Genomic DNA, 144,179 nt, shown 5'->3' with positions numbered 1-144,179 from the left:
AACCACATCTTCCAGTAAAATAAAGGAGCTGAAAAAGCTTCTCTACAGATTGTTGGTGTGTCCATTTCTGTAGACCATACCATTGAAAGACTATAGAGAGAATGAAAGTGATCCAGAGAAAGACCATCAAAATTATGGAGAATCTGCACCAATAGCCCAATGAGTTGAGATGAGAGAGAGGGCTTTGTAGAATTATTCAAATATTGGGGTAGATTTAAAAAAAATACATGCGCACATCCATTTGCGATTTTATAACATGCGCGTGCTGGCACGCGCATGTTATAAAATCCAGGGCAGCGTGCACAAGGGGGGTGGAATAGTGCAATTTTCACATGGTGACACATCGCAGATTTCCCCAGTTCCCTCCTAGTCCGCTCCAATTAAGGAGCGGACTGGGAGGGAGCTTCCCTACCTCCTACCCTAACCTCCCTTCCCCTTCCCCTGTCCTCCCCAACCCCTATCCTTATCCTAGCTACCCCTAGCTACCCCTAGCTACCCCGAGTGGCGGCGTTCACTCAGAGCTTACAAGCTCCGAGTGAACGCCGCCACTCGGAGCTTGTAAGCCAGAGAGAGAAGACGGACAGCCTGAATGAAAAAGACACGATTTTTGGAATAATTATGAACTAAACGCGAACAAGAATGGACATACTCCCCTGACGAAGGAACAACGAAACGCAGCTGTGTCAGGAGATAAGTCTTTAATAGTTTCATTTGGACAGTGGCAGTCTAAAACATAAGAAATCGGCGTTCATACAAAACCCCTTTTAGGGAAATTTGAAACAGATGGCGTGTAGATAACAAAGGAGATTTAAACATAATCTTCCACGAACATAGGGATAAAAGAATTTGGTTATCCAATTAAAGCTAGAAATAGTTTTGAAAGAAAAAAAGTTGAATTATCCTGTTATGTAAGGTGGAGATTACAATTGTTTTTTAAGAAAAAAGTTTAAAAAAAAATTTCTATAAAAATTATTTTCAAACATAAATAAAATGGACAAAAGGAGGAAGGAGGCAAGTTAATGATTATACTACAAGAAGGGAGCAAGGCCTTGGAGGCATGCACCAGTAATATGAAACTTACCTCTTTGTTCTTAATTTATTTTATTGAACTGAGCAAATAATAAAAAAAGATAGTTCATTAGAACTTTTTTGTAGGTGAGAGCACGGGATTTTAGGAATACATTTATATTTTCATTTCTCATCACAAGCGGAGAGAGATATTGAACTTTGCAGCTGATGCCATTTTGTTGTACAACTGCACAATTCTATATGCATTACCATAGGTACAAAGTATCTGCAGACATTTGTACCTGCTTTTTCTGTGAATACTTTTAGCTTGAATAATAACATGCCTAAATTTGAAAATGCAATCTACACTCATTATTATTCTTTCACAATCTAAACATGCCCCTTGGAGCAACTCCTAACGTGGATAAATGTACACTTGTGAAATAAATGTGCATACTTTTAGCTACATAAAGTAGGCAATATTCAAACAGCTCTTTTACCCAGATAAATCATTTTTTACTTGGGTAAATGATTTAGGAAAATTGCCTTATATATATGTATAAATAATGCACAAAAAGCAAACATTTTTCAATGAAAATGAAGTTCTAAAGTAGGAGAGCAAAGTATGAAGCTTAAGAGACATAGACTCAGATGTAACATTAGAAAATATTTCTTCAAAGCAAAGGATAGTTGATGTATGCAACAGCCTCCCAATGGCGATTGTGGAGATAAAAACAGAACAGAATAAAAAATTCATGGGATAAGCACAGGAGAGTTTTAGTTGTGAAGAAGTGAATGGAAAGTCAGAAACCAAGTGTAGTCTATAACATTGCAAAACAGTGGACCTTAAGGTCTTTATCTGCCACCATATTCTATGTTTCTCTTAAAAACAGTCAATATACAATAGAAACAAGTGCAAGTTGAGTTAGTGTTAATAGTCCTCTACCTCAAAGCATCTCCTAAGTACTTTATATGCCAGTAGGATGCATCATCTCATCTGTATAGAAATATCTGGACTGCATTTCTGGTGCAACAGATGATGTCATGAAAGTGTCGATTTTACCAGAGTCATCTCTGGTAGTAGCTAAAGTATATTCCAGATATTTTTTATTAACATAAAAAAAACACAAAGCAAACATTGATACTTGTTACTACTCACATTTCCTTTGGTAAGGCAATACTTCCACTATGAGAGAGATCTGAATGGGCTTTGCAAGGTATATACCAGGCTTTTCACTTAATTTGCATAGGTGGTGTTTTATCAAAGCTCTCTGCCAGACAGCGTACTTGCACTTACATGATGGATGCATGAGAGAACATATGGTATCTGTATGCAGCTGTGATGCTCTCTCATTTGTACCAGTGCTTTTATAGGCCCGTCAGCTCAAAAAGAATGGTACTAACTGTTCTACAACAATTTACATTCAAGCCAAAGTTCCATATATCAGGGCCAAAAGGTTTTAATCAGATGCTGAAATAAAATGGTCTAATTCTTACCATTTTAGAAAGGATCAAATTGTAGTTTCCTTGTAGAACTGCATCAAAAAATACTTGAAAGTGACATTTGAACAACATGGAAAGGAATTTAAAGTTATGAGTGTTGCGCAGGAGGTGGACCCTGTGTTGGGCCGAGGTGGGGTTGACGCTACCCGCAGGGCAAGCCCTATGGGTCCCCACCATCGGCAGGCGGAGCTGGCTGATTGACGGAGGTCGGCTGGAGCTTCGCCAATACCAGCCCTCGTTCTCTGCAGGTTGAGCCTTGGGTACTGGGGCTGGCTGGTCTTAGGTGGGCCTCCATCTGAGGTCTTCCAAGAGGTGATGAGAGAGTCAGCCAGGTGCCAGAAGTGGTGGTTGAAATAGGAGAACAAGTCCAGATGAGGCAGAGTCCCGGAGACCCGGGCGCCAAGGAGAACAGGAATAAGTCAGAGGGCGCCCGAGTAAGAACAGGCCAAAGTCTGAGAGGCCAAGTCCAGAGTAGATTCAGCAGAGGCATGGAAGAATAGGCTGTGGTCAGGCAGGCAGCAGGCAAGGAGAAGTGGCAATACAGACACGGATCAAACCAGGAGTCAAGCAGAGGATGGTCAGGCGAGGCAAAGGTCAAAATCAAGAATCAGGCAGAAATGTAGTCAGAAGAGCGGAGGTCAATCCAGGTATCAATCAGTAGCGTAGTCAGACGAAGCAGAAGTCAAGCCAAGTATCAATTAGTAGCGTAGTCAGATGAAGCGGCGGTCAAGTCAAGTATCAGTCAGTAGTAGAGGTGTGAATCGTGTGATCGATCGTCTTAACGATCGATTTTGGCTGGGGGGGGAGGGAAATCTTATCGTCGTGTTTTTTTGGTTTTTTTTTAAATCGTTAAAAATCGTAAATCGGGGGAGGGCGGGAAAACCGGCACACCAAAAAAACCCTAAAACCCACCCCAAACCTTTAAAACAAATCCCCCACCCTCCCGAACCCCCCCCCCCCCAAATGTTTTAAATTACCTGGGGTCCAGTGGGGGGGTCCCGACGCGATCTCCCTCTCTCTCTGGCCACGGCTGTGTTGAGAAATGGCGCCGGTGGCCCTTTGCCCTTATCATGTGACAGGGCAAAGGTAGCGCCGGCGCCATTTTGGTTCCTGGCTCCCGACGTCACGCATGCAGGAGATCGCCCCCGGACACCCGCTGGACCCCCAGGGACTTTTGGCCAGCTTGGGGGGGTCAGCCCCCCCCAAGCTGGCCAAGCTGGCCAAAAGTCCCTGGGGGTCCAGCGGGGGTCCGGGGGCGATCTCCTGCACGTGTGACGTCGGGAGCCAGGAACCAAAATGGCGCCGGCGCTACCTTTGCCCTGTCACATGATAAGGACAAAGGGCCACCAGCGCCATTTCTCAACGCAGCCGTGGCCAGAGAGAGAGGGAGATCGCGTCGGGACCCCCCACTGGACCCCAGGTAATTTAAAACATTTTGGGGGGGGTTCAGGAGGGTGGGGGATTTGTTTTAAAGGTTCGGGGTGGGTTTTAGGGTTTTTTTGGTGTGCCGGTTTTCTCGCGCCCTATTTAACGATACAATACAAATGCCCCTGACGATAAATCGGGGGCATTTGTATTGTATCGTGCACTCTAACGATTTTGGACGATTTTAAAATTATCTGACGATAATTTTAATTGTTCAAAAATGATTCACATCCCTAGTCAGTAGTGTGGTCAGACAAAGCAGAGGTCAAGCCAGGTATCAATCAGTAGCGTAATCAGACGAGTGGAGGTCAAGCCAGGATCAATTAGTAGCGTAGTCAGATGAAGCGGAGGTCAAGCCAAGTATCAGTCAGTAGCGTAGTCAGATGAAGCAGTGGTCAAGCCAAGTATCAGTCAGTAGCAAGTCAAGGGGGTAGAGACGAACACAGGAACAGGAATAGATATCAGGAACAAGGCAGGACCAGGAATCAGGAACACAGACGAAGCAGGAACAAATCTGGAACCAGGAACATGCAGGAACAAGCAACTAGTGCCGCAGCCGGCACACGCAACAATGAGATTCTTTTCTCTTTAACATGTGGGTACATTTGCCCACAGTAGAACTAAAAAGCAGTAGAACTAAAAAGCAGTCATGCAAATCACAGCATGCTTCATATAATGAGATTTGTAAAGTTATTTCCAATGATTAACTTCAAAATGTATTACAGTTTTAGAGCAGGTTTAGACAGAGAAAAAGTGTGTGTATGATTAATTATATTTGTGTGTGTGTGTGTGTGTGTGTGTGTGTATAACTATTTATTTATTTATTTATTTATTTGTTTGTTTGTTTGTTTATTTGCTTATTTATTTATTTTCTGGATCTCAAAATTCCTGATGGAATAGATTCCCTAAAATAATTCTGAATCCTGTGTGGTGGAAATAGAAACATTTTTTGTAACGTAGAAAGGACAGAAAGGTAACAGAAATTATTTAAATTGCCTGAATGAGTCAATGAAATTCCTTTTATTGTTCTAAAGCAGAGCTCCATGGTGAGACCGCACCTTGAATACTGTGTACAATTCTGGTCGCTGCATCTCAAAAAAGATATAATTGCGATGGAGAAGGTACAGAGAAGGGCAACCAAAATGATAAAGGGGATGGAACAGCTCCCCTATGAGGAAAGGCTGAAGTGGTTAGGGATGTTCAACTTGGAAAAGAGACGGCTGAGGGGGGATATGATAGAGGTCTTTAAGATCAAGAGAGGTCTTGAACGAGTAGATGTGAATTGGTTATTTACACTTTCGGATAATAGAAGGATTAGGGGGCATTCCATAAAGTTAGCAAGTAGCACATGTAAGACTAATCCGAGAAAATTATTTTTCACTCAACGTACAATAAAGCTCTGGAATTTGTTGCCAGCAGATGTGGTTAGTGCAGTTAGGGGTAGATTTTATAATTTAGCGCGAACATGTACTTTTGTTCGCGTACCAAGCACGAACAAGAGTACGCGGGATTTCAATAGATATGCGCGTAGCTATGCGTATCCAGCAAGGCTGCCAATTTTGGGCAAGCCTGCGTGCGCCGAGCTGCGCAGCCTGCCTCCGTTCCCTCCGAGGCCGCTCCGAAATCGGAGCGGCCTCAGAGGGAACTTTCTTTCGCCCTCCCCTCACCTTCCCCTCCCTTCCCCTACCTAACCCACCCCCCCCCCCCCGGCCCTATCTAAACCCCCCCCTACCTTTATCACCGGATTTACGCCTGCCGGAGGCAGACGTAAATCTGCACGTGCCAGCGGGCTGCTGGCGCGCCATCACCCGACCCGGGGCTGTTCCGGAGGGCGCGGCCACGCCCCGGGCCGAAACCACACCCACGGCGCCGCCCCCGAAACGTCGCGTCACCTGCACCACGCCCCCGAAACACCGCGTCACAATCGCCATGCCCCGACACGCCCCCCCGGCACGCCTCTCCATGCAAGCCCCGGGACTTCCGCACGTCCCGGGGCTTGCGTGCGCCACCGAGCCTATGCAAAATAGGCTCGGCGCGCTCAGGGGGGGTTTGGGGTAGGTTCTCGGGGGGTACGTGCATATTCCTACGCGTGTACCCCTTTGAAAATCTACCCCTTAGTGTAGCTAGGTTCAAAAAAGGTTTGGATAAGTTCTTGGAAGAGAAGTCCATTAATGGCTATTAATCAAGTTTACTTAGGGAATAGCCACTACTATTAATTGCATCAGTAGCATGGGATCTTCTTGGTGTTTGGGTAATTGCCAGGTTCTTGTGGCCTGGTTTGGCTTCTGTTGGCTGGGCTTGATGGACCCTTGGTCTGACCCAGCATGGCAATTTCTTATGTTCTTATAGAGACTTGTGCAGAAAAGCACTGCACAGAAGAGGCTGCCTGAAAAGATCCCCTTCGCTTCAAAGATCAAACAGCTGATATTGTCACACTCAACTTTTTTAACTGCAGATAACGTTTATGTTAAGACTGCAATTATCAAATCTTTTTACGTGGGTAAATGTTTTTATCTGCATAAAGGAGGTAATTTTAAAAGGAGTTTACATGTGTAAATGTAACATAGTATTGTAGCAATTTTCAAAAGCCATTTATGCTCTCATAAAGTGAACTTACACGTGAATATCCCATGGACAATTCAATTGCATATAGTGTATATTTTCAAAAGCCCACTTACACCAGTAAAGTGCATTTACATATGTAAAACCAAGTTTTATGCATGTAAATTCTTTTGAAAATTACCCATAATATGTCCATTTGAAAATTGCAAGGGGAAGATCTTTTTTGTTATTTTGGGCTCAATATTCAAACATAGCCATTTATTAGGGTCATTATCCAACTTGCGTTATGGCATTTTTGCATGCATTAAGGTGTTTTTGTATGCAAAAAAAACACATTAAAGCATGTGAAAAGTGTTGCGCTGGAGGTGGACCCTTGGCCTGGTGCAGGCTTGGTACAACCCTCTGGTCGGACCCAGAGAGCGCCTGCCACCAGGAGGCGGAGCACACAAGGAGACAGAGGCAAGCTAGAGCTTCGTTAATAACAGTCCGGGGTTTCCGCAGGTTGAGCCCTTGGGTACCTGGTCCGCCTGGACTTAGGCGGGCCTCGGATGGTCTCCCAGAGAGGTAGCGGAGGGGTGTGCCCACACGACAAAGGTGTGCGGCTGATGCAGAGAGGATGGACCAGACCCGAACTGGAAGCTCTGGAGACCTCAGGGAGGTAACAGTTCAGAAAGGCTCTCCAGGCGAGACAGGCAATGCCTGTGGGTCTAGTCACGTGAAGGCCATGGTTGGAATCCAAGCAAATCAGTCTGGTAGTCACGGTAGGCCAGAAGAGAGTGTCCGAGTGAAGCGCAAGGGTCAAAGCCAGAGTATCTATCCAGAAGTGATCAGCCAAAGCAGGGGTCAATACCAAGGTCAGTCCGAGCATAGTCAAGGCAAGCGAGGGTCAGTTCCAGGCAGCAGACGAAGAGAGTAGTCAGGCAGGCAGTGGTCAGTTCCAGGATGCAGATGAAGAGAGTAGTCAGGCTGAGGTCAGTACCAGAGATTAGTCCGAGAAGGTACTACCTGAGTAAGGATGCAGGAACAAGGAGACGCTGGAACAAGGAGACACTGGGACAAGGAGACACTGGAACACAGGATTAGGCAAACCAGTACACCACAGTGTCGACCAGATTGCCAAGGCGAGGTCCTGGGGACAGGGCCTCGCTATTTATACTAGGGCTACGTGATGTAATCGGGGTGCGTCTGAGTCAGGTTTCCCATGCTTGGCCCTTTAAAACTGAGGACGTCAGCTGTGAGCGCACCTAGGGGCGGGGGCCGAGGCAGCTGACGATGCGGAGCCCCGACAGGAGCTGCACTGTGAGGCCTGTGGCGTGGAGAAAGCCAGAGAGGGCCGCGGTGAGCATCGTGGACGCCGGGAACTGGCAGCAGCGGCAAGACCGGAGCTAGTGGAGGGCAGCGTGAGGTGGGCAGGCCCGGTCGCGGCACCCACGCGGCCGGGACGCGCAACAAAAAGCATCATAATGCATGATGCGATGCTAATTTTTAAAAGGGGAGGGATTGGGGCAGAGTTGGGGATGGAAATTTTGTAAAAGTAGGCTGGCTTCGCAAAGCCATATTATTGCAGAGTTTTAACGCCCAAAATAACTACACCTTTTTCATTAGTGTTAAGCTGTGCAATGTGCCCATAATGCAAGTTGCAATTTTTTTACAAATTCTGTTTTGGGCATTTTAGGCTAGGGAAAGGCCTGCGATGTGGGGTGTGGGATGAAGGGAGAGAGAGAGAGAGAGCCTCTGGGGGTGGCACCATAGTAAACAACTATTTATGCTACTATAGGAGGCCCACCTAGTAACTCATGGTGAGGTTTAGGTTATAGTGTAGGGGTTAGGGGCCACTTTGACATGCAGAGTGAGACGTACGAACAGACCAGTGCACTCTTGTGAAGATTTGATATCTTTCAGAGTGTGGAAACTCACACAACGATGATATTTGTACAATGTTCTCTCAACCGAGCTATATGGAAAGAGAGGTTTACAATACAATGGTTTACAATACAATGTAAACCTCACCTTGAGTTACTAGGTGGGCCTCCTATAATAGCATAAATAGCTAACTACTACAAGGTCCTTGTAGATAGTCATAGTCTCAGTCTCTCTCTCTCTCTCTCTCACAGTTATTAGTGCAAAATGTTAACACATTTTGTGCTAATACCTGTGCTAACACCCCTCTTCCTATCACATGCAATACTTTGATAAATCTAGCCCTAAGTAAGTTAGCCAGATAAGACTTATCAGGCTAACTTACAAGAGATATTCAGCAGGATGGCTATTTACAGAATAACCCCTTAAATTGCTGGTAAGCCTTATTGAACTAGTTATAACATAGCTGGATAAGTTAGAATATTACTATGTTAACCAAATAAGTTGCTCCTATCCAAAATGCCCATTTGCTGCCCACCATTTAGGGGGATAATTGGAGGTTGCAAAACATGGCCAGATATTCAGCTGCTGCCAGTTATCTGAATAAATCCTTACTTATCTGGCTAAGTGGAGCTGAATATCAGCCTCTGCATGCCCTTGATAAGGGGGCAGGTTTTTATTTGAGGGGTTTCAGAAGGGAGCAGTGGAGAGTATTCTGTAACTTGCTGGGTTGGAACTCAGGGCTTCAAACCTCTTTAGCCTTTACATGTGCAGCTAAAAACATGAATATATTACCACTGCTGGTAACATCTGCATGTTCCTGGCCGCAGAAAGAATATGGTATTCAGTAAACTGTAACGCTCAATAAAAGGTGAATTTTAAAAGCCCGGCACGTGCCAAAACCTGGAGATACGCTAATATGTCGGGCAGGCAAGCGCTGAGCAGATTTTGAAAGGCACCCGCGTACCTACATATTTCCTGAAAAAGGGGTGGGGGCTTGTGCATTCCTGGATGTCACCTTCAAATTTGTGTGCAAATACGTACGTGCACAGGCGCACGCCAGAGTCCCATGCCTTGTAACTTTCCTTCTGCTATGGAGGACGTGTAAGTAATAAAATAAAGAAAAAATAGATTGGCAGGGTTTTAAAGACAGGTGCTAACAGTGGAGAAGAGAGGCTATTAAACTAGAGGGGTTTCAAAGTCCTGTCCTTTACCTGCGTGAACTGGGAACGAACTGGGAAAAGTGGAAATGGTGTTGGGGCATGTATCTACTAAAGTCCCCCCACTTTTGCGGTAAAAGTGGTATTTACGCGCATAGGCACATGGCCACTTAAAATTGTGCGCGCATGTGTGTGCATTCCATTTTATAACATGAGCGTATATACATGCATATGTTATAAAATGGCCCAATCCCTGGACACAAGTCGACGAATGCGCACACGTAAGCCTGCACGCCTGTTTAAAAGTTACCGTCTAACAGTTTAGTGAATACCAAGGGAAGTAACCTCCATTGAAACTGGGCATTAACAAATAATACATATGTTTAATATGGTTTAGTAACCACACATCTAAATTTAACCAGCTAAATTGGGCTGCACACTAGGTCTAGCTAGATTTGGACTGATTTTCAATCAAAATCCTAGCCACCAAGACTGGCATTTGAAATGTTGGGTGATACTTTCTGCATTTCAGAGCACTTCTCTGAACCTCATACATTGAAGGACCGTAGAAAAATCATTATCAAGAATGATAGCTATAGGACAGCAAGATTTGTGCAGTTAATTCAGACATTACACATGATATGTGTATTGTTGGATAACCATATCTCTGCCAGCTTTGCTGCTAGAGTATGACCACCTGTTTCAGCAATACATTTTTTTTAGTTTGCATTCTATGGAGGCAATAACTAGAAGGTTTTATGTAGGTAAACTTATAATAATTCACATAAAACAGTCTGATTATTACCCCTCCCCCTCCCTTTATGTAGGTAAAAGTATGCCCGCATTTACAGCACCTGTACTTTCACCTATCAACAAAAAGTGATGGCGTTAGCTCGGGAATGGAAATTACATGCATAATCAAATCAATGCACACAATTTCCAGTATGTACTTAGCATCTGCTTCAATATAGGCACAAAATACATGGATATTTTGTATCGTTGTTCCCCGCAAGATTTTCAAAGAGAAACTGTGAGAGGAATTTCCCTTTGAAAAGGAGCTTGCAATCCCATTGATACAACGTCTGTGGGTCTGCAAGGAGCAGTAGGAGACTATTATTAACCAGTGGGGATTTTCTGCCAGGTCATGCTAGGTCAGCGTTTCCCAACCCTTTCCTAGCCAGTCAGGTTTTCAGAACAATGAATATGCATGAGATAGAGTTACATATATTGGAGACCCAGTGTATGCAAATCTAGTTCAGGCATATTCATTATGGATATCCTAAAAACTAGACTGGTTAGGTGTGCTTCCAGGAGAGGGCTGAGGAACACTGTCCTAGGTCACCAACCCAGAGTTTATTTGTACATGCTTCTTTTTCACTATTGGGAAAAAGTAGAAAGTGAAGGCTGCTACTTCATCCAACCCCCGGTACCTTTTGTATTTAGAACACTACCACTGATCTCTTTTTGTGAACAGATGCCTATCACAAAAGAAACACAAAGAAATGTTGTGGATGTCTTGCATTTGACCACTGCACACCGCTTCATTTTCAATTTTTGACAGTTTGAACTTGACAGCTGAACATATGTGTTCCTTGTAAAGCTGAATCCTCTGAAATTGGGTGCTTTTGTACAAAGGAGTCAGTGATACTTATGTGGTCCTCCTTCCAAATTAATGTTACTCAGAGGTCCCTGAAGCTGTTGAAAATTCACAAAATTCATTGCCAGCCTTTCATACCTGGCATTACTCTGTGTTTGGTTTTGTTTCTTTTATTAAAAGCAAAGCATACCAAAGCACTACATTCACTATTTTTCTTGGCATATTATGCATAGAGACCGATTTAAAGGTTCTGTTAGCTGACCTGTACTGTCTGCTTCATGTGCAAATTTGAACTTCATTGCAGTCACCAAAATTGCTTCACTTACATCCCAGAGCAGTAGTAGAGGAAAGTTGAATTAATATTACTGAAAAATACAAAATACAAGCACTTAAAACAAGACATGTACAAAGTGATTTTTACAGAAGAAAACAGATTAAAATATAAGTGCAGCAAAATAGAATTGCTGGACTTCCTGAAAAGTGGACTGGAATGCAAAGACAACCATGAAAGTCTATCACACTGATAAGTTAATTCTGAAGACAGGAAGCAAAACAAAAAGTCATACAGATCTCTTTTTTTTCAGTGTGAAAGAACACAGAATTGAAAATGTACATTACAAATTATGCAAATAGATGTGTGGCTTAGGTTCAGGAAACCATAACTAAAACAGACTGACATATGGGGAAATTGTGGGAGTTGTTTGAAAGGAAATTTCATGAAAAAAATGATATATTTAAACAGCTCTACTGAACAATCTTTATCACAAATAGCTGAATGGCTGAAATAAAAACAAGAATGGTAACTGCACAGGCAGCTATATTGGAATGAGTATCCATTTTGAACTTCCAGCCCAAAGAAGTCCCTACATAGCTACATAACTTCAGTACTATGTTACCTATCTGTATGTAACCGCACATTTGCATAACTACAAGTTTCCTTGAGATTGCTACTCAGCTATTCCTTGGAAAAGATCTGATTGATTTCAAGATAAGATTAAAGATACAAGGATAAAACCTCTCTTCCACTCTCAAGATTTCAGAACAATTCTACAAGCAATTATCTTCTCAAAGATAGATTACTGTAATTCTATCTTACTAGGTCTCCCATCTTCTTACACCAAACTGCTACAGATGGTCCAAAACGCGGCAGCAAGAATTCTAACACCAGGAGAAGAGACCACATGTCCCCAATCCTAAAAAACCTACACTGGCTGCCAATTCATTTCAGAATCATCTTCACGTCCATCACTATTATATATAAAGCCATCCATCACCATGCTCCACTAGACCTACAATTCCCGCTCAGCCAACATAACTCCTCAAGACCTACCAGAGAAGCATACAGAGGATCTCTCTAGGTACCTCATACCAAATCCAGTCGGCATATAACTTTAAGAGAACGGGCCTTCTCAACAGCTTGGCCATCACTCTGGAATTCCATTCCACCTGATCTCCAACAGGAGCCTTGCCTCCCAACCTTCCGAAAAAGACTTAAGACTTGGCTGTTTAAACAAGCATTTCTGGACTCCTCCTAAATTTCACCCCATCAACATCTATAATGCAGCCATATCAGTTCATTGTAAATAACTCTATATGATGTTAAATTCCTTCAGTATTTCTCTCTTCTCCCAGTTTGATCACCCTTGTTCATTGTAACTACATTCCTTCCTTGCACATGTTCCAGTTTTTAATTTATTTTGCACCCCCTTGTTCAACTGCAAACCATCATGATGTGATTGTATCGTGAATGCCGGTATATAAAAACCTTAAATTAAATAAATAAATAAATAAGATATCCCTGATCAAACAGAGAATCAGATCAGCGTCTCCTACTGTGGGCTATACACCCTAACCTCTGCCTCAACAAACTTCAGCATCATAAAATAGATGATGTTTCTCTTACACTAGGGCATCTGATAAAAACAAAAGAAAACAGAAGATGGTAAATGTCAGTAGGGTGGCACAGATAATGACTTTTCATTGGGTAACATGTAGCTCTCCATAGACAGATAAGAAAAATAACCCACATGCCAACAATGAAAATGATTAAGAATGCGAGATGCTTTCCCTCACCATTTCCTTCACCATTTATGTTGCTTTTCTAACATCTTGAGTTCAAAATAGATGTTTTCTTTCAAACTGAAAATAAAAATACAGCTTTATAAAGGAACAGAACTGCTGCTGGTTACTCAATATGCAAAAGACTGTTCACTGGGGTACTCAAACGAAACACTTCAAATGATGTGAAAGAGCGGTTTCAAACTTTTGTATTATGAAACACATTGATGTTAGCTAGCTACCACAAACATGGATTTTCTTGATAACAGTTTAACTACCCCAAGATATGCTGGAATTTGACTTAAGTTAGTGAATTCACCCCAAATACAATTTGATGGGGCAAAGATGCACCTAGGGTCAGCCAGAGCCAGTTTGAAAATGGAGACACCAAAGCAGGAGCCTGTAGGGGATGCCCCTGCCACAGCCTGACCACCAGGTCTATCAAGTACATTTGTAGGGATCCCAGGTAGGTGGGAGAGGGGGTCCAGAAAGGGTGGGAGCTTTTTTGGGGAGAACAATGGGTTGGGGCTTAAGTTTGGGGGGCTGGGAGGACTGCTTTTATTCTGGGGGGCTTTTGCTGCTTCAGCGTGCAGGAGGAGTGGGAGAGGGTGGTACCACCAGACCCTCAGAGATTTAGTTACTTAAAGCTGGGGCATTATGGGGCTGAATGGCCCTTTTAACTGAAAACCGCAGAAGCATCAGAATGCTCATTAGGAATTCAGACAAGCAGATAATCTTTGGCTACACAGTTCTTACAGGTGTTTTTTAGATAAATTTTGAGCTTATCTGGAGGCGAGGAGGTTAGTATTTAATATGTATATTTCACCATAATTTTATCCTAGTAAACTATATTGTTTATCTGTCTAACAAAATTCTATTTACCCTAGAAAGTATCTGGATAGCACAGAAGGGTTCCTGCCATATTGTACATAAAATAAAATTGCCCGTATTTGCAATTTATAAACACATGAAATTCTCATCTTCCACTGAAGGATCTCTTCAATAGATCTTTGGAGTGGTCCTGAGGGATCAGTGAAGAACAGAAGCTTTCTCTCTTTATGAAAGTGCTAGCAAGGAGGAGATTAGAAACTATAAACTGGTTATGCTTCCCTCAGTGATGGGAATATTAATGGAAACTACTGAATGAAAGAATAGTGAAATACTTAGAGCCAACCAGGTTACAGGATTTGAAGTAACATGGTTTTAGCAGAGGTAACCATAAATAATAGCAAATGGATAGCCAATTACTTCTTTTCCTTCTTAAATTATAAGTGGAGCACTCACAGAGTAGTACAAATCACAATCTGTTAGTGCTCTCCTCTTCCAGGGGAAAGGAGTCAGCAATCTGCTGTCACTCACCCTGCCAGGAGGACGGAGTTAGCAACTGTTCTGCTTTTCTCTTGAAAGAGGAGGAGTAGCAATCTGTAATGATCTGCTCCTCCAGAAGGGAGGAGTTAGCTATCTGTAGTGCTGACCCTGCCAGAAGGGCAGAGTTAGTAATCTGTAGCGAACTACTATTAGATGCTCCTGTAAGAAAGGAAGGTAGCAAGCTGTTATGGACCAACTCCCCAGGGAAGAGGAGTTGGCAATCTGTTCTATGATACTCTTCTGAGGAGAGGAGCTAACAATAGGATATTGTACTTCACTACTGAGATAGCAATCAATCATGCATCTGCTACAGAGTAGCATTCTGTTATATATAGGCTGCTGGGAAGTCCCAAAGAAAGAGAAGGCAGTTGTCTATATAATACTTCCGTGAGCGGTGTTAGTGGTCTGTAGTGGTTGGCTCCCACAGAGTGATAGTAGTGTAAGGAATGACCACTAAGAGGAAATGGTGAATCCCTGGGCCAATGGCAGATGACAGCGCCCTCAGGAGGAGATACTGAGAGGAATCACCGGCTAGGCTAGAATATGAAGTAAACACAAATAGTTCTTTATTAAACTGGAAGCTGGACCACCAGAGGTGGCAGTTGAGAGTCGAGGTGTCCGGTAGGGCTGAAGTCCTTCTGATACTGGAATGTAATCTCTGGGTCGCTGAGCTGTAGAGAGAGACTAGAAGAAGTGAGTAGACAGAGTATACTGGATACAAGATGGTACACTCACAATAGTAGATGTCTGCAATGGTCTCTATGCCACAGAGAGTCTTCAGTACATTCAGGAACAGGAGCCGTAGGCGAGCACTGGTTCCTCTACACAGTCTGTAATAAGAACTCACAATAGCTGTATATGAAATGGCTTCTAGCGTAGAAGAGAGTCTGTAAAGTATTCTATGAACATAGGCCCTCGTGGAGCGAGTACCGGTCCCTATCTGCAATCTTGCCAATCTAACTCTCGATCTCCGTACCTGCGATAATGTCTTGCATGGAAGGGAGTCTTCAGAGCTATAGGTATGTAGGCCCTCATGGAGCGAGTACCGATTCCTATGTACAATAGAACTCACTGTGTTCACGTCTGTGATCGCCTCCAGGCAATGAGGAGTCTTCTGAGTATTCTGGCAATCTGAAATCAAGAATAGAGAGTGGAGCCCCCGTGGAGCGGGTACTCCTGGTAAGTTTGAAAAGGCCGAGCAGTGGGGACAGATTCCCCGGGCTGACTCGGATTGTTGTTGCAAGTATCGTGGACTGCCGAAGCAAGTCCTGTTGGAGTTCCTTGCTAACTCGTTAGAGGTTAGCAAACAAAGATTTGTTTGCTAAATGCTGAACCTAAGTTTGCATTTGATGTTGTGTTTATATCTGCTTATCACTATTTATTTTGTTTAACACTGTTCTATGTTTTATGTAAAGGATATGCCCTTTTGTGGCCTTTCCATTTTGTTCCATGTAAACCAGTACGATGTGTAAACGGCTATCGGTATATAAAAATGTTAAATAAATAAATAGATACATAAATAAAGACCTTTTAAAGTGGAAATTGATGACGTCACTACGGGGGGACGCCCCCGAGGTTCGCGCCCTTGCTGGTACAAGTCTGGAGCGCACGCGTGCGCGCCCTTATGTCATCAGGAACATGGCAGATCCGTAGCGTCAAGCCAGCCCGGGATACCAGGACCAAGAGGCCGAGAGAAGCCACGGCTGCAACTGTCCATCAGAGCCGAAGGGAGTCGCACCCAAGGTAAGGAGGGTGGAGCGAGGGGCGAGAAGAGGCATGAACGCAACACAACCATCATGAGATTATCTGATCACCTAAATATAATCATAGATCTTATTTTTTTCAAAATATTGTTTGCAATAAAATGTTCAACTGTATTTACATCAGAGCACATAGATAAAAAAAGACTCCAAACTGACTGTATCATCTGATAATAAGCAGGTTGAGGGTACATATAAAAATAGAAATGCAAATCTGCTTTAAAATGTCTATATGTGAATGCCAGAAATCTGAAAAATGAGACTGGAGAATTACACTGTATGGTGCTAAAGAAAGATATAGACATAATAGGCACCATAGAGATCTGGAAGAAGGAGGATAATCAATAGGACACTGTGATAACAAGGTACAAATTATATCAATATGACAGGGCAGTTAACATGGGGGAGGAAGTGGCACTGTATGATAAGGATAACATAGAGTCAGGCTGCATAAAAGTTTTGCAGGAAACAAACTGTACTGTGGAATCCTTATGGATAGAAACTCCAAGAGTAAAAGGGAAGAGTATAATAGTGGTGATATACTACTGCAAATCTGGCCAGAATGAGGAAAGAGACTGTAAAAAACCAACAGAAATTAGACTGGCTAGTAAAATGGGCAAAACAATAATAAAGCAAGACTTAAATTACCCAAGTATGGGGTCATGTGATGCCTTGTATAGAGTGAGACATGTGTTTTCTTGCTCTATGCCACCTCTACCTCCATCTCTTGTTTCTGATGGTTGTTTCCTCTCATCTGCACTCTACAAGCTGAGCCTTTGTTTGGAGCCCCTTTTTTTTGCGGTATGTCTGCTCATCTCGCTAAGGCCTGGATTTATCAAAATGCACTAAATATTGCATGCAATAGGAGTGTGTTTTATGATAATAGGCAGTTTATTGCATAGGTATTAGCCCAAACTGTGATAACTTTTTTGCACTTAGTGCCAGAATTGTTGTGTTTCCTATGTACAACCACTGGGGGGACCATTTTTAGTATTTTAAGCAGCTGGAGAGCCAGCCTAGCTATGAGAGAGAGAGAGAGAGAGAGAGAGAGAGAGAGAGACTATCCATAATGCCTGCATACTAGGTAGCTATTTATACCTCTATTTAAGGCCTACCTAGTTCCTAGTTACTCGAGGTGAAGTTTAGGTATTAGTGAGTGTAGGGCTTAGGGGACACTTTGGCATTCAAAGTGAGACGTACAAACAGAATAGTGCTCTCTTGTGAAGATTTGATGACCTTCGGAGTGAGGAAACTCACACAAAGATGAGATTTATGCAATGTTCTCTCAACCTAGCTTGATGGACTTTCTACCTGGGTAACATCAAGCTAAGTTGAGAGAACATTGCACAAATCTCATCTTTGTGTGAGTTTCCTCACTCCGAAGGTCATCAAATCTTCACAAGAGAGCACTGTTCTGTTCATAAGTCTCACTTTGAATGTCAAAGTGGCCATTAATCCTACACTAATACCTAAACCTCGCCTCAAGTAACTAGGTGGGCCTCATATAGAGGTATAAATACTTACCTAGTATGAGAACATTATGGCTAGTCAGTCTCCCTCTCACTCTCTCTCTCACTCTCTCTCTCTTTCTCTTGATGGCCCCAAGAGCTAGGCTGTATCTCCAGCAGCTTAAAATACTGAAAACAGTTTGCAAAAACATCACAAAGCATACTAAAGCCATATCACACAGCTTAACAAAAAAGGTGTAGTTAAAATTTGCATTAAAGCAATGTGATATGGCTTCACAAAATTGTGAAGCCAGCCCACTTGGCCCCAAACACCTCCTCTTTTTCTGATTTACATCGCACCATGCATTAAAGGTGCTTAACGCATGTGAAAACACCTTAACACATGCGAAAACGCCATATAGCACTTTGATAAATGGCCCCCTAAGTGAGAAAAGGAAAGAAAAAAAGAGAAACCCCGCCCCAGTGTAGGAAAAATGACAGACATTTCGCCAGTTGCCGAAGTGAAATCACTCTCTGGCTTTGTGATAACAGAATGGCTGTGGTCTCAGCCTTGGAGCCCAAATTTTAAAAAATCTTTGACAAGTTTGAGGAGGTGACAGAGTGGATGGCTACCTACGACACCCAGTTGGGTGAGATGGAACAAAGAATCTCTGCTAACCATGATGCTGTCATAGCTAAGAGCACCGAGGTGAATGACCTACAAAAGGCACTTCAAAGACATGAAGACCATCTGGAAGAGTTGGACATTTGGTCTCACCAGAACAATTTAAGGTTTGTGGGACTTCCTGAGTCCTTAAAAGACTTGTATCTGGCTTCTTTCTTGGAAGCATGGCTGGGGGAGTGTTGTGGTTGTGGACCCTTTCTCCGTGACATAATGAAAACTGTCTCAAAGGTGAAGCCCCTGAGAAATAGTCAGCGGAAGGCGGTACAAGCAAAAAGGCTTAACAAGATATAGTTCTTACCAGTCCACGTTCCTCTCGAGTTCAGTCTTAAGATGTTGGGAACATCAGTGAAAGGTAAATGAAATGTAAAATATACTGAGTCTGGAACACATTGGATTTGGAACTCACTGAAGTTCAATCGGGCTGAAGCAGGATTAAGATGAAGCTGGATCTGCTGAAGCAGGATAAAGCTGAAGCAGGATCAAGCCAAAGCTGGAACAAGCTAGAACAAAAACAAATCTGCTTCATTTTTTTTAAGGGGTTAATAAACATGTGGATAAAGGTGAACCGGTAGCTGTAGGGTATTTGGATTTTCAGAAGGTGTTTGACAAAGTCCCTCATTTTATTTTTATTTATTTAAAATCTTTTATATACCGTCGTTAAGCTAGTTGCCGTCACAACGGTTCACAATAAGGCACATAATTTCAAACTTAAATGTGTTGAATTATATTAACTAAACAGGTGCCATCAAATACTGTAACATAGTTTCATATTAAATATTACTTAGTGGTTGTGATAAGTCAAGTCATGTCTACTTTAAGTATATCGGCTATAAGATAAATTAACACTTAAGTCTGGTCCTCTGTTGTTGCAATCTAATAGAGGTAAAGTAAAATAAAATATACACACACACACCATTCGAGTAAGCTGATGTGTGTGTGTGGGAGTTCTTCGGACTGCATCATACAATTCCCTGGATTCTACTTTTCATTCCCTTTGTGGTATGCTTGCTTAAATAGCCATGTTTTGGTTTTTTTTTTATTTGGTTTTTTTTTAGGTTGTTGGTTGTTCATATTATGCATTTCTTTTTTGTAACCTTTATTTATGAAATTTTCATTACATATGCAAACTACAGAACGTCCATATAAAACAAGCAGAAACTCCAAGCTTCCCACATAGATAAATATGGGTGAAAATATGCTCCTATTCAGCAATTCTGGACTAAGATTCTACGATATCTTGGCCATCTCTTAGCTTTAGTTTTACCCATGAATCCAAGAATGTGCTTGCTATATCTCATTAAAGAAACGCTGCCTGGTCTCCCAATGTAGCTTTTTGAGCAAAGCTTTTTTATTGGCAAAGCAGACAATCCTTACCCAATGGTTGGCAAAGAAACCTCCGTCGCTGACACAATGGTGACTGAAGCTACATAGGTTGGCCATCAGATAGCCATGTTTTTAAACTTTTTTTGAATGCTTTGATGTCTCTTTGTGTTCTGATTTCTAAAGGCATTGTGTTCCATATTATAGGTCCTGCCAGGGATAGGGCCCTATCCCTTACTTGCGTTAGTCTGGCTGTTTTTACTGAGGGAATAGTTAGTAGGGCTTTGTTTGCTGATCTCAAGTTTCTATTAGGGACGTGTACGTGAAGGGCTGTGTTCAGCCATTCTGCCTTTTCGTTGTGTATTAATTTATGTATGGTGCAAAGAGTCTTGTATTGAATTCTTTGTTCAATGGGTAGCCAGTGTAGTTCAATTAGGGTTATGGTGATATGGTCTCTTTTACTTTTACCGGTTAAAATTCTTGCAGCTGTGTTTTGTAATACCTGTAGAGGTCTTATCGTGGTGTGGGGTAATCTTAGTAGAAGGGCATTATATGAGAGGCTTCTACGAAAACTAAAAAGTCATGGGATAGGAAGCGATGTCCTTTAGTGGATTACATACTGGTTAAAAGACAGGAAACAGAGAGTAGGACTAAATGGTCAATTTTCTCAGTGGAAAAGGGTAAACAGTGGAGTGCCTCAGGGATCTGTACTTGGACCGGTGCTTTTCAATATATATAAATGATCTGGAAAGGAATACGATGAGTGATGTTATCAAATTTGCGAATGATACAAGATTATTCAGAGTAGTTAAATCACAAGCAGACTGTGATACATTACAAGAGGACCTTGCAAGACTGGAAGATTGGGCATCCAAATGGCAGATGAAATTTAATGTGGACAAGTGCAAGGTGTTGCATGCATATAGGGAAAAATAACCCTTGCTGTAATTATACGATGTTAGGTTCCATATTAGGAGCTACCACCCAGGAAAAAGATCTAGGCATCATAGTGGATAATACTTTAAAATCGTCGGCTCAGTGTGCTGCAGCATTCAAAAAAGCAAACAGAATGTTAGGAATTATTAGGAAGGGAATGGTTAATAAAACGGAAAATGTCATAATGCCTCTATATCGCTCCACGGTGAGACCACACCTTGAATACTGTGTACAATTCTGGTCGCCACATCTCAAAAAAGATATAGTTGCGATGAAGAAGGTACAGAGAAGAGCAATCAAAATGATAAAGGGGATGGAACAGCTCCCCTATGAGGAAAGGCTGAAGAGGTTATTGCTGTTCAGCTTGGAGAAGAGACGGCTGAGGGGGGATATGAGAGAGGTCTTTAAGATCATGAGAGGTGTTGAACGAGTAGATGTGACTCGGTTATTTACACTTTCGAATAATAGAAGGACTAGGGGGCATTCCATGAAGTTAGCAAGTAGCACATTTAAGACTAATCGGAGAAAATTATTTTTCACTCAACGCACAATAAAGCTCTGGAATTTGTTGCCAGAGGATGTGGTTAGTGCAGTTAGTGTAGCTGGGTTCAAAAAAGGTTTGTATAAGTTCTTGGAGGAGAAGTCCATTAATGGCTATTAATCAAGTTTACTTAGGGAATAGCCACTGCTATTAATTGCATCAGTAGCATGGGATCTTCTTAGTGTTTGGATAATTGCCAGGTTCTTGTGGCCTGGTTTGGCCTCTGTTGGAAACAGGATGCTGGGCTTGATGGACCCTTGGTCTGACCCAGCATGGCAATTTCTTATGTTCTTATGTTCAACATTGGGACAAGGCAAACTGGATCAGGTTGAAGATAAGAAAACTGGCTGCATTCACTCCACTTAAACCGTTGCCAAGACACAGAACATAGAACAGTTTAACTTTAAATAGATTGTGCTTCAGCTGACAGCTCCCTGTCTCGAGCCTTTCCCTCCTGCTACCGCCCCTTTAAGACGTCAAATGACATCGCGCGTCTCGGGGGGCTTGCACCAACGTTGTCAAAACAGTGATTCGAGCCGTGCAACTCGCCTGCAGCCCCCGGAGAACAACATGGCAGACCCCCGACTACAAAACTAGACATTCCAGGCCCACCGAAGCAGGTAGGGAGGCCCGGCCACGGCTAATCGCAGCCAGGTTTTCTAATAGGGAGGAATTAGGCCTGGAGAGGTCGAGAGGCCCGATACGTCTTGAGAGGATGCACCGACTGGGGGCGTGGCGGTAGCCTACAGGGAGGCCCTGTATCATTATTGCAAAATGTTTTGATTTTGCCTACAAGGTTGCAATCCTGCAAGTGCTCCGATCTGGAAAAAATTGACCTATGACAATAAGACCATTTGACAAATAAGACCATTTGACAAAATTGACAAAAAAAGACCATTATTCATCAAACTTGTCTGCGATCATAAAGGAGTTTTCTCCAGTGTGTGCTCGCCTCCACAAGTCGCGCCTGCAGTTCACTCTTATATATCCCACCAAGCTCTGTGTCATTCTCCCAGAGGGAGTTAAATGGTTCCAGTCTGTGGCGGATGCAACATCTCTCATGGAACATTTGGAAAGAACACATTGAAGCTGTGCTTTTTTCTTGGTTGGTTTATTGGTGCTCTTGTTTTGGAGCGTTGGACAACATGCATCCCTGTTATGGACTTCTCATAGTTTTGTGGAGGAAGGGAAATGCCATCATTTTGCACTGAGATCACAGAGTGTCTACATTCAACAAAGATATCGTTAGATATGTCCTTGTGATCCTGGGGGAGGGAGTATTCTTTTTTTTTTCTCTCTTCTCCCTTTAATGGGGACTCTTTATCTGAATATTAGTTTCTGGGGGTTTTTTTCTTTTTTCAGGGGTTTCTGGAGGTGGATTGTGGCGGGAGGGGTGAGTGGCATATTTAGTGATCTTGTACCATATGGTAGTGGGTAATGGGTTTCAAGGGGGAGACTGGGGAAGGGGAGGATGGGGGCATTCCAGAGGACTAGGAATGTTTATTTTATTTTGGGTAATATTGATTGGCATAGTACTAGGAAAAGCTGGCTACGTTTTAGGTGGATGCCTTAGCTGGGAAGGCATTTACCTTTTTAGATTTGTAGTTATTTCTTGGGTTTTTTCCTGTGACCGATTTAGTCCTGGGTAAATCATCCCTGAATTTGATGTCCTGGAATTTCGGAAAGGGACTTTACACACATGTCCCATACACATGCTACCCTTTCCTACATAGACTACTTTTTGATTTCTAAAGAACACCTCTCCCAGATGGAAGATACTGGTATTGGTAATATCAGAATTTCAGACCATGCTCCCATTTGGCTTTCGGAGAGAGACCCTCTCAATTAGCCTGGAAATTTCCCTACTATATGGACACGGATAATGCTTTTCAGTCTTATGTTAAACAAAGATGGGAGGATTATGTGGCCACTAATGGGACTCACTTTGAAGTAGATCTGGCTCTTTCTTGGTATACAGCCAAAGCAGTCCTCAGAGGGAACATTATTTCTTCTTTAACTTGGAGAAGGAAATTCATGGATAAACAGATACTGGCTCTAGAAACCAAACTGAGAAAATATAAGCAATCCATGCTTTCAAACCATACTGTAGCTGCTAGGGAGACTTTTCTTTCTACCTAGGCTGCCCTAAACACAATTTTGCATACTACAAGTTTAAGCTTTATCAACCTGCTAATAAGACTAGGAAATTGTTGGTGTGGTTGATTAGGGGAGATAAAGGTCCCACAGGAGTAACTCATCTTAAAGGCCAGGGAGAACAGACAGTATATTCTATCTCGGGCATTCTACATCTGTTCACAGAGTATTATGCAAAGTTACATTCTTCTGAGGGTTTTGATATAGTTAAATGTCAGGATTTTTTGCTCAAACTGGGTATTAAAACATTTGAAGAACATCATCAGCAGTCATTAAATAGACCAACTAGTGAGGGTGAAATAAGGGTGGGTATTCAAATGGTGAAGCCACTGAAGAACCCAGGCCCAGATGGCTTTGTGGTTCAATTTTACAAAATTTTACTCGATGACGTTCCCCAAGTACTCAGTAAGACTTTCGAGGCCCTGGTGGATAGCGCTCATTTCCTACTAATATGAATAAAGCGATCATCACCCAAGCCAAGGAAGGATCCCACCTCTGTTGTGTCATATCGCCCCATCTCCTTGTTAAATTTCAATCAAAAATTGCTGGCTAAAATATTAGTGGATGGATTAGCTTAATTTTACCGGACTACACTGGTTCAGGTCAGGTGGAATTTGTAAGGGGGCGGTATGCCACAATAAATGTTCGGAAGTTGTTAGCAGCAATTTCACTCTGTACTAGTAGTAAAGCGCCTTTTAGGGCAATTAGCTTTGACACTGAGAAGGCATTTCACAGAGTGGAGAGGCAGTATCTAGTTGGGGTGTTCCGGCATATGGAGTTGGATGGGTTCTTTTTGAAGGGGGTACAACTGTTGTATACCAATCCCGTAGCAACCATAAAGATAAATGGAGAGATGTCTCCCATGTTTGCTGTTCACAGGAGTACATGTCAGAGCTACCTCCTCTCTCCATTGTTGTTTCTTTTAACCTTAGAACCATTGCTGATAGCAAACCAACAAGCTGAAGGTATAATGGGGATTTCTCAGGGCTCCACTACTTTTAAATATTCTGCCTTTGCAGATGATTTATTAGTCTTTTTATGCAATCCAATGTCTTCTCTTGCACAGATGTTGCATATATTTCAAGTCTTTGGAGCATTTTCAGGGTTTAAATTGAACAAAGACAAATCGGAGGTCTTGGCATACCCTGCTACAATCCAGGAGCAATGGGTGGGGGAGTTTCCATTGAAATGGGCAGGGAGCTCCTTTCATTATTTGGGCATCATTATCACATTGAACTTAGGCCAATTGTATACACTTAATATCTCCCCTCTGATTAATATTACTAAAGACAAGCTGGCTGTTTGGCATTCTCTACCTGTATCTTTGGGGGGACGGGTAAACCTTTTTAAGATGATCTTGTTCCCGAAGTGGTTGTATGTTTTACAGACATTATCCATTCATTTAATAAGTAAAGATGTTCGAACTTTGGATAAAATGCTGTTACATTTTATCTGGGAGGGTAAGTAAGCTCGACTTGCTTTGTCACGATTGAAATTACATTAGTCACAACAGGGGTTAGGCCTCCCAGATTTGGTGGGATATAATCTGGCATGTCTATTAAGAATAATGAGGGATTGGTTATATGATGACTCCCTTTTTACTTTTCACGAGGGTGATAGAGTGGTTATGCAAAATTTGGATCTGCAATATGTGTTGCATGCTCCCTCACACCATCTTCTGCAGAGATAAGCCACCCACATGTTGTTACTTCTGCTTAGGAAACTTTTAGTCAAGGTAAATGCTCTATCCTGTTGCTTTGGACAGAATTGAACAAACATCTTTCTGGAAGTAGTGGAATGCTATTCATACTATGGGGGTCATTTATCAAAATGCGATAAGACGTTTTCGCATGCGTTAAGAGCTTATTGCATGCGAAAACGTGTTTAACGCATGCGATCGCACCATATCGTATGGTGCGATGCAAATTCAGAAAATAAGATCGGAGAGTGGCTGGGTTAGCCTGTCTGCAAAGAGCTATTGCACAGCCGTAACACTGATTTTAACTACACCTCTTTGAATTGCGTTAGCTGCCATGACATTGCCCTTTGTGATGTCTCCTGTAAAGCCTATTTCAGGTGGGTGGAGAGAGAGAGAGAGAGAGAGAGAGAGAGAGAGAGAGAGAGAGAGAGAGACTAGCCATAATATCATGGCCCATAGGTAGGTATTTGTATCCCTATGGTAGGCCCACCTAGTAACTCGAGGTGGGGATTAGGTAAGGTTGTAGGGGGTTAGGGGCCACTTTGACATTCTCCGTGACACCTACGAACAGAACAGTGGTCTCTTGTGAAGATTTGATGACCTTCGAAGTGAGGAAACTCACTTCAAGATGAGATTTGGGCAAGGTTCTCTCAACCTAGCTTGATGGACTCTCTAACTGGGTAACATTTATTTATTTATTTTAAAACTTTTCTATACCGTTGCTAAGTTAAATACCATTGCAACGGTTTACATGTAGGCACATATTTAATGTAGGTGAAAGTGTACTTTAGTACATTCTAACAGGTGCTGTCAAAGGTTCGGTTACAATAAATCATTAGACATAATCATTTAGTGAAGTAGTTCAAAACCATTTGTACCAAGGTACGTACACGGGTAGTTTTATCACACATAGTATTATAGTTATGCTTATTGTGTAGAGTTCATAGACTAATCTACTGTAAAGTCCTAAGTACTGTGTGTTGGTGCCTTTCTGTCTTTTCCTGAATGATTTCTCTCTATTTTCCCGTCTCTTTGTAAAATGCTTATTTAAAAAGCCATGTTTTTAAACTTTTCTTGAATGCCTTGAGATCACTTTGTAGTCTGATCTCTGGAGGCATTGTGTTCCAGATTATGGGTCCTGCTAGTGATAGGGCTCTTTCTCTCACTTGGGTCAGTCTTGCTGTTTTAACTGATGGAATGGTTAGGAGGTCTTTATTTGCTGATCGGAGGTTCCTGTGTGGAGTGTGTACCCGTAATGCTGTGTTTAGCCAATCTGATTTCTCATCATAAATTAGTTTGTGAATGATACATAGGGTTTTGTATTTAATTCTGTGTTCAATTGGTAGCCAGTGTAACTCTGCTAGGGTTTCAGTTATATGGTCCCTCCTTATTTTTCCTGTTAGTATTCTAGCTGCTGTGTTCTGAAGTATTTGCAGTGGTCTTAATGTCGTATTAGGTAGTCCTAGCATAAGGGCATTGCAGTAGTCCGTGCTGGAGAAAATTAGTGCCAGTAGTATTGTTCGGAAGTCATTTTGAGTTAGTAGTGGTTTAAGTTTTCTGAGTACCATGAGCTTTGCATAACCTTCCTTTACTTTTAGTGATATGTGTTGTTTCAGATTGATTTCAGGGTCTATAATTATTCCTAGGTTACGTACTTTTCCAGCTAGTTCAATTTTCTGGTTGTCTTTGAGTATTATTGATGTTTGACTGATTTCAGAATTTTTTCGTTCTAAGTGTAGAAATTCTGTTTTATCAATATTAATAACAAGTTCCATTTGTGTCAGTAGTTGTTTTATAATGCTTAGGTACATGTTGGCTAGGTTTAATGTTTTTTCTAAAGTGTCCTCTATGGGTAGAATTAGTTGAATGTCGTCGGCGTAAATGTAGTACATAATTCCTAGTCCTGCAAGTAAGTGGCATAATGGCAGCATGTATATGTTAAAAAGGGTCGCAGATAGGGCTGATCCCTGTGGAACTCCTGTTGTGAGATTAATTTTTTCTGATAATGTGTTGTTGATCTGAACTTGGAAAAACCTGTTTTTTAGATATGAACTAAACCATTTTAATGTTAGGCCATGTAATCCGATTTCTTCCAGTCTATCTAGTAGTATTTTATGGTTTACTGTGTCAAAGGCTGCCGATAGGTCAAGCATTAGTAGAATATAGTGTTTACCACTATCAAAGCCTCTTAGAATGTTATCTGTTAGAGAGAGTAGCAGAGTCTCCGTGCTGTAGTGTTTTCAAAATCCGTGTTGAGATGGGTACAGTATGTTATTGTTATCCAGGTGTTCAGCTAGCTGTTTCTGTACTGTTTTTTCGATTACTTTAGCTATTAAAGGAAGATTTGATACTGGTCTGCAGTTGTTTAGGATAAGGGGATCACTGTTTTTTTTCTTAATTATTGGTTTTATTATTGCTCCTTTCAGTATATCTGGCATTGTTCCTTCTTCTAGGGATAGACCACTGTTCTGTTCGTAGGTGTCACGTAGTATGTCAAAGTGGCCCCTAACCCCCTATACTCTTACCTAATCCCCACCTCGAGTTACTAGGTGGGCCTACCATAGGGATACAAATACCTACCTATGGGCCATGTGCTTATTCGGCATTTCCTTCCAGGATGAAATTTCTGAAAGTCTAGGATTCGTACCTGTACAGCCTCTCCAGCAGAGCTAGAAGTCTAGTTCTGAATGTTTTGTAGGAGAATGTTGTGTTTCGGTTTGGATGTGAACCCTGGGCCGAGGTGAGATATGACTCCGCCCACAGGGAGGAGCTCTATGGGCCTCACCGCCGGTAGGCGCTGTCTCAGAGGCTTTAGGACACAGCTGTAAGAGAGACTTTATTATAGAGGAGAAAGAGCAGAACCCGTGGAGCGGGTTCTGCTCTTTCTCCTCTATAATAAAGAACAGTTAAAGAACAGTTCTCGAGCAGAACCCGTGGAACGGAGACTGCAGTTGAAATACAGATCTTGAGCAAGAGGTATGTCCAGGGTGAATCCTCAGATGTGAATATCCGGTAGTGGCCCATGGTGCAGGGAATGCCAGACAGCCTTCCCAGTAGTGAAGCAATACCTTAGGTGTGCAGCTCCAGTAGCAACAGAGAATTTATGTATACTGTCTTTATGTTTGGCGTTGCTCACTGTTTACATGAGTCGAGTGGGGGGTGGAAGCAGGGGGATTTAAGGGGGGCTCGATGGGACACACCAGTACTGTTCAGCAGGGGTCGGATGTACTAGAGTTTGACATCTGCCCTATTAAAGGTGGTATTCTGTCTTTACTTCTCACCAGGTACAGCTGATGGGGAAAACTGTTAAAAAAAAGTTTCATATCTCTTGTACTGTTTGTATTTTTTATGTAATTGCAATAAAAATAGTTTAAACATAAATTACCTAAGTATTGCGTGGGTAAATGTAACATCAGAACATGCAAGGGAGGTAAAGTTTCTAGCTGCCATCAATGACGGCTTCATTTATTTTCCATATGGAACCAACCAGAGGGGAAACTAAATTAGATCTAGCTCTCAGTAGAATGCAGGATCTAGTACAAGAGATAAAGGTAGTAGATTGACTTAGGAAGAGTGATCATAATGTAATTAAATCTGACATAATCACAGGAGGGCAAATACTAAGGAAACCTACTACAGTATCATTTAACTATAAAATGGGAGACTATACCCATTCTCAAGCTCCTCCACTGGCTGCCTATAAAGCAAAGGATCCTATATAAAGTACTCACCGTAATTCATAAATCCATTCACAATATCTCTCCTCTTCAATTATGTAACCAACTACGCCCTCACTCCTCCTCTAGACCCATCAGAGGAGCATATAAAGGCACACTCTATGTACCTTCAACAAAATCCTCGCATCATAAATGTGCCATATCTACAGCAGGCCCCATTCAATGGAATGCGCTCCCACCAGACATTCGGCTTGAGTTCTGCCACTCTTCATTCAAAAAAAAACTTAAAACCTGGCTCTTTAGCCAAGCTTTTCCAGGACCATGATCATCATTTTTTCCCCTCCAACCAGCAAGAACATATCTTCTTCACAAACCCCCATTTTCCATACCACTACCTACTTCGGTATCTAATCTCTTGCTGCAGGACACTTGAGACTTTCTCACTTATACGTTATAATTTTTATGCTCAATAAGACCTGTCAACTTAATTGTTTAAGTCTTTTTTTTTTTTTTTTCTCCTTTATCTTTTGGTCATCAATGTTACAACGTTATTGTTAAATTTTGAACTTATGTACACTGTTCCAAGTTTCATAACCTTGTTCTATGTAATGCCTTTTGGCAATTTTCATGTTCTGTTTCAATGTAAACCGATGTGATCTTTATTTCATATAGGAACACCGGTATATAAAAATCTAAAAATAAATAAATAAATAAATAATAAAATGAGGAAATTTGTCAGAAAAAAAATAAAAGGACCAATTCAGAAGGTTAAAAACTTGTAGGAGGCATGGAAATTGGTTAAAATTATCATCCTTGAGACAGAAACAAAATGTATTCCATGCATTAACAAGGTAGAAGGAAAGTCAAATGACTGTCAGCATAATCTGATAGTGAGGTAAAAGAGTCAATTAAGGGCATTTCAAAAAATGGAAAGCAGACCTAAATAAGGAAAATAGGGAAGAGCATAAGCAATAGCAAGTTAGTTGTAAAAAAAAGGTTATTAAGCAGGCTAAGAGAGAATTTGAAAAGAAGCTTGCCATAGAGGTAAAAACAAATAAAATCTTTTTCAAGTACATTCAAAGCTAAAGCCTGTGTGGGAGTCAATTGTGCAATTAGATGACTAAGAAGTCAAAGGGGTGCTCAATAAGGAAAAGGAACCAGCAGAAAAACTAAATGGATTATTTGCATCTGTCTTTACTATGAAGAATGTCAGGATCCTACACACCAGAAACATGATGGTGATATTTCTGAGCAACTAAACAAAATCACTGTGAAAATGGAGGATGTAATAAATCATATTGACAGACTAAAGAATAACAAATCACCAGAGCCAGATGGTATTCACCCCAGAGTTCTGAAGGAACTCAAACATGAAATTGCAAACCTGTTTCTGTGATTTGCAATCTATCATTTAAAATAGCCACAGTACCTGAAGGATGGAGGATGACCAATCTGATGCCAATTTTTAAAAAGAGCTCAGGGGTGATCCTGAAAACTATAGACTGGTGAGCATGATGATACTGGGCAAACTAGTAGAAACTATTCTTTAAAACAAAATTACTGACCACATAGATAGACATGGTTTAATGAAGGAGCGTCAACATGATTTTTGCAAAGGGAAGTCTCACCTTACCAATTTACTAATTTTTTTTGAAGGTATAAATAAGCATGCAGATAAAAATGAGCTAGATGATATAGTGTATTTGGATTATCATAAGACATTTTACTAAGTCCCTTAGGAAATTGGGAGGACATGGGGTAAGAAGCAGTGTCCTATTATGGATTAGTAACCGGGTAAAAAAAAAAAACAGGAAATAGAGGGTAGGATTAAATGGTCAGTTTTCCAAATGAAGAAAAGTTGTTAGTGGAGTGCCCAGGTGTTATGAACGCTGCCCGCGAGTTCTCCCGCTAGCAGGCACTTTACCCCATGCTGCTCCCGACGCGCCTGGACGCCGCCGAAGTCGGGCCTTCACCACGGCCAGAGCCCCGGACTCAGTTTCCTCTTGCGGCCCAGAGGCCGCCCATCCTGCTCTGCTTGTCGCGGCCGGAGCCGCGAACTTCTTTGCCTTCATCATGGCACGGAGCCGCCGCCGACGTCCTGCTAATTTCTGGGGCTGGAGGCCGCAATCCCCGAGTCCATCTGGCGGCTGCAGCAGCTCTCGGGGCTTCCTGCAGCAGCAGGAGCTGCTGCCATCGTTGGGGCCTGCGTCTGGGCCCAGCCCTACTCTTCCACGCTGACGTCGGTGCAGGGCCGCTGTCCACGGTCCTGCACAGTTCCTGCTTCCTTCCTCCTAGGCGCGCGGCCGTGCCTCTCTACAAGATTTAAAGGGCCTACGGCCGGATATGCCCTTGGTCCCACCTTAGACTGTTTCCTATGTCAGCCCTATAAAAGGGCTGTTCTTGCATTTCTTCTTCGCCTTGCATTGGAGTTACTTCAGTCCTGGAGGCTCCTGTCTGCCAGCGCTCCATCAGGTCCTTGGTGTTCTTCGTGGAACTCCTCATCTTGTCTGCTTCTTGCCATGTCTTCATTGCCTGAGGTCCTCGTCCAGGTCTCCTAATGTCTCGCTTCCTGGTGTTCCAGCCCTCCTTGGTGTTTGTTCTTGTGCTCTTGAGCCTTCTGTTCTGCCGGCTGTGGATCTCCAGGGGACACGTCTGTCTGTGGAGATGCCAGCAGTGGACTCTTGTCCTGTGCTCCTGAGCCGTCCTGTCCTGCCAGCCTTTGTGGTGCTCTGGATGACACTGGTTCTGTCATCGAAGTCCCGCCTCGGCTGGATTCCTTCCTGCGCTTGTCTCGTTCTCCTCGTGGTCCATGACCAGCCTTCTAGGGCTGTGTAGGGCATGCAGTGGGACAGGGTGGTCCATGACCAGCCCATTGGGTCCACCTGTGAAGGTGGGCTGAGTAGGGCGCACTGAGAGACAGTGCCAATGTCTACCTTCCCAGCTTCTCGTCTTGTCAGGACTTCGTCAAGTTTCTCGTCTTGTCCGTGATGTCTTCGCATCAGCCCTGGTGTCATGTCTTCGCATCAGCCCTCGTCTGTGATGTCTTCACCCTAGTCATAGTCTCATGTCTTCGTGTCAAGGCCTCTGTCTGCCCTCATCCACAGGCCAGCCTGCTGCTCCATGCCGATCCTAAGTGGCAGGTCTGAAAGGACTTGGAACGGTCGGAGGACTGTTCACCTTCCAATATCATCTTGTTGGTCTTGGGAGTTTGCAGGCCTGGCAGAGGGTAGACCGTGTCTTTTCCATGCTGGAACACATCGCCAACCCTCCATTCGGTCCTGGATTCATCTGGGGTCGGGCCGAGGCCCAAGGGCACACGAAAACCCACATGTAACACCAGGGGCCTGTACTGAGACCTGTGCTATTTAGCATATTCATAAATAATATTGAGAAAGGAAAGACGAGTTAAGTAACCAGATTTGCAGATGACATGTGACAGAGTTTTGCTATGCCCTAACTATTTTCCTTGCCTATTTTGCAGTTTTGCATTTATGGGGTTCCTCCCCATACTTTTTACCATCTCCTTTTTGGGAATGGTTGAGTGTGCCTATATATTCCTTAAGGAGCATAGTCAGGAGAGACTCTTTAGGGTCCCTAGTGAGATTCCTTAGGGTGAGGAAGAGAAAGGAGGAGATTTTTATAGTGGTGGATTTTGGCAGGCCTCATGGTTCATCAATGAAGGACCAATGGATGCTATTAAGAGTGGATAGAATGTTTTCTACCTTTTTAGCACCACATGTCACAAAGGCCAACTCATCCTTGCTGAAAGGGCTGGAGGTTCCAATGGATCTACCCTGCGACCAGCAAACAGTCGGGATAGATACCATTTGGAGTTGAAGACTATATTTGATCCAGTTTGACGCTAGAGGGTTGTGATGGTTTCCCTATAGCACATGCTAATAGAAAAAGAGAATTTCCCCATCTTTTATAGGGAGGGTTTCTGGACACTGATTCAGTAAGAGAAAGAGGAGCTGGAAGAATTTGGACCATGGGAAAAGAGACTGTGGCTTTTGGAATTATTTTTATTCTGCTGTTTGCGATTTTTGCAATATTGGCCTGGAGTTTGTTCTTTAAACTGAAGAAAATTCCTTTTTTTTTTTTTTTTTTGTTGAACAACATCACTGCCTCTTTGTCATGCTTTGGGTGCCCTCCAGCCTTTGAACTCCTCTACACTGTGTATCTACTGCTCAGTGAGTGAGACTACAGTGATATTGAATTACTGTGTTGCCTATGCCCACCATCACACTGAGTGTCCCGGAGATTCATACCTCCTCCCCGCCTGTGAACCCTGGCACCCCAAAAACTACTAGAAGTCAAAGATGGCAGACAGAAATAGAGGTCCAGGTTGTTCATAGCATCCTGGGGACTGCTTGTCCCCTCAGCCTGGTCTACCCATTGGTGGGGGAGTTACAGATGGCACCCAAACAAGGACCCAAAAGTACAATTGTGGTGGAGATGGATAGTAAAAAAGATGTACCTATTTTTGAATTTTTGTGTGAATTTTGGCAGTTTCTCAGAAACCTGCACAATTTGGACAATATGGCGAATTCCCCGCAAGAGGGAAGCAATTTAATGTCAAACCAGCATGAAGAAGACGGTTGTGTGCAGGGGCTGAGTCACCCAAAGTGTGTCATCGCCCACCAACTAGTGGGAGATTACCAGTCCTCCCAGGCAGTGGGGAAAAACAATTTAGCACAAGGAGAAGAAGATACAGCACACATATGTCCTACCCTACTGAGGGAGATCAAGAGGCTGAGGGGAGAAGACACTGCCATTGTTCCAGTTACCACGACTTAAGTTTTGTTCAACAAGCCCTTTGAGCATGCTGGGTGGGAGATGACACCCAGCCACCATGCCTGGAGAAAGGAGAGTCCACTAGCAGCCTTCACAGCAAGGCTGCAGTCTGTGGTGCATTCAGTCAGTTCCTGGAGCTCAGCCAACTAGAGCTTGAACCAGAATGGGTGAGACTGTTCTACTACCGGAATGTCTCCAATTATCATTGGTGGGATTGATTATGATGGTAACAGCAGAGTTTATAGAATGCCATACATTTCAGCGGCCATAGCCAGTGGCCCTACAATGTTGCCACTGTTGTGCAATTATATTCCTTGAAGCCAATGCCAGCACTGGGATGTCCAGAGAAGTTAACATGAAGTCAGCTTTGGTGAGTGTACTATCTCAAGTAGTAGTTGGGGACTAGATGGCCCTCTTATGAGCATATAATCCAAAGCCAGTGGGGAGAGTGGTGGAATCTCGTTCCAAGGCCACAAGAGTATGGTATCCAGAAATGGAGTGACAGACTCCCAGCCAGCCCTTCAGAAAATAGGAAATCAGGTTTTCAACTGCCAATAGTACCACTGTCCAATTCTGTCGAGGGTCAAGATGTGACAGTAGAGGATGTCAGTACCGAGATCCATGGGCCTATGGATGATGAGGAGCAGGGGAGCCCTCCTGGGCAGCATTTGTAGATGTCATGGAATGTGCCATGCAGGTGCTGGAAGAGTTCCAAACTACTTGAGGCCCTTAACTACAGACAAGCCTAGAGTCCCACCATGGAATCAACCACCATTAGCTCTTCATGGACAAGAAGAGATATGACAGTGCTCATCCAATGAAAATTCCACTGACTCTAGAATATCTCAATGGGATAATTGTACTGTGGTAAGCCAGAACTACAACTCCAGGAAGTGGAATGTAAGAGTAAAGGCCTCCAATGCTAGAAGAAACATGTTGATCTGGGGACCAGCCAATATGTTAGAGTTTTTCTACTCATCATAATTAATTAAAGACACTAATTCAAATTATATGATGTGGATGGAAATGATAAAAAAAATTTTTTTGAAATGTATAGATGGCATGGATCATACATTTATGTATTCCAGCTCAGGGATTTCCTCGGGAAAATCCTGAAGCTGAATGTCCTCTTCAGCATCCTCTTACAGTGGGAGATGAACATTCCCATTTGGTAAACTATTGTCTGCCAGCAGTAGACTAGTGGATGATGATATGCCAAACCATCACATAGCTAAAAAGTATGGGTCCAGTCCTGGGTAATCCCCAGCACTATTGAATAGAGATGTGAATCGTGTCCTCGATCGTCTTAACGATCGATTTCGGCTGGGAGGGGGAGGGAATCGTATTGTTGCCGTTTGGGGGGGGTAAAATATCGTGAAAAATCGTGAAAAATCGAAAAAACGTAAAATCGCAAAACCGGCACATTAAAACCCCCTAAAACCCACCCCCGACCCTTTAAATTAAATCCCCCACCCTCCCAAACCCCCCCCCCAAATGACTTAAATAACCTGCGGGTCTAGCGGCGGTCCGGAACGGCAGCAGTCCGAAATGGGCTCCTGCTACTGAATCTTGTTGTCTTCAGCCGGCGCCATTTTCCAAAATGGCGCCGAAAAATGGCGGCGGCCATAGACGAACACGATTGGACGGCAGGAGGTCCTTCCGGACCCCCGCTGGACTTTTGGCAAGTCTTGTGGGGGTCAGGAGGCCCCCCCCCAAGCTGGCCAAAAGTTCCTGGAGGTCCAGCGGGGGTCAGGGAGCGATTTCCCGCCGCGAATCGTTTTCGTACGGAAAATGGCGCCGGCAGGAGATCGACTGCAGGAGGTCATTCAGCGAGGGTTCCGGCGCCTCGCTGAACGACCTCCTGCAGTCGATCTCCTGCCGGCGCCATTTTCCGTACGAAAACGATTCGCGGCGGGAAATCGCTCCCTGACCCCCGCTGGACCTCCAGGAACTTTTGGCCAGCTTGGGGGGGGCCTCCTGACCCCCACAAGACTTGCCAAAAGTCCAGCGGGGGTCCGGAAGGACCTCCTGCCGTCCAATCGTGTTCGTCTATGGCCGCCGCCATTTTTCGGCGCCATTTTGGAAAATGGAGCCGGCTGAAGACAACAAGATTCAGTAGCAGGAGCCCGTTCCGGACCGCTGCCGTTCCGGACCGCCGCTGGACCCGCAGGTTATTTAAGTCATTTGGGGGGGGGTTCGGGAGGGTGGGGGATTTAATTTAAAGGGTCGGGGGTGGGTTTTAGGGGGTTTTAGTGTGCCGGCTCACGATTCTAACGATTTATAACGATAAATCGTTAGAATCTCTATTGTATTGTGTTCCATAACGGTTTAAGATGATATTAAAATTATCGGACGATAATTTTAATCGTCCTAAAACGATTCACATCCCTACTATTGAATAGAGCAAACCTTAAGGAGAGCTTCTCAAGCAAAGTGAATGGTTTGGAGAAAGGTTCAAGCTCTTTGTGGAATATATTATCCATACATCCCAGTCTATATCATGAACTGTATGGAAAGACACTGTAACGCTGCCAAGGAAGTGAACACTTGTGAATTCACTAGGCCCACACCGGCAGCTGGAAGAGAAGCCCATAGGCAGGACCAGCTGGAGCTTCACCTGTATCAGCCACCTTCCCTGCAGGTTGAGCTCTTGGGTTCTGGCCATATCTAGGAAGTCTCAGGATTTCACCCTAAGACTCAGGAAATATGCATCAATTGTAAGGTCTCAGGAGAAAGATTAGAACTCTCAGGGCCTCTGTGTATACAGCTCAGCCAGTACCCTTCCTCAGTAAGCCTGCAGAGAACAGGGGAACTGGGGCAATCCTGGAGTAGACACAGCAAACAGCATGAGGGGAGAAACTGGAGAGGGGCTGCAATACACACAAAACTCAGTCTGCAGATGTAAATCCAGAATTTGGGAATCACTTAGCTAAGAGTGGAGTGAGGATGCATAAGTCATGGAGTTGAGACTTATAGGGTGAGGAGCAAAGAGAGTGATGGGTTCAAAGAGAGACAAAGGGGAAGTATGCTGGGTCATCTCAGGAGGTGGGACAGGTGATAGTGATGGGTGGGGAAAAAAAGAAAGTATGGATTAGTTGGGTGGGGGGTGGAAGAGAGAAAGCTTATACATATTATTCCATTCCTTCCCCCTCCCCCTCCCCAACTTTCTGCTTATCATCAGCAATCTCAGGGTGACCACAACTCAAAAGGTCCCAGGTATGGTTCTGGTGATTGGCAGGACTTAGGTGGGTCCCTGGGGCAAAGCTGAGTGAGAGTCCAATCTGAGCAAGGGTCATGGCAGGCAGCAGAATGGGTAACAGGCCAGAGAGCAAGGCAGGCAGCAGAGAATAGATCAGGTAACAGGCCAGAGGTCAGGACAGGCAGCAGACAGTGTAAGATCAGGGGCTAGGCCAGAGTCAGGACCCAGGTAGTCAGTCTGAGAGAAACAGGACAAGCAAGGAAGGAAAACAAGCAGGGTCAGAAGCAAGAGCAGACAGACAAGGAGCCAGACAAGACAGACAAGAAAAGAGCACAGGGAAGGAAGGACAACACAAGAAAACAAAACACAGAACAAGGAACACAGCAAGAAAAAGCCAACGCTAGCAACACACTGGACTACAAGGGCACCAGGAAACATGTTGCTGAGGCACTGGATGGTTGCAAGAGACTTTCTTATATACTCCTGGAGGATGTGACATCATCAGTCAGCACCACAGGAAGTCCCAGCTAGGGGACCTATAAAGGCAGCCCAGAATTAGAGGAAGTTCTGTCCCTGATTCTTGGAACAGCATGCTGCTGGAAGCTATGCTGGAATTGCTTTGGATCAGAGGTGAGGGGCTTAACAGAGACTGAGAAGACTGGATATGGAGCACTCTGACAGATGCATCATAAAGGATAAGACAGATCTGGAATTTGTTAGAAGTCTCCCAGAATATGCCAAGGAGATGGAAAAGTGGATTGGGGAAATGAAAGTGGGCAGAAAGGTCTACAAGCATGCTGTGCAATGCTATTGTTGGTATGGGTTCACTGATAAAGCTTAGCATGTTTGCTGCCCAATGAGGTTTCTGTAAGAAAACTCCATCCAGATCACTATTACCCTCTCCCACCTAAAGAAGAAGAAGACAAGGGACTTGAGTAACTTGACCCAGTTATCTTAATGTGAACTGAACCATATTTAAAACTGCTGCTTTACTTTACATTGTTGGAAAAAAATGTTGTAATTGCTGTTTGCCCTTTGCGGGAGGATGTGTTTGTTGTTTTTTTCTTGTTTTCTAGCTTCTACTTCAGCTATAAGCAAGTGGTACCTGGCATAGAAGAGATATCGAAGAGTGAAAGGCCAGAAGAACTGCTGCTATTCATCATAATTGATTAGGGGCACTAATTCAAATTCTAGGATGTGGGTGGAAATGATTATGCAAAAAAAAAACCAAACTGAAATATACAGATGGCATAGAGAATTTGTTGCTATGTGCCATAAGTTATGTATGTAACAGAAGGATGTTGGTTATTTAGTTCTGAAGTGTTGCACAACTATATAAAATGTGCATAAAAAATAGGAAAAAATAAGGAAAAAAAGACATAATATTTAAAGGTGTTCAGTATCTTTGTTTAACCACATTTTCTAAATCATTGAATTGTTGTCATGTCATTTTGGTTTTTCTGAATGACCTTAATAGGTCCCCTACTAGTTTTACCTCTGCGCATCTTGGAGATTGGATTTTTATGAATACAAGTTTCCTTGGTATAATATCTATATTCCATTTTTCCTTAAGGTGCCTCAGGGATTTGATGTGTTTTTCCATTGGCTTATTTCCTATGGTCACTTGCTGTAGCATTCCTAACATTTTCCTCTCATGGGGAAGCATATATAGAAAGGATGCTAGAATTGTTTTGCTGGTCTCTAACTAAGGGCCAGATTCATTAAGGCTTTTCTCCCATTTACAGGGTCATTTATCAACATGCATTAGGCGTTATCATGCACGTTAGTGCCCTAACGCCTGCAATAACGCTGTAATGCACACTATAAATACTGCACTGCCAAATGCATATACAAATTTAAATTAGTATTCAAGTGGGAGGAGTTTGGGCAAATTGTTATGACTGTCGCTGCCCGACGTCTCCACTCCCCCCTGCCTTACCTCTCTAGCTACTCCTGCGGTTGATGGACGTCTGACTGCCGCGGCATCTGCCTGCCGTCCTCTCCGGCATCCCCGGACCGGCTTGGGCGCTGCCTCCTGCCATGCTGTCCAACTGCCTTAGGGCGCACGTGCCACGCAGCCCTGCTTCAAATACTTTCTTTGGCGTGAACCTCAGGGGCGTCCCCCTGTGATGATGTCACGCATCCCGGATACAAAAATCCTACGCTATTGCTAGCTAAATCGAGTTAGCAAGGATACTCCTTCCGGATGGGATTCACTCTCCGTACCTAGCTACTCTGCCTCTCCATTATCAGACTTATTCTACTCAGGGTACCCGCTTCCCGGGGGCCTCTCTCTCTTCTCTTTCAGGTCACTGTCTGGAACCGGTACACGCTCCTCGAGGGCCCATGTTCCTGGACTCGCTGCCTGAGCTTACTTCTTCCTGGAAGATACCGCTGCCCTCACCATCAGTGAGTCACCATCTACTTCTCTCAGAGCTGTTCCCTGGAACCAGGTACTCGTTCCTCGAGGGCCTGCCTCTATTCCAGCTCCTGTGTTTCCTACTGAGAGAAACCGCTGTGTGAGTACTCAACCAACGAGGCTCTATTCCAGAACCCTGCATATACTTCATTGTACTCACTATCTCAGTTTCTCTTCACTACAGCACAGCCATTGAGGAGTCGCTGTTCCAGTGCCCTGCGGGACTACAAGCCCAGCCGGGCTTCATCTCTGCTCACTACTGCCACCTCTGGTGGCTCCTCATACTGTTAATAAAAGATCTATCTGTGTTGTGTGTCCTAAACTGAGCCTGACATGTGGCCCCTCATGGGACTTCCCCCCATGGGCGTGGTCAGCAGCCACAGTGTCCAAGGGTCCACCCAAAACCTTACAAACAATAACACAAGTAAATGGAAATGGGGGTCAGTTAACGCAGCGTGCGAGAAAGTAATGCACAGCACTTTTTATACCACTGTAAGATGGGGCACTAGTAACTCAGGGTGAGGTTTGTGGGATGGGGTAGGTTTTGGGGGGCGGGTTTACATGCACAGTCATACGTAGAACAGTACAGTTGCCATCAGTGAACATGTACTGTCTTTTGGAGTAATGAAAGGTAAAAGAAGAGTAGATTTGTACCATTTACTCTCTACCCAGATTGATTGCAGCTAGGTAGAGAGAACATGGTACAAATCTACTCTTCTTTTACCTTTTATCACTCCAAATGACAGTAAATCTTTACTGATAGCAAGTGTGCAGGTCATACCTATGACTGTGCATGTAAAACTGCCCCAGAAACCTACCCCACCACAGAAACCTCACCCCAAGTTCATAATGTGCTTTCTTACAGTGGAATAAAAAGTTAACTTTTATCTCTCTCTCTTTCTCTCTCTCTTTCTCTCTCTCTCTCTCTCTCTCTCTCTATCTCTCTCCAGCACACACACACACACACAGATACAAGAGTGGATTTTACAGGGTGTCTCTTTTGGACATTTTCCTCACTTTTCTCCCCATGGAGATATATGTACTTTTTGTGCACTTCTATGGAGCTTTTTCTATAATGTTTCCTGGCAGGCTGACATAGGGTGGTCCAGGATTGGGACACTTCCGCCTAATCTTTGGTTTCTCCTTCTGTTGGAAGGGGTTTGTGTGCCCATTGTTCCCCACTCCTCTGAGTAGAAGAAGCCCTAGTGTGCTCAAAGCTTCCTACACCTTGGTGTGGAAAAGGTCCCAGAGTGCCTACCATTTGGGTTGGTTCGCCCCTGTGGAGAACTGTCTGATACATTTAAATAAGAAAGGTATTTTTGTAAGCTCTTCCTTGAGAGCTTACAACATGGTGTTAGTAATATGAAGATAAAAGTGATGGCGGTTTGGGCTTTTCTTCCAGGAGAGCCAGTAAAATATCCTGCTATGGTATGGTTTATTGATGTAGGCTTTTATGTGTTCTTATTGAAATGCTGTCCATTCCAACTATGCTGGACATGGTTCACTTGGGTGTGGGCTCCCCTAAGTGGGCATCTTTCTGTGAATCTATAACAGTAATTGCATTGATATTCTGTGTCTGAAAGATTGCTGCTACTAAAAGAAGAAAGTCTGAATCATTCTCCAGCTAAGGATTTTTATTTATTTTGTGCAGGGCAGAATGTGATAGGGTTTTGCTATGCACCTAAATGTTCCTTGCCTGTGTTGGGGGTTTGCATTAAGATTCCTCTCCATACTTTTTACCATTCACTTTTTGGGAGTCGTTGAGTGTGCCTGCCTATATATTTCTTTTTCAAGCATACCCAGGAGAAAACCTTGTGGGTCCCCGATGAAAATCCATAGGGTGAGGAAGAGAAAAGAAGAGATTTTTATAGTGATGGATTTTGGCAGGCCTCATGGTTCACCAGTGAAGGACCACTGGATGCTATTAAGAGTGGATAGAATTTTTTCTACCTTTTGACCAGCACCTTCACAAGGGCCAACTCATCCTTGCTGGAAGGGCTGGAGGTTTCAATGGATATACCCTGTGACCAGCAAACAGTGGGGATAGGTTAGAGCTGAAACTTATTTTTGATCTAGTTTGAAGTTAGAGGGTTGTGATTGTTTCCCCTCTAGCTTATGCTAGTGGAAGAAGATAATTTCTCTATCCTTTACAAGGAGAATCTTCTGGACACTGATTCAGTAAGTGAAAGAGGAGCTGGAAGTGTTCGAACTATAGAAAAATTAACATTTTTATTGTGCTTTTTATGATTTTTACCATATTGACCTGGAGTTTGTCCTTTTTTGTTGTTGTTGTTGTTGAACATCTTGACTGCCTCTTTGCTGTGCTTTGGGTGCCCTCCAGCCTTTGAACTCCTCCACACTGAGTATCTACCGATCAGTGATTGTGACTGTGGTGATATTGAATTACTGTGTTGCCTATGCCCACCATCGCACCGAGGGCCCCAGAGGTTCATACCTTCTTCCCATCGGTGAACCCTGGCACCCTAAGAAATCACAGTATGAAGGTCCAGGAGGGTAGAATCAGAAACAACGTCAGCAAAAATTTCTTCATTGAAAGGGAGGTAGATGCATGGAATGGCCTCCTGGTGGAAGTGCTAGAGAACAAAAATAGTAACAGAATTCAAACAAATGGGTTATGCACAGAGGATTCCTAATTATGAGGAAGTGAGGGAAAAGCCAGGCATTGGCAGGGTCATATAGCACTGTACCAGGAATGAAACTAGGCAGATTATATAAGCCTCATGGTCTCATCTGCCATAATATTCTATATTTCTCTGTTTCTGCCTTCCTGTTTGTGAGTTCACGGGCAAGACTGGTCATGTTCCTGGATGGTGCAAAGTGACTAAACAAAATTGTTTTGAAACTATATCTACAGCAGCAGAGGATATCAATAATTTAGGATGAGGGAATACAATGTTTTCAAAGTGGGTTCTCCCATTCCGTGTTCTCTTCTGTGGCAACACTCAACTGAAAATAGAGCACACTGAATTTGGAAATAATGTTTGCATTCATTAACTTCATAGTTTGTAGACCGTGACCAGGATTACAAGTGATGCAGATCTGAGACAGAGTAAAAAAAAAGGAATATCAGAATCTGAAGAAAAAGTGCCCAAGAAAACTGTATATTCCTGATTTAAAAATGAGTTTAAGTGCAAGCATTTGCTTTGTTTATAAACGCTAATGTAATGTTTATAGGTTTAATTGAATTTTCAAGTATGAAGCTTTAATAATCTTATTTGAAATACAACTGTACTAAAATGCTAACATCAATATGTTGGGACATAAATATTTTATAATGCTAGCTTTAAAAATTAATGCTGCAACAAGTAATCAGCAACACTGTGCAAGTCTTTTCTGCAAGAAAATACCTTAACAAGAAACTGAAGTTTTCTCATACAAAGAATCTGTGCTTAGAAGACCTTGGAAAACAGATGTATTTGCAGAGAAAGGGGTTCAAACATCTGAAGCATTTCACAAAGAATTATAGCTGGAATTTGTATGACTTGACCAGAAATAAAGGGTCAAGATACTAAGCCGTGCTGCAGCTAATCTGCATTAAAACATGTTTAATGTATGCAGTTTAAAATGCAAATTTGCTAATGCAGTCACATTAAAAATAACACAAATATATAATATTTTTTTTAAAGCAGCCAAAATTTTCAATATGAAAGTGCCATGATAATGAGTTCATTATTCATATACTCTGGTAATTACAAAGTTGCATTAAATTTTCTTGAGACACATTATCAAGGTAAATTTAACTAGATTTTTTGGAGCTATAGTTAACTGCTAGTGCTTCAACCGTGTTGACAAGCTAGCAGTTAATATCTGGGAGGGAGGCAGTGTTCTGTGCCTCCTCCATCCTCACTCAAACTCCCTCCCCCAACATCCAAGAACCCTCTGAAATCCATGACTCCCTTCCCCTCTCCTCTCCTCTCTCACACACACACACACACACACATATACAAACACACTGACATTGAAGACTCTCACTCCCCACCCCCAAGCATCAATACCTCTCCTTGGCATCCAGGATACACTTTTCCCTCTCCCCCCCCCCCCCCCCCAACACACCTCAAATTCAAACTACAAAGTGCAAATCTACCATTCACTGGAGGACTAGGGAAAATGATTCTATCTCAGCTGAGTAAAGAGACCCCTAACTACGTAACTAGCAAAACCTCAAGCACTGATGTAGGAACTCTTCAAGATTCAATAGAACCAAATAGATTTCAACCTGATTTGAGTTCAATGGAAAATAGAAACTTCCTCAAGATGCACTGGGTGGGAATCCAAAGCCTGGTGACTGGAATAAATCCAGGGCATATTTTCTAAAATTCATTTTGAATTTTGCTCAGATTGAGAGGTCAGTATTCAAAAGAGTTTGTCTGAAATTTGACATTTCTACCACTCTCACTAATGAAATGTTGCCTGGGTAAGTCATTGCCCTGCTATAATTTAGCCAGATAAAGAGAGACAGGGTGGTGGATGTTCCAGGGGCATGGCTAAAATTTATCTGGCTAGTGCTGAGCTTCAGAGCTAGCCAGATGAACTTAGCCAGCTAAAGGCCTGATTCATCAATATTTTTTTCACATAGAGACAGAATGGGAGAAAAGCTTTAAGCCCGGATTTTAAAAGGCCTGCACACATAAAACTGGGGGTTTACACGCATGGCCGGGCCTTGCATGCGCTGCACGCATTTTAAAAAAGGCCCGGCCACGCATGTAAACCCCCAGTAATCGCACAAGGGCCGGGCCTCTCCCAAGGGGCGGACTGGGGGTAGGGTCTGGGCAGGGAGGAGCGGGGTGGGGGCTGACCGGGACAGCGCCATTGTATGCTGTCCCGATGACTCGGACACCGGCAGCCGGCCAGCGCGTGCAAGTTACTTCCGCTCCGGCCCTGAAGTAAGTTTAAAAACAAAAAAATATAGGATAGATAGGAAGGGTTTAGGGGACGGGGAGGAGAGGGGAAGAAGGAGAGAGTTTAGGTAGGGGGGTAGGGAACTGGGGAAGGCCCGATTGCGTCGCTATGCATAATTTGCAAAAATTAACTCCCTTTGCGTGCTCCGCCCGCACATCCATGCACAGATTGTGCATGTGCATGCAGCCACCCGATTTCCTAACATGCACGGACATGTAATAAAATCAGCATATCCATCTGTGTGCGCCGGGAACCGTGCACACATCTTTTAAAATCTACCCGTTAGTGAATCAGGCAGTAAGTCTGGTCAGAAAAATTGCTGACCTAAATATAGCCAGATAATTTTACCTGGATAACTTCATTTGACACTAATATGACATTAATATGACTTTTGCTATAAAAGAGGTTCATCAAACTGATTATGTAATCGCAAAAATATTTTCTGGGCTCCTCAAATCAGATCAAGCTCATGTAAAAAGAATTGCATGCATATCACTAATTGCCACCTATAGAAGCTTAGACAAGTTACTACATTTTTTGTTTTAGGTTTTTACTTACCTTGAATGGAGGGGGACTGTCCCTTTAGGAGTCAGCCCAGGTTCACGATGGGCAGTGCTGAAATCAGGCCTCAGGACCATATTTGGGAACTTTTGTCTTCCAGTCACCCTGAGATTACCATAGATTAGCAGGTGGGGGGAGACGGGGGGAGGGCAATTGCACAGTGGGACCAGATGCTCACAAATTTGCTCTCATAAACACTCTTACTTGTTCACACTTACTTTCACTGCTCATTCTCTAACATTCTCACATGTCCATTTGTACCTTTACTTCTGCCATTCTCCCACCCACCCACCCACACACACTCACTCACGTCTCTCCCTCTTCCATACACACATGCCCACTCACTTTCACACCCATGCTCACTTGCACTCAGCTCTCTCCCTCTCAACTACATACACTCTCAGATCTCTTCTTCCTACACAAATAGTTACACACTCACTCACTCTCACAGACATGCTCATTCATTCTCTCTCTCCCCCCTCCCACTTTCAAAACACACTAGCAACAGCGACTCTAACATGGGCTCCTGGAGCAGCAGCAGCCTCTTCCTTCTTCTCCTGTACTGCAAAAGTGGACGCTGCCTGTTTCTTACTCCTCATTTGATGCATGGGCAGGAAATCGCAATGTCAATTGGCCAAGGCAAACAGGATGGGGCGGACAAGTGGCTGGATACAGGAAACAGACTGGGCAGGAGCAGGTGGTGTCACGAGGAAGCGAAGTTAAGAGTTAAAAAGGTCTGGAGATGGTAGAAATCACTGACGAGCTCCTCCTTTTTCAGCCACGCAAGACCAATGACGTTCCTTTCTTCTTTCCGGGTCCAAGCAGATTGGTTTTGCTGCAGCACCTGGAGATTTCCGGTATTGGCCCGGAGACCTGGTAATTCTATTAGAATTCCGGAGTCTCCGGGCCAGAGCCGGAGAGTTCCCAGGTATGCTCAGGACCCCAGAATGAAATGTGGAGTTGGCCCATGGTAAAGGCTCAAATATCAATGGTGGCTGTGGGGGATGAGCCGCATATCTATCCAGCAGCAGGCAGACCACAGAAGGACCATGTGGAAGTCCAGAACAAAGCAGAATAGTGGCAGTTCCATACTAGTGGCAGTGATCATGGGCTCCAAGGATCCTTACAAGTACCAAAGAGGAAAGCTAGATCCATGGCTGACAGTTGAGAAACTGAAACAGTTGTTCAGGGGATGAACTATGATGTTGGGTGCTGGCAGCACAGACACTGTTGCAGAGACCATGGGGAAGTGTCAGACACCATAACATGCCTGGAGAGAGTACATGACATGCTGGCTATACAAAGTAGGGACATGCAGCCCAAAAAATGTTAATTCAGTTTGCTTTTATGTTTCAGGAGGGTTTCATTTTTTTCTGTTAGTTTAATGGGTTTTTTTTCAGTTCAGTTCATTTCCTGAATCAGAAAAAGGACATTAAACACTAATAACTGCCTAAAACAAAACACAAAAACAAAAACAGATCTCCTGGAGGCCTTCTGATACTCCCTTTTCCCCATGAGAAACCCCGGGGCCTAGGACTCTGACTCCTTCCCTCCTGCAAAATAAGTGTGAGTCCAGGCCTACCCAACTGGTCCTAGTTGGGTCTAATCGGGACCTGGACAGGTCTTTCCAACCCCCCTCTCCCCTTAAAACTGTTACGCGCCCAGCCTGCACATGGGCCTGCTCACCACCCCTAAGAAAAATAGTGCTTTTGGAGAAATCTATAGCATTGCACTTAATTTAGGCTCATTGAGCTGAAGAGATTTTGATGATCTCATTTTGGGTATGTCTAAATTTGGAAACTTTAATCATTTTAAATAAATCACTTCAGTTGGTAACTGTCCATTATTTTGAATGGGAGTGAGAAAAAAAGACAGTTGAGGCAAATTTCTGTTCAATGATATTTTTATTAATACAAACTTAAACTGGATATAAGTCATAGCAAAATGCTCCAGGGGAAAAGTTCTTTGAGATAATATGAAAAAGATGGAAAAGTCAAAATTTGATCACAGTTTAACTAAATTAATTCACAGAAGTGTCACAAGTATGACAAATATGAAACTCAGATATACGAGGACTATATTTTCTAGAGAGAAGGAATATATTATTATGAATATTATTATTATTATTATTTTAGTGATTTTTAGAATTAGAACTGTGGAGTTGTGCAGGACCAGCACCGAGCACTGAATTAACCTGCTTGGTTGGAATGCACAGGCAAGCTGCTGATATCAATGCTCTCCCTCTGGTAACTTGTTTGAATTGTGGGGTGCTGATCAATTATCAAATTAGTTTCATTTAAGTTATGTTAATTCACCAATTGCTAGGCAACTTAGGGGGGCATTTTCTATCCCTATCGCACACGAAAAGTCCCTTTTCGCTTGCAATAGCTAGATAGGGGCAGAGTCGGGGCGGCGTCGGGACCGGAAGAGGAGGAGTCGGGGTGGCGTCGGGGTGAACGCCACGGAAACTTCGCTGGCGGCGATAAGGTAAGATCCGTTATCGCCGCCAGTAGTGCGCCCAATAGCGCCACCTTTCATGGTGGCGCTATTGGGTGCAAAAGCTGGCAGCGATAACACCGCGGTGGTGCGATCGCTGCCGGCTTTCACAGGCCCCCCCCCCCCCCGCCCCCAGTTACCGCTCGATTCAGAAAACTTTGCGAAGATAGAAAATCCAGCCCTTACTTTGGAGGAATCAATAGGGGAACCAAAGCTGTTTTCCACAGAGGAAGTTGCTCAGCGTGAGAGCATAAGCTAGACCTGTTAGGCTTGTTTCTGTGGAAACTTGTGAAGGTTGTTTTAAGGGAGTGATGTTTGTGAGCTGTAAGAGTCTGGGCTCTGAGGGGTCTGATAACAGCACTGTGAGTTAACAGGGGAATAATAAGAGCAAAGCTGTTATAAGTGCAGTGAATGAGCCTTAATTGATTAGGAAGCATAGTAAGGTAAATGTTTGTTTACATTCAATTTAAATAACCAGTTTAGACTGATTCGCACACACTGATTCAGACAACAGCATGTCCAGGTCAAAAACTGAAGTCTTGGCTCAAAAGCTGGGATTGAGAAGTGATTATATTTATTAGAAAAAAGGTTATATTAGTATGCCAATAGTCAAAAGGGCCTGCTCCATGAGACCAAAATCTTTAAGGGATAATCCAGGATTCCTGGTTCAGCCATCTTCCAGGGGTATGCTTTCATTCTTAAATTAAATGAAAAAAACATCTCAAAACCCTTGCATTCTACTTCATTTAAAAATGAAGCTACTGCCCTCATTGACTTTCATTTGAGAAAGTCAATTTTAAAAAATGAAGACACAAAATTTCCCCCTGCCCAAGTCATCCTCCCCCACCCCAGACCACCCTTCCTCCTTTTATGAGGGTCTCCAAGGTAGTAAGGGGCAGGAGCATTCCCCAGTTGTATGCTATACAATCATGAAAACAAAATAGTACTGGCCTCAGGGCTCACTGGTACCATTTTCAACCCAAAGCCAGTAGGGCAGGAGTGAATGGGATCTCTCTTACCCCTTACTACATCGGAGACTTCGACAGAAGGGGTGTGGCTCCAGGAGAATGGGATACAGTTTCTTTTTTTTTTTTTTTCAATGGGGGAGGTAAATTTAATGTTTATCTTGGTTCAGCAAATGAAATGAAATAAATATTATACAAACTGACACCCAAACAAATGCCCACCTTCTCCCCAAAATGAAAACAGGAAACAAAATGGCAATTTTTTCCCTTTTACATCCCAACTACCTTCTTATCTCATTCACTTATAAGCATCCTTCATCTGGCTCCCGACAGTCATGTGAGCTATGAAGACAAAGTCAGAATTGGTAGCTTAAATTTAAGTAAAGCACATTAAAATATTTAAACATAGCATTTACATGAAACAAATTCCTACTGAAATATCTAAGGGAGAACAATAAAAGTAAATAATGTTATGCTAAGACTTGTTGGTGGAAATAAAGTTAAAAGGTACTTACTTTAATTGTTCTGGACTTTTTAGAAAGAACTTTTAAAAGAAAACAAATGTGGCGTATACTGGGATTTGGTGTTTACAGTTTGAGTCTAAGGAAATGTAAAATTACTTACCTGCTCACCAATTTCCCTCATACCTATAAAAAAAAAAGAGAGAAAAGGGAATTTGGTTATATAGAGGATTAGGTAAATTTAAGAGATGAAGGAGAATATAGTTATTTTATTGCTTATTGTTAAATTTCCTCTACAGAGGGAAAAGCTATAAAACAAAGAAGTGAAACTGTTGCAGATGAGATTCAAAGAAATTGAATTGTAAAAGTTCTTCAATTTCAAAATAACTTATCTGTTATAACTTGCATCTTTTCAGTTACATCCAGACACATCTTGCTGAAGGGTTCCTGACAAATAAAATCTTTCTGTTCCATCAGTGTTTGACTAAGAATTTGTATTATTATAAACATAATCTACTGTTCACTCAAAAAGAACCTCCTACAGGCCATTGCCACTGTGTCGAAGGATCGCATGCCGGCAGGCTGCCAGCGTCTGCAACTTGCACCTGCCTGGAGGCAGGCACAAAAGGTAAAATAAAAATTTTGGGGGGGTTTAGAGTAGGGCTGGGGGGAAGGTTAGGGGAAGGGGTGGGAAGGTCAGGTTAGGGGGAAGGGAACGGGGCATGCATGTGCATGTTATAAAATCAGGCATACATGTGCACGCACACAAGTAGGCCGTGCGCGCTTCTTTTAAAATCTACCCCTAAATATTTATTTATTTTTTATTTATTTAAGGTTTTTCTATACCGGCATTCATGATAAGATCATATCATGCCGGTTTACATATAACAGGGGTGCAAAAACTGTTCTTTTAACAAGTGCAACGGAAGCAAAAGTTACAATAAAACAAGGTTGTAGAACTGGGAGAGGAAGGAAATAAGGATAGTAGCGTAAAAATTTACAGAGGTAACTTATTTACATTGTGCAGTGATGTCTCTTTATGGATATTAAAATTGTGCAGTGAGGTCTCTCAATGGATATTTGACTCCGGAAAGGCTTGCCTGAATAGCCAAGTCTTAAGTTTTTTTTTGAATGTTGGTAAACAGGGTTCAAGTCTAAGGTCCGGTGGTAAGGTATTCCAAAGAGAGGGGCCCGCTGTAGAAAAGGCCCGGTCTCTGAGTGCCTTATGGAGTGTAGATTTAGTTGGAGGAACGGTCAGGGAGCCTTTGTAGGCGTCTCTGATAGGTCTGGATGATGAGTGCATTCTGAGGGGGATTTGGAGGTTGAGAGGGGCCTGTGAGTGGATGGATTTGTGGATGATGGTGATGGACTTGTGTAGGATTCTGTAGTGTATTGGCAGCCAGTGAAGATTAGATAGAATTGGCGAGATGTGGTCTCTTCTTCTGGAATTTGTCAGAATTCTGGCTGCCGCGTTCTGTAGCATCTGAAGTGGTTTTATGTATGAGGCTGGGAGACCTAGCAATATTGAATTGCAGTAGTCCATCTTGGAGAAAATTACTGATTGCAAGACTGTTCTGAAGTCATGAAAGTGTAGTAGTGTAAATAGGCAGTTAATGATGGATGGACCTTCATAATAGTGGAATGTAAATCAAATAAATAAATACTGCTTTACACAATGATCGTAACTTTAAAACAAGCATGTGTGCATCCACATAAGTGCATTCTGTACGCGGGCACAAACACGTATATACTAGAATTTTAAATCATTTGCGCAAGTGCACAGGCACTATTTAAAATAAGCCTAGAGCGCATATGTGTGCTCCTAATTTTAAGTGGTTACTTGAGGAAATATTATTAGCCTATCTTTCCTTAGGATTTGTCGGTTTTTAGCATTTGCAAGTGAGCACATTTTAAAACATGCATGCATGAAGGAAAGAAACAGTTTGAACATGTAGCTCACCAGTTTGTCCAGTCTAACTCTAGGTCATCAAGAACCCTCTGGTTCTTCAGCCTGACTCCCCTTAGTTTACCCAGTCCTCTCATTCAGTCAGTTTTTGGCTATAATGAGTTTTATTCTGACTTAACACCTGAAAAAGTACAGAAATAAATATGCACAAGTAACAGCCCGAAGCGCATTACTTTGTAATCCTATTTCTCTGTATAGACTGAGGACCTGAAGAACAAGGCCTGGGAGCTGCACTGGATAAAGAGGATGCAGCTGCATCAGCTGTGAGCCAGATGGAATGGGGCCAGAGGTAAGTTCATGATATGGCCATCTGGGAGATTTTCACAAGGTTTGTTTATATCCTGTTTCCATCACCAGCCACACTATTGGCCTACTACTCAGCATGATCCTGTCTCTGCCTTGAGTTTAAAAAACTTTCAAGGAAACATATTTACACCTTGGCATTTCTCTGGGTCACAGGCAGCACTATCTTGCAGTGTTAATTGAAAGGCACCCTCAAACCTAGTTGGGAACCCACTCCTAAATTTACTCCCACTGAAAGTATATGCCCCCCTATCCTTTACAACTATGTATTGCCTCATGGCCCTAGATGCTTTGCTATGTAGACCATAACCCAATGCTAAAATCCCTGTCACAGATTTTAACTCTGAGCCCATATCACAAGTGAAGCACCATCAATTAGGGATATGCAGGAGGAAAAAAATTGTTTCATTTCAAAATTTGTTTCAAGAGGACTCCAATTCATTTTTTAGTTTCAAAATGAAGAAAAAATTGTTTTTTAGTTTGATTCATTTTTTGTTTGCCATTAAAATCAATGGGGGAAGTATTACATCCTATATTAGACTCCAAAACTGGGGATTTCAAATCAATTGTCTTAAAACTTCTGGGAAGAAATCAATAGAAAGGGGAAAGAACTCCAGAGTACCTAGAAAGACTGTGAATACTGGATAGTGGAACCAAAAGTGCCATGAATAGCCTAAGACTCTGTAGTAAAGAGGCAAAGTGGTCTCCGCATTGGCAGGAGTTCTCCAAATCATTGTTAAAGAAGCCAAAAGCAGCAAAATTGGGAAGAACACCCCAAGGCTCCAAAAGAGGGTACCAGCAACAGTGACATGAACCTTTGTTGGCATCTCAAGTGGCAAATTGGTACCAAAAATGGCATCAGCTTCATAAGGCAGCATGAAGGGGATATGAAGCAGAAAAGGTGGCAGAAAAAAAACAAAGGCAGACATTGATAAAAGGGCTAAACAGCACAAAGAGTAGCTTCAAGACTCCAAACCATCATGAGAGGTGTAAAGCAACCATCCAGATTGTCAAGAGCAACTTAGGTATAAGATCTGGGGAACGGCAGGAAGGCACAGTGGCATAGAGAACTGCAAGGTTCTGGGCAGGGAAGCAAGGTTGAATGTATTAAAGACCCCCAAGGTGCAAAGTGGAATTTGGATTTTCTTGTGAAACGGGCTTGCCAAATGAGACTGATATTACATTCAGTACATGGAAATGGTTTCACAATGATAGGGGCCAGGATTTATATTAAGTTGGTTTTTTTTAGGAAAAAAATGTCCCATATCCTGAGCTATGGTGGTTGCATTTCCTGATTTTGTGGTCTTGCCTGAGTTCCCTCTTACAATTCTAACCTCTTAAGACATTCAGTACAGAAAATGGTTTCTCTTGAGCACCTTTTGTCTTGTGCCAGTATCTCTTCTTTTGAATGAGGGCTTTTTTTTATAAACTATCCCAGTGTAATCAATCATCAAACAGGGTGGTAGAACCAAACTGAGATTGTGAAGGGACTGTATACCCACTGTCTGTGTCATACTAATGTGTGTGTGCGGGGAACACAGACAAAATGCTGCATTCAGTGTCACTCTGTGACTGTGCACTAGTTCTGATACTGCTGAGCTAAGCTTAGTGACAGACTTCACAAGAAAGCCTGGTATGCTTCAGTTTCTGCCCTGCTCTCAGTACTCAATAGTGCCCATTGCCCATTGCCCAGGCAGAGACAAAATCAATAGCAGCTCTACAAGGAATTTCCCTGTCTGCTCCCAGCCTCCACAAAGAAAAAAAGGAACACTAAGTCTGCTCTCACACAGAGAGAACTTCTCTGATGCAGTGCTGCCTGGCTGCTTTCCTTTATGGTATGACTGGCACAGTGACAGTCTAAAATGGGCAGCAGCCAGGGGAGTTTCTGAAAGGGAGAGGAGTTACTGTGCGCTCCCTGACCCTTGGTTGGATTTTGGATGACTTTCCATCTCACTACCTGCCCCAGGGAACTTTATCAGGTGTACCTTCTGGCCTGACTGGTATTTTTCTGAACATGTCATTGGAACGTATCTTCCAGCTCTTTAAATCTGCTGGTTCAGGGGCACACACTTGGGGAGTTTCTGGAAGGGAGAGGAGTTACTAGGCTCCCTGATCCCCAGTTGGATTTTGGATGACTTGCCGTCTCACTACCTGCCCAGGGAACTTTATCAGGCATACCATCTGGCCTGACTGGTGTGCTGCTGGACACGTAACTGGGGTGTATCTTCCGGCTCTTTAAATCTGCCGATTCAGCAGTGCACCATCACTGCCGGCACACTGCCTAAACTGCATGCTCCAAAGGAGCATGCATCTTTGTCCGGCTTCATCTGGCTTTAAATGGATACTCTGTCCTTTTTGATTTGTGTGATCCAAAATGGGGAAGAAAAGGAAAGCTAAGATTGTTAGCTCTTCGCCCACTCCTCAACCTGTCCGTGGCCATATGGACGTTCAACTGAATAGGGTGAATGGTCTGCCAATTAGTGACTGTGTGGAAGGCACTTCTAGTGCCTCCTTGAGTCCAGACAACGGTCCTCCTCCTCCACAACCTGTTGAATTATCAACCGGTGAAGCTTCTTCGGCAAAAGAACCTTTGATTCCATATGGATGCGAAAGTGAGTCTATTACTGGATTTTCTAAGTCAGATTTTAATTCATCTAATCAACATCCTAAAGTCAGTGAAGATATTTTACCATCTGTTATTGGACAGCCTCAACAAATTGTTGAAGAAGTTTCCAATGTAAAGCTCACTGACTTGTGGAGGATGTTAGCTAAATTGGACGCTAATGTCTCTTAAATTAATGCACATCTTTCTTCCTTAGTGAAGAACAGAGTAAGAAAATTTCTGAGTTAGAAATTTCTGTATGTATATTGATGTCTAAGGTTCAATTATTACAGAATGCTGAAAATATGCGTATTAAAGATAGTCTGGTATTACACAGTGAGATTAAAAATGTTGAAAATTTAATGAGATCAAAAAATTTACGATTGGTTAATTTTCCTTATACATGTTTACTATCTGCTTATGAAATGTTTAAGAAATTTCTTAAAGAAATACTAGCATATAATGATGATAACATTCCTGGTATTTCAAAAATCTCTTATTTTTCTAAACAGTTTAGTAATGGTGATGAGTTTCAGAAAAAACATGAAGAAGTAATATCCAGTCCAGAGATTACTACTTTTTTAGAGAAGTCAGTTGATGTAATAAAGAGGGCTACATTTTTTGTATCCTTCTATTTGGAGCAGGATAAAGAAATAGTATTTGAGAAATTTTTTAGGAACAAAGATGCTTTATTTTGTGGGCATAACATTTTTTTTATTTCCTAATGTCTCCAGATCCAGGAGGCATTTCTATCCCTGAAAAGTAGGGTTTTGTCTATTGGTGGTACTTTCTTTTTGCAATTTTCTTGCAAATGTTTTATTACTTTTCAGGCAAAGACATTTATTTTTACTGGCCCTTTGCATCTTGAGACATTTTTACTTGATAAGACTACTTCAAGTAAGAGCCTTCCTTTAGCAACATGAAGAAATAGTTTAGAATTCGACTTCTCTCCCTTCATTCTTTTATTTCTCCCCCATATTATTGGGTCTAAGTATGTAGTCAAGATATTTTTGTTAAACTTTATTAATGTGGTTATTTTCTTCTGCACTACATAGGGCCTCATTTTCCATCCGGATTGCATGCGATAAGGAACGTTTCACGCGCGAAAAGTCCCTTATCGCGTGCGATACCAAAATGAGGGTGGAGTCGGCCCCGGAAGAGGAGGAGTCGGGGCGTCACCGGGGCCAACTCCGCAAAGACGCCGTGGACGACGAAAAGGTAAGGCTCTTTTCATGTCCGAGTTCGCGCCCAAAGCTACACCTTCTATGGTGGCGCTATTGGGTGCGAAACCGGCAGCGATCGCACCGCGACAGTGCGATCGCTGCCGGCTAATGCAGGCCCGCCCCCCAGTTCAGCCCCCCGCCCCTCATTCCCTAAAGTATCGCAGGTCTGTGATACTTTAGAAAATGAGGCCCATAGTTTGTTACATTTTTTTCATTATGTTGTATGAATGACAATTCAATAAAGAAAAATTATTTTTTAAAAATGGGCGCAGCCAAAAGGTTTTTTGGGAAAAGCTAATCTAGAACTCATAGAATTAAAATAGTGTACTCTTTCTAGGGATGTGCATTTGTTTCATCCGTTTCCTATACAAGCATGTAATATGAAACGTATGAAACATATGAAACAAATTTACATCCAATTGACATGTAATGGGAAACATATGAAACGAATTAAATGAATGAAACGAATGCACATCCCTAACTCTTTCACAGACAATGCCTTAAGAAGGAATGCACAGCAAGTTGATGATATGCTCAGCGTTCAAGATCAGCATCACTGTACTCGGTGCACAGAGATAGGTTGGATTACAAAAATGCTTCACTGCGATACATCATCCCTGTTGTCTCCCCTTGACACATGTCCCTCCTACCCATGTCTACCAGTTGGCTGGCTCTATACTTAGTATCAATTCCTAACTGTACACTTGTTGCTCTCCTATTAAGATGTCCTGGCAGCTCCACTGGCTGACCTTTTCAATGCTTCCTTAAAGTCGGAAATAGTTCTGGAGGACTGGAAAAGAGCAGATATGGTTCCTCTTCATAAAACGGGAAGTAAGGAGGAGGCTGGGAACTACAGCCCTATTAGTCTGATCTCTGTGGTGAGCAAACTAATGGAATCACTGCTAAAAGAGTAGATAGTGCTATTTTTGAATCCAATGGATTGCAAGATCTGAGGCAGTATGGTTTTATCAGAGGTAAATCTTGTCAGACAAATCTGATCAATTTCTTTGATTGGGTGACCAGAGAGTTAGATCAAGGAAGAGCGCTAGACGTAGTGTACTTGGATTTCAGCAAGAACCTCAACATGGTTCTGCATAGACTTATAAATAAATTGTGTGCCCTTGGTATGGATCCTAGAGAGACTGACTGGTATTGCATTTGGCAGTCTGCGGGTCAGCCCCAAGAATAATGCTACACTTTCCTCCAGTCCCAAGCTGACAGATGGAATGCCCGAAATTGGAGAAGGCCTCCCGAATGGACACAGAGAAGACTTCCTTGCCTGAGTAGGCCTATTGCAACACAGATGATGATGTTGCCAGCCCTGAATATGGTCATCTCTAGGCGCGTGAGTACCTGATATGCCCTGATTTCAAGAGCCCACGGTGGGAAATCCACCGCAGCACCCACAGATGATGTCAGAAGCCTTGGCCTATAAAAGGTCCTTTCCCTAGCAGTCTTCGCCACAGCAACAAGTTTCCTACCACTATGTAGTGTGAATTGACTCAGCATTTCTCCTGCATTCTTGTCTTTAGTTCCTGGTCTTCATTGGCTTCAGTTCCTAGTCTTGGTTATCTTCAATTCCTGATCTCCTTAGTCTTCAATCTCCAGTTCTTCAGTGTCCCTTGTTCATATTGTTCCTTGTTCTCCTGCCCTGCTTGGCATCCCACTTTCCCTTGGATGGATCTTTGACTTTGACTTGCTTCCTGGACTTCTCCTGATTGCTGCCTACCACTGACCACTGCCTGACCACCAGACTTCCCTTGATTGCTTCGTGCCACTGTCCACTGTCCACTTCCTAACTATCAGACCTACCTTGAATGCCACCTGCCCTGACCCTGGCCTGTCTTCAAATGTTCCTGCTTGTCCTGCCTTGTTTATGGATCTTCTGGTCTACAGCAGAGGTCCCCACCTAAGACCTGTCAGCCCCGGCACATGAGGGCTCAACCTAAAGAGAAAGTGGGTTAGTATAGACAAAGCTCTAGCTGGTCTTTTGCTTCATCTGATTTCGACAGCCAATAGTGGGAACCTGCATGGCTCCACCCTGCAGGTTGCACCAACTCCACCTTGGTCCAAGGCCTTCAACAACTAGGTTAGAGACTGACTGAGTGGGAGGCAACAAAGGGTAATGGTAAATAGAGTTTTCTCTGAGGAGTGGGGTGTTACTAGTGGTATGTCTCAGGAATAAGTCCTTGAACTGGTTCTTTTCCACATTTTTGTGATGACAATGACCAGGCTGTCACACCTCTCACTTGTCATACTGCCTACCCCCCCACCCCCACCCCCACTCCACTAAGTAGAATAAAGTAGGCTGCTCTAAACCTTCTCTACTTCTAGAGCAGGTATGCAACCCTTTTCAAGAGTCACACCATTTACTGTGTCTTCTCTCTCTGGCATAGGATGCTGATACTTTACAAGTGTTTCTATGGTATATATCTATACCACAACACTGCTTTCTATACAGTTAGTATATAGCAGGAGGTACTATATGAGGGATCATGGATCAGGTCTCTTAGGTATAAAGGGGTACATTTTCAAATATACGCGCACACGTACATATGCACCCAATTTTATAACATGCGTGCACAAGAGTGCACATGTTATAAAATCAGGGGTCGGAGCATGCAAGAGGGTGCACAATTGTACACCCTGCACACACCAACACCTGCAGGCTTCCCCCATTCCCTATCCCCTAGCCTGACCTTCCCACCCCTTCCCCTAGCCTTTCCGCCCCTAACCCTAACCTCACCCCCCCAAATTATTTCACCTTTTGTGCCTGCCTGAAGGCAGGCGCAGGTTACGCCACCGGCAGCCTGTCAGCACGTGATCCTCCGACACAGCAGCAAATATCCGCTGTGCCAGAGACCTCTGGCCCCGGCCCAGACCACCCCACCCCACTCCCGGACCACCCCTTTTGTAAAGCCCCGGGACAGATTCATCCCAGGGCTTTACGCGCATTGTCAGGCCTTTATAAAATAGGCCCGGCACGCATAACCACTCCTACATGCGCATAGGGCTTTTAAAATCCAGCCCAGTGGAAAGTCAACTGAACTTGAAAAATAAAAGACAAATGGCATATATATTTAAACTATATACTATTTTCAATTTTGCAGGGGAGCAGCCTGGTGATTGGTTAGGTGGGCCAGGACCTAGTGGCCACTGAAGGGCAGAGCAGCACACATGAATGCTGCCTGCTACCTCTGAAGAGGCTACATGGGCAGAAGAGGAGCAGCAAAAACCCAAGGACTAGCAGAAGACTAAGTGGGCACTCCTGTTTCACAACCACCTGATCTCAGACAGCTTACAGCTTACCAGTAGGAGGGCATCTCAGTAGAGAAGAAACTCATCTATGCTCCAGAAGAGGAGGTGCAGGTAAGTACTGGAGAGAGGCAATTCATCAATATCAATGCCAGAGTGGTGGAAAAAAATAGTGGGACTCTGTATGGAAATGCATGGCCTACAGGATGCTGTGAGAGAGGAAATTCAGAGCCTCAGGGATGTTGCACTTGAGGAGATTTGAGACATTCATGAAGTGATATACACCCAGACTACAGAGTGGAAGAAGATGCTGCAAAGGATGCCCCCACCACCACCAACCATAGCTCCTACCAGCTACATATATTTTCATGGTACCCTGAAGGTAGTCTCCACAAATCTTTCCAGCACCAGATGCCTGGATGGCACTTCCCCAAGCTGAAGGTCCACCTGCACCATTGTCTGCTCTACTGATGCCTCCACCACTGCCCATCATACTATCACCTCCTGTAATGCTACCACCACCATCACTTCTGCCCATATAGCCTGTGGCATCACCTCCACCACCACAACCAGAGAGAGATGCTCCAACCTTTCCCATGGAACAGGTGGCTGAGGAGACGAGGACCACCATAGCTGCCAGGTTATCTTCTCATCCCACTCAAAGCCCTGCAGGAACCTCTAGCAGCTATCATGATGTGCTGCTGCCCCTAGGTCTTGTACCCTATGAGGGTAGCATTAGTAGCCAAAGGACACCACTGCAGAAGAGCTCCAGAATTGGACAAGAGAATATAGCAGAGCTTCCCACACCCACAAAAAAAGAGGGTGTCCAGGAATAACTAACATTTTGTTATATATTAATCATTACATAGAGCACAGCATGTACAATGATAGCACATTCACCTTCAAAAATGTCTTTGTTTCAGAGTATTCCCATTCTCTATAGCATGTCATTGACTCATACAATGTATCTCCTGTAATTCCTCCTGGCTCAGCCCTTCTTCACCCTCCTCCTCCTCATCCAAATTCTCTTCCAGTCCCTCTAGAGAAGACATATGTCTGATTTTGGCCAGGTTATGTAGCATACAGTAGGCTTGAAATATCTCACAGACTTTAGCTGGGTTGAAGAGAAGCCATCCCCCAGATCTTTCCAACAGTGGAAACATGTTTTGAATAAGCCAAAGGTTCTCTTGATGACTATCATGGTCTACTGGTGGGCTCTATTGTAGTGGACACCTGCTGCAGTCTGTGGATTAGCCAGTGGATCATTAGCCAGAATTTGAGTAGATATCCTCTGTTACCTGTGGGGAGAAGGCAGAGAATGGCAAAGTTAGGTAAGCTTTAGGGATGGGCAGCAGGACAGTACACAGGATAAGGTCAGAGCTGTCTTCTTGGCCCAATGGTGTCAGTCCACCCAGATATATGGGAGATAATTAGAGCTTTGTGGGTGTGTGGTGATAGTGATAAATATATTCCTATATAGGAACCAGGCCCTGATGATGTGGCCTTCCTGGAAGCAGTCATGAATTTCTGACTGCAAGATGATATAGACATCATGAAGAGATCCCAGAAATCTGGGCATGACATCCAGGATGATGGCCTTAGCATCTCAGACTATAATGTGTACTTTTAAGGACTCTGCAAGATATATACTTTTATTTCTATTATATTTTATTTTGCTTCTCTAAACTTAACAAAAAACTGAATCTATTTCATAGAGACAATTAACTTCTGCTACACATGAATGCTATGAGATAAAACGATAAACTCCCACAGCTATTTCCTCTTAGCTCAGAAGTTAAAAACAAAGACAGGCAAATGAAGATGAAGCATAGAATGGGTCAGTAAAATGAATCTGAATTTAACTGCTCCAAATATCAAAAAATATTATAGCAGGTTATGATTTGCCAGCATGAAGCAGAGACTAAGACCTGTCAGATTTCAGCATAGCACTTGAAAATATCCAAAGAAGTAACTGCAGATATAAACAAAGGAAAGTAGTATGGACATTTTGTTAAATAGACCACAATTACAATTATGGTCTGACATGGACATCCTTGCCATCCAATCAGATTTGAAATGAACTCTAACCAATTGATAATAACTTTCTGACATTGCAGAGTTTCCCTCTGATTATCATAAGGATAATGAGATATCTGAAAGGCAAATAATTCAGATGGCTATGAATTGGCTAACCAATGAAAAAGGCCTAACACCAAACAATAGCTATTTATGATCCACATACAGATAGTGACAAGCTAAACTCCTCCTATGATGACTGTGTCCTAGTTCTGTAGAGTCTCTGCAAGAAGTACCTCCTCCTCCTCTGCTCTCTCTCCCTTCTCAGTCACAGTGACCTGAGTATCCATAGGGCAATTAGAGTCATATTGAAAAGGAATTCTCCACCAGTGGCTCACACCCCCTCCCCCCATATGTTCCAGTAACACACACTCCCAATTCCCTTTCTAGCCCTTTGTCCCTGTTTCCCTCCAATCTGTCCCTCTAGCCCTCAGTATAAACCTGTAGGTCCCAGTTACCACCCAGTATGACCCTGTCTATTCTAGATACACTCACTCTACCCACCTCCCCCATATGACACAGTCTGCCCCTGTAACCCTCCTGTATGACACAGGTTTTGCCAGTGTCCCCCAGTAGGTTACAGTCTGTCCCTGGTACACTCCTTCCCACCCCCTGGCCTGCCTATGTATCCACTCACCTAGAGAAGCCAACCCACCAAACACCAAGTGGCTATTCAAAAAGAAAAGTTGCACTTGTGTGCATAAATGAGCAGTAGCAAATATACATTCATAATTATGTTGCCATTGACATGTCACTTTAAAAATAGATTATTATGTGTGTACATGCAAACATGCTATCAACACACCACCTAACAAGCCATTTTTATATACATATACATGAACACACAAATGTGCATATTCATGCACATATGTGGCCTTGTTTTAAATATGACTTACATGCAAAAAGGCCATATATACATGTATATAGCTATTTCCCCATGCGTAACTCTGAAAATTCACCTTAAGGGATACCAGCAACAATTGACGAAATGTTGTCAAGTTAAATTCTTTATGTAGCTTGGTGCAAAATTGAAGTCTAAAAATACCACAGTGTATTATATAAAATGAATTAAATGTTATTTAAATCTGAAATTAATGTAGAAAAAAATGAATTAAAATGTTTACATAAAAGTATGCCATTCTATTTCTTCATTAAGACTGGTTGATGTTGCAGCTTGGAGAGTATAAATCCAAAATTGCTCTTGTTTGTCCAAAGCTGCATCACAATTACCTCCTCTTTTAAAAGGTGGAACTGTGTCTATGATGGTCCATTTCAGCTAAAAAAAGATTGACTCCTTGTTAAACAATGTTGAACAATTGTCGCTTGAACTTTTTTTATGTTTACACAATTCTTGTGTTCTACCAATTATGTCCTTCTTGTCCATTTAGTTTGTCCAACATATATTATAGGACAATCACGTTAGATAACATAAATCACATATTGGGACTTACAATCTATGTGGTGTTTATGTGTACCAATATATCCTGAGGTACATCCATCATTAGCTACCTAATGAGTATTTTATAAAGTAGGAGATTTGTTTTGAGTGATTATTTATATCCTTCTTTCAGTGATTTATTAAAGATCTAAATTTAAACTTATTCCTATAGTACATAAACTTTTAATTTACAATGAGAAATGTGTTTTACAGAAGAAGTTGGAAGGGTATAAACCTAGATGTAATTTGTGATCCTCTACTAAAGAGTTATTGAGGGTGCCAGCTAATAATGTCTACTATTTACAAAGAACTAAGGATAGAGCTTTTTCGTATGTTACAACTGTAATGAGGAATTCTCTCCCAGATCAGCTTAGATTTCAGACTGATATAAAGGATTTCAGAAAGCAGTTAAAGTCAATTCTGTTTAGAGAAGCATTTGGTTAAAGGCCTGCCCATAATTGTGTGTATTTTAACTGTATAATGCGATTGATGTTTTAAATTTGGAATTGTTGTAATCCGCACCAAATGGCTGATTGACTGGAGGGAGCCAAATATATCGACTTGAATAAATAAATACAAATATATGTAATCCACTGTTAATATTTTCTAAGTACCTCAGGTCCAAATTTCTTTAGTCTGTAGTTATCTTTAACAACCTGCATCTCAGACCCTCCTTCCAACCTCTAAGAGAAGCATTGCCACTGTGGATTCACCCTTCCTTTTAAATAAAACTGTAGAAGACTGGGATCCCTAGGGGAAGTTAGCACCCCCTCATTATGTATGCCCTGGTGCTGATAATCTAATTATGTAACATACTGAATTTTCCATCCAAACCCTTGCTACTGTGAGCAGAAGATTACCTGTTTCATTGGATACTTATGATAACTTGACAATTTAATATAAAATGCTACACAATGTCATTCCACACTGAAGCTCTTTTTTAAAGAATCACTTGTTAGGTTGACTGAGTTGCACACATCCATTTGTGCACCTATTTTTCATTATGTGCCAAAATATTACATCCAGTGCTGACCCAATTTCCATGGAATGGGGGTGGAGAAAGGTAGGAAAAAAGCAGACATTGCCATGATGTTGCAAAGGTGCTATATACCTCTAAATAAATCCAAATCTAGCAGAAAACGTTCTGCAGGATTAGCAGACGTGTAAAAAGGGCAACATGCACATTTTTTTTACCTTTGCCTATGGCCATTTTCATTGAATTACTCAAAAGCTACAATGAAATCAGCAGTGGTTAAACCTATATTAAAGAAACCTGTATTAAAGAAACCTATTTCAGACCCAAACAATATAAATAACTATCGTCCAATAAGTAATCTGTCTTTCCTTGCTAAATTGATAGAAAAAGTAGTGTTGAGTCAATTTCAAGAATTTCTGGATGTTCATTACATGCTAGATGATCACCAGTATGGCTTTCATCCTAATCATAATACTGAAACACTCCTGTTGTCCCTTTTTGACATTTTTAGACACGGATTTGACTATGGTACTGGGTTTTTTATTGTACTCCTAGATCTGAATGTGGCATTTGATACCAATGACTATTCTATTCTTATTAACCGTCTATCAAGCATAGGGATAGGAAACACTATTAAAATGGTCTCTTCTTTTCTGAGCGATTGTTCTCAATCAGTATATGTCTCTGATCATTGATCTGACACATTTGCCTTGGACACTGGGGTTCCCCAAGGGTCAGCCCTTTCAAGTATATATTGCTCCAATTTGTCAAGTTTTATCACAGCTTGATATTGGCTGTCGTCTTTTTGCTGATGATATTCAGGGGTTTTTTTGCCCATCTCTGAATCAATGGACTGTTCTCTCAAGAAGATTTCTTATTGTTTAAATTCTCTCAAGATCTGATTGTCAAAAAATAAACTCCTTATAAATATATCTAAAACTGAAATTTTATATCTGGCAAGATACCCTGACATGAGGGTCCTGAAATCTTTGTGTTTGGATGGGGTTGAAATCCCAATAGTGGCCAAGGCAAGAAATCTCGGTTTCATTATGGATTCTACCTTGACACTAAAGCCTCAAATTTTGAGAGTTGTGAAAGGGCTGTTTTTTAAACTTCATATGCTCCACAGATTACAATCTTTCTTAAGTGAGTCAGATCTAAGAACTGTTACCCATTCTCTTGCTCTTTCTTCTTTAGACTTTTCTAATACCTTGAAGGCATTACAGTATGTTCAAATTTCTACTGCCAGAATAATTACTGGGATGCCGATATGTGAGCACATTTCACCTGTCTTAAAGAGTTTACACTGGCTCCCTATTAAATGGAGGATTTCTTTTAAGATACTGATGTTAGTTTTTAAAGGTTTAAATGGTGTTGTTCCTCCCAGTTTTAATACGACCCTAAAATTATATTGTCCATCACGAATCTTAAGATCCTCTAGCCAAATGCGTCTAAATGTTCCTTCACCTAGGAGCGTTCGCCTCGATGAGACTTGGGAGAGACTTTTCTATGTTCATGTTTTGTGGAACTCTATCCCTTGACGTTTAAAGGAAGAGTCCTCTCTTAAAATATGGGAAACTTCTAACGACTTTTCTAGTTTCCCAGACTTTTTCGCCTACAGGTAGATTTTAAATCAGCCCCGCGTGTAAATCCCAGGGTTTATGCGTGTGGCCGGGCCTTACGCACACCGGGCCAATTTTCAAAAGGGGTCGGCCATGCGCATAGACCCCAATACACGATTAAGTGTCGGGGCCTGTAAAGGGGGGGGAAGGGGGGCAGAGTGGGGCGGGGCTGGAGGTGGCCAGTACAGTGCCCATTTGCCGCTGCACCGGGGAAGGAAATCCTGGCGTGCGCAAGTTGCTACTGCTCCTTTGGAGCAGCAAGCAACAAAATAAGAAAAAAAGGTAAGGGAAAGGATTTAGGGGGTGAGGAGGAGAGGGGAAGGGGAAGGAAGGTTAGGGTGGGGGGTAGGGAAGTTCCCTCCCAGTCCGCTCCTTAATTGGAGCGGACTGGGAGGGAACTGGGGAAAGCCGCAATGCGTCGCTACATGAAACTTGCATAATTCCCCCCCTTGCACGCACCTCGCGCACATGTGCACATGGATTACAAATTCCGGTGCACATGTGCACACGGCCCAACAATTTTGTAACATGCGCGCCGGCGCACACATGTTATAAAATTGGTGCATCTATGTTTGTGCTCCAGGAAGCACGCACACATGGATGCGTGCACGCATGTATTACAATCTACCCCTTAATGTGTAGCCAATAATGAGCAGATTTTTATGATGAGCACTGATGTGTAAGAACTGAAGGCCAGCACTGAATATGGACCAACTATGACTATGAATGCAGTCAGTTCGAGATAGGTATTTATATTTATTTTACATGTGACTTGTTTATGTTTTATTATTTAATGTTTTTATGAATGTTTTTGTAAACCACTTAAATATTTTGGACTTGCAGTATACACGCTTTTAAATAAATAAATAAATAAACAAATAAATAAGTAAATAAATAGCTGCTAATTTGCTTCATACTCTTAAATCAAATATTTTGGCATGATATCCCCTTTCAATGCCTCTATCATTATTAATAAATATAACATTGATCTATCTTATTTAATCCATCCATGATTTTACTTATGCCTGTAACAAAATAGATTAATAAGGGGATGGATTCTGCAAACAGGCTAAAGTAGATTAAGTTCTCCTACTTTCTCAATCAAGTCAATTACTTCTTTAGCTTAGTGGCAAAATCACTGGTAAAGAACCAAAGATTGTTCATTCAGAGGATCATTTGTCAAAATGCATTAGGGCATTACTGCGTGCGCTACGGGCCCTAATGTCTGGATAATGCCATAACGCATGAGATAAATACTGCATCGCAAATTTTGTATGCAAATTTTTCATTTGTATTCAAGTAGGAGGAGTTTGGGAGGAGTAAATAGAAATGAAGGTCAGTTAGCGTGGCGAGCGATAGAGCAATGCACAGCAACGCAGGTTTTAATGCTGGAAATAACTAAACCTTTTTCCTGTGTGTTGTGCCTGCATTAGCTGTGCATTACCAGCTAAAACATTTTTATCACGAATTGCAGTACAGGAAGGGGAGAGGGAGAGAGAGAATCTGTGGAGGCTCATTTATATCTGAACTTTTTATACCACTGTAAGAGGGGGCATTATGAACTCAGGGTGAGGTTTGGGGGGTGAGTTGGGTTTTGTACATTGTTCTCTCTACCTTACTTGATACACTTTCCTCCTAGCTCTAATCGACAGATCGATACTCTAAGGCCGTGGTAGAAACAGTGCGGCAGTGCCGGGCGCACCCTCGTTCCCCGCACGCACAGTTCTCTTCACCTACCGCTCGATACTCTCTTCAAATTGCATGCAAATGCATGCCGCGGCTGCGAAGCGTTAGGCAAGCGTTAGGCCCGCGCAACCCATTTTACTGTATAAGGCGCTAATACAGCGCCTATACAGTATCCTGGGTGCGCTGGTACCTGTCATTTCAAATGTCATTTCAAATGACATTTGAACTGACAGGCACCAGGAAGTGGATGGTTCCCCCCCCCCTCCCGAAGCAAGGCGCAGGGCGAAAATTAAAACGGGAATAAAGTGTAAAAAATGGGGGTAAAACCAAAGGGAGTAAAGTGTAAAAAACCATGGACGACCTCCATATTAACATTGCAGCGTAAGTTGTTTATATATATGTATAAATACCTGTCACTTTCCTGTCACTTTCCGAATCCCCCAGGCGTGCGGTCATCGAGGCGGCGGCGGCAGTGGGAGCCGGCGGGTGGGCGCGCGTTCGATCCAGGCCGTGGCCGGGTGGGCATGCATTCATCCAGGCAGAGGGAGCCGGCGGCGAAAGCGGCCTCCAGAGGCCGCTTTCGCCGCCGGCTCCCTCTGCCTGGATGAATGCACGGCCCCCGCCGGCAGTGAAGGAATGCCCGTGCGATTTCGGCGCTCAAGGCAGTCACATGGCGAGACGTCAAGCGTCGTGACGTCACGCCTTGAGCGCTGAAATCGCACAGGCATTCCTTCACTGCCGGCGGGGGCCGTGCATTCATCCAGGCAGAGGGAGCCGGCGGCGAAAGCGGCCTCTGGAGGCCGCTTTTGCCGCCGGCTCCCTCTGCCTGGATGAATGCACGCCCACCCGGCCGCAGCCTGGATCCAACGCGCGCCCACCTGCCCGCCGGCTCCCGCCGCCACCTGGATCCAACGCGCGCCCACCCGCCCGCTGGCTCCCACCACTGCCGCCGCCCTCGATGACCGCACGCCCGGGGGATTCGGAAAGTGACAGGAAAGTGACAGGTATTTATACATATATATAAACAACTTACACTGCAATGTTAATATGGAGGTCGGCCATGGTTTTTTACACTTTACTCCCTTTGGTTTTACCCCCATTTTTTACACTTTATTCCCATTTTAATTTTCGAACACCACACTAACACCACACTAACACCAAGTAGAGAGTAGCGGTAAACTAACAGGTTAAGGACGCGGCAAAATAGCGGGTTACAAAGGAGATAATCTGAGCGCGCGTCACAGTATCGGAGGGGAATAGCTAATTCCTTCATTATACAGCTAATTCGTTCATTTACATATCATATACATGCTGGGTGCGGAAAGGGTTTTGCGTCTGTTTAAGAAGCGCTAAGGACGCGTGAAACTGGAGACTGTATCGCTGGATCGCCTTACGCGTCCGAATTGTGCGCTCACAGCACGTTACAGACGGGAAATCTTCAACCGCACATTACAGTATCGATCTGCAAGTTAGGTAGAGAGAGCATGGAACACATCTACTCTTCTTTCACCTTTCATCACTCCAAATCACATTAAATTTTCACTGAGGGTAACTGTGCTGTTTGTACATATGACTGTGTATGACTGAGCATTTAAAACTGCCCCCCAAAATCCAACTCACCCCCCAAACCTCACCCCAAGTTATTATTGCCCCCTCTTACAGTGGTATAAATAGTTAACTTTTTGCAAGCCTCCTCAGAGGTTCTCTCTCCCTCTCCCTCTCCCCCCCCCCCCCCCCCCAACCTGTCCAGTCAGCAATGCGGGTACAATAAAATACCAATGCAGCACCATTTATAGCAAAATGATGAATCAAGGCCTCAGTTTGTATGTTTCCCAGTTAGAAAAGAGTCTTTGGCAGAATACAGTATTCTAGTAAGCCTTCACAATGCCTCATCTTGTTTAATTATCATTAGGGATGTGCAGAGCAAAATTTTATGTTCATATTTTTTATGTCCGAAAGGGGGTCCCACTTGCGGCCAATATGGACATAAAAAAAATCCAATGAGTTGGGTATATGTACATATGTGCAAAAAAAAAAATTAAACCCCCTCACCCTCCTTAATCCCCCCCCCAGACTTACCACAACTCCCTGGTGATCGAGCGAGGAGTGAGGACGTCATTTCTGCAATCCTTGGCGAGAAGCATGTGACGTCGGTGGCACGTCGAGTGACGCGGCGTCACGTGATTCCCGGCTCGTTCGCGCCTGACGGCTCGTTCGGCCCAAAAGAACTTTTGGCCAGCTTGGGGGGGCCTCCTGACCCCCCCAAGCTGGCCAAAAGTTCTTTTTGGGCCGAACGAGCCGTCCGGCGCGAACGAGCTGGGAATCACGTGGCGCCGCGTCACTCAGACGTGACGTCACGTGATTCCCGGCAAGTTCGCGCCGGACGGCTCGTTCGGCCCAAAAAGAACTTTTGGCCAGCTTGGGGGGGCCTCCTGACCCCCTCAAGCTGGCCAAAAGTTCTTTTTGGGCCGAACGAGCCGTCCGGCGCGAACTTGCCGGGAATCACGTGACGTCGGCGTCACGTGATTCCCGGCTTGTTCGCGCCGAACGAGCCGTCCGGCGCGAACTTGCCGGGAATCACGTGACGTCGCGTCTGAGTGACGCGGCGCCACGTGATTCCCAGCTCGTTCGCGCCGGACGGCTCGTTCGGCCCAAAAAGAACTTTTGGCCAGCTTGAGGGGGTCAGGAGGCCCCCCCAAGCTGGCCAAAAGTTCTTTTGGGCCGAACGAGCCGTCCGGCGCGAACGAGCCGGGAATCACGTGACGCCGGCGTCACTCGACGTGCCGCCGACGTCACATGCTTCTCGCCAAGGATTGCAGAAATGGCGTCCTCACTCCTCGCTCCATCACCAGGGAGTTGTGGTAAGTCGGGGGGGGGGGATTAAGGAGGGTGAGGGGGTTTATATTTTTATTTTGGCTCAACAATCGCGATTTCCCACATATCGAACATATCTATGTTCGATATGTGGGAAATCCGATCGTTTATGTCGAATCAATTTTTTAAGTAAAAAAAAAAATATGAGTTGCGTTTTACTAATGCGGTCAATCCGAATGCACACCCCTAATTATCATGCTGGAAATGTTTACAATGCATGCAGAGCATTGTAGCCATAGACCTGAAAGTAAATTTCCAAAGGAGAACTCATTGGTTATTGCCTCTCACCTGATTCTCTGCATTGTTAGATTATAGGTAATCTACTTCCATAGGGGTCCATAATTCCTTTGAAACAGGTGCAAAATAAGTGCCTGAAAGTACCCTTTTTTTTTTGGCAGATCCTTCCACTTAAATATTTGTATGTTTCAAAACACACTATATAGCAGTCAAATATCCCCTTTAACTACAGCTGATATTTGGGAAACCCTAATTTTCAGCTGCTCTTCTACTAGTAGAGGCTCAGTTGCACAGAGGTAAATCAAACCCATACTACATAGATTAATTCCAAAACTGTATGTGCTATACATTTTATTTTATAACTATTGTTATGTTTATTTGCAGTTTAAAGTTCTTTATTGCAAACATTTCTCTCAGCACCTTCCTAACTACAGCAAGTGTTCCATTTTCAATTGCAGAAAATCAACTAATTTCTCTCCAAGGCACTTCTGCATTTCATTCTGAGTATGTGAACTGTAGCAGCAATGTTGATAGGGTGAAAAATATTATGCTGGTTTCTTTTCTTTTTTTTTTCTCATCTTCACTGGGAATGTCATTTTCTTTTTCTTTGAAGGCATAAACCTGCATTACTTCAAAAATGCCCTCATCATTAACTGATTTCCTTGACAGAAAATTATGACATACACCTCAAACAAGGAACCAAAGGCACAATCAACTGGGAGTGAAAGTAGGCCTGAGATGCTCTGGTGATTGAAATTCAAGTAGCTGTGCCAAAATGTCATCGTATATTCTATCAAATTAGCTTCCATATTTCCAGGAGATAGCTCTTTCTGTGAGTTAGTAATTACAAAAAGCAGTCAAAAACTGAGAGGCTTAAGGAGAAGGAGATATTGATTCAGAAATCAGTGTCAGCAACAATACTTGTGTGTTTTATAGCAGAGTCAATGTAATGCCTGGTTATAGGAAAGGGATCAAGTTTATGAGCCTTTAGAACAGGAGGGAAGCTGAAGTTTTGGTTAATTTACAATCCCCTTTCCAGGAGAACTGAGTTCACTAGTTCAAGTGCAGACAAAAGGAACTCACTCATCATTAAGTTCAAATATAGGGATAGGAGATGATTATTTCCCCAAGTGTAAGTTTGATGATGCACATAAAGAAAATCATTTGAAAAACTAAGTAGCATTTATTTATACTGCATTCAAGGAATCTGAACCTCCAATATCAAAGCATGAAATCTATTCTGCTGCAGCCAATGAATGGAGTTGTTCATCTTACTTACAGTCTTACAAGGAGGTTAGAATACATTTTCATCTTAACCGTACCACAATAAATATTATATTCAGTGAATCGAAATAGAAATCTCAATAAAACATGGAGTCCCACTATTCATAAGCTGACTTTTTCATTACCATTAAAGTAAAATAGCATGCTTTGATCAATCAGAATTTTAAGTTGAATAACATTTTCATTTTATTATATATTTAACATGATGATGCTCAACTAAAGGTCTGTTTAGTAGAGTTTTCATCTTTTTCCTTTTCGTATTATTGCTGGCCATATGTCTCAGCCAATCATAGTGAAGCAATACATTGCAGCCAATTTATATGCTTATTCTTGATTCCTTACTTTCTTCAGAAATGTTGCATACTTCCTTTCTCATGGAGTAGCCCTCCAGCTATTCCTTCAGCCTTTTTTTACCATCTCCAAATACTGGATTGCAGATGCTCTCCTATCATCTCCTTCTGTCTTTTCTCTATCTTTAGAGAGGTTCTGGAATGAAAGATCCAGTAGGAGCCATTGGCCTGCCACTCACTGGACTTCTTTAGTTGCTTGCTTCTAGGGGATCTGCCTGCAGTTCACTGGCTACAGAATCCCTCAGCACCATGTTAGTGCCTGCTTCTGTGTCCTTCCACCTGGGTTCCATTTGAGTTCCCCTCACCCCTAGATGTCTTTTCCTTTTCCTTTTTTAGGCATCAGGGTGTGGTCCTCTTGTAAGAAGTGGAGCTCAATCCCTCCCTCCTTCTGAATTCATCCCAGGGACTCCCATTTTTTACTTCTTCACTCTCTTCTGTGTCCCTGGGAATGAGGTACCAGGATTAGCCACCTGTGACATCATCACACCCTTGTTAAACGGTTTCAATGCAAAGTATTTTTGCAGTCCATTTCAAATTTAGGGCCTAATTTACTAAGGCTTTTTTCCCATTCTCTGTCTCTGGGAAAAATGACATTAGGGTCCTATTTACCAAAACATGATAATATGCACTTTTAATATATTGTCACTATTGACATTAAAGGGGCCTATTTAGAAACAATGCACTGTGAAGATTAGCAGGTGTGTGAGCCCTTTGTGCTGTGGTATAGCTGACGTAGCTTTCAGGGTGAACTCCCGAGGCCTACACTGGCAATTGGCAAATGTGCCCTATAGCAGTATAGTCTGGAGGTTCACCTATAACAGCCGCCTCCCCCGAGGGTTGAGCGTTTGAGTTCTGGCGGCTGGCAGGACTGAGGCAGGTCCCTAGGGTGGTAAAGAGAACTAGAGTCCAAATGTACACTGAGGGCACGGCAGGCATTCCTAGGAAGTCACTATGCCATAAATATGCTCTGTGTGATAAGGAAGATGAATAGCATGTTTATGAAAAAGTGTTTCCATGCAGGAAGTATTTGGAACAGAATAAGTATAAGAGAGAGCGGTTGTAAAAGAATTAATGAAATAAGAAAGTTACTTAGGTTGGGTTGCAAAGGATAATATAGGCTGCAGGTAGGCCAATGCAGATTTATATATTGTTTACCATACAAAAGCCACATTATTAATACTATTATTAAAGTAAGCACCATCAAGCAAGGCACTGAAAGTAGAAATGGCCCTTTAAAAGTGGTTTGTCATTGAAAACTTTAGCCTGTTTTTAAAAATAAAGAAAGGTTATTAAATATGTATACCCTGGAGGAGAGGAGGTGCAAGGGAGATATTTATGTATTTATTTACTTCTTTTTACTATACCGACGTTCAAGACAAAAAGTCTTATCACACCGGTTTACATCAACCCAAACCTGGTAAAACTTACATATAACAGGGGAGTAGTCAAGATAACTTCAGGATAAACTGGTATAATGATAACTTAGAACTTAACTCCGAACTTAATTGAGTTCTTAAGGAAGGACAGGGCTGTCAGGGAAGAGCTATGCGGGGTAGAGAGGGAGGGGACAGGGGCAAGGGATAGGAGTAGAGGTAGTGATTGCAGCCTAATTACAGCATGAATACATCATAGTTGCAGCATAATTGTAGCATGATTACAGCATGTTTCTGAACCGGTAACTGCATTGAGAGTCACTATTTGTGTCGTAGCAGATTAGGGAAAGGCTTGTTTGAATAGCCAAGTCTTCAATTTCTTCCTGAAAGTAAGCGGGCATAGTTCCTGGCGTAACTCTGGGGGTAAAGCGTTCCATTGAGAAGGTCCAGCTGTAGAGAAGGCGTGTTTCCTTATGGAGGGGTGGAGTTTGGACTTGGTGGGGGGAGCGTGGAGGGTCCCTTTGTAGGCGGCTCTGATTGGTCTCATGGAGGAGTGTAGGTGGAGCGGATTTTGCAGCTGGAGTGAGGAATGACTATGGATGGTCTTGTGGATGATGATGAGGAATTTATGAAGGATTCTAAAGTTGATGGGAAGCCAAAGTAAATTCTTGAGAATGGGCGTGATATGATCTTCTACTAGAGTTGGTTAGTATCCTTGCAGTGGCATTCTGGAGCATCTGCAATGGTTTAGTAAAAGTTGCAGGGAGGCCAAGGAGTAGTGAATTACAGTAGTCTATTTTTGAGAAAAGGGTGGCTTGTAGAACCATGAGGAAATCGTGAAAGTGCAGGAGTGGTCTGAGCCTTTTCAGGATATGTAGCTTATAGAAGCATTCTTTTGTGGTATTGTTGATGAATTTTTTGAAGTTCAGTCGGTTGTCCAATATAGCGCCGAGATCTCTCACTTGGGTTGTTGTGGCTGTAGTAAGATTGTTGATGGGGGGGTTATAGTCATTGGGAGAGATGAGGAGGAGTCAGTTTTGGTAGTGTTGAGGACTAGGTTGAGGCTAGAAAGGAGAAGGTTGATGGAGTTAGGCAGCTGTTCCAGAAATTGAGGGTTTTGGAGATGGATTCTGTTATGGGGATCAATATCTGCACATCGTCAGCGTAAATGAAATGTGTTAGTTTTAGATTTGCAAGGAGTTGGCAGAGGGGTAGAAGATATATGTGAAAGAGAATGGGAGAGAGTGATGATCCTTGAGGTACTCCATGTGAAGAACTAATGGGGTGGGATTCTTTGTTGCTTATTCTTACCTTGTAGTTTCTATTGCTGAGGAAAGACTTGAACCAGCTGAGGGCTGTGCCTGAGATGCCAGTGTCAGCAAGGCGGTTAATGAGAATGGAATGATTCACGGTGTCAAACGAAGCCGAAATGTCAAGCAATACCAGTAGGTATGATTGTTCTTTGTCTAGGCCCATGAGGATATTGTCTGTGAGTGAGATTAGTAGAGATTCTGTGTTTAGGGATTTACGGAATCTGAACTGAGCAGGGTAGAGAATCTTATAATTGTCTAGATAGTCAGAGAGTTGGGTGTTGACCGGTTTCTCCATTAGTTTGGTGATAAAAGGAAGGTTGGCGATGGGACGGATATGATACAGACCTTCAGATACCTGAAAGGTTTTAATGTTGCACAAACATCAAACCTTTTCCATTGGAAAGAAATCAGTAGAACTAGGTGTCACGACATGAAACTCCAGGGAGGATGACATAGAACCAACGTCAGGAAATACTTCTTCATGGAGAGAGTGGTAGATGCCTAGAATGTCCTTCCAGAAGAGGTGGTGAAGACAATAACAGAAAAAGAATTCAAAGAGGCATGGGATAAACACTGTGGATCCCTAAAGGCTAGAGGCTGGAAATGAAGAAAAGAGTGCATGGGGGTAACTTGCGGGTATGGTGGTTACTACCCTTAACCAATAAGCCTTCATATGTTGATACAACTCCATCATTGCTCTCTGCTTCAATGGCAGGGAAAAAAAAGAAGAAAAGGGGAATTAGATTAGATAGCAACCAACAAGGACAATGAATTTTACAGTCTGGGAAAACAAATAAGCATGGGGGTAACTTGCTGATTTGACTGTTACTACCCTGAAACGTTTGATACAACTCCAACATTGCTCTTTCCTTCAACAGCAAGAGGTGACGGAGAATTGGACTCAAACAGCAACCAACAAGGTCCCTGGCTTGATGGTCTGGGAAACGGATAAGTATGGGGGTGAATTGTATGGCACGGCAGATGCTGCCATAAGCTTGCTGGGAGACTGGATGGACTGTTTGGTCCTTTTCTGCCATCATTTTTATGTTTCTATGTTTCTATGTTTCTATTTAAATGTTTTGTATGGGATCTGATAGAATGAAAACAGAGGCTTTGTTCAATCTTTTTTTTTCCAGGTGTTAAATAGTTTTTAAGTGTCAAAATTGCTACAATAAAAAATAATGGTATCTGTATGGGTAGGGCAGCGCTCTGGCACAGATTTATACCATCACTGAGTAGTTCAGATCTGTAGGAAGCATGGAAAATGGTTATGGAACAAGAGGTGTTAATGGAGTTTCCTTCTTCTCTATCCTTTAAATATCTTTTTTCAAGTCTTGGCAAATAATTTAATTTTTTGCCAACTATCTACTTTTACTACAATTGCTATTTGAGTTCTTTCAACTATTTGCCAGCCCAGGGTCAAAAAGATTTTGGAAGCATCTAGTCCATGATTACTACCTAAAGGAACTGTAATCCTACTTACCTTATACACTCGTGTATAAGTCGAGAAATTTATGCCAGAAAATAAGAACAAAACGCTGGCTCGACTTATACACACGTAGTACACTATGTTGTACACAGCCCCCCACCTTCCTGACCCTCGTCCATTGTAACTACCATGTGACAGGGGCTGGCCAATGGCACCGGTAGCCCCTGTCACAAGGTAAAGGCAAAGGGCCACCTGCGCCATTTTGATTACTAGCAGGCAATGACCCAGGAGCGGAAGATCATTCCCAGGACCCCCACTGGACCACCAGGGACTTTGGGTGAGTCTTGGGGGGGAGGTCAGGATGGTGGGGGGCTTTGATGGGTTGGGGCTGGTTTGGGGGTCTTTTTTTATAATGAAATTTTGACATGGGAGAGGGAGGGAATGATTGAAATAGGAAGGGCAGCCATGGGGGAGGGAGGCAAGGATTCATACAGCAGGGACATTTTTTTATAAGACACTTTATTCAGCTTTTAAAAATAAATAAAAGCAATTTTTTTTAAGTTATTTATTTGTTTCTTAGTATAATTTCACCATTTCATAAGCCCCCTAGGTTTTACCTTCAACTTATTCATGGGTGACAGATAAATCTTGATTTTGGGGCCCAAAAAATACTCTTATTTATACATGAGATTGACTTATACACGAGTATATACAGTAACTAAACTGAACTCAGTAGATAAATCAGAGTTCAGCAATGAATCTGAAGGCTAAAGATTCATACCCACATAATTGAACCAAGTTTTACATAACTGTATTTATTTATTTATTATTTTTATTTATTTTATTTTTATCAATTTCAACAATATAGAAGTAAGAAAAAACCCTTACTTCCAGAAAAATATAGAAAAGAATGCTTATACATATACAATTAATAAATCAGAAACAGATTAGATCAGAATAAGCATCTTTTTCATCAACATAGGTAATAATTGGAGAGGAAACAGAATACAGGGAGATTAAAAAAAATGCTTAAGGAAACAGGCAATTAACGTGTACACTGCTTCTTACTTAAACTTAAACTAAGATCTTCTCGACTTAGATGTTAACCAGAGGTAAAGAAGCTACCGTATATTCCTGGAATTTATGAATGATTTAACTGCTCTGGATAAAAGAATATAAAGGAATCATTGCTTGAGGAAATCAGGCATTTGCATGGGTACCTTAGTCTAAAGGAATATCCAAGAGAAATAATCTGTGGCCTTAACATGAGAAACTCACGTCTCCTCTCCTGGGTCACTGGTGTGAAATCCGGATAAACTCGGATTTCTTGTGTATGGAAACTTGTGGAGATATTCTTAAAATATCTGCGCGTTACATTACTATCGTCATGCTCAAACGAGAATGTTACTAGGAGGGTTGCCCAATCATACACCTCAAAAGAGGAGTTTTCCAAAAACTGTGTCAGATTCTCAATCCCCCCAAGTTGATTTTGAGAACTTTTCAATTTAGAAGGAATAGGCAAAAATAGCAACTTGCTAACAGGCAGAAATGTATCCTCTTCACATTTTAATACTTCCCTAAAGTAGTTTCTTAAAGTATGATATGGGATCTTCCCCGACAATTTTAGGAAAATTTAAAAACCTAAGGTTTAAATGCCTGTTGTAATTTTCTAAATATTCTAGCCTCCTTAAGATAGTGCTCGAATCCTTAATCAATTTAGTGTTACAATCCTGTAATTTTGTAGAGGAAATTTCAAGCTTCTCCAATCTTAATTTAGCTTCAACAGAATGATTGTCCATTTTTTCATCTAAAACAGTCAATCTTTTATCCAAATTTACCATTTTTGTCCCTTGGTCTCTTAGGGGCGGATTTTAAAACGAGCGCGAATAGCCTACTTTGTTTGCGCTCCAGGCGCAAACAAAAGTACGCTGGATTTTAGTAGATACGCGCGGAGCCGCGCGTATCCGCTAAAATCCTGGATCGGCGCGTGCAAGGCTATCGATTTCGTATAGCCGGTGCGCGCCGAGCCGCACAGCCTACCCCCGTTCCCTCCAAGGCCGCTCCGAAATCGGAGCGGCCTCGGAGGGAACTTTCCTTTGCCCTCCCCTCACCTTCCCCTCCCTTCCCCTACCTAACCCACCTGCCCGGCCCTGTCTAAACCCCCCCCCTTACCTTTGTCGGGGGATTTACGCCTCCCGGAGGGAGGCGTAAATCCCCGCGCGTCAGCGGGCCTCCTGCGCGCCGGGACGCGACCTGGGCGCGGGTCCGGAGGGCGCGGCCACACCCCCGGGCCCGCCCCTGGAACGCTCCCGACACGCCCCGAAAACGCCGCGCGGTTCGGGCCCGCCCTGACACGCCCCCTCCGAAAACCCCGGGACTTACGCGAGTCCCGGGGCTCTGCGCGCGCCGGTAGGCCTATGTAAAATAGGCTTACCGGCGCGCAGGGCCCTGCTCGCGTAAATCCGCCCGGTTTTGGGCGGATTTACGCGAGCAGGGCTCTGAAAATCCGCCCCTTAATGTGCAGCCAAAACCTACTACAAGGTCCCACAACGCGTCCAGCGTTACCACCGCAGGTTTAGTTGGAAGAACAAAAGACTCACTGTCCATTCCATAGGAGGGATTAGGAGTGTGCATTCATTTGCCATGTATTGGCAATCCACAATGTATATCCATATTTGTTGTATTCGTGGGGGTCACAAAACGTATGTCGAACCCCCACGAATACAACATATCACTAACGAATAAACCCCCACCCTCCTGACCCCCCCCCCAAGACTTGCCAAAAGTCCCTGGTGGTCCAGCAGAGGTCCTGAAGCGATCTCCTGCACGCAGGCCGTCAGCTGCCAGTATTCAAAATGGCGCCAATAGCCCCTGTGACATAGTAAGGGCAAAGGCTATTGGCACCATTTTGAATACTGGCAGCCGACGGCCCAAGTGAAGGAGTTCGTTCCAGGACCCCCGCTGGACCACCAGGGACTTTTGGCAAGTCTTGGGGAGGTCAGGAGTCCCCCCCCCCAAGACTTGCCAAAAGTCCCTGGTGGTCCAGCAGGATCCTGGAGCGATCTCCTGCAATCGGACTGTCGGCTGCCAGTATTCAAAATGGTGCCGATAGCCTTTGCCCTTACCATGTCACAGGGGCTACTGGTGCCATTGGTCGGCCCCTGTCACATGGTAGGAGCACAAGATGGCACCGGCCGTCCATTGCTCCTACCATGTGACAGGGGCCGACCAATAGCACCAGTAGCCCCTGTGACATTGTAAGGGCAACGGCTATTGGCACCATTTTCAATATCAGCAGCCGACAGCCCAAGTGCAGGAGATCGCTCCAGGACCCCCGCTGGACCACCAGGGACTTTTAGCAAGTCTTGGGGGGATCAGGAGGGTGGGGGGTTGTATTAAATTAAATTTAAAGGGTTGGGAGGGAGTTTTTTGGGGGGAAATGAATACATATGTAACTAATGAACGGATCGGGGTCCCCCGAGAACAGATGCAATGGATTTGGGTCCCAACAAATACGAATGCCGAATGGGACAAATTCGTTTCTGCTGCACATCCCTAGGGGGGATCCTCTTTCTCCTCTGCTGGCCTTCAGCTCTCTGCACCCGTCCTGGCTCCCACTTGGGGTCAAAGTCACAGGCAACTCGTCTGTGCTGGCTCCAGCACACTCCAGCAACTGCAACGGGAAGCTGTGCTTCTCCAGAAAGCCTCCTCTCTGACCCCCACCTTCCAAGGCAGCCGGGGCAACGTCATCACCTGGCGTCCTGGGCGAAAGAGGAGCTCCAGCAGTAGGGGTTGACGGCGGATGAAGATCAGGGGAGCTAAGTGAGACTTCCCCTGACGATTCCACAGCTCCCTCGGAAAGAACCACAGCGGGGTTAGCACACCCCGTTTGTGAAGCAGGACCCGGGCCGAAGGATGTAACCAAACGTTGTCCCGATAGGGTAGTCAGTGGGGTGAGTCCTGACTTTCCCCTTTCTTTTTGCAGGCATCTCCGAAGGAAAATGTAACTCACAGGGAACACACGTTACTCGACTCAAGCGCACGCTGCCATCTTGTTTTTCCAACTATATTTATTTATTAAAAGTATGTATTACCTACCCCAGTCTTGCTATGGAGGGGTGGGTAATAACTTTTAAATAAATAGCTGATGACATAATTTTTCTGCATTGGCTTTTAGTACAAATAACGATGTCATCTGTCGACTCCCAGTTTTTCTTTTAAAGGAAAATGAAGTATGTGTGCAGTTTTGTTGTTTTCCATATTGAAATATTGACTTGGTAACCAGAATACTTAAGGGAAAACACTCAGAGTTTAACATTAATTCTTCTTTACTTTCTTATGAGTAGTGCATATAGCATCTAGAAAGAGCAAAACCTCAAGGGACTCAGAAACCATCATGTTAGTATTGTCACAAGTACAGAATAATTATGCTATTTATGCTGATCCCATGGCAACCTTGACTGATGAACAAATGATTTGTGTCAAATCTTCTATACATCATACTTCTTTAGCAATTAAAACAAGTCTTAAGTGTTTCAGTGCTTAATTCAAAACAAATATGGTCAAATCTTGGTTTCCAAATAAGAATAAAAGAAACATATGCCACTATTAATGTGAAACTTTAACTACACTTCTAGAGATATAAAGTTTTTGCTCTAAAGCTTTAAGCGCATGTTATTGTAGCATTTTAATGCACTGTTTATTAAAGAGTGCACTAGTGCACATTAAAAACATGTATTAACATATACTTGTAGCACACATTAGTACAAAGACCACTTTGTATCTATGGAAAAAAAGTACTTATTATAGGTGGCTTTAAACAAGATTTTTTTGTCTGTGGTATACCTAATTTCACATATAGACAATGTAAAAAAATACAAGTATGCTATATAAGCAAAAATATATATAACAAAAAAAATGGCATTTGTATATCTGGTTGTGAAATTAATTTGACTGGCTTCTGCTGACTATATAGCCTTAATACCCACAATAAAAACTGATTGTTATTACACAATGTCCCAAATTAATGAGATTGAAAAATGCTACACAGTATCATATTTACCTGAGTCAATATTGTCAGGCAAAAATACCACATGCAGTAATGTCACCAAGCAATAGGAAAAACATAACTAAGGGTACACCATCAGCTCAGGACAAGAATAAAAGCCTGCCCATCAGCACATGTATAGTCAGTGCTACTAGAAGATAGTGCAGAGCTATTGGAAGGAGGAGAAGGTGAAAGAGGTAAAAGAGGAGGAAGATAAAAATAAGGAGAAGAAAAGGAAGAGGAAGAAGAAGGAGAGGTAGGGGTGGAGAGCAGAGAAGAAAAAAGCTGAAAAAAGCACAACTCTGGCCGCGTTTCACACATTGGCTGCGTGAGGGGCTGAAATGTATAAATAAAACAACAAATAATTAAGAGATCAAGGATATTGGTGGCAGGCTTCCAACTGTTCTCTTCTGGCCCAAAGCCCTCCCAAGACAGGAGGTACTCCCACTTCTTTCCACGTTTCCTCACATCAAGGATGTCTTGAACTTGGTATGTCACATCTGCTTCGGATGTCAGTGGTTGAGGATCCCGTTGGCTTCTTGGAGAATCCAGACAATACCAAAAGGTTTAGTAGAGATACGTGGAAGGCATTGTGGATCTTGAGAGAGGAGGGGAGCCAGAGTTTGTAGGTGACTGACCCAACTGGCGGAGCACCAGAAGGGATTGATGTACCTGGGAGCAAAGCAAGCCGAAGGGAGCTTGAGCCAGATAAACCAGGTGCTGAGCTACACCTTGTCGCCCGGTTTAAACTGGGGAGCTTCACGGTGATGTGCATCAAAGAACCTTTTAGCCCTTTGGGCTTCTTGCTGTAGCAACTGTTTCGTGCTCTTCCAGAGTTAATGTAACTCCTGGGCTGTTGACTGGACCGCTAGTGAGGGAACAGATAATGGAAACAGTAGTGGTGGAAGAGACTGACGTCCATAGACTACATGGAAAGGTGAAGAACCGGTGGATGAGGACGAATGTGAATTCAAGGGGAACTCAGACCAGGGAAGGAAGTCGGACCAATCGTTCTGCCGGAGGTTAACATATTCCTGAAGAAATTGTTTAAGAGTCCTGTTAGTCCTCTCTGCTTGCCCATTGACTTGGGGTTGATAAGCAGAGGTGAAATCTAGAGAGATGTTGAAATTTTTGCAGAGGGACCTCCAGAAACGGGCAGTAAACTGGACTCCGTGTTCCAAAAGGATATGTTTTGGAAGACCGTGGAGCCTGAACACATGGCAGATAAACAATTGTGTGAGATGCGGTGCCGAAGGGAGACCAGGCAGAGCCACAAAGTGGGCCATTTTGGAAAAGCGATCAACGGTGACCCAAATGGTGTTGTTGCCTCAGGAGGGAGGAAGGTCCACAATGAAATCCGTCGTGATATGGGTCCATCGCTCACTCGGAATAGGCAGCGGTTGCAACAGTCCCCACGGGCATCCCACTGGAGGCTTGTGGCATGCGTAACTGGAACAAGACTCCACATAGGCCTGTGAGTCCTTCTTCATAGTAGGCCACCAATAAAATCTCTGGAGAGTGGCCAGTGTCCTAGACTGCCCAGGGTGTCCTGAGGTCAGGGAGTCGTAAGCCCAACGGAGCACCCTCCGGCATAGTTGATGAGGAAGCACCATCTTCCCAGGTAGAACCGGAAAGGTGGCAGTCAGGATGACCTTAGCGGGGTCAATTATATGCCGTGGAGTGTCTGGTTCATCCTAAAATACCTATATATCTCCTATTAGGAAAACGGAACAAGTCAGGCTGCTATAGAACTCTACACAGAAAATTCATGCTAGCAAAATATCTCATCATCAAACACCTCATACCACATGCAGGACACAAACAGACTCTCATCAAATACAGAATAAAGAGACCATAAAGTATAAATAGAACGTGCAGACAAAAAATGAACTGGAAACCACAGCAAGCCAGAATCTGTATGCACTGTAGCAATGGAAAAAAAGAAACATCACCATTCCTCGTTAAACATCAAATACATTGAAGATTTATAATATATAAGTCATACCAATAAAAATAATATGTTAAATTGGTTGATGAATAAAACATCCAATAATTAAAAATTCATACAAAAATGTTTAAAAAATCACCAAAAACCAATAAAATATTTCAAATTAGCAGACACATCATATCTAATAATTAAAACCAATAAGGATAAAACAATTCCCCTGCTCTCCATATTTGGGATTATTAGATTTCCAGTCAGCCTGAGATTGTCATAGAGGGGAGAGTGATAGACAAACTTTAACCTCTTTCTCACTCTCTCTCTCAGATACACACAGGCTCTCTCAAACTCACACAGGCAATCTCTCACACACACAAGAAGACACATGCTCTCTTACTCTCACTCACAGAAACTCTCACTCTCACACACAGAGACACTATGTCACATACACAGACACAGAGGCACTCTCTCACACACAAACACACAGGCACCCTCACTCTCACAAACAAACATAGAGGCACTCACACACACACAGGCACTTTCTCTCCCTCACGCACACATACACAGGCACTCTCACTTTCACACACTCTATCTCACTCTCACACATATACACAGAGGCACTCTTACTCTGTCTCCTGTACACACAAGCATTCTCTCTCATTCTCCCACACATAGAAGCACTTTCTTGCACACACATAGGCACTCCCACTCTCACAAACACAGAAGTACTCACGTTTACTCTTTCACATACACACAGAGGGACTCTTTCATTCTCTCTCATAAACAGACACACAAAGGCATTCTTTCACACACAGAGGCACTCTCTCTCACTCTCACATACACACAGGCATACTCATACACACACACACAGAAGCACTTTGTGGATTTCTCCCTCTTCCTCAGCCACTAGCTGCAGCAAACACCAGCAGCCCCACAAGGACCTTTGGCTTTCACTCCCTAAAATGCAGACAGCCCTGCAGTGCATCTGCCTCAGACGTCAGCTGCAGGAAATGCCAGCAGCCCCAAAGGGCCTCCTTCTTGGCTTCAGCTGCAGGAAATGCCAGTGACCCCACAGGTCTTCTTCTTCAGCTGCCAGCTCCAATAAATGCCTGTCACCCTATCAGGGGACTGAAGAAGAGACTTGGAGCATGGGCTTCAGTGCTGTTGGGGTGTTAAAAATTACCCCAAATGTCCTCCCATAAAAGTATGCACAGTGTTCAACAACACAAACATTTTCACCCTCAAATTGCAGAGGCAGTCCCTGGGGTAGAGCGAGGGCAGAGAATTGATCAATTCATGTAGTTTTAATTACACAAAACTACACTTATTTTGTGTCAAAAAATTACCCACAGAGAAAGCAGGCACAAATTTCTGCAGGTACTTTTCTTTTGATTATGGGCCAAACCCCAAAGAAAAAAAGTACCTGCAGAGTTTGCACCTAGGCACTCAATTCTGAATATTTATCTCAGAAGTTCAATGTATGCTTCTTTATCTAAAACCCTTATAGCCAAACATTTCAAGGATACCCTTTAAAGTTAATATCAGTGAGTGTTATGGCCGCCGGCCGCAGCGGGCCACAACGGGGGCCGGCCTCCCATCCGCGGCGTCGGGCCGCCTCCGAGGCTCCTGCAGGAGCAGGAAGCCATCCCCAATGCTCTCTTCACGGCCAATGCCGCTGCTGAGGCCTGGCCGCATTGCCTCTTCCCTGCCGGGCTGACTCCTCCCCCTCCAGATCTGCTTAGAGCCGCACGTGCGGCTGAAGAGTAAATTTAAAGGGCCCATGACAGGAAGTTGTCGTGGCTCCTCCATGGGACTCCTCCTTAAGTTCCTGTATTTAAGGTAAGGTCTGCTCCTCAGTCCTTGCCTTGGTATTGTGGCTTCTAGTCACGTTGGTTCCTGAGCTCCGAGTTCTTGTCTTGTTCCTGGTCCCCACTGTTGGTCCGCTTTGGCCTTGTTCCTGTACTTCTGTTCCAGCTTCTGCTTCTCCTTACTCGTTGGACTGATTCTCCTGGCTTGACTTTTGGACTGGCTTTCGACCATTCTCCTGGCTTGACCTTGGACCGGCTTCCGACCATTCTCCTGGCTTCAACCTTGGACCGGCTTCCGACCATTCTTCGGCCTCAACTCTTGGACTGGCTTACGACCTGCTGGAGGCGCCAGCTGTCTGGATTCCATGATCTGCAGAAGGTGCCTGCATCCAGACCTATCTTCAGTCTTCAGCGATTCACCTAAGTCCAAGCGGCCCAGGTCCCCTACGGGCTTCTCCTGGGGGGACCGCAGTCTTCCAGTGGCGAAGTACCTGTTCAACTTCTGCTGTACCCGGCCTTGCCTTCCGACGGTAGGGACCTAAGAGGGTTTATTCTCTCCTAGGTAGTGCTAACCCAACTTTGGACTAAGGGTCTACCTCCAGGTCTGTAACAATGAGAAAAGTCTTAAAAGATTTTGTAATCCATAACATTTCAGTTTTTGTTGCATATAGTTTTAGAATTAGGATTAAAGTGTGTTAAGGAAAATAAATGGTTGAAGTTTTTCTATTTGTCTAGAAAGTGTACTATGGAAAACAGAGGGTTAAAGTTATTCTGTGTCTATAAATTGTGTTAAAATAGTGTAAGGATCCATTGCCAAGTGCTCCTCTGACCTGCAGGTGGCACTGTGGACTGCCTGGACTGTCTGGCCTATTTCTCCTAGCTCTGTACTCCTCACTTCTCCCTGCTGGCCATCTTGTTTCCTATATAGATTTGTATTTATACTGAGGCATTTTCACCAGTATGGCACTTTATGACGATATAGAAAAAATAAACATCTCAGAGACCTAGTGGAAGGAGAATAACCAATGGGACATCAAGGTACAAATTATATCAATGTGACTAGACAGATCAAATTGGTGTAGGAGTGGCACTATATGTTAAGGATGGCATAGAGTCAAGCAGGATAAAAGTCCTGCAGGACCTCAAGAAATAAAATGTGCTGCTGAGTCTTTATGGCTAGAAATTTCATATGTGATGAGGAAGAGTATACCAAAGGGTGTATGCCACCATCCACCTAGCCAGGATGAAGAATCAAACAATAAATTACCCACAGAAATTAGAAATGCAAATATAGTTGGCAACACAATAATAATGGGAGATTTCAATTACTCTCTTATTGATTTTGTAAATAATTCATCAGGACTTCCTAAGAAGGTACAGTTTCTGGAAGCCATAAATGACTGCTTCCTGTAGCAGCAGGTAAATAAAACATGCATCTCCTCTGGAAATACACAAAGTAACCTCTGATTTCTATGATACTACTTCATGTAACAGCAGGTCATGAAACTGATCAAAGAGGGAGCTATTTTAGATCTAGTTCTCCATGGGATGCAGGAACTAGTGCAAGCAAGAGGGGCTCTTAGCAATAACCGTCAAAATGCAAACAAATTTGATATTACTGGAGGGAGGACATTAAGTAAAACTACTGAAGAAGCATTTAACTTTAAAAAAAAGGAAATTATGATAAAATGAGGAAATTAATTTTGAAAACTAAAAAGAGTGGTTACAAAGGTTAAATGTTTGCATTAAGTATGGACATTGTTTAAACAGATCTTATTGAAAGCCCAGTTAAAATGCATCCCACACATTAAAAAAAAAGGAAAAGGAAGACCAAACAACTGCAGTATGGTTAAATGATGAGGTGAAAGAGGCAGTTAAAATCAAAGGATGTCTTTCAGAAAATGGAAAGTGTATCCAAATGAGAAAAATAGGTATACAGTATAAGCACTGAGAAGTTAAATATAAAGTAGGCCAAGAGAGAATCTGGAAAAGGAGCTTGCTGTTCGGAATCCCGGCTGTGGCAACCCGCAGCCGGTCACCCCTACCTGCCTTGGCTCTCAGCGTCGCAGGGCTTCTCCGCGCTCGGTGCGGCATGGTAAGGTCCCGAGTAGGTCGGCAGTGCTTCCCCCATGTGGCCCAGGACACCGCCGACTTCCTCTTAGTGTGCGCTCTCTTAGGAACACGCGCGAGGGACTTGCCGGCACTTAAAGGGTCCGCGGCGGGAAACAGTGGCCCAGCCCCCGAAGATGATGTCACGACTCCAGGGTATTTAAAGCCCGGCTCAGCTTCCTGTTCTTCACCTTGGCAATAGGTCCTGCTCCTTGCAGTGCGCAGTTGCTGTGTTCCTGATCCTGAGTTCCTGCTTGTTCCTGGTTCCTGCGTTCCTTTCCTCGGTTTGTCCTCCTGGTTCTGTCTTTGGCTTGGTTTCCTGACTCTGCTTGTCTGCTGCCTGTCCCAACCTTTGTCTTGTCTTCTCGTCTCTGCTCGCTGCCGCCTGCCCTGACCTCCAGCCTGTGTTGTGTTTGTGGTATCGTGTGGACCCTTAGTCACAGTGGAGATGACTCCTCCCATGGGGAGGACCCCCATGGGGAACCACAGTGATAGGCTAAACTCAGAGAGCAGACACTTGTAGGTAGAAAGCTTTATTGTACTGCTGTAGATAGATGGTATGAGGCAGGAAGGAAAGGCACTGAAGTCCGGCAAGGTGCCAATATGTTCAGACAGTCTCAGATGTAGAAGTCTCACTCATATGTTCAAGGTAGATGGGAACCCACAGTGCAGGAAAAGCCAAGCTTGGTGGGTGGAGTTGAAGAACTGGATCATAGAGGTACTCACAGGAACATAGTGCAGGCGTCTTCTTGGCAATGGAGATGGTGGGACCAAAGGTCTGTGGTGCAGGATACACTGGACTGGTAGGCCCTCAAGGAGCGAGTACCTGATAGCACAGAAGATCCTGAAATAAATAGAGAGAGACCCCCGAGGAGCAGTTGTCTAGTTGGTAGAAACCCCGAAGGGTTGGTGGAAGCAATAGGCCCCTGAGGAACGGGTGTCTAGAGCTTCGTCAGGAGCGAGATTCCCCGGAGGGTAGCAAGGCATCTAAGCGAGCAGCTTAGAGCAGTCAGAGTAGCTAAACCAAAGTCCTTGCTAACTCAACATAGGTAGCATAGTGGAGGCTTAAATACCCGGAGGTATTGACGTCTTGCGGTGGGGACGCCCCCGAGGTTCCCGCCATGACGTGAACTTAAGCATAGGCAACAGCATGCGTGCGCCCTAGGAGACCACGGGAAGGAGCATGGCGGACTGGGACGCCCATGCTGAGTTGGAGACGCCGAGGGTTTCGACACTCAGCACCAGAGGCAGCCATCTTGCCCAAGGAGGAGGAAAAGGGTAGAAAAGAGGTAAGGCAGAGTGGTCGTAGCCATCTGCGACTGACGGACACAACACTACCCCCCTTCAAAGGGCCCCCTCCAAGACCTCTTCCAGTTGGTCTGGGTTTCCATGGGTGTGCCAGGTGGAATTGACGTACCATGTCCTTATCTATGATGTTGGCCAGTGGTTCCCATGAGTTCTCTTCTGGTCCATAGTTCTCCCAGGAGATGATATACTCCCATGTCTTGCCTCTCTTACGGACATCCAAGATGTCATCCACGGCATATTCGATGTCATCCTCAGTGTCCAGACTAGTTGGTTCTAGAGTCTTTCTGGAGAACTCGGAGAGCATCAATGGTTTTAACAAAGAGACACGGAATGCATTGTGTATCTTCATTGATGAAGATAGTTTCAAACTGTACATCAGATTCCCTAATCACCGAAGGATAACAAAGGGTCCAACATAGCGAGGAGAAAAACGTGCTGAAGGAAGTTTAAGGCGAAGATACTTGGTACTTAACCAGACTTTGTCTCCAGGCTGAAACTGTGGTGCCTTTCGATGATGAGCATCATAGGTTCTTTTTGCTTTCTGTCCTGCTTTGAGGAGTAGCTCTTTTATTTGCTTCCAAAGTTGAGATAGCTCTGCTGCAATAGTCTGTGCGGCAGGAGAAGCCACTGATAATGGAATTGGCAGAGGAGGCAGCGGTTGTCATCCATAGATGAGCTGGAAGGGAGTAGACCCCGAGGAAGTAGCAGGATGCGAGTTGATAGCAAATTCTGCCCAAGGCAGTAATTCAGCCCCATCGTTCTGCCTTAAATTGACATAGGATCGCAGAAATTGTTTCAGTGTTCTATTCATTCTCTCAGTCTGACCATTAGACTGAGGATGGTAAGCGGAGGTTAAGTCCAAGGCGATGCCAAATTTTTTACATAAAGCTCTCCAAAACGTAGCAGTAAATTGTACTCCTCTGTTGGATAGGATATGCTTAGGTATCCCATGAAGGCAGAAGATGAGTTTAATAAAGAGTTTTGCTAAGTCCATAGCAGAGAGTAATCCTGGTAATGCTACAAAATGTGCCATTTTGGAGAAGTGTTCAACTGTGACCCAAGTGGTGTTGTTTCCATTGGATGGTGGCAGGTCTACCACGAAATCAGTTGCTATTTGTGTCCAGGGTTTATCCGGCGATGGTAGAGGTTGTAACAACCCCCAAGGATGTCTGGCTGGTGGTTTTTGCTTGGCACAGACAGCACAGGAACCCACATAAGCTTGTACGTCCTTTTTCATGGTTGGCCACCAATAGTACCGTTGTAACATAACTAGGGTACAACTCTGTCCTGGATGGCCGGCCAGACAGGAATCATTCGCCCACTTTAACAGCTTCTTCCTTAGATTTCTGGCCACCACCGTCTTCCCGACGGGTACCACATGAGTGGCTGCAAGAACCACTCTTCTGGGGTTAATGATGTGACAGGGTTCATCTGGCATATCTTAGGGGGAGAAGGATCATGACAAGGCATTAGCCTGAGTGTTCTTCTCTCCCGGACGATACTTCAGAAGGAAGTATCGTCCGTAAGATGTCATTCTGTTAAAGTAAGTCCCGTAAGATATCGTTCTGTTAAAGAACAGGGACCATCTTGCTTGACGGTGATTGAGTCGTTGAGCATGTCTGAGGTGCTCCAAATTCATGTGATCGGTGTACACTACTATTTGGTGTTGTGCGCCTTCCAGCCAAGGACACCACTCTTCAAAGGCCAGCTTGATTGTGAGTAACCCTTTCTCTCTGATTCCATAATTTCTTTCGGCAGGTGAGAACCGCCTTGAGAAGAAGGAGCAAGGATGGAGCAAATTAGATTCGCTATACTGTCTTAAAACCGCTCCCACACCAACGTCTGATGTGACGACCTCGACAATGAATGGATGATGTGGGTCAGGATGGCAGAGGCACGGCTTCTTTTGAAAAGCCTTTTTGAGTGTCAGAAAGGCTGATATGGCTTCTGGAGACCAATTGGCAGGGTTGGCTCCCTTCTTGGTCATAGCAGTTAGAGGGACTGTCAATGATGAGTAGTTTTTAATAAAGGATCGATAGTAATTGATGAAGCCCAAGAAGCGGAGCAGTGCCTTCAGGCATGTAGGTTGGGGCCAGTCCCGGATACTTTCTAATTTCTTGGGGGTCCATCTGAAACTCATTCTTAGAAACAATGTATCCCAGGGAGGGTACAGACCCCTTGTGGAATTCTCACTTTTCAAGCTTTGCGTATAGGTGGTACTCACACAGGCATCTTAAAACTTTCTTGACATCCTCCTGATGAGTTTGACGATCTTGAGAGAAGATCAATATATCATCAAGATATACTACTACGCTTTGATAAAGTAAGTCCCGTAAGATGTCGTTCATCATATTTTGAAAGACTGCAGGTGAGTTATTCAAACCGAAGGGCATGATGAGATATTCGAAGTATCCATCGCGGGTGTTAAAAGCAGTCTTCCATTCGTCTCCTTCACGAATACGCACCAAGTTGTAAGCTCCTTTAAGGTCTAATTTGGAGAATATCTTGGCTCCTTGGAGCCTGTCGAACAGTTCAGAAATTAAGGACAAGGGGGTACCTGTCCATGATGATAATCTCATTGAGACCCCTGTAATCAATGCAGGGACATAAGGTGCTATCTTTCTTCCCTATGAAAAAGAAGCCTGCACCAGCAGGAGATTTGGAGGGTCTGATGAATCCCTTCTGCAGGTTCTCATGTATGTAGGTGGACATGGCTTTAGTCTCAGCTACTGAAAGAGGGTAAACTCTTCCTTTGGGTGGTTCTGAATTAGGCTTCAGATTTATGGTACAGTCAAATACTCTGTGCGGTGGAATTACATCTGCTGCTTGTTTTGAGAAAACATCCTGGAAGGAGGCATATTGTGGAGGTAAGCCAGGTAACGATGGTGTAGTGGGCATGCAAATGAGCGGTGAAACCTCCATGAGGCACTGGCCGTGACAGTCAGGCCCCCACCGGGACAGTTCCAATGTGGCCCAATTAAATTGAGGCATATGATCTTGAAGCCAAGGCAGTCGAAGTACCACTGGATGCATGGCCTTTTCTAATACGAAAAATAAGATGGATTCAGAATATAAAGCTCCAGTGCACAGGCCAATGGCCTGGGTAGTCAATGAAACTTCTCCAGGAAGTGGTTCTCCATGGATAGAGGACAATAGCAAAGGCTTAGCTATTGGTGTGGTAGGAATCCGTAGATGTTCAACTAAGCGCTTCAAAATAAAATTACCTCCGGCACCGGAGTCAATGAGAGTGAGAGTCTGAAATTCAAGGCCTCTGCAGAGCAGAGATACTGGTAAGGATAATGGAGGAGTAGGAGAGGTAAGGCCCAGGAGAAGTCCTCCTGCAGATCCTAGGCCCGTCAATTTCCCGGTCAGATGGGACAAGTTTGGATGGCATGGCCCGATTGGCCACAATTTATTTATTTATTTATTTATTTATTTATAACTTTTTTTATACCGAAGTTCAGGTAACAGAATTACTTATCACTCCGGTTTACATTATAACAAGTAGAAAACAATGACAACATATGTCTTACAATGAACAAGGGAGTGAACAACTTGGATAATATAACATAACATAACTAGGAACAGTAGCAGTATGCAGTATTAGAGCGAGACTATACATAATACATAATACATGCATAACCCCATGCGTTTGCAAAAAGTCTCTCCTTGGAAGATAAATGGCTTCGTCCTAGTTGCATAGGCTCTTTCTCTTCTAAGGAAGCAGACGGTAGGCTGGAAGCAATAGGCACAGGTTTAGGACGGTTAGCCCCTACCGTGGACTTTCGTGGACTCTTAGCCTCCTGGGTTTGGTCTCGGATACGGCGGTCAATTCTCCCAGACAGTTCCATCAGGGTCTCAAGGGTATCAGGCAAATCATGAGCCACTAATTTGTCCTTTAAGCGAGAGTTGAGGCCCTCCATGGATATGGCACGTAGATATCCAGGGTCCCAATGTAGTTCGAATGCTAAAGTCTTGAACTCGATCACAAAGTCTGTGAGAGGCTTATTACCTTGCTGGAGATTGAGCAAAGCAGATCCAGCGACAGTCTGGTGAGCCGGGTCATCAAAGACAGACTTAAAACATTTTAGAAATCCTGGTAGGTCTTTCAGGATAGGATCTTCACATTCCCATAACGGTGAAGCCCAAGCCAAGGCTCGTCCCTCTAGAAACAATAGGATGTAGGTGGTCTTGGAAGCTTCAGTGGGAAAGAGGGTAGGCTGTAATGAAAAATGCATGCTACATTGATTAAAAAACCCTCTACACATCTTGGCTTCACCCATAAAGCGGGTAGGTGTGGATAAGGTTACAGTGGTCTTGAGGGTCACCTCTGGAGACAGCAATTCTTTCACAGAAGTATATTGAACACTGGTACAGATTTCACAGAAGTATATTGAACACTGGTACAGATTCATTGATGATATTTTCTTTGTATGGAGGGCACTGAGGAGCAGTTGAGCACATTTATGCAGTGGATTAACACATTGGATGTTAACCTTAAATTTACATACAACCAGAGCAAGGATCGCATTGCATATTTGGATGTGATAATCATCATTGCAGATGACAGATTACACACCACGATCAATAGGAAACCAACTGACCACAATAACTTATTGCGGTACGAGAGCCACCACCCAAAAGGATTCAAGCAGGGCCTTCCAGTATCCCAGTTTTTCCGGATTCGCCGTATTTGTGCAACTCTCACAGAATTTAAAATACAGGCAGACTTGCTCACCCAAAGATTTCTCGAGAGAGGATATCCAAAAAATGTAGTGAGAAAAGCTTATAAAAGGGCCAGGTATACTGACAGAGAAGCCCTATTACAATACAAACCAAATAGAGAATTAAACAGATTGGTATGTGTTCTTCCGCAAAGTACATCCACCGCAGCCATTAGAGAGTCCATTAATAGACTATGACATATTGTAGCATTACATGGAATTTTGGCGGAAGAACCATTAATAGCTACTAAAAGGGGACAGAACATTTGGGACAAAGTACTGCATGCACAATTGAAAACATAGAAAATGCACGGTGGGGGACAACACAGCAAATGTGGTAAATGTACGGCGTGCGCCACCACGATTGAAGGATCTACCTGGATCCATCCAACAACAGGATATACAGTGTACAGGAAAAATGATACGGATTATACTACTAGAACAGTCATATACGTGATTGTATGTCCCTGTTTAAAGGTGTACATGGGCCACACTAGTAGGGCTATAAAAGCCCGAATCATAGAACATCGATCAAGATTAAATACCGCCACAATAACAGCACCAATCATCCAACATTGTATAGAGAAAAGTCACACATTTGATCAACTACCAACTTTCGCCCAATCTCCAATCTCCCTTTCATAGCCAAGGTAATGGAAAAATTAGTTAACACCAAATTATTGGACTACCTCGAAGACCACAAAATCCTGTTTCCTACTCAATATGGCTTCTGAAAATCATTAAGTACTGAATCACTACTCATATCCCTGACAGATTACCTCATCATGGGCCTCGAGAAAGGTCATGCCTACTTACTGATCCTCCTGGACCTCTCGGCAGCATTTGATATGGTTAACCACTCCATCCTCCTAAATCAGTTAGCAAACATCGGCATAACAGGCACGGCACTGGCCTGGTTCAAAACATTCCTTAGGAACAGAGGCTACAAGGTCAAAATACACAACAAAGAATCTCAGCATTATCCTTCCTCTCTAGGAGTTCCGAGGGCTCTTCCCTCTCACCCACGCTCTTTAACATTTACCTTCTCCCTCTCTGCCAGTTGTTAACCAAACTGAACCTAAAACACTTTCTATACACCGATGATGTCCAGATCGTCATTCCCCTTAAAGAATCCTTCACAAAAACTCTAGAATTCTGGGAAAAGTGCCTTCTAGAAATCAACGGCCTCCTCTCCAGTCTAAACTTAATCCTAAACCCTTCAAAGAGCGAACTCCTTCTCATATCCCTGGAAAACAGTAACATCACTACAAATCCACCAGCCAACTTACAAACATCTCAAGTAAGAGACCTAGGAACTATCATTGATAATCGGCTAAACCTAAAATCATTTATTAACCAAACTACCAAGGACTGCTTTCATAAACTTCATGTCCTAAAAAGAATAAAACCACTTTTCCACTTGCACGACTACAGAACAGTCCTGCAAGCAATAATCTTCTCTAAGTTAGATTATTGCAACTCTATATTATTAGGTCTTCCCTCATCTCACACTAAACCTCTTCAGACGGTTCAAAACATGACAGCCAGAATATTGACAAACACAAGGAGAAGAGATCACATATCTCCAATTCTCAAAGACCTACATTGGTTGCCAATTCACTATAGAATCATATATAAGTCCATTACCTCTGTCTACAAAGCTATCCATCAACACTCTCCGCTTAACCTGCAAATCCCATTCAGAAAACATACCTCCTCCTCCAGACCCATCAGAGAGTCCTATAGAGAATCTTTACAGGTACCACACCCCAAAACCTCTCAGCATATAACTTTCAGAGACAGGGCATTCTCTACAGCAGGACCACCTGTATGGAACTCCATTCCACCGGATCTGCGACAGGAACTCTGCCTTCCAATATTCAGGAAAAGACTCAAAACGTGGTTATTTAAGAAAGCCTTTCCAGACCCCAACTGAACCTTAACTCACCTTCAGACCTTACCTTAACATGATAATCAATTCATTGCGAAACTCCATTACTTAGTAAATACCATAAATTTGTAAATGTGTTCTTTCTGTTAATTTCCTATCGACTTTTCACTGCTCCCAGTTGTGTATTTCCCTGTTTTATTGTAACTGCAACGTTTTCGATCCGCACCTGTTAATGTTCTTATTGTATCTTACACCCCTTTGTTATTTGTAAACCGGCATGATGTGATACCTTTCATGAATGCCGGTATAGAAAAACACTAAACAAAATAAATAAATAAATAAATAAATAAATAAATAAATAAATAAGGTGGACAGTGATTGACAGTTTTGAAGATAAGAGAGTGAGCCAAACATTATTAAATCATCGGGAACAAGCATGGATTTTTAAATTACGCACAGAACAACCCCTTGGACTAAATAAACAACTGGATTGGATGTTTTTAACATAAAGCTCCGGGATTGGTAGTGATAGTATTCCATGGGTTCTTTAAAAGGAAACAGGAAGGACACAGTGGATAAGAACCGTCGGATCAGCATCGGTCGGAGGCTCTTTGAGCACCGATGAAGGAGAAACAGCGGTTTCATTTTGCAAGACAGTGTTTTAAAAAAAGAGAAAAATATTTCCTGAAGAAGGCATTTTTTGCCAAAACTTGTACAAGTCGGACATTGTAACCATTCACCATCTGAGACTTTCTAAATGCAAGTTAAGTAACAATTTAACAGTCAAGGAGTAAAAGCAATTGTTTATGTTACACTGACGATGATAATGATTAGGAGGTGTGCACAAATAAATAAAACCACATACAAAAAAGAAAAAATAAGTGAGGAATATAGAACAAATACTGTTGCCAAACTTATGTTTTTAAAGATATATTTGATTTAAAAGTATAGGTTGGAGGGTGAGTTAATGATTAAAATAAGAGAGGCAATACGGAGAGTGCCCAATAAAATATATGAAACCACCACCCATCCTCATAACAAATTTAGTAACAAATTAAGTAACACATTGGTGAATTATTGAGTATGGCAACAATATTTGTTTGAAAGGAACATTGACCAAGTGAAAGTTTGTGAGTATTTAAGTTATACCTCAGTGACTAATCTCTACAGTATATACTATTGATGAATTCAGTTGAGCATGAAACTGATTGAAGGCAGTAGCTAGGCTCTTCAAAGACTTTTTTTGTTCCATGATCTGCTGGGCTAGGCCAGGAATGGCCTGCAAGGCCACGAGCTGAGCCGAGTCCATGGAGTTAGCAATCTGTGGCATCGTGTGGACCCTTAGTCGCAGTGGAGATGACTCCTCCCATGCTGTGGCCCCGTGGGGAACCACAGCGATAGGCTAAACTCAGAGAGCAGACACTTGTAGTTAGAAACTAAGCTTTATTGTACTGCTGTAGATGGTATGAGGCAGGAAGGAAAGGCACTGAAGTCCGGCAAGGTGCCAATATGTTCAGACAGTCTCAGATGTAGAAGTCTCACCCAGATGTTCAAGATAGATAGGAACCCGCAGTGCAGAAAAAGCCGAGCCTGGTGGGTGGAGTTGGAGGACTGGATCATAGAGGTACTCACAGGAACGTAGTGCGGGCATCTTCCTGGCAATGGAGATGGTGGGACCAAAGGTCCGTGGTGCAGGATACACTGGACTGGTAGGCCCTCAAGGAACGAGTACCTGATAGCACAGAAGATCCTGAATTAAATAGAGAGAGACCCCCGAGGAGTGGTTGTCTAGTTAGTAGAAACCCCAAAGGGTTGGTGGAAGCGAGAGGCCCCTGAGGAGCAGGTACCTAGAGCTTCATCAGGAGTGAGATTTCCCAGATGGTAGCGAGGTGTCTAAGTGAGCAGCTTAGAGCAGACAGAGTAGCTAAACCAAAGTCCTTGCTAACTCAACGTAGGTAGCGTAGTGGAGGCTTAAATACCCGGAGGTATTGATGTCATGCAGTGGGGACGCCCCCGAGGTTCCTGCCATGACGTGAACTTAAGCGTAGGCAATGTGCACGTGCGCGCCCTAGGAGACCATGGGAAGGAGCATGGTGGACTAGGACGCCCATGCTGAGTTGGAGACACCGAGGGTTTCAGTACTCGGCACCGGAGGTAGCCATCTTGCCCAAGAAGGAGGAAAAAGGTAGAAAAGAGCTAAGGCAGAGTGGTTGCAGCCATCTGCGACCAACAGACGCAACAGCCTGATTCTCCATTCTGCATCTTCGCTGCCAGCCTCAACTCCTGGACTGTCCTCGACTATTCCTGAACTCTGCCAGCCTCAACCCGAATCCCCGATACTGTCTCAGCTCCTCCCTGGACTCCGCTTCACCAGGAGACCCACACCTAAGTCCTTCCAGCCCCGGCACCCAAGGGCTCAACCTGAGGGAAACGAGGGCTGGTATAGGTGAAGCCCCAGCTGGGTCTCCCACACCAGTACCTCCTCCCAGCGACGAGGACCACTGGGGGCCATCCCTCGGTGGTGGTTCCAACCCTTGTTCCAGCTCAAGGGTCCACAGCGCTAACACTTGCCACAAAAGCAAAAACTAATAATAAAAAATGTTCAAATACATTTGAGGCAAGAAGTCTATGAGGGACTGCTAGATGACTAAGGGGTAAAAGGGTACCTCAGGGATGACAAAAGCATAGCAGAAAAACGAAATGCATTCTTTGCTTCAGTCTTTACTGCGGAGGATTTTGGTGAGATATCCACCCTGGAAACATTCTTTAATGATGATGATTCACCGAAAAAATGGAAGATGTAATACAGATAACTGACAAAGTAAAGAATAGCAAATCATGAGGACCAGATGGTATTCATTCCATAGTTCTGAAAGAACTCAAATATGAAATTGCAGATCTGTTACTAGTAATCTGTAAACTATCATTAAAAACAGCCACAATACCTGAAGGCTAGAGGGTGACCAATGTAGCATCATTTTTGGAAAAGTGCTCCAGAGGGTGATCCAGGAAACTATAGACCAGTGAGCCTGACATCAGTGCCTGGAAAAATAATAGAAGCTATTCTTAAGAAATTGCCATACTGGGTCAGACCAAGGGCCCATCAATCCCAGCATCCTGTTCCAATAGTGGCCAATAGAGATGTGAATCGTGTCCTCGATCGTCTTAACGATCGATTTCGGCTGGGAGGGGGAGGGAATCGTATTGTTGCCATTTGGGTGTTTAAAGTATCGTGAAAATCGTGAAAATCGTGAGCCGGCACACTAAAACCCCCTAAAACCCACCCCCGACCCTTTAAATTAAATCCCCCACCCTCCCGAAACCCCCCCCAAATGCCTTAAATTACCTGGGGGTCCAGCGGCGGTCCGGAACGGCAGCGGTCAGGAACGGCCTCCTGCAATTGAATCGTGTTGTCTTCAGCCGGCGCCATTTTTCAAAATGGCGGCGACCATAGACCAACACGATTCGACTGCAGGAGGTCGTTCCGGACCCCCGCTGGACTTTTGGCAAGTCTTGTGGGGGTCAGGAGGCCCCCCCAAGCTGGCCAAAAGTCCCTGGGGGTCCAGCGGGGGTCCGGAAAACAATCTCCTGCCGCGAATCGTTTTCCGTACGGAAAATGGCGCCGGCAGGAGATCGACTACAGGAGGTCGTTCAGCGGGGATCCGGAACCCCGGTCTATGGCCGCCGCCATAGACCGGGGTTCCAGGGTCGGGGGTGGGTTTTAGGGGGTTTTAGTGTGCCGGTTTTCCTGCCCTCCCCCTTCCCCCGATTTACGATTTTTTGACGATAAATCGGGGGAATTGGTATTGTATCGTGGCCCTAATGATTTTTGACGATTTAAAATATATCGGACGATATTTTAAATCGTCAAAAAACGATTCACATCCCTAGTGGCCAATCAAGTTTAAAATACTTGGCCAGCACCCAAACATTAAATAGATCCCATACTACTAAAGCCAGTAATATGCAGTGGCTATTCCCTAAGTCAACTTGATTAATAGAAGTCTATGGACTTCTCCTCCAGGAACTTATCCAAACCTTTTCTAAAACCAGCTACATTAACTGCCTTAATTACATTCTTTGGCCATGAATTCTAGAGCTTAATAATTGCTTATTTTGGGGGGAAAAATAATTTTCTCCAATTTGTTTTAAATGTGCTACTTGCTAACATCATGGAGTGCTCCCTAGTTCTTGTATTATCTAAAAGGGTTAATAACTGAGTCACATTTATCCTTTCAAGTTCTTTCATGATTTTATTGACCTCTATCATATCCCACCTCAGCCATCTCTTCTCCAAGCTGAACAGCTCTAACCCCTTTAGCCTTTCCTCATAAAGGAGCCATTCCATCCCCTTTATCATTTTGGTCGCCCTTCTTTGTGCCTTCTCCAGTGCAACTATATCTTTTTAGAGATGCGGTGACCAGAATTACACACAGTACTTACAGTGCAGTCTCACCATGGAGCAGCATTAGAGACCATGTACTGGTCTAATGGGAAAGAGCCAACATGTATTTAGGAAAGTACGCACTTGCATTACTAATCTACTTGGGTTTTTAAAGGTGTTAATAAACATATGTATAAGGGTAAGTCAGTCAATATAGTGTATCTGGATTTATGAAGGTCATTTTCAAAATATTTTACCTGAGTAACTAAGTAGTTACCTGGGTAAAAAAATTGGGGGTCTGAAAATAGCCATCCCTTCCTGCAATAAAAAATACCCGCACTGTGAATAGCAGCCAAATATCCCCTTCCCTATCCATCAAGTTGAGGCACTTTTTGCCGCTCTCCTGCACCCTTATGAAAATTTTCAAACACCCCCCTTAACAGACATGGACCATCTCTTAACACTCCCCCCCATCCTCTTTTCCAGAGCCCAAATGAAAAGATTGTATGCATCTCTTCTTCTGACCATGCCAAACTCAAAATTGCATCAACAAAGCTAATGCTGTACTTTGCCTCGCATGTGCATGCATATGAGGGGTATAGTACTGCCGGTGCCTTTTTTAATTTGGTGCAGCAGGGGTAGGAGAAACAATACACACAGTCCTCAGTTTAAAGTATTTCAAGTTACAATGATCTAAAGTTACAACACTTTTAAATTGAAAGCTATTATTCAAATTTACAGTATTTGTTTTGACTTTACAATGTGTGAGCATCTCCCAGCAGGGGTGCTAATGACTGGGAGACCAAATAGGTGATGTCAGCAGGAAGAGTGCAGGGACTTCTTTTTCAGAACAATGTCCATAGCGCTTTCCTCTTGGAATATAATTTAGTGATTTAAAATGTCTATGCTTTTTACAGTACTATATTTTACCAAATTCTGGGTTATTTTGATGAAAATAGGGTATTGGGTCTTGCTGCTAGAACCAATCCCCCCCATTTACAACATTATTCTCATGGGACAAGTGGTTCTGAGTTACAACATTTCAACTTTAGATGCACTTTTCAGAACCAGTTATGACTTACATCTGCGGCTTGCCTGTACTCTCCCTCCTGCTATTGGCTCTTCTGCAGTGATCTTGGAATGGTAAGGAAGAGGAGGGCTCTGAAGGCCTGCTGAGGTCTTCGGCAGTGAGGCCGGTATGCTAGACCACCAGGTTTCTTTTTTTGGATTCGGGAATGAGAAGACGTGGCCATGTCCTGCATTGGGGTGGGAGGGATCAATACCTTTTGGGGGACTTGGAGAATGGGAAGGGGGTACTGTGTCTAGGTCCGGTAGGGGAGGCTTCCATTTTTTTTAATCAGGGTTTGGGGTAGGAGGGGGGACAGGGATCTGTTTTGTAAGGCTCCACATGTTTAAGTAATGATCTACCTGGGTAGGTCCACTTGGGGGAGGGGGGTCTGTTTTCAAACACAAATTAGGCAGGTGATTTGTATTTGAAAATCCACTTAAAATAATATGGATAAAAGTACCCATGTACTTAACCTGCATAAGGCTTTTAGAAAACTGGTCCCTATAAGATCATACACAATTTAATACAAATCCAAATTGGCTCAGGTTGCTCCTTACAACATGATGTCAACTGGTAGCATTTCTATATACTTTTGCTATGTAGAGCATGTGGCCAATATTAAAATGCAGCAATACTAACGTTTTCATGACAAAAGCATGTCAGTGTGAACCAGCAGAAAAAATCATTTATCCCCTCTCTTGCTATAGTTTAGGAAAATCAGAACTGTATGTATAACAATGATAGTCTAGGATAAATCCCAAGTACCCAGTGCAATGGCTCTTATTGTGATACAGCTCGTGTGAAATGTTTGAAGGCTGATGAGAACAGCTCAGGTTTCTACTAATACATCTGGAAGCTAAAAAACAGGTTTTATGCAATAGAACTCACAAGAGATCATACTGAATAGCCTTCTGCAAATTTCCTTGTTTTAAAACACATGCAAAAAATTCATTACTAAGTGGGTTAAGACACAAAGGTCCTTATTCAATAAAGGATTTTGTTTTCCATAGGCACAAAATGGGAAAAAGTCCTTTTTGAATAAGGCCCAAAGAGCATTATATATGTTCTTGTTTGTCTTTTTCTCTGACAAAATCCTAAACAATTTCTCATAGACCTTTGCTGCCACCTAGGGAAGGTTCTCCAGGATAATAACTTAGAAGCAATTCAAGCCCCTGGCAAGATCAAAGGGAGATTACATGTACCTCAGTATGGGTCCCAAATGCACGTGAGAAATCCAAATGAGAGTGAGTCCCAAATGCAACCGAGAGTTAGTAACCTCACTTGATCATCAAAATAAGGCTGAGAATCCATGTTCCAGCACTAAGAGATGCCAGTCTTATTTTGTGCAGAAGCGTGTTTGAGTCTGCAGTATTACAGGCACAGCAGAGAGTATAGTAACAAAAAAAGCTTTTTTTTTTTCTGCCTGAGAAACCTGCTGCTTTTGTAAGGGAAACGACACAAAATAAGGAAGAATGGCTCACAATGTCAAAATGTTCAATGGCAATTGCAGGCTGAAGTTTATAAAAGCTGCATTTAAGTGCTTGAGAGAACAAAAACTCAGGATGTCTGCAGACAAGGATTCTTTCAAAACAGAACAGAAAAGCAAGCTTGCTCGCTTTCAATCCAAACAGAGCCGACAGATGAACTCTTGTCTTTTATTTTATTCACTGATGATAGTGCTTTATCCTGAGTCCATTTACTGCGATTCCTTCTAATAGCTCAGTAAGTGGAATGTTCTATAGTAAAGTAAGCCTGTGCTTGGAGGGAGAGGTATGTGTGTAGGGTGTTCAGGGCTTGTAATCAGTGGAGTGTCAGGCTAAAGAGCTTAATATAAGCATATTTTCAACACAGTCAACCAGAAGGTCCATGACATGATCAGTCACACTAGGCTTGTTACTTGTAGGAGGCTGCTACGTAAAGGCAGAACATTTTAGATGTTATTATTATGGGATTTGTAAGCACAATGAGGGCATTTTGCAAAGAGATTTCCATGAGTAAACGGGTGGTTTACCTGTAGAAAAAAACCTATTTGAAATCCTCCCCCCTCCCATGGTGAAAAAGGGCAGTGCTGAGAGTGAGGTTAGGGCTGGCCCCTGAAAGAATGCATAGGGATTTAATTCTGAAATCCTCACGCATTCTTTACTCTGTATACTTTGAACCTGAAAAATATATGGGGTAAAGAATCCCTGCTGGATTTGGTTGTTGAAACTCAGCTTGTAGACCCACAGGTATAAGATATCCATGGGCTTGCAAACACTCCAGCCTTATTCAAAAATTGGCCCCTCTATGACAAATTGTTCTATATTTTCACTGTTTCATTTGTATTGCTACTGCATGTATAATACTTTTTTAAACATAAAAAGATAAGACATTCAGAATCGGTCTTATTACCATCTAATTCAGTGATATAATTACAAAACAATGTTGAAAATTACATTTGCATTCATTAAATGTACTGCCTCATAGACAAAATACAAAAGAATGTGCTTTGAGGTTCTAGCGATGTTTGTATAATGCACTTCCTGAGGGTTGCCAAGGAGTAGAAAAACTATGGGGAAAGGACCTAAAGATCATTGCACCAAGGTGCCATGAACCTTACCTGAGTATGCATGTAAACATGTATTTATCATGTGTCCTAATGGGCAATGTTAATAACATGTAAATAAGCCCAGATGGTAAAATAAAAAAGCAGAGAGGGGTGTACTTCATCTCTGTACTAATAGATAAAGAGGTGTTTCACATAACTTTGCATCTCATTACCTTATTAGCATGCACACATTCGCAAAAGCTAAAGTATATGCCTTTAAAGCACTGTCAGCAGGTGAGCACCAGGTATACACACACTAACAGCGCATTTTTACACACACACTCATGTATGTGAATTTAAGCACATGTTAGTAGATTGGGCCTCTTAGAGTCCAATATGAAGCCTAAACAATGGTCTATATTTTGGAGCAAGCCATTGTGGGTTTCAATGTCTATATCCCTTACTCAGACATTGGATTTTATTATTCAGAGGGCCATCTGAACACCAGGAAAAATCTTCAACTCAGTGCTCAGAAACATAGTAAACATTGCTTTTACCATCCTCCCACATACTATACTTCTGCAAAAATATAAGAAAATTTTAGATGGATGGTTACAGGGACGGATTAAGGATATACTGAATATACAAAATGAGCTTTATTTTGAATTATTCTTTGGAAATCGACTGCAATTATGAAATATATTTCTGCCTGCAATAAGAAATTGATAGAGATTTATGGCCTTTAAATGTATCCTTCATAACTAGAAGGATGATTGCTTTCTAGAAATATATACTTGGTGGTCTATAGTATATCTGATGACAAATATAAAAGCTACTGAAGCCAAAAAATTTAAGAACATGTCAGGAAATATGGAAACATGTAGATAAAATATATTGTATAATATGGTAGTTTTGCAGTATCCTTGAACACTGGATGGAATATTTAAGCCCATTTTTGTCCCACTGAGTTTTTGTATATAATTGGTTCTAATATCTCCTCCTGAAATAAGAATTGTAAAGGACTTATCAACATTCTAAAGAGCTGCGTGATCATGGAGGAGTAACCTATTGATTAGAGCAGCAGGCTGTGAACTAAGGAAGCCAGGATTCAAATCCTTGTCACCTTGGGCAAGTCACTTCATGCACCATTACATCAGAGATGCACTAAGGGCCCTTTTGCCATAGACACAAAAGGGAAAAAAAAAAAAACCTGTAGTAAAAAGGACCCAAGGATTGTAAGCACTCTGGGGATTGGGAAATGTCTACAGTATCTGAATGTAATCTGCTTTTAAGTGTTATGAAAGGTGAAATAGAAATAAAAATATATATATATATTGTAGTCTCAGGCTTTTCCCTCTCATTCCTTTTCTCCTCCTTTTTATTAAGTAATGTGAAGAACACACAGTCTTTTTGTAGCCTTGCCCTTTCCTTTTTAACTTGTGCATAGATAAATATATTATTGTGCTTTTTCAGGCTATTTGTGGCATAGTTTCATGCTGAGGTTTCTGCTGCATAAGCTAATAATGTGGCAGAGATGAAGCTAGACCCATTCTTGTGGGGGCCATACTTCCCAATTATTTTGGATCTGTCATACCCTGTTTAAATTATTTATGTGTCCTGGTGGTTTCCCACTGACTACAGGAAAAGAAAGAAGCCTCCTGTGCGTGCCAGGGTGCTGACTCCCAGGCCTCCTTGCTCCTGGCTTCCATTTGCCTACAGTGAGATAAGGAGCTTTCTCTGGAGCCCTGCAGTATCATAAACAGCAAACAAAGGCAACCTCTGATAGGAAAATGAAATACAAAGCGAACTGAAAGAGGTAAGGGAGATTGAGATTTAGGGAAAAGAAAATGAGATACTATAGATGAGAATGAAATAAAAGAGACAAAAGTAGGGCCAGCCTGGTAGCTAAGTGACATTTTGTGCACAGCCATGCGAAAGGTCCATTGTTCAATTCCTGACCCGAGTCTTCCATTTTCCTGGGTTGAAAACATTTCTTACAACATGAACAGCCCCCTCCTCCAGCACAAAATTCTACTTTAATTCCTGAATAGTGGAAATACTGGCGATAAGAATGCTGCACTAGCTATCAAGAGAAAAGAACAAATACCAACATATATAGAGAGAGAGAACCTATGGTTTCCCTCACTAAGAGGACTGTACCAACTAAATGGGGAGGTTCTGTGTAGAAATTGGTAAAGAGAGGTTTGGGTTTGACACCCCCCTCCCCCCCAATGTGGGAGCTGCAGATGGTGTCACCTAATTGTTTATCATCCCCAAGCACCATCTATCTCGTGGAATTTTATTTTAGTTTTTGTTGAAGCAGTAGCTCTCTGCCTCCTGTCTGTTTATTTATGTAACTTAAGGACTGAAAGGAGCTAAAGGGAATTCTGTGAAGTCAGTCAGCATGCTGGACCTCCCCTTTTGATTATTTTGTACTCTTTTTCTCCCATTTTTGGAGAATTCCCTGTGGGATCCAGTCCCTCTTGTTGCAATGGATTGGGGCACCGCTGTATTCAAGGCAGGATTTGGGGTAAGGAAGACCTGCAGTATGCTATTTCTCCTTCAGAGGATGGAACTGACAGTGACCTGATGCGGAAAAGTTTGAAATTTGAAGAAACTGGCTTTTTGCACTATTTCCTCTATTTGGAGGCAAAGAAGTTTTATTCCATCCTTCCTGCTTCTGGCTTGGATTTTTCCTCCTTTTTGGGTTCAAAGACTATTTTTGTTCCACTGGGAGTGGATAGCCCTTGGTACCCAGAACTCAGTATCCAAACCATAATAGCCTAAGGACTTGGGAATCAGGTGATAGAGCACAAAACCCCATTATCCCTGCCTAGATTTTCCCCTCTGCCAGCATCCCTCTCACCTCTGCTGCTAGTCCCAGCAGCAGCAACTCCATCAAGAAACCTTGGCTTGGGGGGAAAGGGTTCCTTTTGGGTTCCAGTGCAGGAGTGACTAACTTCCTCTTGATTATCCCTTGGAGAGGGGTCATTCCTCTTTGTGTGCTGTGTGCTCAAAGGAATATACTGGACACACTGGATTAGTGTCCAAACTTAAATTTACTGAATGAAATAGTTGCAGATGGCACAATAAATATGTTTCCAGCACCACAGTCTCTCTTCTCTTAATTAACGAATTTCTCTCTATCTGCAGGAATCTTTCAAAAGGCAGAGATCCTACCATCCTCCTTGGTTAGGTAAGGTGGAGGTCCTGATGAGCAGGGCAAACTTTAAGCTGGGCAGAAAAACCCCTTCCAAGGATGGCCAAAAATCCTGTCATTCCTCAGAGAGTAATCTCTTTCCTTTCCCCAAGGACTGAAGACTCCTGATGGGCATCTTCTGAAATTCTTACAGTTCTGTTATGGTTAGCAGGTCTTCCACTTTTTTAGATGTATTTCTCTCTCTCACTCTCTTCTGGATCCCTTATGGGATGAATCCTAGAAGCAGGTTCTCTTACCCCTGCTCCACTGCAGATAGGAAGGAGAAGCCAAACATCTTCCTCCTGAATGTCTCAACTTAATGTCCTTTTCCCTTAACCGAATACAACACTGGTATTATTCTCTACAACGGGTCACCGCCTCTGAGGGCAGGTGTTCCCTATCCATGGCATCCCAAACACAGGGTTCCCCATGCACTGAATCCAAGAAAGGCCCAGGTGTCCAGTGAGGCTTCTACTACGAAAAGCTCCAAATCCAAAAAACAACCCAGAGACATATCCAAACCAGGTAGGGAGTAGACTGGCAGGACCACCCTCCCGACTCTGGTCAGGATTCCCAGACTGAGTTAGCCTGTTCCCACTGACTGGCCCTGAAAATACAATAAAAGATAAGTGCCTACCACCTCCTAATTCTTCAAAAATTATACACGAGTGCCTCCAGACTCTCAGAAGAGAGCTGTTATAAAGCATCCTTGGGGGATGGCCATTCCCAGGCCTCTCAAAGGGAGGCACTGGAATTTGAATGGGTCCTCCCCCATCCACTAACCTAATCTATCTAATGCTTCCCTGGGCATACTGGTAAGCAAAGAATGGCTCTTGGTTACACTGATTTCCATGGTAACAGAAAACCCATGTAGAAGGAGGAAGAGAGCACCTCAGGGCCTGTCAGATGCAAGGTCATGGCCCAACCAACTTCCTTCAGGTCAGCATCTGTGTGGCAGAGCCAGCGCCGCTTACACTGCATGACCAATCTGAGCCCCTATGTCTCCAGTGTTATTGTCTACACTAGCCGGCGCAGCCACTATGAAGAAAGCAGGTCAGAGGTACATGCCCTACCAGATAGAGATGACACTGTCTCCTCCTGTCATTATTGCATCCACTGCCAGGCCAAACTGATGGATCTGCCATCTCCTTCTCTGCCTCCTGCCCTGCTGGCCTGAAGGAGAGAGCTGCAATGCAGTAACACCACTTGCAGATATGTTTCCCATGCTGTAATGTCTACAAACAACTCCGCATGTTGCCTCTGATAATAGGATGCCCCCTTCTCATGGAAGGGTTAGCTTTGACAGAAGCTTGAAAATGGGTGTGGTGAAGGACCTTGTGCCATGAACCCAAAGCTATAGGCAGTTATCCAAAAGTTAAGAAATGGAAAGTTTCACACTATAAATAAATGTTTTCTCACTCATAAAAAATGTCTCCCTATTCATGTGTTTCTGGTGGTTTCTGCCTGGTAGTGGATATGAAGCCAAATTTGGGATATATCCTCTTCTGCAGCTTACTAATAACTGTCTGACAGCTCTGGCTAAAGTTCTTCAGGAGGAGGCTGCTGGTGGGAATTGGCTTAATTATAAAGAAGGAGCAGGCCATAAATATGAACAAAAGAACATAAGAAATGCCATACTGGGTCAGACCAAGGGTCCATCAAGCCCAGTATCCAGTTTCCAACAGTGGCCAATCCAAGTCACAAGTACCTGACAAGTACCCAAACATTAGATATATCATAAACTACTATTGCTTATTAATTGCCATAATAGCAGTTTATGGATTTATCCTCAAGAAACTTATCCAAACCTTTTTTAAACCCAGTTACAGTAACTGCTGTAACCACATCCTCTGGCAATGAATTCCAGAGCTTAACTATGCGCTGAGTGAAAAAGAATTTTCTTCGATTTGTTGTAAATGAGCTACTTGCTAACTTCATGGAGTGCCCCCTGGTCCTTCTATTATCTGAGAGAATAAATAACCGATTTACATTAACTTGTTCAAGTCCTTTCATGATTTTGTAGATTTCTATCATATCCCCCCTCAGTCGTCTCTTCTCCAAACTGAACCCTAACTTCCTTAGCCTTTCCTTATCATTTTGATCGCCCTTCTCTGCACTTTCTCCAGTGCAGCTATATCCTTTTTGAGATGCGGTGACCAGAATTACACACAGTATTCAAGGTGCAGTCTCTCCATGGAGCGATACAGAAGCATTATGACATCCTCTGTTTTATTTTCCATTCCCTTCCTAATAATTCCTAACATTCTGTTTGCTTTTTTGATTGCCACAGCACACTGGGCCACCGATTTCAATGTATTATCCACTATGACGCCTAGATCTCTTTCCTGGATGGTAACTCCTAAGATAGAACCTAATGTTGTGTAACTACAGCAAGGGTTATTTTTCCCTATATACATCACTTTGCACTTGTCCATGTTAAATTTCATCTACCATTTGGAAGCCCAGTCTTCCAGTTTCACAAGGTCATCCTGCAATTCATCACAATCCGCTTGAGATGTAATTACTCTGTATAATTTTGTGTCATCTGCAAATCTGATCACCTCACTCATCCTGTCCAGATCATTTATAAATATATTAAAAATCACCAAAGTGCAGATCCCTGAGGCACTCCACTGTTTACCTTTTTCCAATGTGAAAACTGACGATTTAATCTTACTCTCTGTTTTCTGTCTTTTAACTAACTTGCAATCCACAAAAGGATGTCGCCTCCTATCCCATGACTTTTTAGTTTTCTTAGAAGCCTCTCATGCGGGAATTTGTTGAACGCCTTCTGAAAATCCAAATACACCACATCTACCTGTTCACCTTTGTCCATATGTTTATTTACCCCTTCAAAAAAATGTAGATTTGTGAGGCAAGACTTCACTTGGGTAAATCCATGTTGGCTTTGTCCCATCAAACCATGTCTATCTAAATGTATTGTGATTTTATTCTTTATAAAGGTTTCCATGATTTTTCCCGGTACTGAAGTCAGGCTCACCGGTCTATAGTTTCCCAGATCATACCTGGATCCCTTTTAAACATATTGGCCATCTTCAGTTTTCAGGTACATCGGATGATTTTAATGATAGGTTACAAATTTTTACTAATAGTTCTGAAATTTCATTTTTTATTTCTTTCAGAACCCTGGGGTGTATACCATCCAGTCCAGGTGATTTACTACTCTTCAGAATGTCAACTCCCTTGCAGGTTTTCTGCTTTGGATATATTTTAAAATGTTTTTATTGTGAGTTTGTTCCTCTATGGCCAACTTCTTTTCAAATTGTCTTACATTTAACTTGCTAGTGCTTATGCTTTATCCTATTTTCTTCTGAAGGATCCTTCTTCCAATTTTTGAATGAAGATCTTTTGGCTAAAATAGCCTCTTTCACCTCACCTTTTAACCATGCCAGTAATCGTTTTGCCTTCCTTTCACCTTTCTTAATGCATGGAATATGTCTCAGGCCTTGGCACGATCACACAAGAGAATCACGCCTATCTGTCCAGGCACCTGCAGCAGTTCTTGAGGAGGTCAAAAGTCTTTTCTGTTATGTCCCTGGTTTGCCTAAGGATCTGGTTGTAGTGCTTCTCTGCTGGATTCTGGGGAATCACAATGGGGACTATGAACCAGATTCTCAAGAGATTGTCTCTGTCACCTTGTGGAGAAGAAGACAGATAGGATGAGTGATAGGAAGGCAAACGTGCAGTGCAACATGATTGGCCCATTGCTGCTACTTCAGTGGTCCTCCTTCTGTGAATCTGCGAAACATGTTATAGGCATTAAGAGACGCCAGAGCTATGCTTAGTTAGAGAGTAGTTGCCAAAATACTTACTTTCCTATAAGCAGTAACCTTCATTTTCAGTTTTTATTTTTATCTTTCCTGGGAATTTATCAATGTTTATTTCAACAAGAAAATAAATTCTATTTACCTGGAAAAATGCCAAGTCATTTTTACTGATTTCACACATTTTTTGTTCTTGTAATAATTTCTGAGAAAAATAAAATAAAAACCAAATATAAAGTTCTCTACCTATAAACCATCCCACTGTGATTTCACCAGTCTTGAAATGCCCGACTGTGACAACATTAGTAATGAGAGCTATGGCATTGCAGACCACCTGCAAGTTCAGAGAGCAAAAGTCCTTACAGTTTCTGTAGCTGGCCTTCCTCCCTGAAGATAGCCTGACTGCAACATATGTGCAATCAAATGCCCCTAAAACTGATGGAAACTGAGCAATATCAAAAAATTCTGTCAACATTGTATATCTTCAGGAAAAGAAATCTATTGATTTGTTCTTCTGAGATTAACACTCAGAAACTGATAATACAGAGTGAAGCGGCTGATTGGTTTATTCTGCTGTGATCCCCAGGGTGGTTGGGAAGCTGCCAGTGGCAAAAAAATCAAAACAAAACAAGGGCTATTATGATTTTCAGATGCAAGGCATAACCTCTCTGTTTGGAAGGCCACAGATCCCCATCTAACTTCTGGCACAGGTATACAATGGTTTTTTTACCAAACTGAATCTGTGCTGCACTTGCTCCTCCACAAGTCCATAAACTAAGTCTTGAGCCTATATATCCTCTCCATAGGGCACCTCCTCCCCTTCTGATTCCTCTACCTCTACCAATACAGAATCCATAGATCCCACAGATTAACAGAATTCATCTCAGCACTATTACCCACCACCAGCTCAACCAAAACCACCATCCAAACAGAAGGCACTCATAAATGTAAAAAACAAACAGACCCACAAACAGGCCAATGCAATATCATGCCCTGAGCCTAGCACACAGGTTAACGAGTTCTTGGATGCACGTTTTGGACATGCATCCATAACCCCCGATGCAATAAGGGAATCAACGCATCCAAATTGCACATCCAAAATCGCATGTAGCTAATAGCACTCATCTCATGTAAATTCCATGTAGATGAGGCTATTAGCTATTACCCCATGATGCAAAAAAACCCTGTGCACCTGAAGTGCACTTTTTAAAGCATCAAATTTTATGCCTGCCAGGAGCAGGAGTAAAGTCTTCCCACATGTCAAGGGCTCAACTTAAAAATAAACAAACTGCTTTTCTGTGGTTCCTCCTACTTAGTATCATTATGATACTAAGTAGGAAGAACCACAGAAAGCAGCACCATGCAAAAAAGACTTGACGTAAAAAAATTAAATTGGGAGCGCACAATAAACACCCACAATATACACTAGGGTCATGTATACACCGACACCAGGGCTGTGTATACACCCACATAAACACTCAGGGCCGTGTATATTATGTGTGCCTATTGTGCCAATAAATTAGCTGCTGTGGGATAAAATGGACACTCATAAATTGGGAATAGCCACTGCTATTAATTGCATTAGTAGCATGGGATCTTCTTAGTGTTTGGGTAATTGCCAGGTTCTTGTGACCTGGTTTGGCCTTTGTTGGAAATAGGATGCTGGGCTTAATGGAGCCTTGGTCTGACCCTGCATGGCAATTTCTTATGTTCTTATGTTCATTCATTTTTGTAACCTGCATACACAGGACATTTAATATTAATTTATTCACTGCTTCACTTACTGCTGATTGGTCCATTCATTGTCATATGTCAATGAAAGGACCAAGCCCTTTTCAGGAGGACCAATCAGGAACAGCCTTGTCGGGGGGGTGAGGAAGGAGCTCTGGCCAGGCTGTTGTGGACGCACAGCCACTTCTCCTGGGTGCCCAATGCAGAGCACTAGGAATGCACAAATTATCCATTGTACATCCCTTTTAGTGAGGCAGCTCATTTGTGTATTGCATCAAGTGCCCAGGAGAGGTGGATATGTGCATCCACTGTGGATGCACGTTTTTTATGCGCATGATATTGCATCGGCCTGAATGACAGCACAAAGCTGGCAAACACACCATAATAATTCACCATCAACTTACAACTATTTCCAGCACTAACCACCAATCCAGCCACCAGATACCATGACACAAGTGACATTTAAATTCCACAGCTTAAATAGCAGGTATAAAAGTGGGCATAGATGCATACTGCTTATAGAAAGGGTGGCCACCTCCAGTCCTTGAGAGCCACAGACAGGCCTTGTTTTCAGGATGTCCACAATGAGATAGATTTGTACGCACTGCCTCCACTGTATTCAAATCTATCTCATGCAAATTCATTGTGGATATCCTAAAATCTGGCCTGTTTGTGGCTCTCAGGGACTGGAGTGGGCCACCCTGGCTTATAGAATACTTGCATATGTTGTACTAGCTCCAAACACTGCCCTAGGGCATCCTTAAAATGCTCTACTTTGGTGCACATAGATTTGCACTCAGAAATACGTGCATAGTGCTGGGGTTTGAAAATTTGCTCGCCCTGCATAAAAACCACTTACGTGCCTATACTGCTATTTCATATGCACAAACCTTGCAGAATTCTTTTAAAATTAAACAGGCCCTAACTTTGATTAAAGAAAAAGTGAGACATAGGAACACTTGTAGAAGTTTCTTTTTCTGAGTTCCTCATGGATCATTTACATTCCACCAGCCCACATACAATACACAAGATAGCCTAAATTAGTTGTGGGATCATTTTCAGTGTATGTTATTGGGATAATTGTTCCAGGGGCCGAGGTCAATTTCTGCCACAGGAGTCAAAGCCCCATAAGTAGAAAGTTATCAGGCCTAGAAAACTTGGTAAATTGCAATCTTCCTTCCTTTTCCAACCAAAAGAGGGCCCACTTTAATGGTGGGCTTTTTATTTTTTACATAGCTCATTCTAATAAAATAAGTATAAAAATCCAAAAGCACAATGGCACTGATAGCCAAGAACCTAAAGATGTTCCTTTTTGATGCACCATAATTCAATGCCAGATGAGTCATTCAATCACATGAAGGAAAAAAAAAAAATCTGCGGCTTCCTTTGTTATTCTGCATAGTTTCACCAGTCTTTATCCTTCAGTCATAACCTTAGGATAGTTAAGCCTATAGAAATAGAATTTGTAATTAATCCATTTCCATAAGATTAGCATGTCAGATGGCAGGCTAATACAAGTAACATTCTTCTGCAATATAAAATCCCTTTGTCCAATTTCAATTAAAGCCATAGAAGTCTCATCAGAAGCTAGATAGTCTGAGATGAATTGCAGAAAATATTCCCATGCCACAGTCAGGTCCAGATACATTAATAAATGACTTGTTGGTACACATGAGATTTATGGAACAATTGTATCATGGAAAAGTGACAAAACAGGCAAATTAGACCAATTTAGTGGCTGTTCAGATAATGTTTAAATAAAATGCCACAAGATAGAGATGCCTTATATAATTATATACAGTGCATCTCATGGGATACTAAAGGAGGTTTATGGAAAAGGTAACAAAGGGAATTTTGTAGGGGACAGCATAATATCCCTGTAGTATTGTTGCACTGAGCTCCTGTTGAATGCCAAACCAATAAAAGATGAACAGGCCGATGCAATGCTGTTCGCTCAGGCTAGCGCACGGGTTAACTCGGCAGTTGGACACACATTTTGGTCACACGTCCATAACTCCTAATACAATAAAGGGATCAGCGCTTCCAAAACGTGCATCTAAACCAGGGCGATAGCTAATAGTGCTCATCACATGTAAATGTCATGTTGATGAGGCTATTAGCTATTACCCCCGATGTAAAAAAATAACTGCACCCATTGCGCACATTTTAACCCTCAAAAATTATCGCCAGCCCCAAAGCTGATGTTAAGTTTTGAGGAGCCCCAAAAGGGCGATATTAAGTTGGAGGAACCACAGAAAGCTGCAATGTGTAAAAAAAAAACAAAACAATTTTTTAAATGTCTTAATGGCGATCAGATTAGGAAAACAGACGCCCAATTTACGAGCAACCATTTTCCTAAACCGTGGCTGTGCAAGAGTTAGGAAAATGGCCGCTCGTAAAATTGAGCATTCATTTTCCAAACCCGTGCACAGCCGCTTCTTCTGGGCGCTGATGCACAATTTCCCATAGCGCCTCCTTTTCAATGCAGCAGCTCACTTACCTACTGCATTGCGTGCCCGGGAGAGGTGGATGGGCGCGCACTGGGAAAGCGGGCACTTAATAATATTTAAAAACTATTTTTATATAACTGCTAATATGAGAATTTGTGGTTGTGACATAAAAACTAACTGCTTCATTAGATGCTCCCTGAACACCAAGGACAATTCTAAAATATTTAAATATGGCTGCTCTCTTTTTTTTATTAAACTTTCAGTGAGTTCCTGATTTTGAAGCAGTACATTTATATAAGGCCTATTCCAGACCACAGTATTTGATTGAGTAGTGTGATTTATATGCATTTGCCAATCAGCCAATGAAATGATCTAACTCAAAGAGTTCAAGGTCTTTATCTTGCACAAACCAAAATGGCTATCTGCTTCAGGCCCTCCATATACCCATTTCATTATTTTTAGATCAAAATTTCAGCTGAAATAGCTACTGTCAGGCTTTTATTCTTGTGTGCAGCAAATACTGTGGGATTTGTTCAGGAACCATATGTACAATCCTAGCAGCTTTAGCATGCCAAGCAGTTCTACTGTAAGAACTTTCATTTATTGTTAGCCGCCAAAGCTAAATTGCATTTCTACCTCTTGTTAGAAACTGATGTTAGGAATTGACAAGATAATAGGATGGAGAGAGTTTCCTGATCTCATTTGCACTCAGTAGGAGAAGGGTCAGTTTTCAAAGTAAGAAGGACTAGCGTGCTTACCCCTGCCCTGTCTTCTGAAGAATACAGAATCTGGACCATCGCAAAACTTTAGTACAATACCATCGACCCTTACAAATAGTAAACATGTGCTATGATAACTTTTTTAATTTACTTTTTTCTTTGTGAAATCCCTTTCCACTGCATCCTCCCTGTGTAGACCAAGAGACCACCTTTGGACACTGTAGAGTCCAGGCAAAACTTGCTGCAGTCCTAGTAAAAGCTCCTTTCATCCAGTGGGGGGGGCAGAACGTACTCCTAGGCCTAAGGAGATCAGTTCTCAGTCACTCAGATAAAGTCTTCACACAAAATATTCTTGTTCTAAAACAAAAAAACAAGTTTACTGGCACAATATTAGGTAAATCCAAAGTAGTGATACACAGAGGCGTTGCAATGGGATGGGCCGCATGAACCATGGCCCAATCAACTTTGGACAGGGCAGCATAGATTGTCTATAGTGTCTGGTATATAATTTCCACATGAGAAATTATATTCACTAATATGATCTATCTTTGGGCTCGTAGCCTGAATGGGGGATGAGACAGGGTCTCAGTCACCTCAATACCACAATTCTGTGCCTTTTCTAAACAACCTCTCGCTTGTGGCACCACAGACCAGATAAAATCATCACCCCAGAATAAAACAGTAATTAATCCTTCGACTAGTATTGTGTAAGCAGACAGTAAATCCAACCAGAGCTCTAAATGGGAAAAGTACAGTAGTGAAGTATAATATAAACTTGCAGAACACTTGGTATGGCCTATTAGCCAGGGCAACCAACATACTCATATGTATAGTAAAAAAAAAATAAGGAATTATAATAGGGAAAGGCTAGGGGGAAAAACAGTGAAGTATACAAATTTCAAAAATTGTCTTTACCCCTGAGTACTCAAAAGGGGGAGGGAAAAATATGTGATCTTTCTTGAAGTGTAAATCACTGCATTATTTCTACTTCATTCTATGTTGTATACCTGAAAATTGATAAATAAAGAATTTAAAAAAAAAGGGGGGAGGAACATATCCCCCCAGTGTCACCAATTTGCAAAGTGTGCTCCCGGTCCCAAACACAAAATTGATTGAAAAATAAAAGCAATCAAGAAAATGAAGAAGCCCCTCTTCTTGGTGGAGCTGGCTAGATGACAAACCAAATAGATGAGCAGTGCAGTGTGTGAAAGGTCTCGCTCTCCTGGGAAACTTTCCCAAATGCTTTACTTAGTACTAAACAGAAAGCGGGCCTTGTTTTAGTCTCTTACAGAAAGACCACAGTCCACCAGTTTTTCTTTCTTAATACCTGCCAGCAAGAGTTTATGCTTGACTTCAACTGAAAGGCTGAAGCAATTAAGATGAGATACTGAATTTGTAAGAAAAGGCAAGGAAATACACTTTCTCCCTCCTCTGCTAAGATACTCTCTGTGCAAAGTTTAGAGGGCTTTACACAGTCTCTTAGTGGGGTGATCCAAGCTTGTGCTTCTGGGCCTGAATATCTCTGGAAAGGAAGTCTCTCAGTCTTTCAACTCCTGGTTCCTCTGTTCCTTGTTGAGATTTTACATGTGGCTCAGCTATGAAGCAAGAACAGCTGGCTGTCTCCTCAGAGTACAAACTTCTGTCTCTCCCTCTTGATAATTAGCTCTTCAGGAGAAGACTGTTTGTCAGATGCACTCTTCTCATCCTGGTTCCTGACTCCAACTCCTGGCCATCCCTGCCCCACACACATAGACAGAGCCAGCCAAATTGCACCTTTTCTATCTTAAATGGTCTTCCAGCATTCCTTGGCGTCCTCCTCTGCTGGCTATGTAGTGCTGTTCTCTGAGCAGGCTAAAAAGTACAGCCTTTTTCCTAACTTGTTAACACTGTGAGTGCTGGATGCTAGTTTTTGCAGAATATTTGTCATTCTCAGTAGAGCACACAGGGGTTTTTGACATTCTTATATTCCTTCACCTTGGCTGTGGTGACTTGCAGTCTCTGCAGGATTGAAAACCATTTTTTAACAGATCCAAAACACATCACTCAGGTCCAGACACAGCTCAGTTCACATTCTAAGGCTCCAACACATGATATGCTCATGGAGGTAGGAACCTGGTTTATAGTAGCTTGCTACACTCTAATTGCCTATCCAACAGCAGGGCAGGCAAGCAATTAGTCAATGGGAAACCACGCAGCTCCCATAACTTTATTCATGCACCTGCTTTGTTCCTGGCATAGGTTAAGAACTTGGATGCAGGAGCCAGCCAGACCCATGCAGGAGCAGCTGTATGTATGGAGCCACTACTTTCTGCCGCTGCCACCACAGATTCCACCTCTCAGTCTCATGGATCCACCCCTATCTTCTCCCACCATGGACTCTGCTGCAGTTCAATGAGTTCCGGAACAGCAGCCTCTGTACGCTCCCCACCACGACATTTTGCTGCCCGACTCCTGCCACAGCCCCATAAAACCTCAAAAGAAAATGCTGAGGAGGTCATAGGGAATGGGATGCTGGTCATTCTCAAAGCCTAGCTGGAGGGACGTAGGAGAGGGAGAGGGGTTGCCAAGGGGAGCGAAAGGGAATTGGGTGGAGGAGACAGACAGGATGTGGGTGGGGATGGGAAGTGTGGGGGAGAGAGAAAGGGGGAGCAGGGCAGGGAGGAAAGAGAGAGGGGAGGAGGAGAAATGGGGAATGGGGGAAGAGAGGACTGGGTTTAGCAGCAGAGATTGGTTAGTTGATTTGCACCCCTACCCCCATTAAAAAGATGTTCTACTGCCCTGGTAATACAGTCCATAGTTTTTAATGGGCATAGGTCACAAAAGTAGTTTCAAAAGGCACTTGAGAAAAGTAGCAAAGATAACAAATCCTACAAGATCCTCTGGGTTTCTCCATCTCTTTCAGACTTTGGCAAAAACACACAGGAATCCTTTGCCCCAATCACATTAGTCACACAATATCTTGCTGGTGCGTTCAGTGCCCTGGATATGTCCCCTTGCCCCTGGACTGGGATGGTTTCCTTCCTGAGACAAATGTTACAGGATCTCTCCTTGCTAACCAGGAAAACCTCATCCTGATATCCTGTCTGAAGAAAGATAATTCCCCTTCTCTCTAGGTCTCAGGGAAAGAGCCAGTAGCATGCTGCTTCTGCCTAATTCCACTCACAATTCATCCCCTAGTGACTCTTTAAACACCCAGAGAACTGGCAGAAACAATCCTCCCTGTGGGGATGTGCCTGATACAAAATATTTCTGAACATTCTGAACCCAATTTTTATGTACTTCATGCTTTATTGAAGCAACTTATTGAAGTCACAATACTACATTTAATAAAACCAATTTGGTCAAAAAAAACTTCTAAAAACTTGGTTATTTAAAAAAGCATTTGATGAAAGTGAGTGATATGACTGCTCTAATAGGTGAGGAATAATAGACTCAGTGAGACAAGATTGGCTGATTAACCAAAAGAAAAATATTTTGACTTAGGTGAGGCAAGGTCTGTTAATATGATGAGGTATTTGCTGATTAAATTGTATATTTTTCTTTTATCTTTTATCTTATTTAAGTACTTGCTTTATTTTACCTTTTATTTTGCTTTTAGCCTTATTTATAATTTTGTAGTTTTTTACTTCATTTATTGTATTTTATCTTTTGATCTTAATTTGATGTTTTGTATTGTAATTTTTTTATACTCTCTTTATTTTGACTTTATGTAAACCGTTGTAATAGAATACGGAACAACAGTATATAAAATTTTCAAACAAATAAACAAATAAATAAATAAATAGAACAAGGGCTTGTATTTTTTTTCTTTACATTTCAGGTCTCAAGTGCCACCAGATGACAGTAAGATAAGAATTTTTAAAAAATCAAGATAAGGTCTAGAGAATAATCATTAGCTTTTGTTAAAAATAGCTAAAAAAAAACTTTTCGACTCATTCAATGCACAGTTATTTAAAAGAAAGAAGTCTCACATTTTGTGTTTATAGCACAGCACTTCAGAAGAAAATGGATAGTATAGAGATTAGAGCAATAGATGGAAGCCAAGAGACCAGTATCAAATCCTGCCACTGAACCTTATTGTGACCTTTGGCAAGTCATTGTGGAGGCAATTTTGAACAGCCATGTCACTGGATCTTGGGTGACTCGTAGATCTCTGCTTTCTTTTGCCAGCAAGCACACTATTCGACCTTGGCTTCAGTAAATTAGTTTCATTATTTTCTTCCCAAACACCCTGTGATTAGTCATGAAACAATAAATAGACAAAGAAAAACCTGACTCCATAAGAGTTCTAACTATGCTCTCGACTTGGTTCTGACTCCTAACTTAGGTCTGGCTAGCTGGGCAGGCTCTATCTCTATATCAGAACTCTATCTGCCCAGTACCATGCCAGATATTCACCTCAATTCAGGCTTAACCCTCTTATGACAGGAACACTCCCTCTGTCCCAGTTGGGATTCTGTCCTTCTGGCACCTCCTTTCAATTAAGTTTTCCTTGTTTGTAGGGCAGAATCCAGACAGACTCATGGGTTAATAACAGATTTTATTCAGAAACAGAGAGATAATTTACAGGCCTGCTACTGTGGCTGCTTCCTGTTGCATGCTATCTGATCTAATGCTAGTTGGCTGGAGGACTGCTATAAATGATGTTACATTACTCAGTTCTCTGCGGGTTGTTGCTGCATGTCTCACTGGTAGAGGAGAGGCTGTCTGTCATAACATCCCCTTTCTCATATTTGTTTGGGACAGCATCCAAATCCTGCAGATCTAGCTCATAAGAGCATAAGAAATCCCATGATGGGTAAGATCAAAGGTCCATTGAGCCCGGTATCCTGTCTCTGATGGTGGCCAATTCTGGTCATTAGAAAGCACTTGGCAGATCCCAAAAATCATATCTAATTCCCTAATCCCAGGGATAAGCTGGCCCCGCGTCTACCTGGGTAGGAATTGTTTATAGACTTTTCCTCTAGGAAATTGTCCAAACTCCTTTTAGATGACTTGACCACATCCTCTGGCAACAAATTCCACAGCTTAATTGTGCACTGAGTGAAAACATACTTATTCCAATTTGTTTTAGATCTGCTACCTGCTAGTTTCATAGCATGACACACACACCCCTCCCCCCAGTCCTAATTTGAAAGGGTAAATAATCATTCCCTATTTATGAAGGAGTAGACTAGTGGTTAGAGCAGTAGGCTGCAAACAAGGGAAGTGAGGTTTTAAATCCCACTGCTGCCCCTTGTGATCTTGGGTAAGTCACTTTACCCTCTATTGCCTCATGTACTGACTTAAAGGTGAATTTTAAAGGCCTGACATGCACATTAATTAGGGGATGCACGAATATGTCAGTCACATGCAGAGTGGATTTTAAAAGCCGGAGCTTATCGCCCAGAGTGTGCACATCTCGAAAGTTTTCAAAAATGGGCGGGGTGTGGTCTGGGCAGCACATGTGAGTTTCAGGGCATAAACCAGAGATGTGTGCGTAAATATTTATGTGATCCAGTGCTGCATAACTTTATTTCTTTAAAGGATGGCATGCAAGTTAAAAAATAAAGAAAAATAGGTAGATCTGCAGGATTTTAAGTGTCGGGGAGTTAAGACTACTAAACTAAGGGAGTCTGGAGTACCTCTCTCTCTTAACAGGGCGAACTGGGAATGAAATGGTAAAACTGGGAATAGCATCAGCACGTGCCTCTTTAAAAATCCCTCGATTTATACAGTAGAAGTGGCATTTGCGTGCACATGAGCACGCCCACTTAAAATGTGGTGCTCATGTGCGCACGACCAAGCTATTTTATAACATATGTGCGCATATGCCTGCAAGTTATAAAATAGCCTCGGCCCTGGGCGCAGGCCCACGTATGTGTGCACATGTGCGCCCGCATGCCAGTTTGAAAGTTACCGTCCCTGTTTGTAAGCCCTCTGGGGTCCGGAAAATACCTACAGTACCTGCATATAATCCGCTTTGAAAGTGCCTGAAAAGTGGAATATAAATTAAATAAACACCTGTTCCACCCACCTCATGATATTATAAACCTCACAATAACACTAAAAGAAACACCACATTTAACAAGAACTGTAGCTCTGTATAGAAATGTAAAAGTAGTGTTTGGTGAATGTCATTAGTTCAATACATACTCTAAATTTCACAGGCAATTTCATGGTGCTGCATGTGCACGTTGTTTGTGTGGTTGAAGGAGTGCTTATTGCATAAGAGCATAAGAATGCCATGCTGGGTCAGATCAAGGTCCACTGAGCCCAGCATCCTGTCTCGGTCACAAGACCAAGAACTTATCCAACCCTCTTTTAAACTCAGCTATGCTAGCTACTTTGACCACATCCTCTGGCAACAGATTCCACAGCTTGAGTGTGTGCAGAGTGAAAAAGTACTTTCTATAATTGTAATTGTTAGATTCATGGCATGTCCCCTTGTTTTAATATTTTTAGAAAGGATAGATAACCATCCTTTATTTACCCATTCCAACTCAGGCATATTTTATAAACTTCAATCATGTCCCCTCTCTTTTTTCCAAGCTGAAGAGCCCTATCCTGAGTAACCTCTCATCAGAGGGGAGTCTTCCATTCCCTTTATCAGTTTTGATGCCTTCCCTTGCACCTTTACTAGTTCCACTATGTCAGTTTTTAGATTCGGTAACCAGAATTGTACGCAATACTCAAGGTGCAGTCCCACCTGGATTTATATGGGGCAATATGATATTTTCCATTTTATTTTCTATTCTTTTTTTAATCATTCCAAATATTTTATTTTATTTTTTTTGTTTGTTTGTTTGTTTGTTTGTTTGTTTTTTAACACCACTGCACACTGAGCTGAGGATGTTAATGTACTACCCACAAGAACTCCAAGGTTCTTTTCCTAGGCAATGATTCCCAATATAGAACCTAATACTATGTACCTGTAGTTGGAATTATCCTATGTGCATCACTTTGCATTTTTCCACATTAAATTTCTTCTTCTATTCAAATGCCCAGTCTCCTGGTCTCACCTTCTGCAGTTCCTCACAATCCACTATTGTTATCTGCAAATTTGATCACCTGCAACATTGAATGATAAGGACTGTGTTCTTGCTAGTGCCCTCACAGACCTAGAAGAACCCTTTACATGAGAGAGGAGAAAAGAAGAGACAGATTTTTGACCTTTTTGAGAGAGTTGGTTTTTCCTTAATCTGCTCCCAGCTCAGGAGGGAAGTCACTTCTGCCTAAGGGGAATAGGAGGGTGCTCCTTTACCCTGAAACCAGTTTAAGTGGGGACTTCTGTAACCCCGGAGAGAGATGTTTTGTGAGAGTTGATTTTATCTATTTTTGTTGGGAGGAACCTTTTACCACCAATTCCTATCCACCCTTGGGCTGAGAGACTTTTTGCTGACTTTCCTGTCATTTGGAAGGGATATTGACTCAGTAATTTTTGTACATTGAGAAGAATTAGACACATGGAGGTCAATATTGACCACCTAGCCATTCAGCTAACTTAGCTGGATTGACATAACCAGCTAACTTAACCATGCTAATGAATATCCCATTTATGTTGTTAAATATCCCCAGACAAATCACTAGTTAGATGGATAAATCATATCCATCTAAGTTTAAACCTGCTATTCAGCAGGTCTAACATAGCCAAATAAATTATCCATCTAAGACTGAATATCGCTACTTAGCATGATAACATATCCAGCTAAGTAGCGCCGCCCCGATCCACCCATTGCCTGCCCACAACTTGTCTGACTAACTAGATAGCCAGATAAGTCCCATTTATCAGCTATCTAGCATTTGAAAATTGACTTCTTGGAGTTTTCCTTTATTGTATCAAGATTTTGGATTCTCATCAAGTTTTCCTACGTTTCAGTAAAGTTTTATTTGAACATCACTTTAAGTGACCAGCCTACTGCTTTCAAGAACAAGGGCGTGTCAGCTGAGACAATGTGGAGTGAGTACAGTTGGAAGAACAATTGAGAGTTGTGAGAGTTTGAGCAAGGTTTGCCACCCCCAAGAGCCTAGGGCCCCGAAGGCCTCCCTTCCTCCTTCCCTTCCTCCTTGGCTACCAGTTTGGTGAATAGAGGGAAGAATTAAGAAGGATTGTGAGTGGCCCCTGGACAACAGCAAAGAGGGGGCTACACTTGTATTTAGCTAGAAGTTATATCTTAGATAGTCCCCCTTGGTGTGCTTGCTCTTGTACACTGATTGTATAAGGTGTGTTTTTTGAATGAATTTGTGGCCCAAGATTTAATTTTACAAGATATACTGAAGTAATTCCTATTTAGAGTGTACAGCTGGTATACAGTCTCTTGATGTTCTGCTTGTAGTGTATATTGTGATGATAGTGCTATAGAGATGTGCATTTGTTTTTAATGAATACAAAAAACGCAACAAATGAAATCATTTTTTGGTCATTCCAAATGGAATGAACTGAAAACAGCCTCCTATGAAGATACCCATATAGGACCAAGCACAGAGGCTTGGTCCTATTGCCGAGGCTTAAGCTCAGCCCTGAGGCCTGTGTCCCAGTGCCTACCCCAGGTTCTGGCTCTAAGGCCTGGACCCAGAGTCGTGGCCTAGGCCCATAGAAATGTTCATCTATACATCAAAATGCTGCTGTTTCTCCAGAAGAAGGTACTGCAGTGATGTCACTCTGGAATATCCTCCAAGCAAATCATGTCATTTTTCAAATACCAGGATACAAAGAAGGAATCAGAAGGCTCGGGCCTAGACCTCAGCACTGAGAACAGGCCTCAGGGCCAGGAGCTGGAGCCCAGACCAAACCTCAGGGCTGGACCTCGGTGCCGAGATCATGCCTTAGAGCCACTGAGGCAAGGTTCCAGGATCAGTCTGGGCCTAGGTCTCGATGCTGGGACCAGGCTTCCGGGCTGGACCTTGGCACCAGGGCCAGGTCCCCAGGCCAGGCCCCGGTGCTGTGCATAGGCTCAGGGGCTGGCCTAAGCCACGGATTTGGAGCCAGGAACACGCCTTGGTGCCAGATAATCATACCAAGGCCTGGGAATGGCCCAACCAGGGCTACTGGAGGCCCCCTGCTTTTTTTTTTTAGCCAATTGGGGGTTTTAGGTTTCAGGGTTTTTTCTGTTTAATTTTTTTTTTCGTTAGCAAACAAACTGAACAAAAAAAATGAAATGAACCGAATCCATATGAAAAAAAAAAAATCCTGAAACAAAAAAATGCACTGAACTGAAAATTTTGGGGCTGCACATTGCTGTTGTGCCATCTTATAATTTGTTTGGATTGACTTGGTTGTAATTTTGCTATTCCATCTTGTATAATGCTGAGAAATTCTTTGTAGCCCATCACATTCACATTGTCTGTTTGATAGTCAATTTCTTATGTGTGTCTGGGATTTCCTTTAGCACTGCAAGGTAAGAGTCCAAGTTTTACTGATCATTTTGAATTCTGCCTCTTTATTGTACTGGTGTCATATACTGTCTGGACAGGATCTCACTGTCAGTGTTGCTGCTTAGGTCATCATTGTTTATCTCAACTATTTAATCTGTAATTTTATTTTTTCTGCAAACTCTGGCATAATGATTTTTCTTACCATAGTTTCTACATTTTGTTCCACCGGCTGGCCACTGGCCAGCTTCATGTCACAGCCCACAGTAGCCACAGCTTTTAGTGCATAATGTGTTGCCTTTCTCAGTATGCTGCTTTCTGCAATTTTTGCTAGGCCCCTGTTGCTGTGTTTGCTCACATGATATATCATTTCAGGCTCCGTTGTGCTCAGCATTTGAATCTGAGCACTCACTTTTCACATACCTATGGTTTCCTGCAGGGTTACTGTGGGTCTTCTGTGCATTCTTATTTGAAATCTGTTGTCTTTGATGCCTATGATGAACTGGTCATGGCTCAAGTCCTCTTTGAAAATGTCATACTCACATTAATCAGCTATTTTCGGATCCTGGTAGTATATTGATCTTCCATCTCTATATAAACTTGCGTAGGTTAGTAGAAGAGGAAGCAAGCACATATCACATTTCTGGTAGGCTAAAAATACTTTTGGAGTGCATCCAAAATTTTGCTGATATCTTCCTATCTGCTGGTGGCATGTGCAGATGCTGCTGCAGCATATGCACAGTCTTTGCTCATTGTAGCTAGCATTGTAACATTATCTCATTTTTTTCATTAAGTCCTGTTGCAATGTCCTAACTCTCCCATTGTTCTCTGAAAAATATCCAATTGTTGAAGAACTCTGCAATTTCGATGGGCCCAGAGATTGAAATCAAATGTGCAGCAAAATCTGAGGGTAGTCCAGAATTTAGGCTCAGGCAACATAAGCAACTAACTAGAGCACCATATTGTGAAGGCACCAAATACCAGCACCAAAGAGAAGCCTTATCCCACTTACCTTAGGGTCCTGAGCTATTGCCACTTCAAAGAGGCACTATCATGGTACTCTGGTTCAACATCCCGTCCCTGCTTTCCAATCTCTGTGGGTGAAACCCCACTATCAGACTTCTGAGGGGGATCCCTTGCCCTCACCCTCCAGTCCTGTCTATAAGCACCAAAATCTTAAAACCAATCCTGGCTGAAGAGTGTGTTTCTTGAATTGTACCAATTCTTTGTTTACCAGGGCACTCAGACTTCTGACACTATGTTTGTGTGGCAGAATATCAACAGTCATAGGCTTTATAACAACTTAGATTTTATTCAAAAAGACAGAAAGTACTTACAGGCCTGCTAAAGTGGCTGCTTCTGTTCCACCCAAAACATTACCAGGGACAGGATCCTCACAGGCCCCTTCTTACCCTTTCCAAGGAGGATCTGATGCCGAGGCCTAGGCCCAAGCTGAAGCCTGGGCATGGTGTACAGCCTAGGGCGAGATCGCAGTGACCTACTGTGGCCTTGGTCACCAAGCTTTGAGGCCTGATCCTGATGCCTAGGCACAGACTGAAGCCTCAGACTTGTATAGGTCTAGGCTGCAGTAGGTTGCTGAGACTTCAGCCTAGGCCCTAAGCAAGGAGCAAGGTTCAAGTCCTGGACCCGAAGCCTGAGCCTAAACCTAGGCCAAGGCCCAGGTCCAGGCCCAATGCCAAGGCCCAAATCTGGAATCCAGGACCCAACGCCAGGGCTTTGAACTGGACCCAGGCCCAATGTCGGGGCCTGACCCGGAAGCTGGGTCCCAATGCCTGGGCCTCAGCTGGTGCTTGGGTCAAGGCTCAACACCACAGCCCAGACCAGAGACCGGATCACAACACCAGAGCCTTGACCCAAACTCAGGCCCAAGGCCAGGGCTCAGCCTGTAGGCAAGATCCTGACCCTGAAGTTTTGGCCCAAGGTCAGGCCCAGGCCTTGACAGTCTTCTTCTACAAAATGATGCCATGCTCTTAGGAGGCACTGGAGTTAATTAACTGAAGCACTTCCTCCCCAGTGGAGGACATCATTTTGATGTATGGCAGCCTAAATGTGCTACTGTACATCAAAATGGTGCCCCCCACTGGGGAGGATGTGGAGGAATTAATTTATTCTGTCTCCTCCCAAGCATATGACATCATTTCATCTAAGAAGACAGAAGACCTTCGAGGCTTGGGCCTGACCCTGGACCAAGGTTCTGAGGTCAGGACCCAGACTCTAAACCAAGCCCCAGCCTCAGGACCCATTCTCCAGTCTCGGCTGCGGTGTTGGTTCTGGGCCCAAGTCTCAGCCTAGGCTGAAGCCTGGATCTCTAATGAAGCAGGTAAGATTTTTCAATTTTTTGGAGTCTCAACTGAGGACCCGGCATTGGGCCGGGCCTCGGCTGAAACCACAGCCTACTGCTCATGCTGCAGCCTATGCATAGGCAATGCCCAGGCCCCGAAATCATATTCAGGCATAGGCATGGCTCTTCCTATGGACATCAGCCTATTCCCTAAGCGAGGCCAGAGCTTTGGCACTGGGCCTAGGTCCAATGGATCAATTTTTTTGTTTAAAAAAAAAAAAAAAGTGAAAACCAATGAAATTTTGTCAGATTTTTAATCCTTTCACTTTGAGAACAAAATAAATTGAAATAGGAAATTTTGTCTCATTTTTTATTTTGCTTCTCCCAAATGCCCATTCCTTTCCTCATAACTTATGGAGGGAGAGTGGTGACTCAATGCAAGAGAGTCCTGGCTTTTGTTATTTAAGATGATTTTTTAATTTTTTTTCTTTTGGTTTTAGAGGGAAGTTTTGTTAACCCTTTCCTGCCCAGTAGTGGAGAAACAAATGTTTTCCCTGCTGTGCTGATTTTTGGGGAAATTGTCACCAAGAAAGATCTCATTAACATTTAAGGTGAAATTTAGAAGTAGAAAGGAATTCATCAAGAGACAGCCACCAAAGTGTCTAATCCTGGAGCAGAAAGGACATGGAGAGTGGAATCTGTATGAGCATCTGTTACTGCAGGTGTTTTTCTACCTTGGGAAGGAAGACTCAGTACTGGATAGGGGGCCAATTCTCTACTAGGTGCTCTTCCCCAGATCCAGGAAGGAAGGATATCCTAGTGCTTACCATCCTGAGGGACACCTACACAAAAAGGACAGGATGGGATTTTATGGAAAAATTATTTAAGGAGTTATTTAGTTTATGTGAAGAATTTTATAACACGAACAAAATTAGTGGAACAAAGATAGTCACAAATATTTCTAGTGTAATTGCTTGATATATGGCCTATAAATTCTGAGAATACATATGCCATTTTTCTTAGCTCACTTGTAACAAGAAACAACTCATGACATCAGATATATTAACGAGCAGTTACACATGAGGCTAACGGTGCAGATATCAGGGAAAACAGGACAGTAACAACTTAGCCAGACCCAACTGTTGCTGATATGATTAGACAGACAGATGAGGCCTCAGCAGATGACAGGAACATTTGAGAGTAGCCCAGAGAAGAAACTGGGAAATAGATCAGAAGAATTAATATAAAAAGACCAACTTCAGCAAATTATTTATAACAGAGAAAGAACAGATCAGAAGAAAAGCTTGTTGGATATTAAAGTGCCTGATGAACTCTTCCTGATTTCTCAGCACTATGCTTCTGCTTTTCCAAGATATATAAAAGACTCACACTGGAAACTGTGAGAGGGAAGTATCTTTGAATATATTTTTAATACAAAATCTAATCTGGTATGCTTTCATTGCTTATTCTCAGACTTATAAGTAAAACTTCTATATAATGTGTTGTGTAATATGACGTAATAACCTACTATTCAGCCCACTTTTTGCACGTGTAAAATCACATCACAGATGTAATAGTGAAGAAATGTGTTTCATGACAGATAACCACTGAAAACTTATTACAGTAAATTGTACTTTTGGAACCCTGGTTATTGGAAGAGGGCAGTGATTTTCCAATATATTGTGAGTTCACCCAGAGAGAGAAGTTTTTCCCCCTGCCTTATGAGCCCTGGAGGTCTATTCTCCCCCTATGGTGACTCCCCTGTTTAGCCACTAGATGGTCCTAAGTCCCTACGATAGAAGTTAGTTAGTAAAAGGAGACACCACTTATCAGTACCTCCCTCAGATGCTATCTGTAGTGGGTGGATCCTTTGTCTATAAGTGGGAGCTAGGAGTAGGTTAGGTATGGCATTTGATTTCAGCTTTTGGAGAGTGAGGAGCTCTTAGTGTTTTCTTTAGATGAGGCCTATCCTCTCCCTGAGTATATTTTTGGAGGAAAATCATTTCTAGGCACTCCCTGCTTGTTAAGGATCTACCTCAAGTATAGAATAGAGACTTTATTTAAGAAGATTTTCTCATTGAGAGTTATTTTTACTGGAGTGCAGCCTGGGTTCCTCCTGGAGATGGCAATCACCTGGATCAGCAGGGTAAGTCACTGAAGACCTGCTAGTTTCCTGCTAGGTCAGAGAAGGATGGCAGTGATAGTAGCACCCCAAAAGGTTTTTGTACAGTTGTTTGAAGGTCTTCTATTTTTGTTTGAGAGGAGGTTTCTGTTACCCCTCCTCTCCCGTGGAGACTGGCTCTATAGCCTGATGATTGTCATCTATGGACCTTTCCCTCTGAAAGGTAATCAGAACTGAGTTTGGAGAAAGAAGAAAAAAATCCAGAATTGGAGACCCACCACTGGGTTTCCCCCCAGGGACACAGGCACAGGCTGGGTGAAAGTAAAAACAACTGTGGACTCGGTAGGATTGTTCCATGTTATAAGGGGATCCTGTGCAGAGTAGGATTCCTCCCCAGATATTGGGCCTCTTGCACATTTAGTTCAGGAGTGGTAGGAATCACCTGAAGAACCTGAGCTAGAAACACTTACAGAGAGAAGAGAACATTTAGCTGTAATTTGAGTTTATTGATGATTGGACATTGATTTAACTTTTTACTGAATCAGTAAACTATTCTTTGAAAACCCAATTCTGGGTCCAGCTCATCTGAACCAGTTCAGCAGGACTACAGCACATCGTCTGATAAACAGACACACATTATTAAAAAATTCACAGCACCTCCTGGGGCATAAGCATCAGCTTCCCCCACAGAAAGGACTCACTGTTAGTTTTCGTGGTAGTTGTGGGTGGATCCTTGGGCCGGTAGCAGATGACCATGCCCCCGGGGGAAGATCCCGAGAGGGACCACCGGTCAGGCTCAGAGGTTGGAGACAGACACACACTAGTTCTTTTATTAAACAGTATATCGAACCACCAGAGGTGGCAGTAGTGAGCTGGAAGTGCCCAGCTGGGCTGTAGTCCCTCAGATACTGGAACAGTGATCCTGGATAACTAAGCTGTAGAGAAACTGGATATAGTGAGTAGGCAGGGTATGCAGAGTTCAGGAACAGAACCTTGATGGAGCGAGTACCTGGTTCCAGGGAATGCTCTGAGAGAGAGATGGTAACTCACTGGTGTTATAGGCAGCGATGACTTCCTGGCAGAAGTGGTATTCAGTAGCAAGTCTGGGAACGTGGGCCCTCGAGGAGCGAGTACCGGTTCCAGACTGCGATCCGAAAAGCAAAAGAGAAAGCGAGGCCCCCGAGGAGCAGGTACCCCTGGTAAGTCCAAGGAGGCAGAGTAGCAAGGTATGCGGAGAGCGAATCCCATCCGCCGATACCTGGAGGAAAGCCCTTGCTAACTCCATTCGTTAGCGATTTCAGAGACCTTAAATATCCGGTGAGGATGACGTCATCTCAGGGGGACGCCCCTGAGGTTCGCGCCACTGCTGGTACTTGAGTCGGGGCCGCGCCGCCCGCGCGCCCTTAGGCTGCTGGGAAACATGGCGGAGTGCAGCGTCCAGCCGGTCCGGGGACGCCGGAGGAGAACGGCAAGATGACACTTCGGCAGCCAAACTTCCAACAGGCAAAGAGGGAGTTGCCAAAGAGGTAAGGTGGGCGTAGTGGAGACGTCGGGCAGCGACGGTCGCAACACTCACCCCCTGGGGTAAAAGAAGCAGGAGGTGTGGACTGTTCCAGTATAAATTATTTTTCTGTGTTCTTGGAAAATATGCTACTTCGGAGAAATGGCTTACATCAGAGAATCCACACCCAGGGCTGTTTTGGACTAGCGAGGGTGACCCCTGCCTTCTTGGACACTAACGGAAGAGGGACAACATAAATAACATGGAAATCTGAAAATAGCTGAGCCAAACCCTGTTTTTCAGATTTTTACTTAAATAAAATGTTAAAGTAGTAACATAACTAAGAGAGGGCCACAGATAACAATAGAATAATAGCATTTATCTTTGAGAAATTGTTAAATTGCCATTTTTCTACCCCCCCCCCCCCAAAAGGCGCCACTTTAAGTTTTAAGCACTTCTTCCTGGGGCTGTTAAAAAAAAATTGGTCTGAGCAAAAGAAAAAAGCATAGAGCCATGTTATACACTTGTTATCTAGAAAAAAAAAGAAAAACCTACTTATGTTATTTAAAAAAAAACTGTAAACCATCCTCTCTGAACTCACCTGACAGCATTTGTATCCTTGAACGTTTACAGACAGACTTCTCATCAAAGTGAAGTAATTGAACAGGTTTTTTGGGGGGGGAGAGGGGTGAATATTCTATTACAGTTGTTGGCTTTTTTTTTTTTTCTCTCTCTCTGCAGTCAACTTTCTGAAATGCCAGCGTTATGGAAATGGAGCATTCATCCCATGGGAGTCTCTCACACAGAAACTGGGTCAGAGGAAGCTGCCAGAGCTGGGAAATGACTCCTCCTTTTCAAGCCTCCCCATTAGTATGCAGCAGCTCTTCATTCCCAATCACTTTTCACATTTTAATACCAAGCACGACACAGCTTGAAATTTGAATAAACACAATTTGCCTGTTTAGAAAAGACCTTACTGCCAGCAATGTTGATAGCAGGTACACTTTTTTTTTCCCCCTCTCAATGGTAATAATAAGTAAAGACTAAAAAGAAAAGCATGAAAAAGAAAAAAAAGCACTTTGAATTAGTAACTTAAAACCAAAGCATTTTATTTTAAACAATGTTTTTTTGGCATCAATAATCCGGATAGGTAGTTTAAGAGAGCTGGAGGCTGAAATCTGATACTGGAAAGCACTGTAGGCATCCACACCGTTCGCTGTCAGCTATTGTGGTGTTGCTGAGAGCAGCAGCCAAAAATATAACACAGGTTGGTTCAGGACCTAAGGCCTGTGCGTGTGGAATGAGATGTTCAGCTAAATTGGAGTAAACTGTCTGGCACTAACTAGGAAGCAGTTAAAAGGGTTCATGATTAGGGGCAGTATAAATAGCCATCTGTGCTGACTTGGTGTGTGGAGAGAATGAAGAAATGCCAGGGCAAACGAAGCCACGATACAATCCTGGAAGTAATCTGAGAAGGAAGCTACAGTCAGTGTTCGCTTCCTTTCAAGTGCAACATGATGTATGCAGCGGAACTTCCAAGCGTTGGTAGCTGGAAAGCAGCATTCACACCGCACCGCATTGAATGACACGTTGAAGGGGCTGTGCAATTACATAAATTCTGCCAGAGGGCGCAGAAACATCCATGAGGGCCCCCAATTGTTTTGTTTTGTATTCTGTGGGCCTGATTTATTCAAAGGGGGAACCACCCTCTAAATCAGGCCCTATATTTGAGCTCTGTTTTCTGAAGGACACAAAGCAAATTGTCAAGTAAGTGACCAAGCTGCGTTCTTTATTTTTATTTATTTACTTACTTATTTATTAAATAAATATTTACTTATTTATCAGTTTCCTTCTGTTTCTGTTAGGGTTCCAGCTCACTCAGAACGGGTTTCTATTGGGCTACCCATGAACTTTCCATCACAATCAGCAAGGGATTGTCCTGATTTTCAGAGTCCCCCTCCCACGTAGCCCAGCCATCCTAGTGACAGTCCTTGGCCAGTGACCACAGACCACAAACTCCTTATAAAATCCAGTGCATGTGCACCCTAGGTCTGACGATTAGATGGCACTATTATGTGATGCTTTGAACACTTCCACAGCATTCTTAACCCCAGATGGCCTGAAGAGCAGAAGCAGAACAGGAGAAGCAGACCCAGCTCTCCCTCATGACAGTGCGCAGCACTGCCACTGAGCCAGCCTCTGAGCTACATATTTACATTGCCTTCTACAGATTTATTTTTGCTTGATTTTCGCTCAATTTTAATAATGAATGTTCCTGTGTAAATATAGGGATTACACATTTATCAGGTAAGTGCACATATGACTTAAATACTTATGTAATTTAATGAAGCATGTGGAGCCTTTTTCAATCATGATTTTTCCTATAGGCACAAAATGAGGGGAAAAAAATACCTGCTGGGCAGAGGCCTAGCCAGAACTGAATTTTGGGGAGTCCCAGGGTTAACATGGGGAAGCATTGGCTAGCCACCGAGCCCGTCCCATCCCCATCCCTTACCTCCATCTCCATCTCCATCTGCTTATCCTATGTGGATCTTCTCAGTAGTGGCTAGGAAACCCTTTAATTTCTAGTATCACTATGTATTTTCTGTCTTTTCACTCTCTCCTTGCCTTGATTGTCTCTTTTGTTTCTCACTCTCCATCTGTGTGATGAGAGCAACTACTTTATACAAGCTACTGAAGAGGAATAATGTAAACAAGTTTCCATCCAGGCCAGGCATTCCTGAACTTTTAAGGTGCTGAGGGGAGAGGGGTTAATTACCTGCCAAAAATAAACACAAAGATTTTGATGGCCTCAAACTTTTATAGAGCTAGCCCAAGGTCAATGTTGTTTCCCTGCTCAAGTTAGCCTTCTTAAAGGCACAGGGGATCATGGACTGGCAGTGATACCAATGCCTCCAGGCCCTTTAACTGCTGCACCTTTAAGGGCTGACTCAGATAAAGATGATCCTACTGCTAGGGGTCTGAACCAAGCCTCTGAGGCCTACTGTAGCTATATCCCTGCTATTGGGTAAGGCCCTTAGTTTGCTCACATTCTAAAACAGAGCCCAAAGGTTTTGCTGTAAAAATATATAAACCCTTGTTTATATGATATATATAATATAAGGTGTACCTAGCCTAGCGCACAGGTTTACTCATGGTTGGGTACGCTTTTAGGGTGTGCAATAATTGCACCCTAAGCAGTAAGGAGATCAGCTTATCTAAAACGTGCGCCCTAAACAATGAGAATTGGATAACGCCCAACACATTTAAATTGCATGTAAATTAAGACATTAATTATTACTGCTCAATGCAGGAGAGCATGCTCAAAGTCTAGGCACCCAATGCATATCTTTTCACGCTGGAAAATTAACTCCAGCTCTAGAAGTGGAGTAAAGTTTACATGCAGTCAAGGGCTCATGAGAAACATAAAAAATGTGGTCATCTGTGTTGCGATAAATGTGCCCCTTATAGGGTAGGGTTGTTTAGAGAAATTAGTATAAAATTTAGTTATTTGGGGTTAGAAGAAAAAATAAAACAATGTATATAACGATTAGTAACGCGGAGCATTAAAAAAACTGTGGGAGATTCCTTTCCTTTTCCTTTTGGTAAACAAAAGACATTGCAGATTTAACTTCGTGTAATTGATGGACAATTTTGACTTCTGGTTGCCCGAAGCAATATACTTTTGAGCGCCAGCAATGCACATTTTGCATTGCCGCTTTGATTTCTCTCTCATTAGAATATTGCATCAGACACAAAGGGGATGTGGATGTGCACACATTAGAAAAATGGGTGCTCAATGGGGCAGATTTTCAAAGCCTACGCACATAAATCCAGGCGGATCTACGCGCGTAGGGAGGGTTACGCGTGCCTGGCCTATTTTCAAAAGGCCCGGTGGTGCGCGTAAAGCCCGGGGATGTGCGAATGTCCCGGGGCTCGAAAAAGGGGCGGGGCATGGGGAGGGCGGGGAGGGGAGGGGGCATGGCCAGAGCCTCCAGGCACAGCGGCCATTTGCTGCTGAGCCTGGGATCGCAGGCCGGCCATCGGCGGGCACGCTCAACCTATGCCTGCCCGGAGGCAGGCGCAACTTATAAAATAAAGGTGGGGGGGGATTTAGGTAGGGCTGGGGGGCGGGTTAGATAGGGGAAGGGAGGGGAAAGTGGAGGGGCCGAAGGAAAGTTCCCTCTGAGGCCGCTCTGATTTCGAATGGCCACAATGGCTTTCCCCATTCCCTCCGAGGCCGCTCCGAATTAGGGCTCGGCGCGCTCAAGGTGCACTAGTGTGCACCCCCTTGCGCGCGCCGACCCCGGATCTTATAACATGCGTGCGGCTGCGCGCTCATGTTATAAAATCAGGCGTAGATTTGTGCGCGCCGGGTTGCGCGCACAAATGTATGCCCGCGCGTAGCTATTAATATCCTGCCCAATGTGAGCATGCGTTATTTGCGCACGTCTTCTTACATTGGTCTGTCTAGGTTTACAGTCATGTAAATACCATGTGTGGCCTGTATTTCCTTACTAAACTGAAACCTAAAGATTTTTCCCACAAGTGTAAAATGAAGGGAGAAAAATTATCAAACAGCTCCTGCAAATGGCTGCAAGTCCCAGTCAAATGAAACAAAGCTAATCTGTGAAACTTCACAAATGATCACTGTGAACATTCTCTGCCTAAAAAAATTAAGAAAAAAAGATTCAGAGGTGATCTCCTGAAACATAGCAGACAATTAGTCCCTGGGATAATGTGTTCTGTTCCTCTAAGTTGCTAGAACACCTGAGCACAGATGTTATTGCTGAGGCCTCATGCAAAAGAAGCAATAGAAAATGGAGAAATGAACCCAACAAAGCACAAGGGGCCATGTTTTGTACCTTTGCTTTGTATTGCTATCCTTGCAATCTTTAAATAGACACCAAAGGCAGTTTCCAAAGCAATCCAGCTGCATTAAAAGGACTGAATGTTCCTAGATTGCCCTCACTGAATATTGCCCTTCTCAGCCCAGCTAAACATACATGTGCTCTTCTGCAGATGTGCACTTACAGCCAGATGGTGAGGTGATGTTCCCGGAGGCATGTTTAGTTCAACAGAGGAAAACGGCGCATGTACATGAACATTTTCAAACGTACGCACACAATTTTCTCCTTCTCATCTACTCACACAAGCAGTGGGCTGAGGGTATTTTTAACATGAATGCTAAACATTCATTTTTAAAGAGAAGCAACGCAGGTAGTGTCTTTTTTTAAAAAATTAGCGTAAAGTATGCACGATAATTGTGGCTATGCTATTTGAAATTTGCCCCCATTAGGCTCAAACCAATCCTTTATAGGTTGTCTTTGCATAAAATGAATCTGCTTCTTTTGCGTATGTTCAAAGCTTAAAGAGGTTTTAAGATTCCCTGCTGTCGTTAATGATTTTTCTCATTTATTCCATAGGATACATGTTATGGAGCACCTCTCTTTGAACCAGAAAGCAACTGATACTGTATTTCTTTTGAATTCAAAATGCTACCCCCGGATACCTCTAACTATGCACAGTTTGTCCCACCCTGGGATGCCAATCTGTCCAGTATACCAGGCATTCACTGCCCAAGGTGTTATGCTGGAGACAATCCGGATGTGGATCCTTGGGCCGACTGGCCCGAGGGAACAGTCGGTAGGCAGAACTCCCACTGGGCAACAGGATCTTCACCTGGAAACCCGAGACTCCTCCAGAGGAGCTGTGGGAGCCCGGGTTGCTAGGACTTAGGAGACTTCGCCCTGGAAGCCCGAGGTCCCCCCAGGAGGAGCCCGTAGGGACCCGGACCGCTGGGACTTAGGCGAGGCCGAAGAAACCCAGGAGTGGAATCCGGACCGGAGACTGGGCCGGCAGCGGGCGAGCAGAAGTCGGTGTCACGAACCGAGGTCAGGGCAGGCTGAAGAAGCAGGAGTCGGAGTCACGGACCGGAGTCAAGGCAGGCTGAAGACAAGCAGGAGTCAGGCAAACCGTGGTCAAGGCAGGTAGCAGGCAAGTGGAGTCAGGCAGAGCGGAGTCAGGCAGGTAGCAGGCAAGCGGAGTCAGGCAAACCGTGGTCAAAGCAGGTAGCAGGCAAGCGGAGTCAGGCAGAGCGGAGTCAGGCAGGTAACAGGCAATCCAGAACGCAACTTAGAACTACAGGAAGTAGTGAACCTCGTTGCAAGTCAAAGAAGGGAAGGGACTGCAGGGCTTAAATAGCCCTGCAGCGTCTGACGTCATAGAAGGGAGGAGCCGGGTTTTCCCGCGCTGGTCCCTTTAAAAGTGGAGGACAGTCGCGCGCTCGCGCCTGGGGGCGGGACTGGCCGTGAGGCCACGCCAGCGGCAGCGTGAGAGCCGGCGCATGGCGCCCGGAGGCACTGCAGGCCCGCGGAACGCGGCAGCTCCCCGGAAAGCAGCGGCCGGGGTCCTGAGGCCGCGGAACGCGGCAGCTCCCCGGGACTCGGGGGGAAGGTAAGGCCTCGGGCGCCAGCGTGGCGACCGAGACCGCAACACAAGGTGGGGATTGCTTTCCCTCCTCTCCTTCTTTCTTTTTTGGAGAAGCCAGAATTCCCTCAGCTCCCGGCTCCCTGGACCGGAGGGAAGAAAAAGAGCACCTGCCCCATGTCCAAAGTCCCCGCTCCGGTAGAGGAGAGGCGAAAGGATGCGGTCATAGCCAGTGTCGGTCCTCAGAACTGTGAAACGTGAGGAAGCGAACTCCCCTTCTTTCCCACCACCACCAAGAATTGGTTGTGTAGTTGTTGCTTACGAGTCATTTCCTCTCTGCCCACTGAACATCACGGTGCTCAGCATGACTCGCCTCGCTGCTCCGGGGCTGCCTTCCCCTCTAACTTGGCTGGTCTGGCAGCCCCTCCCACTGGATGACATCACAAGGTCACCAAGTTAAAATGAGGGCAATGTCGCCAAGGCACACGCCTCTTGCGCACGCCGAAGGAGAGTACAAAAAAGAGTATTGCCCCTTTGCACGCCCCTTCATGCGATCCTGAAGGGTGATGCTGTAGAAAGTTAGCTTGATTTTTGGGAATTTTAGGTTTTAGGTGTAAAAAAGGTGAGTTTTTTGTTTTATTATAACTCACTATGGCAGTATCCCAGTTTCATGGGGATAAGGAGTGGGGGTGTTATTCATGATAAACAGGCTATTCCTATACTTATGGGGCAAGGTATGATTGGGCAATTAAATAATGTGAGGAAAAATAGCCTTAAAGATGTTAAACTCCAGCAGGGAATATCTTTAGTTTCAAGACCTTTCTCAATATTCTTTTTGATTAATGCTCAGTCTATTTCAAAGAAGATTCCTATCTTGAATGATCTGATTGCCAGAGAAAAGCCTGGTTGTGTTTGTATTACTGAAACATGGATGAAAGAAACTGATTTAGTAATTATTAACCAGCTTAAGATTATGATGTTTTTTCATAGCCTAAGTGTGGTAAAAGTGGAAGTGGCCTTCTGATTTTAGGTTAAAAAAAAATTGGGGGCTAAAGTTGGATGAAATTGTAATTGTAATTAATAACAGCTTAATTAAATCAAAGAATGCTAACCTATGTTTGCCTTATTGCCCTCCTGGGATTTTAACTCATAGTTTATCCCCTTTGATTGAAGTGCTTTCTAATTTAGATCTTGATATTGCTACTACTATTGTTTTAGGAAATTTTAATGTACAGGTTGATTTTGATCCATTAGCACTCACAGCTAAAATGTTGCTAGACTGTATGGAAGCATTAGGATGGAAACAAATTATTATGGCTCTGACCCATAAAGCTGGGCATACTCTTGATTTAGTTTTTGATAATAACTCTAAGATTGATTGGGATCCAGAAAAGACTGAGGTTATAATTGTCCCATGGTTAGATCATAAATTGACTAAGATAAAGTTTTCTTTACAGGGAGAAAGGATGCATTCATGTAACAAACATACTGTTACATGCAGAGGCATTATGGATGTTGAACAATTAAGAAGTCAGATGCCAATATTGCTAGAACAGATAGACTAGACTCCACTGTCGATACCTCTTTTAGGAGTGGGATCAAACTGTATTGTCTCTAGATGATAAGCTGATATGAGCTAGACTTATTACTATAGGAAAGCAATCCTTTAAAAAGAAACCATGGTATTCCAAGACAATTAAGGGCGGATTTTCAAATGGCTATGCGCGTAAAATCCGGCCTTTATGTGCGTGGCCGGGTCTTTTTGAAAATAGGTTCGGCGCGTACTAGGCCTGGCCACACACGTAAAGGCCGGTACACACATAAGCACGGGCCTTTCTGAAAGGGGCAGGCCGGGGGGGGGGGGCATTTTCTGGGCGGGGCAGGGCAGTACGGGGGCGGGGCTAGAAGCACCTGGTACAGCGGCCATTTGCAACTTGCTCCTGCTCCTTTGCAGGAGCAAAAGGTTAGTTAAAAAATTAGGGGTAGTTAGGATAGGGATAGGGGGAGGGAGGACTGGGGAAGGCGGACTTAATTGGAGCAGACTGGGAGGGAACTGGGGAAGGCCCCGATGCGTCGCCACTTGTATTTGCAAATTTATAACCCCCCCTTGCACGCGCTGACTCAACATTTTATAATATGCGCGCGCCAGCACGCACATGTTATAAAATCACTCGTCTATGTGTACACGCCGGGTAACACACACACATGGATGCGCGTGCGTAATTTTTGAAAATCTACCCCTAAGTGAAGATAAAATATTACATCACCATTTGGAAAGAATTTAGAGAAAAAATATAACTCTAATTTATATAGAAAATTACAAACATCAGTTTTGAGAAATGTAGAATTAATAATGAAACTGCAAAAACGATTTTCTTTTCAAAGAGAATTCACGAATTAACTTTAATAGTAAACTTCATTTTTAGACAGTAAAATTTCTTATATCAAAGATCAGAATATCTGAAAACAGTAATAATAAAACTACTCAAAGTTTATAAAGCGATGCATTTGCAGCTGCTTTTTTTAAAATATGGAAAACATTTCTAATAAGTTCCCTAAAGTTTCTAATTTTTTTTAGACCCAATGTGACTTCAGTTTCCCAATGAAATACTTTTGATTCCGTCTCTACATTAGAAGTGCAATAAATTATTTAAAAAATGAATCAATCTTATTGCCAGTTATACCCAATTCAAGGTAATTCTTTCAAAATTATTCATAAGGAGATTTCTCAATATATTGCAAAGTTAGTGAACGTCTAAGAGAAGGGTGTCCTACCGGATAAGTTAAAAGAAGCTATAATTTGTCCACTGCTAAAGAATGATAAGGCTGATCCATCTAATTTGACGAATTATCATCCTATATCCTCTCTATCTTTTATGGCCAAAATTATAGAGAAGATAGTACATAAACAAGTGGATGATTACTTGGAGGAAAATTCTTTGTTGAATCCCAATCAATATGGTTTTAGAAGAGATCATAGTACTGAAACCCTATTGTTAGCATTATCTGATATGATCTTAAGGGGCTTTGATCATGGACAAAGTTATTTGTTGGTGCTTTTAGATATTTTGGCTGCATTTGATACTATTGTTCATACTCTATTATTTCATTTGTCTGAACTGGGAATAACTGGCATTGTGGGAATATGTTTTTCACCTTTTCTCTCAAATAGTTTTCAGGTGATCTTTGAAAATAAAGCTTCTCAATGGGTTAATATTAAAACTGGCATACCTAAGGGATCTTTGCTATCAGTGACTCTTATTCAATGCTTGTATTGGCCTGTTATGTAAGCTATTAGGTAATCTAGGACTAGAATTTAAAATTTTTGTGGATGACATTCAATTTTGTTTTCCAATAAAAGATTTGGTATTGTCAGCCTTAAGAAAACTATTTATTTACAGACAATAAAAACTTGGCTATTTCACAATCATTTGGCACTTAATGTCAACAAATTGGAAATTATTTATATTTTCTAGGGGATATTTGAATGAAAATCTATCATTTTTTTCATTTGACAGATCAGAAATTACATTGTCTAGAGTAGTGTGCGACCTGGCGATGCAGATTGACTCTAGGTTATTCATGAAAGACCATATTAAGAAAATTGTACAAGATGGGAGGTATACAGTGGGGTTGATTTTAAAAGGTGCGCGCGGGCATAGATTTTCGCGCAACCCAGCGCAAACAAATCTATGCCTGATTTTATAACATGCGTGCGCTGCCACGCGCATGTTATAAAATCCATGGTCAGCACGTGCAAGGGGGTGCACAATTGTGCAACTTGTGTGCACCGAGCCACGCAGCCTTCCTCCGTTCCCTCCGAGGCCGCTCCAAAATCAGAGCGGCCTTGGAGGGAACTTTCCTTCCGCCACTCCGCACCTTCCTCTCCCTTCCCCTATCTAGCCTGCCCCCCAGCCCTATCTAAAACCCCCTCCTAACCTTTATCGTGGAAGTTACACTTGCCTCCGGGCAGGTGTAACTTGTGCGCGCCAGCTCTCCATCCCTTCCCCTCCCTTCCCCTATCTAACCCGCCCCCCCAGCCCTAACTAAAACCCCCTCCTAACCTTTATTGTAGAAGTTATGCCTGCCTCCGGGCAGGCGTAACTTGCACACGCCGGCTCTCCATCCCCCGGCATGGCGGTTGTGCCGGAGGCCTCGGTCCTGCCCCCAGCACACCCCTGTGCTGGCGCCCCGCCCCTTTTTGCAAGCTCCCGGGCCATCGCGCGTCCCAAGGCTTGCACTCAGCGCCGAGTAGGGATGTGCAGAGCAAAAGTTTAAGTTCATATGTCCATATGTCCAAAGGGGGTCCCATTTGCGGTCAATATGGACATAAACAGAATTCAATGAGTTGAGTATATGTCCATATGTGCAAATAAAAATTTAAACCTCTCACCCTCCTTAATCCCCCCCCCCCCAAGACTTACCACAACTCCCTGGTGGTCCAGCGGGGTCAGAACGCCATTTCTGACCAACTTTGCAAGGAGCACGTGACGTCGGCGTCACGTCGCAGTGATGCGGCGTCACGTGATTCCCCACGGGTTCGCGCCAGAACGCTCGTTCGGCCCAAAAGGAACTTTTGGCCAGCTTGGGGGGGCCTCCTGACACCCCCAAGCTGGCCAAAAGTTCCTTTTGGGCCGAACGAGGGTGCCGGAGGGAACCCACGGGGAATCACGTGACGCCGCGTCACTGCGACGTGGCGCCGACATCACGTGATTCCCCGCGGGGTCGCTTCCGGGATCCTCGTTTGGCCCAAAAGGAACTTTTGGCCAGCTTGGGGGTGTCAGGAGGCCCCCCCAAGCTGGCCAAAAGTTCCTTTTGGGCCGAACGAGGATCCCGGAAGCGATCCCGCGGGGAATCACGTGACGTCGGCGTGACGCGGCGTCACGTGATTCCCCGCGAGTTCCCTCCGGCACCCTCGTTCGGCCCAAAAGGAACTTTTGGCCAGCTTGAGGGGGCCTCCTGACCCCCCCAAGCTGGCCAAAAGTTCCTTTTGGGCCGAACGAGCGTTCCGGCGCGAACCCGCGGGGAATCACGTGACACCGCGTCACTCCGACGTGGCGCCGACGTCACTTGCTCCTCGGAAAGGCTTTCAGAAATGGCGTCCTCACTCCTCGCTGGATCACCAGGGAGTTGTGGTAAGTCTTTGGGGGGGGATTAAGGAAGGTGAGGGGTTTAAATTTTTATTTTGGATCAACAATCGCGATTTCCAACTTATTCAACATAGCTATGTTGAATAAGTTGGAAATCCAATCGTTTATGTCTTATCACTTTTTTAAGTTAAAAAAAAAAAAATAAGTAGCGTTTTACATTTATGTTCAATACGAATGCACACCCCTAGCGCCGAGCCTATGCAAGATAGGTTCAGCGCGCACAGGAGCAGGCAGGGGCAGGTTTTCGAGGGTTACACGCGTAACCCTTTTAAAATCTGCCCCATTGCATATATGTCTTTTAAAACCTTATTTAGAAAGTGAAGGCTTTTGTTTGATTTTGCAAATCTGATTTTTTCAAATATATATTATTGTAATTCATTATTTTTAGATTACCTAAGAATATAATTTGACCTTTACAACTGCTCTAGAACTCTGTGGTGAGAGTATTATCTAGAGCCAGAAGATATGATCATATTACTCCCCTTCTTTTGAACTTTCATTGGTTACTGGTCAAATTTAGAATACACTATAAAGTTTAGCAAATAAAATTGTTTATAACCTAGAGAATGTCTGGCTGGGGATTAGAATTCATTTATATACACCTCTAAAAAATTTACAATCAATGAATAAAAGACTACTGATAGTCCCCTCTATTAAACTAGTGCATCTAAGGGAAGTACATGAAGTACGTGATAGGACTATATCAGTGGCAGGCCCACTAATTTGGAATTCTATGCCAGACAAGCTTCGCTTAATGGGGGACCACAGAGTATTTAAGAAGCATTAAAGACCTGGCTCTTCAGAGATGCATTTAAAGAGTAGCATTTTATTTGGCAGATTGAAAAAGGAGTAGGCAATATGGAGCATGAAAGGCCTTCATAGAGATGAACAAAAAGTTGAGATTTTATTAATATTTGAGAATGAATGCTAACTTGTTTATTTTTAATTTGTATTACTGGATGATTAATTCTTATATTGTGATTTTAATAATTTTTTATTATTTGTATTGTTTTTTATTTTAGTGCAAAGTAATTATATGTGTGAAAAATGTAAACTATATAGATTTTTGATAAGCAGTATAGAAATTAAATTAAATAAATAGCTGGGTGGATTGTGTAAACCCCTGCCTGATGCTACTGTGCTGTGGCCCGTGGATTGTTTCATTAGGTCCACCTGTGCACTAGAGGTGTCCCAGGCCTGAAGTGCGTTTTCACAGACGGGTGGGTGGCCTGTGCCGTGCATCTCCCACCACCTATGGAAATCTTGTTATAACAAGCCTGCTCAATCAGAGCAGCAGTATTTAAATGCAGCTCACAGCATTGCCATCTCCCAGATGCAGAAGTTAGAAATTATCCATGTGCTGTTGCTCACACTGCAATTTCTCTGAAGAATATTAAAATGATTTTTCAATCTTCCCACTTTATTTCCATTTTCCCTTTTGAAAATAAGGATGACTCCATGAGATAGGATCTGTCAGTTGAAATTAGACCAAGCAGACTCTTGTGTTGTAACAATAAGTCTACATTCCCTGAGAAGAAACAAAATGAAAGAAATGTTTGAATAATCATATCCTACATTAACGCTGTTTTGTAATACATTCCTGGTTGCCTGCAAGACTGCTGGTTGTTAGAGGGGTAGAGGGTAAGTAAGTAGTTTATTACTTTTGTTAAATTATAATATATGCTTTATCTATCCAGAAAACTGTAAAATATGAAAACATTCAGGTGGAAAATAAAGTTCCTAGCATTTTTGCCGCTACCTAGCTTGACAAAAAAATGCTCTTGTTCCCTACCATCTATCATTAACTTTTCCATTTATTATTCTTTATTTATTTAAAAACAAAGCACTGCATAGACACAAGAGATTTAACACTAGGATATGGGAATACATACAGAGGTTCCGTTTAAAGATTCTGAGAAAAGAAAAATAAACAAAAGTGATATATTGAGAATTTTTGATATGGAGAGAGCAAGAAAACTGTCTGCATGTGGGCAAGGGAGGGACCGAGATTCACAGAAAGTAGAGGACAAATATGGATACATAAGGTAATAAGAGGTCAAAATGTAGGAGCAAGAATTAATGCTTATAAAAGTGTAGCTGTAATAGGGCGCTGCCTTTTTCTGGGAGCTTCCATTTGGCACAAGTGATGTGGGGTGAGCATCCCCTGGGGGGGGGTTTCCTGCTCCTGGTTGAGTGCTTTAGTGGATAGGGCTGGCACAGATATGGAACTATGGGTCCTCTATGGCTATATGGTAACTTGAGACTCCTTCCAGTGGGAAGTTGGGCTGGAGAGGAAACTAAAAAAGGGCTGATATGGCTTCGGATAAGTGTTGTGCTATAGCCCAAGCCTAGGGCCGATCTGGGGTCTTGAAAAAGAACCCATGCCTGCAGCAATGGGCTATAGGAGGTAGGGAGCTGACAACTGTGGAGAATGTACACGTCCCCCCCCCCCCCCCCCACCCCCAGCACCCACCTCTCCTCGCGGTGCCGGATGGAACGGAGGCTAAAGTCAGCAGCACCTTCTGCAGCATTGACGGCATCATGTTGGGTCAGGAAGAGACCCGCAGCCCTCCCACTTCACTCCCTCTTGGTGGTGAGAGCAGCAAAGCAGAGCAGTCACTGCTGCACGAGCCTCTCCAGGACTAGCAGCAATGTTAGAGAGTTGCCACTGCTGCCGCTCAGCTCAGTGAGGCAGCAGGAAGTGTCCAGAGGCCTTGGGAAAGTTGTACTTTTGTTTTGCCTCATATTCTCAGAGACAAAAGGGGAGTGGTTACTTTTATTCACAAAGATTTTCCTTTCTCTATAGATAAAAAGGTAAAGGATGCAGAGAGTCGTTATTTATTTTTAATAGGGATGTTTTATGGACGGAAATATATTATAGGTAATATATATGCTCCCAACATATAGAACTGTTATCACCTTCATTTTAGGTTATCTGGAGTATTCCCTGCTGCTTGGGGGAGATTTAAATGTTATAGCTAATAGCAGTGAGGATTGCAGGCCCTCGCACACTCCTACTCATCAGGAACTTCGCAGGGGGGTGCATTTGCTGCAAAAAGAGTTGGGAGGTTTGGATATCTGGCATTTATTGCAACTGGAGAGAAAGATTATCCCTCATCAGAGCTATTCTAGAATAGATTGCATCCTTATTTCAGAACGCCTGTTTCCTACAGTTTTAAAGGCTTCTATTACTGTCTCAGCTTTAAAAGTCATTTATGAAAAGCAAGGATTATTTTTCTCGACAGATGAGCCAGGGCCTTTTTAGAGACTCTGAGTTCTGTGAGTTTTTATGACAAAAATGGTGGGAGCACAAGGAATTCAATGAGGCTCCTAATGAATCTGCAACGCTCCTCTGGGAAGCAGGGAAAGCAGTCATGGGGGAGGAGATCATGGCTTATGTGGTAAGGAAGAGAAAACAGAGAGATTTGGACATTTTGAAGTTATCTAGAAGATTACAGGCTTTAAAAAGAGAACATATTTGAGGTTAAAAAGGCCACGGATGAAACAAAAGCATTGTTGAATCATTTACTTCATGTAAATGCAATGTGCTCCATAAATTATCTCCATTTTCATTTTCACAGATTTGGGAATAAGGCTGAGAAAATGCTGACTCACGTAGTTAAGGGTGTAAGGCAAAAAATCCTTTATTACAGGGTTACGAGATGAGAAGGGCAGCCCATTAATTCATACAAATAAAATTCTGGAGGTACGTAGGTCTTTCTATCAAGATTTGTATTCTGTGGGGGCAATTAATAATGTGATGAGAGAGAGCTGTTTTAATGATATTTTTCTTCTTCAATTGAAGGGGAATTTACTGTAAAAAAATGAATATGTCTATTTCTGAGGTGGAAATTTATAGAGTAATTGAAAGATTAAAACAGGGAAAGGCCCCTGGGGAACATGGCTTAGGGACAGAACTTTTTAAAATTTTAACATTTCAGCTGTTCAGGCTGCTTAAGGAAATTTTCAACTATGCCTTATCTCATGGTTTTTATACTTCCCATATCAATCAAGCAGTTATAATAGTGTTGCCAAAACAGGACAGAGA

General features: G+C 43.1%; 1 long non-coding RNA gene across 2 annotated transcripts; it reads right to left on the bottom strand.

Annotated features, from left to right (window-relative positions):
- Positions 1-47,292: 47,292 nt before the first annotated feature.
- LOC115089326 lies at positions 47,293-123,273 on the bottom strand. 2 transcript variants are annotated; one of them, XR_003856075.1, is made up of 5 exons: positions 123,171-123,273; positions 58,826-59,223; positions 48,740-48,762; positions 48,401-48,457; positions 47,293-47,847 (listed from the first exon to the last, which is right to left on the bottom strand). It is a non-coding gene; the product is annotated as an uncharacterized LOC115089326 (long non-coding RNA). The 2 variants fall into 2 exon arrangements; XR_003856074.1 differs by having other exon boundaries at positions 123,051-123,226.
- Positions 123,274-144,179: the final 20,906 nt, after the last annotated feature.

The sequence above is a fragment of the Rhinatrema bivittatum genome, chromosome 4 (genome assembly GCF_901001135.1).
Source record: "Rhinatrema bivittatum chromosome 4, aRhiBiv1.1, whole genome shotgun sequence".
In the NCBI taxonomy this organism is placed as follows: Eukaryota; Metazoa; Chordata; class Amphibia; order Gymnophiona; family Rhinatrematidae; genus Rhinatrema; species Rhinatrema bivittatum.
The sequence above is the reverse complement of the archived record's forward strand: the minus strand, read 5'-3'. Positions and strand labels throughout refer to the sequence as shown.